Source organism: Lethenteron reissneri, unplaced genomic scaffold (assembly GCF_015708825.2).
Source record: "Lethenteron reissneri isolate LAM-NWPU_2019-01 unplaced genomic scaffold, ASM1570882v1 scaffold_120, whole genome shotgun sequence".
NCBI classification, from domain to species: domain Eukaryota; kingdom Metazoa; phylum Chordata; class Hyperoartia; order Petromyzontiformes; family Petromyzontidae; genus Lethenteron; species Lethenteron reissneri.
Genome location: NW_026890893.1, coordinates 734,330 through 838,591, shown reverse-complemented (window position 1 = coordinate 838,591; position 104,262 = coordinate 734,330). Strand labels below are relative to the sequence as shown.

General features: G+C 45.9%; 1 protein-coding gene across 2 annotated transcripts; it reads right to left on the bottom strand.

The window, feature by feature from the left end:
• Window positions 1-18,994: 18,994 nt before the first annotated feature.
• On the bottom strand, window positions 18,995-90,339 carry LOC133361692 (guanylate-binding protein 1-like). 2 transcript variants are annotated; one of them, XM_061580681.1, is made up of 14 exons: window positions 89,942-90,339; window positions 81,814-81,868; window positions 76,386-76,426; window positions 74,137-74,191; window positions 73,239-73,306; window positions 70,840-70,967; window positions 63,443-63,552; window positions 56,393-56,657; window positions 48,058-48,235; window positions 42,635-42,915; window positions 39,917-40,123; window positions 31,775-31,877; window positions 29,892-29,995; window positions 18,995-21,411 (listed from the first exon to the last, which is right to left on the bottom strand). In XM_061580681.1, exons 1-14 carry the CDS (start codon window positions 90,123-90,125, stop codon window positions 21,286-21,288), a joined length of 1,905 nt encoding a protein of 634 aa, XP_061436665.1. In that variant the 5' UTR covers window positions 90,126-90,339; the 3' UTR covers window positions 18,995-21,285. The 2 variants fall into 2 exon arrangements, with proteins under 2 accessions (XP_061436665.1, XP_061436666.1); XM_061580682.1 differs by having other exon boundaries at window positions 81,814-81,865.
• Window positions 90,340-104,262: the final 13,923 nt, after the last annotated feature.

Below are 104,262 nucleotides of genomic sequence, written 5' to 3'. Positions count from 1 at the left end.
CCGATCATGAGCACACCGCCCCCTGGTATGGGAAACTTCTCCACTCTCTCCACAGCTTCTCCGTCACCAATTGGGAGTTGAGGGTGGCGGAGGGTTCGACGGCACACAGAATGCCCAGGCCGGTGCACCGTTTCTTCGTAGCGTCGTCACTTCGGCAAGGGGGGCCGTCCATAAATGACGTCACGCGATTTTGGACGATTTTTGACCCCCCCCCCCCTAGTCACACGGCGTCACAAAAATCAGACCCCCTCAAATATGACGTCACAATGCTCTGCCCCCCTCCCCCCTCAAAAATAAAACATGCTTCAAATCGCTTTAAACTATTGTCATTGTAGTGCGTATTTAATGTGGCGCTGCACTCTGATGTTGTAGGAGAAAACATTTATTAAAACGTCTATTTAATTAAGTAGAACGTGCTGTCTATATTCATTTAAAGTTGCGCATTTTGATGTGACGTCACATTTCTCAAACACTCCCCCCCCCAGGTGCGTGACGTCATTTATGGACGGCCCCAAAGGAAAACTTGTCCGGCGCGAAGGTCTGTGAACTGAGGTTTTCCAAAAAAAAAAACCTGATGCCGATGAGACTCAGCGAGACTCACGAAAAATTCTGCGCCTAGCGAGGTTGATAATAGAGGTTCGGTTTTTTGTGTGTGTTCATGTTGAGTTAGATCGCGTAAACATCATAATCGGTATATTTATTTATACCTTGCGTGGGGAATCCGATTAGCTTCGAAGCTCTTTTGTCGCGTTGATCCGTGGGCTCGTGACCCTCCCCACCCTCATGGTCCGTGGCGCGTCGTGAAGTGGTCCTGCTGCACAACAACCATCCAGAATCTGAATCTTCTTCTTCTTGGTTCTTTCGGTAAAGTCACGTAAAATGGAAATAATAAAATAATAAAAATAAAACATAATAGAATAATAATAAAATAATAAATAAAATTTTTTATAAATTAAAATAATACTTTTATTATGGGATTTGCCTGCTAGGATGCGGTATTTTACTTTAATTTGCATGGGTTTGGGTGATTTGTTCACCATCCTTGTACTTTGTTCTACTATCGTGCGTTTGTATTGTTTGTTGTTGTAACGTTCTTACCCCGACAAAGGAGCTTTATAGCTAATCGGGTTCCTCCTACTACAGTTTAAATACAAGATTCAGATTTCGATTTAAAGCTTTCGTGACTGCAGGGATTCATCTTCTTATATAAATAATAAAATAATAAAAATAAAACATAATAAAAGAATAATATTTGAACTGTAGCAGGAGGAACCCGATGAGTTATACAGCTCCTTTGTCGGGGTAAGAACGTTACAACAACAAACAATGCAAACGCACGATAGTAGAACAAAGTACAAGAATGGTGAACAAATCACCCAAACCCATACAAATTAAAGTAAAATACCGCATCCTAGCAGGCAAATCCCACTGAGGCAGTTGTGGAAAGAATGGATAGAATCTAGATCTGAAGTTTTCGTGACTGCAGGGATCCATACTTCTTGGTTCTTTCGGTAAAGTCACGTAGGTAGAAAATAAAATAAATTAAATCACGACGTTTCGATTGCAACACAAGCAATATAGTGCATTGGGCACCCTTCAGTCTTGACGTAAGCATCAACTGCAAATTGTTGAAAAAGCCTAAACTATGGATAGGGCTCAATTCTCCCCTGATTGCCAAGCAACAGTTGTTGAAATGTTGCACTGTGAGCCTCGTGCGCCTTATTGTTTGGCATTCTGCAACGTGCTGCATGCCACAGTGCCAGCCAGGATCACCATTGGGAAACAACAATGGGTAACACATGGGGTCGATGTGACACGACATGTAAGAGATGCGCTGTGGTGGTTTGCCCCTGGGATATATCACAATGTATATATGCAGGGGGAGCACCATCCTCTCCTACAAAGACTGTTGCTACTTCGTTGTCGGCAGGCTGATGGTATCATCTGCAATCAGGACCACGCTTGAAATGCATCCTGACGTACTGTGGCTGTCTTCCTGTAGTTACACGAATAACTCCCTCCTGTTGTACAGCATGCATGTTCCTGTAGGCGGCAGCATAAGGAGTGTTGTATCTTATTGCTCTGTGGACGGTTTCCATCACATCAGGTCTGCACGCACTGTTCTCAGGTACATCGATGCGCCCGGTAAGAGCTTGGTACCCCTCGATAATGTACAACTTACTGGCCATGGCGTCTGTTCTCCCCCCTCAGGAGGTTACAGAGTTCTAGTGCTATGGTATGTTTGACCATGTATGCAGAAACAATAGGTGCCACGGCCAGGGTATGTGTATGTCTTAGTTACAAAGGAAGCAGATGAACAAGCACTGTTGTAGTTGTGAATGTTGGTTGTAAAGTGTTTTTGCCTCGGTGGAATCGTCATTGAAATGTGCTTGAAGACAAAGAGGATACTGGGATAGGGCAGGTAAGGAAACTCTCCGTTATGACTACAGTTCAAGCCTTCACCAGGAAATCGCAGTTGCACAACATTATTGACAAGTTTAAGTCATTTGGCCAAGGTGGTATGCAGGCTCATGGCTATTGCCCTGACTTTGAACTCTATGTATGGCATTAGCTTTTCAGATGGAATGGGCTGATTTTGTTCAGCACTCATTGGTCGGCGTTTCTGTAGCTTCTCTCTGCTTTTTGCTCTCGTGTCCTCTTGCTGTTCTTGGCTTATTTGCGCGACGGTGCTGATGCCCCTTTCTGTTCTCTGCTCTCGTCGCATCAAGCTGTTCCTCCATCCTGTCTTCTCGGTGCACCTGCTACTTTTGTCTGTCTTTATTTCTTCTCACTTCTCGTTCCTGCTTAAGGCGTCCGCGTTTGCCGCCACCACACGCTCTCGAGTCGCTGCTACGATAGCCTCACGTTCGTTTGTCCTGCTACGCTGCTCACACTAACGTCCTGTCCTGGCCTGGCTGACTACGCTTTGTCGGAGCTGGGTGGTTGCTCGCCATGCTCATGACCTCTATAATGGGAAATCGAGGTCGTCTAATAAAACATAATTAAAAACATCTTAACTCTCACCAAAGTAGAGGTGAATACCTGAACGATGGAGACAATTGTCACAGTCTATGCATGGTGATACGTGGCGTCACCTTAACCAACCGGCCAACCAGCGTGTGTGATGGTAGATATCCTAAAAACACATTACAATATTTTTCCAATATTATTTAAGCACTGTCCCGGCAGTCCCCCAACTTATGAATGGCCGACTTACGAGCACCCGTGTTAACAAACCAGCTTCCGTGAAGTTTTTATTTTTTACCATTCGACTTTGGAACGGGAACTCGCACTTGCGAACTAAAGCATATAACTATAGTATTTTGTGACTGAACCTAGAGATGTAATGAGACGGCATCCCTGCTAAGAGAATTTGTTAGCGTGCGTGTGGGGCCTGCAATGGGAAGTCAAAGGAGGGTGTGATTCTGGCCACCCACCCCCTCATGTGCCCTGCCGGCCTTCATAGGTGCTCACAATAGGCTAAAGGTAAGTGAAAAAAAATATTTGCATGTTCATGTACTTTATTTGCACACCATCCTAACCCCAACAAACGCCAGTTGGAGTATGGGTTCAGTCATTCGACTGTATGTGTGTATGTCTTCGATATCTTGGTCACGAATTCAGCTAGAGTCGCCAAATTTAGAAACTGATCCAGGGGTGGGAAATGTATATTCTTTGGGTTTTTCGGTAAAGTCACGTAGATAGGTTCAAAGAAAAAAACTAAAAACACAAAAAAAACACGAAACACTAATAACAAAAAACACTAGTAGTATTTTTGTTTATTTTCTTTGAACCTATCTACGTGACTTTATCGAAAGACCCAAAGAATATGAATTCCTGCAGTCACGAAAGCTTTAAGTCAAGGGTGGGAAATGGTTAATTAATTTTTTTCTGAAATCTCAATTATATATCCACAGTGGCACAACAGAACATGCGTACATTTGGAAATTGGACTAGGGTATTTAATGTCTAGAGATGCCCCCTAGTGGCATGACTGCAAATGGAACAAATGTCAGATGCTCCTTCAGTGACTAATTCGAATCCTAATTGACATCATGAATATGATGACGTGGTGGTGTGTGGTATAAATTTTAGTTTTTAAGCAGATATCGTGTATGCCATAAACCAAATTTATCTTAACTTACCATGTCATGATAATTGGTTTTTTACCCTTCTATCTGGCAACAAAACTGACACCTTTTTTACAAGGAGTTATGTTTGCATAGACCACAATACCTGCAGTCATAATGCAAACAAAAAACATAACTCTGACAGTGCACATTTTCAGACTTATGTTTTTTTGTTTGCATTATGACTGCAGGTATTGTGGTCTATGCAAACATGACTCCTTGTAAAAAAAGTGTCAGTTTTGTTGCCAGATAGAAGGGTAAAAAACCAATTATCATATTTTTTACTGGCAAATGAGGTTCCAATAGTGTAAATGCTTACCATGTCATGCTTCCTTGCGCACAGATTTTGTAGATGCCGGTCGTTAACTTTGGCAAAGTTGAATTAGTTGTGCAAAGTCTTGCAAGCATCTCACCTGCAAATGTTGCACACCATTCTAGATTTGAAGCTTTCGTGACTGCAATGATTCATATTCTTAGGTTTTTTCGGTAAAGTCACGTAGGTAAAAACAAGTAAAATAAAATAAGTAAAATAAAATAAACGTTGTGTTGCCTCCGAAACATCGTGATTTTTATTTTATTTTACTTTTTAATGTTTTTACCTACGTGACTTTACCGAAAAAACCTAAGAATATGTTGCACACCATCCCAACCTACCAAAAAAACGCCGGTTGGAATATGGGCTCAGTGGTGATACTGTAAGTGTGTGTATGTGTTGGGGAGCGGTAGTGTAGCGGTTAGCGCACTGCACTACGAACCTGGTGACCCGAGTTCGATTCCTGCTCGCGGCCAACACCGGTGATGATTATCTGAACCGGCCTTGGGCCTCCCCTAGGTCGACTCAGCCTAAAATGAGTACCTGGTCCAGTGCGTAAAAACATTGTCACTAGGGAGGCAAAGGCGGCCGGGCGTGGAAATTGTGTCCCGTTCTGGCATTCATAGGTGCTCCGCTAACAGCTCTTGCCCCAACAGTCTGTTCAGGCTATATGGGGTGGTCTTTGTCTTTGTATGCATGTGTGTTCAATGTCTCGGTCACTAATTAAGTCAGGATTACCAAATTTTGATACAATGTTCCAGGGAACAGGGGTGGAATTTTTTTTGCGACATGTTAAAAAAGGCAAAAAATACACATTTGTTCTCTGGCCATTCGGATGTTGTGCATGGAACGTAGCTCGTGACTTTACTACACAGTAGGTAATGCACGATTATCTCGATATGAATGTGAAATACTCTTCATTATGAGTTTAAAATATTTACATTTTTGTAGAACCTTACATAAGACATTGTGTAACATTGACTGTATGTGCGTTTAAACACCAGTATGGGCAGTCCACGATTTACGAAGGGGGTCTGTTCCGAAGACATACACACATACAACAACCGCCATTCGCCACTAAGTGGCGGTGACGTCACCACGACGCTTGTGACAGGCTATTGTGCACCTTGAGGCCACGTGAAGTGTCGAACGCCCGCTGGCAGAAGGTCACGGGGCAGACCCAGATGCCACTGGTTGAGACAACTGGCTGATGCACCACCTGTGCCCCCTACTCTGCCAACTTGATGTGCTTTAGCCACCAGGTGCTCCGCTCGTTGTTGTGAGCGTCGCTCCTCCACTCTCCATTGTTGTTGGAGAGCGACTGCCTCCAACTGCCCAGTAGTGTCCTTCACGAGCCTCCTCTACAGAGGCCAATCTTTACACCGCTGGTACCAGTCATCGGCAAGTCCACTCAGCTCCACATCCTCCTGTACCACATCACTCCATCTCTTCTCTATCCCGTGCCGCGCCCGTTTAGCCCCCTCGATCCGGCCGAACAAAAGCTGTTTAGGCATTCGGTGACTGGGCATGTGGGCTACATGGCCCAGTCAACGCAGCCTTGCCCACCGGAGGAGCTCACCGATGGGACTTTGTCCAGATCTGTCAAGGATTTCTGAGCTCCCCACACAATCCAGCCTGGTTAAACCCAGGATGGATCGTAGGCAGGCAAGCCTAAATGTTTCTAACTGGCAAAGATGTTCCATTAGGAGGGTCCACGTTTCGCAACCATTGATAAGGGAGGGAATGACTGTGGCCGAGAAGACCTGAAGCTTCGTGCGGAGCGACAGACCAAGTAGCTTCCACACAGTGTTATGCAACCGATAAAAAGATAATGCCGCTTTAATGATTCGGAGTGAGACCTTTGCTATTAAACCGGAGCCCGTCATGAGCACACTGCCCAGATATAGGAAACGCTCCACTCTCTCCACAACTGCCCCATCACCAATTGGGAGTTGTGGGGTGGAGTGTCCGATGGTACAAAATACCCAGGTAGGTGCTTATTTTTGGTGGGGCTGATGGTAAGGCGCCACCTCTTAGTGGCAACCTCCAGGTTCAGCGGCAGCGCCTCCTAGTCCTCCTCTGATTGAGCAGCAATTACCAGATCACTGGCATACATAACATGGTTGAACAATAGGGAGCCATTCCTTGACCGCACCCGGGCATCGATCAGCCTCCCATTGTATCTGTACCAGATGGAAATGCCTCCAGGTACAGCTATTGAAGGCTTCACGAACTACGTGGTCGAAATAGATGTTAAATAATTTGGGAGCCAGAGCACATCCCTGCCGCACCCCAAGGTGTACAGGGAATGGCTCTGACTCCCGGCCATGTAGTTTTACCATCATGAAGGTCCTTAATGATCGTGAGCAGAGCGTCAGGGACTCCAAAAGCATGAAGAACAACCCAAATCCTAGGCCTACTGATGGTATCATAGGCCTTGACCAGGTCAATAAAGCAGAGATGTTGGTCTTGTTGGAATTGACTACACTTATGCTGTAGCAAACGGACAGAAAATATGGCATCCGTGCAGGACCGACCTTTCCTGAAACCGCATTGGGGCTCTGCAAGCCTCTCCTCAGCCTGCCTAGCAAGGCGATGTTGAATAATCCTTGCCAGGACCTTTCCCGGCACACTGAGGAGTGAGATGCCCCTGTAGTTGTTCAAGTCTGTACGGTCCCCATCCATGCAGTGCCTCACAGCTCTCTGAACCTCCGAGCAAAGGCTGCGGTAAGCCTCCTCGTTCTCCAACGTGGGATGCTGTAGCCGATGAGAGTGGGCCTGTCGCTTTTTCTCAGCCAGCTTGAACACCTCCTCTGTCAGCCAGTGTCTCTGGGGAGGTCTGGACAGTGTACCCAAAGCAGCCATTACAGCTGCATGAGCCACAGTCCTCAACCTCGCCCATTTCCGCTCGACACCAGGAGGAGTGGGGGATGATGCCAAACCCAGTCGCAAGCAATGATGAAATTCTCGCTTGCAACTTTCATCAGCTAGCTGAGACCATGTCACGAAGGGTTTTAATGGGGTCCTACGTGTACATCTGTAATAACAGCCATAGAGGGTTCACGTGGGGATTGGCTTGCCGGTCCTGCTCGTAGCCAATAAGGGTTGAGATTGGGACCATGGCCCATGCGTCATCACGACAGGTCATCAGAAGTGATTGGCCTAGCCATTCGGGGCCCCAGCTAATGGGGAGCCGGATGAGGGGCGTGGTCCCGGGATTGACAGGGAACCATCGAGAAGGGTCGAAGCTGTCCATACACGATTGGCTGGGGGAACCACGTGACGAAGGTCTTAAGAGCGAGCGAGAGGGAACGATCGCGAGCAGACTGAAATTAACAAGAGCAGGGTCACGCGCGGACGGGGCCTCGGGTTGCCACGTGCGCGGAGGGGACTTCGTGCGTAGTCTGTCCTCTCTCCGTTGTCTGCCAGCAACGGAGAGTGAGTGAGGAAAGTGTATGGTGAAGTGGAAATAAAAAGGACTGATTCCGAAGCCGTCTCCTGGAAGATTAATACATTGGTGTCAGAAGTAATTCTGCGACTGTTTGGACGATCGTCAAGATGTCTAAGCACCTCAGAAAAAAGAACCTGCCCGTGCCTCTGTCGGAGGAAGAGGTCGAGACGGATGAAGATGAGCTGTTGGGAGCTACAGGCCTGGTGCCGCCGGCTGACGACGTTCGCCTCGACGCCTCTCAGCGTCGACCGGGGGAGGACGCGACCACCGCAGGACCGAGAGACGAATGGCGACTGATGGCGGAGCAGATTGAGTCGTTTCGCGCAATTCTGCTGAGCTTGGTGACCGCGGTGGCGTCCTCACCAGCCGTGGGTCGCCAGATCGCGGATCAGCTGGACGCTGCGGGAAGGGGTCCTGCTATGGAAGCAGGACCCGCCATTGCTCCTGCCACGCGGGAGGACGTCGTCGTCTCGGGAGGGGCGGCTGCGCCGGAGTCGTCGGCCGCCATTTTGGGCACGCCTACCACCACGCGGCCGCCGGACGCCATTTTGTCTGCACCGAGCGGAGAGCGGGAACGGCGGCCGGAGACGCCCGCGGCACGCGCCTGCCACCGCGGGCATCGCCTTCCACAAATAAAAGAATTTATCGCCGGGGGCGATTGGAGTGCTTTCACGTGGCGTTTCGAGTCAGCTTTCAGATCTGTCAACTGGACGGAGGAAGAAGCGCTGGGTGCGCTGCCTACGCTGCTCGATGATGTATCTCTAGGAGTCTTCCGCTCCATCCCGGCGTCCAAGAAGAAGACACTGCGGGATGCGTTCACTGAGATGGCGGAATTTTACGACCCGCCGACATCGGCCACCAGAAAATGTATGTCGCGTCGCCGGGCACCGGAGGAATCGCCGTTGGCCTATCGGGGGGCGTTGATGGCGATGGCCATGGCCGCCTACTCCGACGCGACGGCCGAGCATTTGGATCCTCTCATCCTTTCCCGCATGCTGGAGTTGTCTCAGGAGCTCAACATCTCTCTACCGGTGTGCGGCCACGAACCGCTTTCGTCGCGGTGGGTGGCGCGCTGCCTGGACGCTAAGTTTAATATCAAGCGGTGGGACCAGATGGCGGCGTGGATGGGGAAACCCGAGATCGACGGGCCGCCTCTGGGGTGGTCTCCGCGACTGGTTGTCCACTGCTCCAAAGACTCGGGCGACGACGACATGCTGGCTGCTGCTGTCCCGCATAGGGTTCCGGGCCGGCGGCTGCGCGACCAGCGGGGCGACTACACGGGCCGACCGCGTGTTTCAGGTGCGGCAGACGGGGCCCACTTCGCCCGTGACTGCCGCTGCCAACCTCTGCTGTCGCCTGCTCCGCCGAGGGGACCTCTATCTCCTCTACCTGTCACGGAGCTGCAACAACCTCGGGCGAGTCGGCACAAATCGGACACCCGGCAGGTCGTGTCACATCACTCATCCACTCGCACTCATTCTTACACTCCTCAGGGTAATTTTACTTCTCCTGCTCCATTGACACGCTCTGCTACTCAGTGGAAGAAATTGGCTCGCAGGGTCGTGGCTGCGGCGTCGGGCTCGTCGACGGTACGTGGTACCATCGACGGCGTTGACGTCCGTATTTTGGTGGACACTGGCGCATCGGCTACCATCGTTTCGGATGTCATTTTTCATTTGTTGTCCATTCCTGCGTCGAGAATGCGCAAAGTTAATGATGCTTGTGTGGCCGCCAATGGGGGGAGCATGGGTATCTGCGGACAGGTGGATGTGAGCATCACTATCGGAAATATTACCGCCGCAGGACCAGTGTTAATATCTCGCTCGCTAGCTGTTCCATGCTTGCTGGGTACTGATTTTCTGCGTCGGATGCCGTTGCGAATACGGGTCGACCAGGACTGTTTGGAAATGCCGGGGGGTCGTAGGATGGCATTCCTGCCTTCCCTGCTGGCCAAGGCGCCTACAGGTAACGCGGTTACTGCTGTAGTTGCGGCTACGGTGGAGGTTCCATCGGGAGCACAAATGCTTATTCCGCTACGTTACCGAAAACCACTTCATATGGGAAGGGATGCGAAAGGTGTGCTATTATCCCCGTCGAATTCCGTGTCGAAATCTTTTTCTTTGGCGGCGGCACAAACGATCGTGCGCCCGGGTCAGGCACCTTTCATACAGGTCTTGAATGGGGGACCTGATTGAGTTGTTGTTCCGGAGGGATCGGTGCTGGCTCACGCCACTACCGATTTCGCCTCTTGTGAAAAACCGCCGCGCGCTCGGATGGCCGCGGTTGGGCCTCCGCATGATCGTTCACAGGAACGCTGGATCGCCGATTTATGCGGAGAGAATTCTTCCTTGTCAAATGAACATAGGAACGCATTGCGTTCGCTGTTGCTGCAGTACACTGATGTGTTCAGCAAAAATGATTTGGACCTCGGACGCACATCGCTTTTGTCGCACCATATTGAAACCGGTGCGTCGCCGCCTGTCTGTATGCACCCTCACCGCTTGAGCCCAGCAGAAAGGGAACACATGCGTGGGGCTGTAGATGAATTGCTGGCGGCGGATATTATCTCACCATCTAATAGTCCTTAGGGCGCGCCCGTCGTTCTGGTTAAGAAAAAGGATGGTGGTACGAGGTTTTGCGTTGATTTCCGCCGGCTGAACAAAATCTCGGTAGTGGACGCGTACCCCTTACCGAGGATGGATGACTCATTGGATGCTTTATCGGGTGCTAAATTCTTTTCCACCCTCGATCTGTCCTAGGGCTTTTGGCAGCTTCCCCTCGATGATGAGTCAAAACCCAAAACGGCATTCCGCACCCTGCAAGGCCTCTTTGAATTTAATCGGTTGCCGATGGGCCTAAACGCGGCTCCGGCCACGTTTCAGTGGCTCATGGAATTGGTGTTGACGGGACTGCAGTGGGAAACGTGCCTCATATATCTGGACGATATAATTGTCTTTAGCCGCACGTTCGAGGAACATCTCCTACGCCTTGAGATAGTTTTTCAAAGAATGCGTGCGGCTGACCTTAAGATTAAACCGAGGAAATGCCACCTCCTGCAACACTCCGTCCGTTACCTGGGTCATATTGTCAGTTCGGACGGTGTATCCACTGACCCTCTGAAAACGAAGTGTGTACGTGAGTGGCCCACACCCACTTCGGTGGGTGATGTTCGGCGGTTTATTGGATTCGCTTCCTATTATCGCCGCTTCGTTAAGAACTTTGCGACGTTGGCTAAACCACTGCACGTTTGGACTGGCAAAAATCAGAGGTTTAAATGGGGGGCGGAGGAAGAAAGTTCCTTCATGGCACTTCGGGACCACCTCGCCACGGCGCCTATGTTAGATTACCCAGATTTTTCACAGCCGTTCATCCTTGATACGGACGCTAGTGATATCGGCATTGGGGCCGTTTTGTCGCAACGTAAGGATGGTGTTGAGAGGGTGGTGGCGTATGGCAGCAGGGTTCTGTCCCCTGCAGAAACGCGATATTGCGTGACCAGGCGGGAACTTTTGGCCATTGTCCATTTTGTTCGATTATACCGACCGTACCTGTATGGACGGAAATTCTTGGTCCGCACTGATCATGCGGCTTTGCAATATTCCCTCAAATTGGATCAGCCATCGGGCCAATTGGCCCGGTGGTTGGAATCGTTACAGGAATTTTCCTTCGATATAACATACCGAAAGGGGGCCCGTCATGCGAACGCTGATGCGCTCTCAAGGCTGCCGCCCGTTCCTCCGTGCACTTGCCTGAAGGGCACGCACCGCTGCGCTGCACCGCCTATGTCGCCCTGCCCAGTTATGGGGGCGATAGCGAATGAGGACGACGCAGGGGCGAAAGTGAAAGAGGACGACCAGCAGGTGTCGGTGGACACCGATGATACCTTACGGCTGCCGCACGCAGTCTGGTTGCGCGAGCAGGAGGCCGATGCCTCGCTGTCTCCACTACGTAAATTGGTTGGGAAACAGAAATCGCAATTGGCGGGCTGGAAGTGGCAGATGTTCCGGGGTAAGTCGGGATTGTTAATGTGTACCGACGGGGTGACTGACCGACCACGCTTGGTGGTGCCTACTTCGCTTCGCTACGACCTGCTCCGTGCTCTGCACGCTGATAAGTTGATGCACCTCGGCGTCCAAAAGACTGTTGCCGCAATGCAGAAAGATTATTTCTGGGCCGGTATGACGGCGGACATCAATGATTTCGTCTGCTCCTGCCATGACTGTTCGAAAAGGAAGCCGCCTCGGAACCACTATGTTCCACTGTTGCATTCCATTGAAGTGTCCCGTATCAACGAATTGGTGGCTCTCGACATTCTGGGGCCGTTTCCCCCGTCGGCTAGGGGCAATAAATACCTTCTGGTAGGGGTGGAATATTTTTCTCGATGGCCGATGGCCTGGCCTCTGCCCGACCAAACGGCAGCGTCTATCACCGACGCTTTCTTGAACGGGTACGTCATGGACAAGGGCGCACCTGAAAGGCTGTTCACAGATCAGGGCCGGAATTTCTCCTCGAAATTGCTTAAGGAAGTTTGTGATGCGCTAGGTACAAAGAAAGTTCGCACCTCCCCATACCATCCACAAACAGATGGTATGGTGGAACGATTCAACCGTACCCTTTCTGCTATGCTTTGTCACACGGTCAGTGAAAAGCAAACCGATTGGGACTTGCACATACCAGGCGTCTTGGCGGCATACCGCATGGTTCCGCACACGTCCACGGGATACTCGCCGTTTTTTTTGATGTATGGCCGTGAAAATGACCCACCCATCGATGTGCAACTGGGTATGCCGGGTAAACAACCGTCCCGCTCCCTGCCTGACCATGTGCGTGACTCGCTTGAACGAGTAACGGAAGCGCGAGAGGCTGCCCGGTGTGCGACGGCCCGTGCTCAGGCAAGGAACGAACGGTACGCGCGCCGATCGCATTCTCGCATGCCTTGGTCAGTGGGAGACCTGGCATGGCTACACTGCCCCCAGGTACCGGCGGGCACATCCCCTAAACTGCACAGGCCATGGCGGGGGCCTGTGACGCTCGTGGATGTTCGGAACTCGCAAAGTATCCGCGTTCAATACGGCAAACGTCGTTGGTATGTTCATTCCTCGCGACTAAAGCCCTATGTTGACGCGCGTATCGGTCCTTCATCCCCAATAACTGACCTGCCGGGTTCTGCCGGGCCGACCGCGCCGCTTGACACGCCCGTTGATCCCAAGGGGGACTGTGGTGTGCCTCCTGCAGATGAACAGGTTCTGAGGGCTGAGGAAGCCCCCGCTGCCCCCCCTTGAACGGGGCCCGCCCTGGACGTGACCAAGCACCGACAACCGACTTCTCCTTCAAGCCTGCCACCTCCTATTCGTCCGGAAGCGAAGCGACCTTGCGCTGGGAGCGGAGAGGGTCCCGCGTCGCATACGCGGTCGAAGTCTCTTCCGTTTCGCTAACGCTTGATAGTTTGATTAAGTCCTGTCGTTACCGCGCTGCAGGGGCGCCCTAATGTATGTTGTGATTTTCTTATAATTATTATGGGTGACTGTTTTATATGTTGTTAGGCGCGGGAACGCCTGTTCACCCTCTGATTGTTAAACGCACCTTGGTGCCCTATTAAGATGTCACGGAATTGGTTCTTCACCCCTTTCCCAGCCGAGACGGCTCAATTTTTTTCACCGGGGGGGGGGGGGGGTGATGTAATAACAGCCATAGAGGGTTCACGTGGGGATTGGCTTGCCGGTCCTGCTCGTAGCCAATAAGGGTTGAGATTGGGACCATGGCCCATGCGTTATCACGACAGGTCATCAAAAGTGATTGGCCTAGCCATTCGGGGCCCCAGCTAATGAGGAGCCGGATGAGGAGCGTGGTCCCGGGATTGACAGGGAACCATCGAGAAGGGTCGAAGCTGTCCATACACGATTGGCTGGGGGAACCACGTGACGAAGGTCTTAAGAGCGGGCGAGAGGGAACGATCGCGAGCAGACTGAAATTAACAAGAGCAGGGTCACGCGCGGACGGGGCCTCGGGTTGCCACGTGCGCGGAGGGGACTTCGTGCGTAGTCTGTCCTCTCTCCGTTGTCTGCCAGCAACGGAGAGTGAGTGAGGAAAGTGTATGGTGGAGTGGAAATAAAAAGGACTGATTCCGAAGCCGTCTCCTGGAAGATTATTACACATCCACCACTGGAGTGGAAGAATGGCAGGCGCATCTTACAGATGACCAGTCGATGGTCAGTGGGCAGATCAGCTCCACGGTAGGTCCTGGTGTCAAGGACATGGGCCCGCATCCGCTGTTCCATCACTACGTAGTCCAGCAGATGTTGTTGTTTGGACCCAGCATGCATCCATGATGTTGTTTGGATGTGCTGATGCCAGAACAGCGTGTTGGTAATTACAAGCCCATGGGCTGCACAACAATCTAGCAGCCTCCTGCTGTTGTCATTGAGCTGATCTGGCCCATGCCTTCCAATCACTCCAGACCAGGTGCCAGCATCATGACCAACTCGGGCATTGAAGTCACCCAACAAGATGACTCTATCCCGAGGGGCCACTTGAGCTAGCTAGCACCTGTGACTGGAGGTCATAGAAGGCATCTGACTCATCGGCTTTGCCTGCATCCCTCCAGTGGGGACATAAGTAACCACGACCACCACTCCTCGCCTTTGGTTGATAGGAAGTCGAGCCCAAAGTAGCCTGGGGATTACAGCTTCCCACAGCTCACCGCCATGCTCCCACGCCCCCTTCATTCTTTTGTTCAGAAGAAGAGCCACACCCTGTTGTTTGGCAGTCTCCTGCCCCAAGAAGAGGACTGTCCACTCCTCATGGTGGCAGGAGCCAGAGCCGGTCCTCCGGACCTCCTGAATACTACAGAGATCCAGGCGGTACCGGTCCAGCTCCCAACAGAGAAGTGGCAGCCTCTCCTCAGCAGTGAGCGTTCGAACATTCCACTTGGTCACACGTAAGTGTTTTTTGTTGTTTCTGGAGGAGCTCCGAGGGTAAGTATTCAGTCTCTTGGCTCCACCAAATGGGGTTTGGCCAGCAAACGTCATAGATGCCTGTCCCTCCGGGGCCTCCGGCACAAGCTTATTAATAAAAAAATTCCGTCGTGATTTAGTGGTAATTAAATGAAGGTGGAGGGGTTACCAGCCCCTCGCACCCGTCCAGAGCCCCCATCTGGCCGCTGTGGTGGTCAGAAGCGCCATGAGGGGAAAGGCCAATTGGAATTGGCCCTCCCCCCACAGCACTGTCCACGACAGCGTTGCCAGTCCGGCACCACGAGGAGGTAGGGGGTTGTTTTGACTGACTTTCACACATGCAAACAAAGACAAACATAGCCCGTATAGCCTTAGCAAACTGTACTGTTAGCGAGCAGCACATCTGAAGGCCCGAATGGCACACGAGGAGGTGAGTGGCCAGCACCACGCCCGGCCGCCTTTGTCTCCCCAGTGGCGTTGTTTATACACTGCAGCAGGTAGGCATTTGAGGCTAAATCGACCTAGGTATTAGGGGATAATCGTCACAGCTGTTGAGGCACACACACTCACTTTCACCCGCACACAAATACAAAGATCCACCATATAGCCTTAACAGACTGTTGGGGAAAGTGCAGTTAGCGAGCACCTATGAAGGCTGACACGGCACACGAGGATGGGTGGCCAGCACCACGACCGACTGCCTTTGGGGCCGTCCATAAATGACGTCACGCGATTTTTTACGAATTTTGACCCCCACCCTTCGTCACACGATGTCACAGAAAGTCAGAGCCCCCCCTCAAATATGACGTCACAAAGCTCGCCCCCCCTCCCCCCCCAAAAAAACGCTTCAAATCGCTTTAAACTATTGTCATTGTAGTGCGTGTTTAATGTGGCGCTGCACTCTGATGTTATAGGAGAAATCATTTATTAAAAAGTCTATTTAATTAAGTAGAACGTGTTGTCTATGTTTATTTAAAGTTGCGCATTTTGATGTGACGTCACATTTCTCACCCCCCCCCCCTCGTCACACATCGTCACAAATGTCTGACCACCCCTCCCCCCTAGGTGCGTGACGTCATTTATGGACGGCCCCTTTAGTGCTCAGACAGGGACCTACTGAACACTATCACGTCATCCAGGTAAATTAGGCACTGTTCCCATTGCAAGCCCCGCATCACCAACTCCATCAACCGCTGGAATGTCGCCGGCGCGTTAGTGAGTCCGAACGGGAGTGCTTGGAACTCGAACAGTCCCATTCTTATCCTCTGTTTACGTTGGTGTGTTCAACCTAGAGCAAGAAGACGGGAGACGAGAACTCAGCAAACCTCAGAAATATAATGTGATGCAACCCAGTCGGCCAACAACACAGTTAGATACTAAACCTGGTTGACCACGTATTTCAAAAGACTGCTAAATGTTGCGTACATCTTCTCGGTTGAACACAAAAACGTAAACAGAGGATAAGGACTCGTGAACAGACACGAGGTACAAGGTAGCAGAGATACATACACAGAGAAGACACACAGGGAAAGGTGTTTTGGGCAGCACAGAGGGACACAACGAGCAACACCACACCAAGAGACATACACACATGGAGAGGCACACGCAGAAAGACGCCCGGAGGGGTAACGTACAGGGACTTATATAGGCTGTAGAGGTGGGGTTAGGGAAGGGTAACCGTGCATGGACATGCAAATACCAATGTATTTGCCTCCGTGCAATTTGCCGTTCTCGATGTGCTCTGTGTGTGATGCCCCTCTGTGTGTTCCCTCGCTTGTCTCCCATCTTCTTGCTGTATTTGCCTCCGTGCACTTTGCCGTTCTCTGTGTGCTCTGTGTGTGATGTCCCTCTGTGCGTTCCCTCGCTGTGTGGTTTACGACATTTTCACCTGAGGACGAGCGCTTGTGTTGCGTTTGAAACGTCGTGATTTATTTTTATTTTATTTTATTTCTACATATGTGACTTTACCGAAAGAACCAATGAGTATAGGTATTAAGGTGTTCAAACAACAAATGTAAACCTTTTGTAAGGAATAAAGTCTGCATTAACCACACGTACTTGTGGTGAACATGCAAACATGTTCTAATAATATATGCATTGTCTTTGAAACTGATTGACCTACACCAGAGACAGCCTTCCTTAGGGCCTAGTATCACCAATGTAAGACCAGAGAATGCCAAAAGGTGAAGAGTGCGAGCTATAAATGCTCTGAGTGCATTGTCTTTGTACTGTTTACCTTCTGGCGTTCTCTGGTCTGACGCTTGTGAGACTAGGCCCAAAAGAAGGCTGCCGATGGTGTAGGCCAATCAGTTTTAAAGACTGCATATATTATCAGGGCAGGTTTGTTTGCATGTTCACCACAAGTAAGTATGGTTAATACAGACTTTGTTAATTAGAAAAGGTTTATATTTAGTTTGTGAACATTTAATACCTGTTTTATTGCCAGAAAGCGTAAAACCTATTGTTTTTTTTCATACCTGAAGGTGCCTGCTGTATATTTGAGGTTTGCATGTTCTCTCTCCTCGTGATTGTGTGGTTTTTCTCCGTGCCCTCTGGGTTTTCCCTCCACATTCAGATTCAACATGCATGCAGAGTATTTGGCTGCTATTACACATTCCCACATGATGAAAAGCTAGTTAGTTGAGCTACCATTATTGGCCAGGTCGCTTCTGAAAAAAAAATCGATATATCTCAGTGGGCTTTACCTGTTACAACAAATATTCTATAGTTTAGTAGTCCTTGAGCTGCTTGCAGGTAGGATCATTGTTTTCATAGCCCCCACTCACTGTGCTTAGATTAGTCGTCCCTAGAGTACAGCAAATCGGGGTTACCTCCCTGTTCCCCTCGCCCTTTGGGAGGCCCCCGCACTTCGACGTCAGGGTGTCAGATGTAATTCTTCCGGTTTAGTTTAAAGGCGTCGGGGGGCGGGGCACATAGTGAATTTATCCCGAGGTCTGCACCCCCTATGGATGGCCCTGGCAGTGGCTATGTCATACTGAACATCTGTGGAAAAGAGCTTCATATGTTATCGGATTGCTCCTCCAGTACAAATTAAAAACAATAATTGATAGGCGTCGGGGTGTGGGAAAAATGGTAGAGCAGGAGTAGTAGGCCAATGCGTACTCGGGCCTGTATGTATTTGTGATAATGCAGATGCTAATGTTGCTGACGATGATGATGCAGCTGATGATATTGCTGATGTTGCAGATGATGATTTTACTGATGGTAATTGTAGCTTGGCATAAAATTTGCAAACATGTTAGCATGTTTTACCACAAGTGTAGTGGCATAAATTAGTAGTATAGCTGGCAGGAAAGGGGATCAGCGGCTTACGGTAGCCCTGACGTCAGCATGCCAGGATATATACCAGAGGGGGATCTAGGGGAAAGGTCACAGAAGGGGCGGAGCGAGGCCACGCTGGCAGTATAAGAGGGGCCCCTGTAGGGGCCCTAGGGGCTGTTGTTGAAGTGGGATCGCTGTTGTGCTGCTGAAATCTTTGTCACCATTCTCGTCGTCTTCACCATTTTTCTTCTCATCGTCTCCGTCTTCACCATCTTGGGGCCCCACCAGTCAGGCGGCCTACCAACTGTCCTGACTGAGTAGCGTCGTCGCCAATAGACATACTAATAGTTAGGAGTGGTAAACCCGATGTTGCTGGTTAATAACGAAGTGCCACCAAGTCTTATTGTCTCCGAGTTAGTCACCACACAAGTTTCTGTATCAGAATCTTCATTTAGACTGGAGGAGGTGGAATTGATAAGTTATGAACCTCTTTTTTCACAGATGTTCAGTGGAGTTGAGTCAGCAAGTTACAAATATGTGTGGTTAATGTCTTGTAATAGGTTTAGATTTTTGTACGAAGATCTTAACGCCTCCTGAAACATTATTTCCAGAAAGGGTAAAGCTTATACTTTATGTAACCTTGAATGTGGCAAAAATATTACTTAGAATTCTAGACAATGAAGAAATACAGAAACACACCGGTTGATCTCTAAAATAACTTTATTACACAATAAAGGTGACAAATCACATGTTAGTCATTGACCAATACACCTTATATCGCGAAATGTTAAACACATTCACCAAATTCTTCATCAAAGAATGCAATAGATTAGGTGACAACCAAACAAGAGAATTAGAAAGTTTTTCAAAAATCAATCAACAAACGACCACCTTCAAGCAATCAAATACAGAGATACACATTGTGTAAAATACTAGTTTCACATTGCTTTCATAGCTTACCCGAATTAATTTGATTTTAATAGAACGAGCATATCAGATCTAAGTCAACGAAGAGTTTAAACAAAACATAACTTTGAGGAACATCTGCAATTGAAGTATTGCCTGCATTAAACGAGAATGCCCACCTTGACACATATGTCTGCGTCAAATTATACATTCATGATTGATTTGGGTTAGGCCACAATGATCTGACCAAATCTGCGTCGTTCGATAAAACCTACACAGCAAACAAACTAATTAGAAGAGCAATCCAGAAAGCCAGTCACTTTGCCTTTCTGGGTCATTCCTCTGACTTACTATATCTTGTGCTAAAGATGCCTGCCTAAGTCAGACCTAACTGAGCAGAGTAAAAATTAACCCGTAAAAACAAAGTTTTTCACTATAAATCCTTTATATGCGTGGCGGCTAGAGTCCTCTCGTCCTCTGGCTTGAGATGGCTGCCACCTATGGGTCAGATGATTGCCTGCCACCATTAAGCAATTGGTAATTAAATATAAAAAAAAATTTCTAAAATGTTGAAAATTTTTTGGAAATTGTTTTCACGAAAATAAATTGTCACACACAACGAGTCTGTGTGCAAAATGTCAGCTCGATTGGATCACGGGAAGTGGGTTAAAAAACGACCGAAAGATTTGCACGGTCGTAAGCGCACAAGCAAGCAAGCAAGTGAACTTAATATAAAGGATTTAAAAATGGCTGGATTTATATAGTATATAATGTGTATGAAATGCAATCGAATTTTTTCTTAATATAGTATGCATATTTAGTGCTATAGATTATGTTTCATAGTATATAAGGTATAAGAAATTTAACAAAAATGTTACGGAGAATATAATGCAAATTAAATTTAAAGAATGTTATATAGTCATATTCCGCCAAGATCCATCTACTTCTGGATCTAGGCATCTCCAGCCATCACCATCTCTCTTAATCCTGCAATGTGATTATGCAACTAGCCACCTCTTGAAGGCCCAATCCCTTTCTTGAAGGCCCACCTCTTTTTAAACGTCCACATATTTGGTAACGGCACCACCACTTACTTTAAGATACACATCTTTCTTAAAGGCCCTATGCCTCTTTTCCGTTGGCTTTCGAGTGACACTGAGCTTTAGAGTAACCAATTTATGTCAACGATATGGATAAAGTTGTACATACTTGGTACTTATTGAATTTATTAAAAAAATATTTGAGAGGCAAACTATACCGTGCAATCTTAATTTTAGAACTTTCGTGACTGCAGGAATTATTATTTGGTTCTTTCGGTTAAGTCACGTGACTTAACCGAAAGAACCAAATAATAAAACTATACCGTGCAGTTAGGTGGGAATAAGCGTATTTATCATGTAAATTTTCTCAATATATAAATTGAGTGGGAACCAGTTAAGTGTTCGAGAGATACGGAAGGGATAGTTGTGGCAGGATGAGGAGCCGTACACATTGAGGTCCTCTGGGCAGAGTCGTCCATCGGAGGGTGTGGGGCCTGGAGAAAATCCCACTGTGGGCACCCAGACACCATAAAACACAGGGCCTGGAGCCGTCACCCCGATTTGCCGTACTCTAGAGACGGCTCTGCTGTGAGTCTATGGGCAGTGTTGAGTGCATGGGTAGTGTCGAGTCTATGGGCAGTGTTGCGTATATGGGCAGTGTTGAGTCTTTAGGCAGTGGTGAGGCTATGGGCAGTATTTTTCAGGGCCATCCAAAGGGGAGTGCGAGGCCCGAGGAAAATCCGACTGTGTGGGCCTCTCGAAGCCGAATAGTAAATCGGAAGTTGTACATCTAACACTGTGACGTCGAAGTGCGACCCCGCCCCCCTCCAAGTGTGAAGGGAAGATCAGGGTTAATCTAATCATTTTATTATAATGAATTATGTTCATCTGAAAATGTGCAGTACATATTACTGGTTAGAAGACTGTGGGAGATGCCGAATGTTCATAAACAATTCTATTCAACAGTGGATTTATCATGGCTGATGATGAATGAAAAAAATGTTCAGCCTCTTGTAATTTCACTGCTGGATGAAGTGCTCCTCATGTTTTATTCACGTGGGTTGTTTTGCCATTCTTCACCACACTGGTCAGTAATATCAACCAACATGGATTGATCGTGGTTGATAATGATTATTGGCGAATGATGGGTGATGGTGTTCATATGTTTCACATTTGACCTGCAGCATAATTGCATCTTCACCAACCACGCTTAGCTGATGATGCATTTTTTATTTTTGTCCATCTTCTCCTCGTGGTTCTGCTCTATGTCTTCGATGTTTTCATCCGTGTGTGTCTTGATCACATCCATATGCTTGCTGAATAACTTCAAAAAGCTCTGAAAGAAAGTCATAAAATGCTCATCACCGAATTTATTTCATGGAATTAATTTCTAGAGGTGACCTCAGTAGGAGGTGCAATGGCCGAGCGGTAGCAGGTTTGCTGCTTGTTGCAGGCGTTAATGGATCAAGAACATCAGCCACCCTTGTAAATACTGGTGTATGTATTCATCATACAGAAAAGGCACTGTTAAATACCTTGTGACATTCTGAAAATAGTAGGCTATGTGTTCTGCCATGAAAGTCCACGTTTTCAAAATGATATAAATTAATCGACTGACAGACTAATGTCCACTTCCAGATTGTGACAGCTGTCACTGAGGGTTCTCTTGAACAGACTCGCGCAGATGCATTGCATGGGAGGCCGCAGTAAACATAATTCATATGAAAAAATGATGATAATGATGATGGACGGTGATTATATTGTTGACAGGAGGGGATAGGGCTCGCCACCAATAGCTGTTGTACTGGTACAGCCCTTTTATCTATACACTGCTTGATGAGGGCATTACCAAGCTGTGCAAGCCGTGGGGGATATTTGACCCCACTGGTCACTACGGGTTGGTGATAGGAGGGAGCTTAGATGTGCCCACCACTTAACCCCGCTGCCACCTATGACAAATTGCTGTGCATAGTGGTGCTTGCCCATCTAATCACTATTCTTAGGTGTTTTCGGTAAAGTCACGTAGGTAAAACATTAAAAATTAATAAAAGTAAAATAAAATAAAAATCACGACGTTTCGGAGGCAACACAAGCTTCCATCTTCAGGTGGAACCGTCACAGCCACGACAGTTGTATCAAGTAAATGCGAGATTGCAGGAGCTACCACTCCGTTTATATAATGGTTGGAGAGGGGGGAAGGGCCAAGTACAGCACACTTTTTTTCATATGGTAAGGTGAGGCTTAAGAGGGTGAGCCTTTGTTATGGAGAGGTACGGTTTGTGACTCAACATGTGACAAGGAGAAAACAACTGAACATGGTAAACCTGTAATAGTTGTCTGTCAAATAAGATTGGCCAAATAAGTGTAGTTAAATCTTTTTTGCATGGTTAATCACATCTTTCCAATGATTACTCAGTTTGTAACCATCATCACGGTTGAAATTATGTCCGTGTTTGTGTTTGTTACAAACTGAATAATCATTGGAAAGATGTGATTAACCATGCAAAAAAAATTTAACTACACTTATTTGGCCAATCTTATTTGACAGACAACTATTACAGGTTTACCATGTTCAGTTGTTTTCTCCTTGTCACAGGTTGAGTCACAAACCGTACCTCTCCATAACAAAGGCTCACCCTCTTAAGCCTCACCTTACCATATGAAAAAAAAGTGTGCTGTACTTGGCCCTTCCCTCCTCTCCAACCATTATATAAACGGAGTGGTAGCTCCTGCAATCTCGCATTTACTTGATACAACTGTCGTGGCTGTGACGGTTCCACCTGAAGACGGAAGCTTGTGTTGCCTCCGAAACGTCGTGATTTTAATTTTATTTTACTTTTATTAATTTTAATGTTTTACCTACGTGACTTTACCGAAAAAAACCTAAGAATATGAATCTTTGCAGTCACGAAAGCTTCAAATCTACATCTAATCACTATCCAGGACCATTCCTACTTAGTATCCAAGATCTGACCATATTTGGCAGTTTCTGAGTAATTTAGCAATTTTGACATTTTTATTCTTGTTAGTTTTGACTTTGGTGGTGTGGTGGTGCGGTGGTTTGCACAGCGCACCTTGAACCCAAGTTCCCCTTTCCAACCCACACTGATGAGCATGGTGAAGTATGGTTCAATAATGCCCACAGTCTACATGGCAAGGGGAGGCCCTCATTCAGTAGTGGACTGAAACACGAATATACTACTCCAGCCATTGTGGCCCTTAACTTTCACTCAAACGTCATAAATTATTGTTCCTAAAGTGATAATTTCTTAGAACTGCTTTTTGTGTTTATTTTTTTCCTTCCCCTTCACCTCCACTTAGCACTGTTGGCTACGTACGGTGTGAAGAAAAGTTGAACATACATACAAACAATTACAGATATGTGCTAGATGCACACAGCTAAAAAGCACAACTGAATATGAGTACCGAGGACAGTTATTCAAGGTAGAACGGGATCAATATCCTTAAATAAAGAGGCAGGCAAGAGCAAGTTCGAGAGCTGTTGGAAAGCTGAACTTGATCATGTAAAGCAACATATCAATGTGCATAAGAAGGATTTTAATCCATATCTACTCCCTGCTATGGCTTTTGGATCCTAAACAAAGGCAGTAATAAACTAAGTTGAACACAAACTGAAAAGTGTACAAAACATAAAAAATGCATGCTTGGAATTACACGTGAATAAGGGAACAAGTGTTAATTAGAGACATCACTTGGCTGTTGAGGTGAGTTGGTAGCTCAAAGATCTGAGCACTGAGGCAGCTGGCACCTGTGATTAAACTGGGGTTTCAAATGTAATGAGTTGATAGTTTCAGCCTTGTCACCAATGTTATCATGAAAAAACGTAAAAAAATAATTAAAAAAAATACAACAAGGAAGGAATGTCATGAATATATGCATGGATTCTATAATGATTTCAACATGTAGGTATCTCCAAATATCTCTTTCCGCTGTACGTCAGGATTGAAAACATAACCTGCTATGGTTTGTTGTTTAATATGGTGACAAAATGGTGAAAGTAGCATGGTCTTTTTCTTGAAAATTAAGTGTCATTTATACCTCCAGGTTAAAGATAGTAATAGCTTTGGGAGGAGCTCCGCGAATAGTGTCCAGTCCGCTGGAGAACTGGTATGTAGTGATGTTGTTCGCGATATATTTTATGTTTGGGTGGCGGCAGTCAGTGCACTGTGGGTCATCTTTAAGTTCCCACTCGTGGAAGAGTTGTGCACAGCAACCAGTCATTGGTCTGAAGCGGTTGATGGATCCACCACAGTTTTATTGGCAATCCAAAGCCTCAGTGAGGCTTTATGAGGAACCTTCAGCAGACCTCCACAACGTTCACAGTGGTCTTCAGCTGACCCTGCCTCTCAGACGAGTTTGTGTAGGGTCGAGCAGGTCTTGGTGTAATGGGAGATTTACACTTTCTAAGATTTTTTTCCCAGTTAGTTTTGTGGCGTGGCATCCCACCAGAAGTTTGTTAGCATAAGGTTGGCAAAAAAAGGGTTAGTTACTCAATAGGAGAGCATTTAAGTTTGCCCATTATTGTAAAGGATGCTGTTGATCTGGATGTCTAATTCCTTCGTGTGGGTACTCTGCCAAGACTGGGCGCAATACTCATAACTGGAGAATAGAGTAGTATTGGTAGTGGCTCCCCATGCTGTAGCGGCCATTTTTTGAATCAGAGACCATCTGGTCTTTGTTGTATTGTACATTTTTTTAATCCTTTATATTAAGTTCGCTTGCTTGCTTGCGTGCTTGCGTGCTTGCTTGCTTGCTTACGACCGTGCAAATCTTTCGGTCGTTTTTTAACACACTTACCGTGATCCAATCGAGCTGACATTTTCCACACAGACTCGTTGTGCGTGACAATTAATTTTCGTGAAAATTGTTTTCCAAAATTTTACACTGTTTAGAAATTTTTTAAAAATATTTAATTACCAATTGCTTAATGGTGGCAGACAATCATCTGACCCATAGGTGGCAGCCATCTCAAGCCAGAGGACGAGAGGACTCTAGACGCCCGTTTCATGATGACGCAAATGTTGACTAACCACATGGCATGAAATCCCTGCCCCCACGCTGTACAATGAAGACTATTTATAGAGCAGTTAAATTGAAGCCGCAAGGTTCTTGAAAGTGGTAAAACGGGTCAACGCTAGTGCCCTCGGGAATATACGGGGCATGTCAAGAGGTGATCTTACATATAAAGGATTTATAGTGAAAAACCTTGTTTTTACGGGTTAATTTTTTTTGAGATGCAGCCGTCTAATGTTAACTCCAAGTATTTAGGGTATGGCTTGTTTTTGACATGGTTTCCACAGAAAGTCACTTCCAACTGCACACTTATGTAGTGGTTATTTGTATAGTAGATTGAGACAGTTTTGGATAGAGAGAAAACGACATTGCCACAGTAACTTCTGGCAGGTCAAAAGCTGGCTTTTTAGATGGGAAGGTGTGGCTTGACTGTAGGCACAATGCGTGTGAGTGGCGTGTGCTCCATAATTTGTATGCTGTCGATTGATTGTACCTTGAGGTCTGAGATTCTGGTTTTACCAGTTTCAGCAGAGCAACGACTCTTGCTCCCTGCCATGGTCTGGAGATTGTATCACTTAAAATAACAGTGGTAAAACATAACTGATAGCCAGTTTTAGCCAAGATGTCCCAAGTTCTTGACGCATTTGGGATACATGTTTTTGTTTGCAGCAATTTAGGCTATGGTGGCACATAGTGCATCAATAATCTCTTTTCTCGAGTATGGACGGGAGAATGTGGAGCTTGTTGGTAGGCTCTTTTGGGTTGTGGTGAGATCTTTGTGTTCATCTTGTTTATGCTGTGTGTTTATTGTGGCTTTTGTTCAGGCGAGGTGGTGAGTCAATGTTGTTAGCGGTGACTTGGGACTCCTTTTTATAGGTAGTATGCTGGTGCCAAGATGGTGAAGGAGATTTCACGCTTTGTGGCTGGAATGTGCAAAGTTAATCTCCTCAATGTTTCTCACCCTCACTGTTATCAGGCTAGATTTAGTGTCTCTAATAGCGCTGATGCCTTTGCTGTATCACCAGTTCTTTTAAACTGCTTTCAGGAGTGCATTGTTTTCCAGATCCCAGCTTAGAGTGTCTGGGGATGTTGTTGGTGGCTGCTGAGATGATGGCAGCCGACAAAATGTTGTGGTTATTTGGAACTGAAACGATGGTTTGTGGCGTGATTTATGTTTTGGCCTGGAAGGCTGACTAGTTAGTTTTTCGGAAGTTAAAGCAGGCAACTGGTTTGGATGTGATCATCTACATTTGAATCCTCGTGTGGATAACTGCTGGTCATTGTTGGCATCTAAGGAATAGTCTTACGATGTTCTTCATTCTGAAGAGTGAAAGGCTATGGTGACCTTCGAAACAAAGTAGAGGTCTCAGTTGTATGCCCGTTTCCATCGAGCAGAGTGTAAACTGCCTCTCTATGTATGGTCCAAAAGCAAATCGTTTATGGATGACCAGTCCATGAGTTGATCTCTTGCTTCATTGTTTCTGACTAGTCCAATTGCAGAGGATGACTGATAAAGTCATGTATACCATTGAATGGGCTGCATAAGGAATACTTTGGGTTGGCCAAAAACTCTTCAGCGATTTGACATGTTGGTGACTAACACCTGGCCGCTTCTGATGGTGTTTGGCAATGTTTTTTTAGTGATGACTCTTTCTGTCACCTCATAGACTGCAAGCGGTGGCTTGATGTAAGTGGAAATGGTTGATGTCATATCCGTGGATTTTATAGCTTGTGAGTCGGTTGTCCTCGGCATGGGTTTCCTGGATCACAACAACTTCAATGTCTTCATGATGTAACACTTGGCCAGCACATGACACTTTGTATGCGAAAGACTTCCATGTTTAGACGATACACTCATAATGCAAGTCCCACTTCTCTGGCTGGTCTTTTGACCCTGAACAGGACCGTTTTTCGGATGGGATTTACACATTTTAACATGAATATATAATTGATTTCTAAAAAGACTGAGGTGATGGAATTAGTCGTGCAATATTATACGTAACAAGTGGGAAGTGTAAAGGCTACCATCTCCAACCCAGTAGCATGATGCACATTAGAGAAATTATATTGACTATTAAAGAAAAGTGCATGGGTTTGTACAGGACATGGCATAGCTAGATGAGATGAAGTCCAGGCCGCAAATCAAAACATATCCTGGAGTGACAGCCAAAGAAGGGAGTGCTTTCGAGAGTACATCCGCTGAGAAAATTTAGTGATAACATTAGTTTGTGTGTGGGTGTGAGGTGGATTGCTACATCACAACACTGTGGTGGTTGTGAGGAATGCCATTGGGGGAAGACTGATTCCATTTGCCTGTTTCCCTCAAGGCACTCAAAGCTGCCACATCAGCCAATGGGGGCTTTGGATGGGTGCAACGGGCTGATAACCCGTACATCTTCAATAAACTTACTAGAAAATCACCTTTGAAATACTAAAATAAGCTTGTGATGGAGGCCTCAGGGGTCATGCGTCTATGACATATTTTGGCCAAAGGGGACTGAAGCCACACATTCGTGGTTTCTCCATAAATGTTTAAACACTCACTGTGGAGGTGAGGCTGCCACTCCTCTCTTGGGACCTGGACTGGTACCACCTGGATCTCTGTTGTATCCAGGAGGTCCGGTGGACTGGTTCTGACTCAGTCACTATGACGGGTGGAAAGTCCTCTACTCAGAGCAGGAATCTTCCAAACAACAGGGAGTGGCTCGTCTTTTGAACAAAATCATAAAGGGGGTTTGGGAGGATGGCAATGAGGTGTGGGAAGCTATGTCCCAGGCTACTATAGGTTAGTCCCCCCAATCAATCTGAAGTGAGGAATGATGGTGGTGGCGACTTACACACCAACTTAAGATGAATATCAGTAGAGGGTTCAAAGAAAATTGCAAAAAACTACAACATTTCGATCGCAAGATAAGCGGCCATTATCAGGAAAAGGGGGTTAGCTTCTAAAGGCAAACTGTTTATAAAGGTTTGATATGGACGTAGCCCAAATGTCAGCAGCATGGGCGGGGCAGCCAATCTTAATGTAGGTGGTGGGCGGCGACCGCGACAGTGGTGGGTTTTCCACCAATTAAAGGGGAGTATTTGCATGCAACTATTATAAAACTAATAGATCTTTTAACAAACTTCGAAACAAGAAGGCTCATCTGCATATTAACATAGCCACCTCAGCGTGATTGCCATGGAGGCTGCTCACTGATCTTACATTAACATGCAAATTTTTACCTGGCAGCCCTTTAATTGGTGGAAAACCCACCACCATCACGGGCGCCTCCCACCACTTAGATTAACAATAACTGCCCCGCCCATGCTGCTGACATTTGGGCTACGCCCATTTCAAGCCTTCATAAACAGTTTGCCTTCTTTAGAAGCTAACCCCTTTTTCCTGATGACGACCGCTTGTGTTGCGATCGAAAGAGTCGTAGTTTTTTGTTATTTTCTTTGAACCTATCTATATGACTTTACCGAAAGACCCAAAGAATATGAATTCCTGCAGTCATGAAAGCTTTTAGTCAAGATTTATCAGTGGAGAGATGCAGGCAAGGCCGATAAGTCAGATGCCTTGTATGACCTGTCACAGGTGTGAGCTAAAGTGGCCCCTTGAGATAAAGTAATCTTATTGAGTGACTTTAATGTCCGAGCGGGTCATGATACTGGAACCCGGGCTGGAGTGGTTTAAAGGTATGGGCCAGATCAGCTCAATAATACTGGTAGAAGGCTGCTAAGACTTCTGTGCAGTCCATTTACTTGTAATTACCACCACACTGTTGCAGTATTGGTGGATCCACACAGTATAGATGCACGCCTGGTCCAAGCAACAAAATCTGTGTGGACTATATCGTGACAGAACACCGGATGCAGGCCCTACCATGGAGCTAGTCTGCCCACTGATTATCGGCTTATCATCTGTAAAATGTGCCTTTGAAAACTGTAAGCAAGAATCTCATCATCGCTTGCAGCTGGGGTTGGCACCGTCTGCCATCATGATGCTGAGGAGAAATGAGTGAGTTTCATTACAACAGTCGGGACCACTGGACAGGTTCCACAGGATTGGATGGATGCCCTTTAATAACGGGGACCACACAAATTGTAACAGCTACAGGGGCATGTGTCTCTTCAGTGTGCATGGAAAAGTCCTGGAGGATCATCGAACATCGCCTTACCAGGCATGCTGAGGAGAGGCTTGCGGAGCCCCAGTGTATTTTCAGGCCAGGGGGGGCCTGCACAGACACTATGTTTTAACAGGACCGTCATCAGTTCTCTTGTGTTATTATTTTGAATATATCTATGTGACTTTACCAAAAGACCCAAATAATATTAATTCCTGCAGTTACGGAAGCTTTAAGTCAGAACCTATAACGCTGCTTATTTATCTGGTCAAGGCCTATAATACCATAAATAGGCCATGGCTCTAGGTTCTTCATGCTTTCGGAGTCGCAGACTCCTCACAGTAATTATCGCCCTTCATGATGGTGGGTATGCCTGGGTGAAGCTATGTTGCTGGGAGCTACAGCCATTCCCTGTTCACATTGGGGTGCTACGGGGATGTCTTCTGGTTGCTACATAATTTAAGAACAATTTGACCACTTACTTCTATATAGATACAGTGGGAGGCTGATCGACGAACGGGTGCAGTCGAGGGATGGCTCAATATTGGTCAACCATGTTATGTATGCAGATGATCTGGTGATTGCTGCTGACTACAAAAAAGGAATTGAACCTCGAGCATGCTACTAAGAGGTGGGGCCCCACCAAATCACGTGGAAAACCTGGGATCATCACCTGGTGCTGATTTTGAAGGTACGAAATCTCCTTCTCATGGTTTTCTTGTGCCTCCTTCATGGTCTTTAGCTCCAGTGCCATTCTCGCTTCCTTCTGCTTGAACTCTGTAAAATGATGAAACGACATTTATTTACACACCTCCACCCAACGTTAATGCATTCTAATATTGACAGCGTTTTTGAATTAGCTACGTTTGCCTGTTCATTGGTAGTGCTCCACATAATGTTGAGCACAGTAAAGTGTAGAGTCTGGCTGTTGATAGAGGCAGAGGAAGGTAGGCATGAGGTGCCACTTTAGAGAGGATTTTCCTTCAGGATTTCGAGAATCTGTTTTGGAACAGCCAGCACTCGATTGAAGATCCTCCCAACATACTTTTTGTCAAGTCACACTGCTAGGCTCCCATTGTTTGAGAGGCCAATCTGAAAGTTTTTAATTAAGTCTGGCTCTAGCCAGACTCACTATGACAAACAAGCAAGCCCATGAGAGTATATGAGGGCATGTGCAGGGCCATTGGGGGAGGGATGACGCAAGCTTACAATACCCCTGGAGAGCAGACTGTGTTGCTGCATGTGAAGTACCGGTGAGGACGCTTGACGCCGAGGTTGAGGCACACATATATTTATTCACAATACGACAGTGGGCATATACACACTCGAGGGGGTATCGGCCCCCTCACCCGTATAACTCGGGATACACCCTTAGCTAACTCTGTCCTAGCCCCGAGTCCTCCACTAATGGGCTAGGGGAGGCTATCTGGCCCGACACTGGTAAGTCGGGCCCAGTACCCGGAGTTCCAGACCAGCTCTTACAAGAGCTCCGGCTCTGGCTTTCGGGACCACGCCGCCGGCTCAGTCCTGTCCGGCCCTGAAAAGGACATCGAACTAGGGGAGTCCAGGGCTCTATCTAAGACGTCTTCAGTCTTCTTCCCTTAGCTTAAAACATAACTGAACTCGAGCCCTTTGAACATCCCCTTTTATACCCAACCCCTCCCTGAGGGGTGGGGCCCCGGGGGATCATAACGTTCGAACCAGCCCCCCCCAGGGTGTCTGGCTCGGACGTCGTAGAGGGCACCTCCTCGTGCACTTACGTAGCCCCGCCCACTGTGTTTGTTTTCCATAGGCTGCAATGCATAACGGGCCCTCTCTTTAACACCCCTACACATTCAACCACGTGGGAGAAGAAACTGGGCTACACGCCCAGAGCCAAAACCGTGTAATTAATAATGTCAAAGGAAATCACTGGGTGTGTTTAAGTCAATGTGGGCACTGAGTGTGCCTGTGTCAGAGGCAGTATAGGGTGTGCGCATATAGAGGGAATCCATACAAAACTCTCCAATACCATGTGTTATAAGGTCTGTGGAACTCTTAATACATATTTAAAACTGCAAGAGCGACTCTGGCAGCATGTGAGAAAGATGTGTGGGGTTGTCACGAGATCGACTTATCACTAGGATGACGCTACGCTTCTATAATGAGGGTAGCGGGGGTGGGTCATGATAACTTTAATACAAATTTCAAGATTAATAAAAGTATGTTTAAAGTTATGTTACTATTAGGGGCTCATGCAATTAAAATATATATATCAGAGGTACCCAAAACTTAAGATAAAACCAATGCTGAAAGGCCAGCGTGCCTACAGAGCACAGCTGCTAACGTAAGCTCCTTATCGTCTCATCGCAGCCTTCTTGCGAGCCCAATGAAAGTGCTACCACTTTCATCGCTAATTATATATTTCCGAGGATAACACACATTGAAATGCACAACAGAATCCATGTATATCCATGAATATGTATCGTTACTGAGTGAAGAGTCATTGCTGGCATCTTGGCTTAACCTGATACCCACGTCTATTTGTGAGTCTGGATTAAAGGGGCCACTTCTTACCCATGTTCTGCTGTTGAACGCTGGTCAACGTCTTGTCCACCATTAGGATCGCCTTACCACTTTCCATATTCTGCTCCAGAAATTCCTTGTACATATTCGTCATCTGCGAAGGTGGAAAAGGTGAAGTATCCAGCATTTTAATTACATCAACACGAGGTTCCACAAGGTCTAAAGAAGCCTGAAGCACATCGTGCGAATCTGATGCCTGGCAGGCTTCATGAAACAAGCTTATGCTGCTGCACAATCTGCTGATATTTATTGGCTGCTCCTACTGCTGCTGCACAACTGGCATGTAGAGAGTCGCAATCTGCAAATTTTAAATCAGGACTCACTGGTAACACTATTCTGTTCCATTACCACTCCTAATTCGCTGATTGCCTTTGTGGGCAAAATAGACCGGGTAGAAGGAGGTAACTTAGACAAAACAACTGGTGAAAATCACACACGCAGTCACACCCAAATACAAATTAGATTATGAACTGTAATTGAGGTCGTAAAACCTACAATCTAAGCTTCAATTTCTTGCTCACGTCACTGATAACAGAAGGGTCTGCACAATAGGGAGCTCCTAGAGAGGGTATTTTTGACTTACACTTCGATACTGGTCAGAAATCTTGGAATTTATGGGAGTACTCATCCTGAACTGCACCACACACAACCTGCTGTTTGACTAACTGTGGCGTACCTGTTAATACTGCTGGGTGGACAGAGGCATTAGGTGGGAACTTAAGAATATTGAATCAAACCAGTGACCTTAATTTTCTGGAAAACTTCAATGTTATGCATTATGTAAAATTAGTGGAGTTTAGATTTTCCACAGGCATTGAGTCATGTGAAAGAGCATTGTATAATGTGGAGAGAGAGACAGACAGACAGAAAAAACTAAACGTTTTATTTTACCAGGTAAGGCCCACTGAGCTATATATCTCTTTTTTCGAAACGACTTGGCCAACAATGATAGCTCAATGAAGTGGCTTATCATGAGGAAATGTATATCAGCCAAATACTCTAAATGCATGTTACCAGGTAGCTAACATCTCACCACCACGGCGCACAAAATACTATGGACAGAGTTTGTCTCATTACAATGCTTTATTGTTACGCTCGTGATTGCACTTCAGGTCGATATCAAACGATTCTGTATTTTCAAAACCATCCTGAATGAGTTTTCTTTACTCAATGGATTCGTAAGGGGTCATATAGAAGAACATAGACGACACTTCAGAAGTGGGATGAACTCACAGCCTATGGAGACGCTGACTAAATATGTGTCTAGTAAAAAACACGTATAGGACAGGTGTCCATGCTGTAGACTATGTGCTCTCTCTTGGCGGCAGATTAATCGTTTCTGTGCTTCACAAATACTACACCATTCCTGCACTATCACCATAGGCTACATGCAGTCCACTTCCTGCACCACTACAAATGCATGGCCACCATCTTGAGAAATGTATTGCATGCCGACTGGAGATAATTGTGGTATGAGTGACTTCTAAATGCTCCGACTACATTGAGCTCTTACAGCATCGTCATAATGAACCTGAGGAGGGTAAAGTACTGAAACGATTTGGACCATGACTCAATGTCATAAGGGGTTGAATTCGGAGAATCACAACAAAGCCAGACTAGGACGTCTCTGGATACATTGGCAGTGTCTTAAGGCCACCGACAAACGCGACAGGATGATGATGGGCCGATGATGATCACATTTGTACTCTGGCGCCAAGATAGTGAAGGAAATTCCAAGCTTTGTGGCTGGAGTGTCCAAAGTTAATCTCCTCAACTGTTTCTTGTCATTGCTGTGGTCTGTCCGAATTTAGAGCCTCTAATAGTTCCGATGCCTTTGTATCATCGCCAATTCCTTTGAACATTTTCAGGAGTGTATCGCTCTCCAGATTCCAGCATGGAGTGTATTGCTTTCGGTAGCCTCTGGGGATGTTGTTGTTGGCTGTTTTGTTGGCGGTGACAAAAACGTTGTAGTTATGCAGTAAAAGATTGATGGTTTGGAGCGCAATTTCTGTTTCGGCCTGGAAGGCCGAGCAGTTTGTCTTCCGGAAGTTCCAGCGAGCAACTGGATTGTATGTGACTATTAGAGTTTGAAGCCCGATGTGGATTACTAATGGCCAGTATTGGCTTCTGGGAAACCGTCCTAGGATTTTCCTCATTGCAGAAAGCGGGAGGCCATGGTGATCTTTGGACACAAACAGAGGTCTAGATTCTACCCCCGTTTCCATCAAGCACAGTGGAAACTTCCTCTGTTCATCTCCAGAAACTCAAGCACACAGGCGAGAAGCCGTGCATGTGTGACGAGTGCGGCAAGACGTTTCTTGTGCTCGGCCTACAAGTATTTTTTTCCACTTGTGTGTTAAACTGGGTGTACCCTTGATATTTTAAAAATGGCAAATCTCCTGCTGTGTATCCTACTGCTATCCCTCCCGGCCATATCTAGTGCCACACTCAGCTTTACCACCGGCAACCCTCGTTACTTGTCGTCCATACTTGTTGCTCAATATGCCACTACACCTGCTAATGAAACAGCTTATAGACATTTTTCGATTTAAAGCTTTCGTGACTGCAGGGATTCATCTTCTTGATTCTTTCGGTAAAGTCATGTAGAAGGGAAATAATAAAAATAAAACATAATAAAATAAAATTCTCACGACGTTTCGGCCACAACGCAAGCAGCCGTCCTCAGGTGAAAAACAAGGCTGTTCGGACGCTGCTTTTCCGACAGCCCTGTTCTTCACGTGAGGACGGCTGCTTGCGTTGTGGCCGAAACATCGTGAGTATTTTATGTTTTATTTATAATTATTTTATTATTTTCCTTCTACGTGACTTGACCGAAAGAACCAAGAAGCTTATAGACACTTCTACACTCCATCATTGTATCCTTTTAAACCCTATCTCTGTTCTATTACTTCACCAGCACTCCTTCCAAACTTCATTCTGCTCTTAAAAATATCGCCATCTGTGAGCTGCTGATATTCGTCCCAGGTTCGCCGCTCTTCATCCTTTCACAGAAAATACCTGTGCAACTATTAATTCTACTTTTCTTATTTCTGGGAGGTATTGATCTTCATCCTCGCCCAAATGTAAAGAACTCGTATAATTCTGTAGATTTTTCTGGCAGAAAAGGTGTTGGTGTTCTACACGCCATAATCAGAGGGCTTGTGATTAAATTAAGTCAACAAAAACTAGAAGTGGCAAATCTGGACCCGGACATTTTTTGCCTAACAGAAACATTTCTCACTCCTGCCGTAAATGACTTGCAGATTACGATTGACAACAACAACCTTTTTCGGCTTGACCGGGGGTCTAAAGGAGGTGGAATTGCCATCTATGTTCGTAATACCATTACATGTTCACCAGCTCACTCCTTGTTTAAAAAAAATTGCTTTGAAGGTCTGGCTCTCAGAATAACTCTCCCCAATAATCAACAGATATTGGTAGTGTGCTGCTATAGACCACCTAGTGGTAGGGATGTTGAAGCTGCGTCTGCACTGAGAGAGCTTCTTGGGGGCCTCCCTAAAGGTGAAATAGTTTTAGTAGGTGATCTAAATTGGAATTGGCTAAGCCTGCCGGCCGTGGCCACTAATTTTGCAGATTAATTTAACCTATTTCAATTAATAAATGTCCCCACAAGATCCAACCTAAAAAACCCGGAACAGCCATCTCTGCTTGACGTCCTATTGACAAATGCCCCTCACAATTTCACACTGACTGGTGTTCTGGGTAATAACCTTAGTGATCACTCCTTCATATTTGGGCGAGATCATCAGCCAGATCCAAAGCCCCCCATAAATTGGTTGAGAATCACTCCATGAGACACTTCAGCATACAGGCATTTACTTTGATGTGCTTCACTCGGATATTGACAAGATTTATGATATCCCCAACCTGACTACGGCTTGGGAGACCTTCAGGTACACGTCTCTTCAAATTCTTAACAAACATGCTCCGTTGGTTAGATTTAAAATTAAAGGCAACCGCCCACCATGGTTTGATCCTTTGATTACTAAGCTCATGAAAACTAGGGACAAGGCTTGGGCATGTGCTCAGAAAAGTAATTTGGTAAATGACTGGCTAGAATACAGGATTTAAGGAATAGATGCGTAAAAAAAATACGGCATGCAAAACATGCTTACTTTTCCTCCATTCTCCTGGAATCACATGGCAATGCCAGGATTTTCTGGAAAACAATCAAATGTATCGAAAAGGCATCCAACACAGATAATCTGCCCGTTGCGCTTATCCGAAATGGGGACTATTTTTCAAAGCCCCAAAAAGTAGTCGACAATTTTAACCTTAATTTTTTCTGAAGCTGGTGACCTTTTTAATAATGTATTAGGAGTCACCCCTGCTCATGCAATTTCCTACACCCCTGTCCAAACATTGAACGAATTTAGTTTCCAGCCTATCCACGAAAGTAATGTTCTGAAACAACTGTCCTACCTCAAAGGGTCCTCCTCTACCGGAGCGGATAGCATTCCCGTCGTTGCTATGCTAACTGTTGGTCACCTAATATACAAACATATAGCCCATATTTTCAACCTGTCCATCAAAGAAGCATCAGTACATCTAGAATGGAAACATTCTTATGTTCGTCCACTTCACAAAAGAGGCCCTAAAGATGATCAAAATGACTACCGAACTATCTTAATTTTGTCCCCGTTGACGAAAATTTTAGAAAAATGATTTAACTACCAAATTAGCAGTTTCCTGTCAGACAACAATTTATTACAGTGGTACCTCGGTATACGTCGTCAATTCGTTCCAGAAGGTAGGAATTATACCGAAAATGACGTATACCAAACGAATTTTTCCTATAAGAAATAAAGGGAAAGGAAATAATCCTTTCCAGAGTATAAAAAATTATGCTTTATATGGACTATTATACATTAATGGGGTTGTATCAAATAATTTAGACACTACTTATTACTAAAATGCATACATAAATTAAAATAAATGCATAAATAAATAAAATGAATTGAAATAAAAATTTAATTTAACGTCACTTTACCTTCCTGACAGGAGTTGATAGCCTACGAGGATGGTGGTGAGGAAGGGGAGGAGGAGATGCTATTTTTTGGAACGAGAGGAAGCTGAAATTCTGTTTTTCTCTTTCTCTTTATTGTTTTTTTTTTACTTGGACCTAGTTGAGGCTCACCAGGTTTGAGTTTTACTGAAAACCTGTCTTTTGAAGTTTGATTTTGCCTTCTTCTCAGAATGTTCCTGAAGTGTGACATTGTTTGGTCATTCCACACAGTACTGTTACGGCTTGTTGGTTGAGGAGCGGCGCTTTGTTTCAGTTGTGAGCACCACATCTGCTGCATTAGACTCTCTGAATCACAATTACAGTAGCCTTGATAATAAGCAGTACTATGGCAGTCTTATTCTTGACTTGTCCAAAGCCTTTGATACAGTGGACCACAACACCCTGCTTAGTAAACTAAGTTGCCTCCGTTTCTCCAAACACGTAGTAAAAAGGTAAAAAAAATCCTCTCTTCTCGCACCCAAACTGTATTAACAGATGGTTGGAGGTCAAACAGTGTTAAGATAACAAAAGGGGTTCCACAGGGTTCCATCCGTGGCCCCCTCTTGTTCGTTCTTTATGTCAATGACTTGGGCACTAACCTGGATCATTCCAGGGTACATCCAAGAAAAGACAGCAAAATATTGTACACCCTTAGCTGCAACTGCTATTCAGAATGGCCTGAAATCAAATGTATCATTCCGAATGACCGCTGCAAAGTATGGTCTTGAGTTTTGATTATAGTGTGCTGATCATTCAAGGTGTATAACATTTTTTAGATTCTGCTATTGGTACTACAGCTGTTATGGAGTGACTCATGCAGCCAACTATGGCTGCAAAGTTTGGTCGTACATGTTATGTATATCGTTTATTGTTAAATTTGAATCACAGTTCCTATGATCACTGTTACATTGTTTCTATAGCTTTATTTTGGTAATTTTGAAAACGTTTTGGTTTAGCCATGTTTGTTTTTTGTAGTACAGACTTAGCCTGATAACTTTAATCTACATTGTCTTATGGTTGTTATTGTTTGACTTGCATCCCACTGGGATTTTTGCACACAGCGTTGAAATGCGGTGTTTGTCTGGAAGACTTTGCTGTTTTTTCCAGGATTTGTCTGTTACGTGTAGTCACTTTAAAATGTCTTTTGGTCATGTTTTGTTTTGTTGCGGGTTCACCCGAGTCAAGAGCCACATGGCTCACAGGGTTATACCTAATAAATGAAACTGAAACTGAAAAGGTCATTCGCATATACAAACTTGGGCGATCCGTTTGGCGGCATGTTGCTCAGGCAGGCATTAAAGAGCATTTAGTGCGAGTACTGATTTTGTGGCAATTCATTGAGGAACAAGGGTGAACTGGCTTTGTCTACCATAAAGACGGACAATCGCCTATTTCTTAGCATCTTCCATATCAGGCACATTGATTAGAGGCAAGGAATGGTCATTGTGAGCTTCAACATCAAGCTCTTAATCTACACTGTGTCGTAGGCCGATGACAAGTCCACAAAGGCTGTACCAGTCTTGGATTTATTATAGAATCAGAAATCAATGTACTTTGCAAGGACCAAAACTTGGTCACAGAAGCTGCATCAAGGCTGGAATCCTGCTTTTTTCCCAGTGATCACTGACTCCACGAGCGGGCAAATTTTCTGGAGGATGTTGCATTCCAGAAGTGTTTCACTCGTGTACAAGTGTACACACCTATAGCTTCCCGGATTGTAGGTTGGCTTGTCCCGTTTGGGTATTGTAATGACTATAGCCTGCTGCCATGCATTTGAGATGCATCCGGTTTTCATTATTTTGATGTACATGTTTGCCGGCCATTGGAGTCCCCTGGGGATTAAGTGATGGAGGGATTTTGGGGGGATACCATCTCTGCCAGCAGTCGTGCCTTCATTTCTGGCCAGACCCTCCCTCACTTCATCTGTGCTAATGGTGATGGAATTTTGTAAATAAATTTAAACCAATATCTGGTGTAATTGGTGATGAATTACTTGCTTTATGTTTGTGTTGAACGTTTTTCTTATGTTCTCCACTAGTTTGGAGGCTATTGAGTTTGTAAATCTGACACTCAAAGTGCCCTACCAGAGCAAGCTCTGTAGCATTTCTATACTTGTGTAATGTAGCTCTCAGAGATACCGTCTTGTTCAATTATATGTATATTTATTATGAATAAAGTCCGCTGACTCACTGATAACTTAACGAGTAACTGCGAGTTACTATATACGCTTGAGTAACTTAAATAACTCTATTTTGAGACAACAGAACTCTAGCCTACCAAAACTACAAGATGCCCACTCCAGGATGATGAAGACGACCCGCTCCAAGGTGACGGCGGCGACGGCGATTCCCCACAACAACAGCTCAGCGCCCCGGTTCTTGCTGGCTCTCATCCCCCTCACGACCCGGCCACGCCCCTATTCCAGAACTCTCGCTCACCACACCAGGCCCTGTCTGTCTCTGCCCTTATTACAATTTACGACCTTTAGGTCCAGTGATTCCCCCCACGCGACCTTGTCAACCTTGTCCCATCAATCATTATTAGCAACCACTTAGGTCCCACATTACCCTAATGTGACCCTGTCTGTTCCTGTTACGTTAATTAGTAACCATGGTCACGGGGAGTGTACTGTCCCTTCATTATCCCGTACTATCCTTACACTAGGAAATCATAAATATTTCCAAACATTTTTATTGCAAAGATGTGGCCACATTTCAACAAAGTTACAAAGCCAAAGTGACTTTCTACCTAAATGAGCATTAAGGCAGTGCTCATTTTCTGCTTACAATGCCGAGTCAGTGGTTTAAATTACACATTACTCTGAATCAAGTATATTATTTTGGTTTAAATTACACATTCCTCTGAATCAAGTATATTATTTTGGACTGAGATGGACTGAGACAGCCATCAAACATGATTTTGAGAGACGCTTTCTATTTTGCTGAGCTACCTGGCCAGTTATGATTTATTGAGTGCAATTACAAGCATTGCTTCATTTATCTGCTTTCCTTGCTGGGTCCCTCTCATTCCCTCATTTGTAATTCTGCACTCTGGGACATTGATTTCATTATTGGTGCTTTATATATGTTGTTGTTGTGGCAAGTCACCTCGTCTCCGAGCCCTGTGGTCTCAAAGTAATCCTCTTCAATCTTCTTCATCACAGCCTGGTATTTCATGAAGCCCCCAGGCTGCATGAAGTCCTGGTACTGCTCATCTACCAGCCAGTACAGTTCTTTGAGTCGTATTCTGCACTTTTCCTGCGATTGCTGCTTGTTGTGTGTCACCAAACTCACACACATTTTCTCCATGTGCTCCTGTAATAATAACAACAACATGCATTGCCGGTGATGATCCTGGGCTGTTGCAATGGTGTAGCATAGTTAATATGGCCCCTGGTGCAAGGAATACAATGGGAGTTCCCTGACCAATTTCACTCAGCCTTTCAACCACCCACTCAATCTCTCACCCAGTCACATACTCATCCACCAATTTACTTGCTCACCCACCCACTTAGAATCCTAATAAAAATGTTTATTTCAAATGGAAGAATCCGATGAGATATGAAGCTTTTTTTTTACATATGTCCAATAGGGGCAGGTCAGAAAGTTACAACAAACAATATAAAACCGATAGTGCAAAATATACGAAAGCTTTGCAAGTCACTCAATATACATAAAGAGTAAATAAAGTATATAAGTATGATACTCTTAGGTTTTTTCGGTAAAGTCACGTAGGTTTAAAAATAATAATAGACATAAAATAATAAATCACGACGTTTCGGAGGCAAGACAAGTCTCCGTCATCAGGTGGGACGGTCACAGCTAGATTTACTGTCTCAAGTGATTATTATTTATTTGTACTATTTATTTTTCCTACGTGACTTTTTCCGAAAAAACCTAAGAGTATGAATCCTTGCAGTCACGAAAGCTTCAAATCTAGAATATATAAGTATGAATTGCATAAGTACATAAATGCCTGCCGATCGTTCAACACCAAATGCCATCTTGGGCAAGGTACTTAAATAAAAACAGCCCCAGAACACACCAAAGCAACACAGTCCATCAAATTTACTCAGCGACCTGCTCACTGTTCAATTATCTACTCACTGACTCAACCACTCACACACATACACATAATTACCCACTCACTCATACACTCACCCACCCATTAAATGTTTCACTTGCTCAATGATTTACTACAGCACTTAAACACGTAATCTTCAATTCTTAGGTTTAAATGATCATACGTTTTCACTTAGCTATTTAAACAAATGCATCTCAATACTGTGCAATTCACAAACACACAGGTGCATAATTTGAGACATTTCTAGAAAATTAATGAGTATTTCTACATGTGGGACAAAACCAGTGCTCCCAGAGAAAACCCACAGGTGTCAGGGGGCAAACCTCCATTCCATGAAGATAGGATAGATGAAACATAATCTTATATAGATGTGTAGTGTGGTTAAATACGTGGCACATACTGTTAGCCGAGGGCAACGAAGGATAGACACGTGCGCGTGTGCAACACGAGATTGCACGGGCAAACCACCATCTAATTTGGAAGAGTAGCTGCTGCAGACCAGGTCAGCCTGGGGTTGCACGCTGACACTGGAGGTGTTGCCAGGGAGACGTGTGATAAGGGGTGATTGATGGCGTGACAGGCGCTAGCCTGTCTGACCATAAAGAGACACAACGGAGGAGCTGGATAATTGGGAGGGGGATATAAAGACGTGCGTGAGAGCGGAGCAGGAGTTCGTGTTGCTGGGAACCAGAGAAAGAAGACCTTTCATCGCTGCCGCTCAAGCCGGGAATGGACCTCAACCCTCACGAGTCGCCGGGCGGGTGATGGTTGATCCCACCGCCCAGGACAGATGAGTGAGTGGGTCTTAGGGAGCATAGGTGAGGGCAGCGGTGGAACGGGGGTGTTGTGTGAGAAGCTGCGTGCAAGCCTATGTGTGAGAGCTGTGTGCAAGCCTCTGTGTGAGAGCTGCTGAGCACAAGCCTCTGTGTGAGAGCTGCTGGGTGCAAGCCTCTGTGTGGGAGCTGTGGTGTACGAAGCCTTGAGTGCGGAGCTGCTGAGAGCAAGAGCTGTTGTGTGCAACTTAGTGAGGTGTAACATAGATAGGGGGAATTGGTTAACAGAAATGACTGTATAGACAGTGATAGGAGTGCCTACGACTGGTGCAAGAATAGGCTAATAAAGTGTAAGTAGGTGACCTGTTACAACGTGTCAGTCTGAGTGATTTTACAAGACACTACAGATGTATCAAGTGCTTTAGTCCCATTCACTTCAATATTAATAAAATTGTACATACAATGATCGTGGTTATTACTAAAAAGTGGTGTAGTTATGGTGACAGGACAGATGAGAGTGGTTAAGGATGGGTAGTGCTAGGAGTAGTGATAGGCCAAGTGGTAGGCCTAGTGGCAGGCCTGGTTATAGCTGGGATAGCGGGAGTTAGGGAATGGAAGTAGGATGGGCTCGGGAGAAGACATGGGGGTTGTTTTACGGGAGAAACAGAAGGTGATTATGGTGAAGATGATTGCTCTGTGTGCTGCAGTGGTAGTTGGTTCCATTGAAGGGGAGCAAGAAGGGAACAGGAATGAGAGCGTGACTGGGCACAAGGCGAGGGAGGCACAGAGAGGGACAGTAGAGATTGGAAGTGTAGAGGACAGGATGGGGCAGAGTGAGATAATATAAGAGTATTGCACCTGCGACGGCGAAGGTAAGGGAGTTGCAAAACATGTGTGCGATCCACCAAACCTTGCCTCTGTAGTGCTGGATTATAGGCATGCATAGTCACCCAGTTCACCCATACTCACCAGCAACTCCTTCTCGTGCGTGTGCTCCCAATCGAGCACAGCGTGACCGTAGAAGAGATCCAGAGCTTTCTCCATACACTTCTCGTGGTGCTTGTAGAGCTGACAGGTTTTTAGTGGAAAGTCGACTAAGATGCTTTCCAACTCCTTCTGGTAGAGTCCCTTGGCATCCTCCACTACCTGCAGGTTGGCGAGCTGCACCACCTGTACCCGTGTGTTCTCGATGCAGACCATGTCACCAGAACGCTGCGCCTCAATGTACATCCCTGCAACCTGCAAGAACACTGATACATCATCATCATCAGCTGTGACTGATCCACTGCAGATGCCACCTCTCATGATCCTGTGATGTAAGCCATACCTGCATATGAGATGATCTCATTGCGCCATATCCTCGATGGACGTCCTCTCAGACACGTTCTATTTCTTGGCCGCTACCCCACTATTCTCGATCATCGGCCTTCCTATCTTCTTGGGATTGTCCTAACCAAGCCCATTTACTTATGTTATCAACGTGATGTCACCTAACTTGTGTATGTTCTTCTGCATGTAATCCCAAGCACGTATCTCTCTATCCTTCTTTGTGCCCTTTTATGTTTTTGTCCAGGTCTTTGAACCGTATGTCACAGCCAGAAGTACACGTATTGACAATTTATTTCGTTAGGCACCTCCAATTAGCACATGTGTATGGTACAAAAGAAGTACAAAAATCAATGTTACTTTTGATTATCAAGGTCAATTTTCGAAAGGCACTGCAACCTGATCTCACCCGATTCTGTATTAGATTTTTTTTTATCCTGGCCCGCTTTTAATAATTGGTATATAATATTCTGCTGTATTTTTAAGTCTTGTCCCTCTGATAGAAATCTTCGATTGTTTAGCGAATGCCCTTTATGACATTCTATATACTGAAAAACTCCTGTTTAATTATTAATTCAGATGTATTGCACTATGCTTATAATGCCTGACTTACAATCATACGGCCGTTTTGGGTCAAGCTTTTGCCCCGAATGATATATAATTTCGTTATTTTCATCATAATAAGACGCTAAAGATAATAACACACACCCCAAACCATGGGGTATTTTGGAGAAAAAAAATGTGCTTTAATAATCGTTTTCAACTACTATGTAGAGAAGCCTACTAAAAGATAATTATGAACATGCTTACTGTTTTAAAACAGGGAACAATATTATTTGAAATATTATTCTGAACAACTCATTAAAACAGAACTCACAAAAGACAAAATGTATTTTCCAAAATTATAAGGCACACCCTCAACTTTTGCTGCACGTGAAAATCGTGCTATGTTGTGGGAGAGGAGTTGCTACTTGAGAGACTGCTCTTTGTAGTGAATATGCAGCATTTGCACTGCTGTCTCAAGGTCACGAACAGAGATGAAAATTACTCATTCGACCAGGAAAACAGTGGACCTGATTGAGCATTTGTTTTCACGATGTTGTGGAAACCCAGCGCTATAGAGGCTTGGGTTGGTGGGTCATACTAATTCGTGAAAAGACATCCCTTGACTCGTACAAGAAGAATCGAGAAGCCATTAATTGTGGCAGCAAAACGCGAACTCTGTAGTAGGTTACAACTCAGTTCATGATTGCATTATCTCAGTACGTTTCCAATCCTAACCAATTAAACATCACCATTGCGCCGGTCTACGCACCCACCTGAACGTCTGAGGCAGCTGACATTGATGATTTTTTTTGGGAAACTTCAAGAAACAATCGACAGCACAGCAAAATGTGACATTCGTTGTCATGGGAGATTGGAATGCAAAAGCAGGTGACATGCGGACAACTTGGATAACTGGACAGCATGGCAGATGGAGAGAATAAACAGAGAAACTGTATAAGCAACATGAAAGCATGAACTAAATGTTTGATGCAGGAGAGTACAAACAAGAACCTACTGTGATTAAGTGGGAAGTACGAAAGCCCTGAAGGAACTTACAAACAAAGCCCCAGGAGGAGATGCCACACCCATTGAGCTCATCAAGGGAGCAGAAAATGTGGCTATTAAGATACAGTTTTGTGCCAACAGATTTGGTCTAGCAGTGAAGTGGCCTAGCGACTTGAAGAGTGCAATCTATACCTAAACATAAGAAAAGCGAGCCCAGAGAATGCTTTAACAATCGTACTATAGCTTTCATATTCAATACCAGCAAGGTTTGGCTGAATATTATTCAACATCAAATTAAGAGCTATGTAGAAAGAGAACTACCGGATGTCCAAATAGGCTTCAGGAATAGAAGAGGAACAAGGGACCAAATTGTAAACATCAAGTGGATAATGGATAGATAAAACGAATACCGACAACAGCTGTACCTCTGCTTCATTGACTACAGCAAAGCTTTTTAGTGTGGAAACCATGAACTGATGTTAATTACAATGAAGGAAATGGGAATCCGAACTCACCTTGTATGCCTGTTACATAACCTATATGCCAACCAAAAAGCAATGAAATACATGTTTTTTTGAGTTAGATCGCGTAAACATATAAATCCATTACCACCCGACAGAGCCAGTTCGTAAGGTTTGTCACGTAAACAAAACATATCAATGTGTTACGAGTACAGCACACCGGTGGGTTGGAGAGCAAAGCCACAACATTTACAAATCTGAGTACGACGTTTAAAAAAGCAACAGTTTGGGGAGACATGAGAAATTGATCTTGAGTAACACAGGGCTGTATATGGTCTCCATACCAATTTAATTGATAAATTGAGCATATTATGAGACAGGCAGGCTTGGATTCAATTGAGGCAGGCATGAAGCCATATTATTAACATTCCTTCCCTTTATTAATTCTAATCTTACTCCCTCCCTTTGATACTGCTAATCCTGCATAATGCATGGCATAATGACTTTAAACCCTTGGCTAAACCTCCTACGCATTTCACAAGTAGTACTAATCGCATATCTGTATTTCCCATAAATATGCTAAATTCCTCTTGATATGAAAATTATTTTGTCAAGACGCTCTTCGTCCCTCCATCCCAGCATAAATAGTCGCTCCAAGCCTGGGGCGTGCCATAAAGACTCTGCCTTCTCGACAGACCTGTTTTCCACCTGAAGACGACTGTTTGCGTTGTGGCCGAAACGTCGTGAGAATTATTTTATTATGTTTTATTTTTATTATTTTATTATTTTCCTTCTACGTGACTTCACCGAAAGAACCAAGAAGATGAAGATGACTGCTTAATATGGAGGGGAAGTTTGTTCCAGTAAAGGTGGGAGAGATGAGACTCAGTGAAAACGTGTTTGAACACTAGGAGGAGGAACAGAAAGAGACAAAGATTGAGAACATAGAGGGTGAGACAGGAGTTTTGCAGCAGAGGTTGAAATAAGCAGTCGGATTTTGCGAATGTTTAATATATGAAACCGGCAAGTGCAGGTAGTGGCAGAAATGTGATCAGAAAGGGAGAGGAAAGAGTAAACAATATTACCAAGGTTGCGGGCTGAGGAAATATAAAAGGAGGGAACGAGATGGTGGGACAGGGAGGAGGGGAATAAGCGGCATGGAAATATAATTTGGGGTTTGGAAGGGTTCCATACTCTATGGTTATTTCGGTAAAGTCACGTAGGTATAATAAAAGAAAAAATAATATATCACGACGTTTCGATCGCAACACAAGTGGTCGTACTCAGGCATACAAAATAATCCGGCAGTGGAACTGCTGAACCAGCGAGAGAGCTGTTCCAACAAGAGGTTATATATGTGGCCCACTGCATCTCCAACCAGCGCCACCAAGCCAGTAAACAAGAGCACGTACACCATGCCCTCAAGACGAATGGATACTCAGACCGCACAATCCGCAAAGCTGTATCCCCAATCATGGGAAGACAACCATCTGAGGACCCAATCAAAACCATCACCTTGCCATACATAGCAGGTGTTACCAAAAGGATTTCCAAAATCTTAAACAAACACATCCATGTCAGATTCAATACTGTACACAAAATCCTGATTTGATCCCATCTGTGAAGGATGTCATTCCTGACATGCAATATCCTGGAGTCTACAAACTGAGTTGTACCTGCGGTAGCAGTTACATTGGGGAAAGGAAACGACATGTCTCAGACCGTGTTCGCGAACACAAGGCAGATTTGAAATACAGCAGAACCAATACCTCTGCCGTGGCTGATCATTGTTATAACGCAGTGGGCTCGCACAATATTGTTTTTTCCCGAGACCAAGGTACTCTGCAAACCTTCGGGCTACCATCAAAGATTTGTCCATGATATATAAACACAGAAACAATTTCAACCGAGAAGATGGGTATAAGCTGAGCAATCATTGGAAGGACGTTATTAATCAAGCAAAGTCATAACTTTATGTGGTGCTTCCAATCCTCCCTGCCGTTTGGCTGTTATCTCCGACTCTCTGTGTTGCATTGCCCTGTTAGGTGCCTCTGCATTAACGGGCTGGGGTCTCACTAACATGGCCACCTTTGCTCCCTTAGCCTCGATGTATCGATAGTTCTGGCTGTGTGATGGGCTGTGCATCTCACTGGCGTGACCACCGTTGCGGTGGTTCCCTTGCGTGGACGCGCTTGCCTCTCACAGCGCAGTTGGCAGCGCCGCAGCTTGTGTTACACAGAGACATGACATAAACTTACTAATCCCCCTAATCTCTCTGCCTAATCTCTCCCATCAACATAGTGCTAATCTGCCATTAACGCTGTTGTTGTGCTCATATGCAGGGACGTTACTCTTATGCGGCGACGGAAGCTCATTTCATGTTAATTTCTCTCCCTAATCTCTCTCCCTAATCTTCCCCATTAACAACTGACATGCCTTTCCAGCTCAGACCCCACCTGCTTGCCCTTTGCCACATATATAACCTCTTGATGTAACAGCTCTCTCGCTGGTTCAGCAGTTCCACTGCTGGATTATTTTTTCAGCCTGAGGATGACCGCTTGTGTTGCGATCGAAACGTCGTGATATATTATTTTTTATTTTATCTTTCTACCTACGTGACTTTACCGAAAAAACCAAAGAGTAATTTCTGCAATCACAAAAGCTTCAAATCAAGATTGTTTGGAAGGGCTGTTGGACAGAAAGTGACGTGACATCCAAAATTGGATGGATACCAGACAGGATGAGATGCGATAAGTGGGGTCATGGGAAAAGGAAGGAAAGGATAAGAAAATCTTAATTTAATCCACGAAGGAATAATGGGGAAAGTTGAGCGAAGAAAGGAGAAATTAGAGTGGTGAAATAGAGAAACTAAGTTTAAACCACCAACTCAAAAGAGCTGAAAGCATGGTCATATAGACCACGTCGATCTGTCCGTCCAAAGCAGGTCTTAGTGAAACAAAGAGACTGGTTTCATCCTCATTGGGAGTCATCAGTGCAGTAATCTATTTTCACTTTCATGAAGGAAAAATGTAGTGTGTATTTAGCTGAGCTTACGCTGTCCCGTGAGGATGACTCCATCAATGTTCTTGTACTTGACCTCCTGGTGGATGTGGGATGTGAATTCATTCGCAACCTCAAGGAAGCCAGGTTTGAGATCTTTATCTGGAATGGTCTCCAGCTTGCTCAAGTCTTCTGGGTTGACTGGCATGGGGAACGTGAAGCACTTGCGCTTCTGTAAAACAAACAAAAAGAACAAAAATAATAGATTTAACCCCTATGGCAGAGCATGTTTTGTTTGCATGTTGTCCACAAATACGTGTGATTAATGCAAACTTAATTCCTTGAAAAACGTATCTAGTTTCTGTTGAAACATCTTAACACCGAATTTATTGCCAGAAGGGATAAAACCTATTCTTATTTTTCAAAAATAACATCTCATTATAATATTTGTCTTTTCACAAAACACATAACAGTATTTTCTTTCACACACACAACCCATTGGCCAAACAACCTCAGAGTGCATCTTATCAGCAGCAAGATGGATGCCGGTGTGGATGCCGTGCCAGGCATCTCACGGCTTTCCCCCTCCTTGTCAGGCGCCCTTCTCTTTCCCTCATCGTCACATGGGGCCCCCTGAAATGTTTCTTGGCGAATCGGCCTTATAACCGAGTCCTTTAACATCGACCTCTACTGGCCGCCGGCAGGGTCGTGTCCATGTGCTGTCCACTGATGGTCTACAGATGAGGTCGCGGCCTCCCCTAGGGCTCTCTGAACCTGGAGAAGCATTCTGGAAGAGACCCCTTAACAGCTACTCACCTACAGACAGAACCGTTAAGTCCTGCCCGGGAGCCAGCAAGAGGAACCCTTCCTGTGAGCGCCGACGCATTTGTCAGTGGCTGCCGCAGGTTTTCTGAATGCCCAAGGGCCTACCCGAGGGAGAAGTCTGCAAGTGCTACCTAGCAGAAATCGCCTTCATCGGCAGGGCGCTGGGAAGAGCTGCTACCAGGGTCTCAGGGCTAAATTCCGAATTATTTACTGGAGTCCCATCTAATTTACCAATTTGGGAACTGTCGCAACGACATCGACTTATGCAATTGTGGCATGAACTTATATTTCTGTAATTACTGCAACATCTCGACCTCCACAGCTACTTTAGCAACAGTTATGGTGACCATTACAACTATTTCAATGGTCTTTGTGGCAGCTACTGCAACCAACTGCTGTTGCTGTGGCTGCTTCAACAGCAATGATTAAAATCAACTACTACTACACATACTTCTGTGTGCTACTGCTTCAGCATAGTTTGCTACAGTTGCTCTAGGAGACGGCTTTATGCCTAATGTGTATTGGTTAATTTGCTTCTCTCCCTGTTTCTCTTCTTAAAGTCTCCCTTCTTAAAATATCCTTTCCTGACTCACTCTATCTCGCTATTCTATATACCACTTCCCTAACATAGTGCTCTCATAACCTGACCTTCCTGTTCCTCTTCTAATTCCCTGCGATGTAGGGTCACCTTTTTATATAATCGACTAGCTGTACTATCCGGCTTCGCCCGGGACTTGTATCCACCACGGCCGGCCGCCTTTGTCTCCCCAGTGGCGATGTTAATACGCCACACCAGTTACTCGTTTGAGGCTGAGTCGACCTAGGGGAGGTTCAAATAATCGTCACCGGTGGTGGCCGTGAGCGGGAATGGAACTCGGTTCGCCGGGTTTGTAGCGCAGCGTAGCGTTAACCACTACACCCACCGCTCCTCACACACCACACACGCACAGACACACACACAGACACACACACAGACACACGCAGACACACACAGACACACACACACAGACACACAGACAGCACGCTAACCACTACACTACCGCTCCCCACACACCACACACGCACACACACAGACACACACACACACAGACACACACACACAGACACAGAGAGCACGCTAAGCACTACACTACCGTTCCCCCTACACAACACACGCGCGCGCGTCCATAGGTACACATACACGCGCTTGCTGCAGACACACACGACTGTCAGGGTGCGTACGGCAGTAAACGACTGAAAAAAGAAAGCGGCAATGCTGCGCGAGGAACGCCTTAGACCTGCAACACATTTGTGTAATGCGAGCGTAAACACACAAACACATACACACACATACATACACACACATACATACACACAGACATACACACAAACACACACATACATACACACAAAAACATAGACAATACACACACACATACATGCAGACACACAGACAGACACATAACACACATACATACACGCAGATACATACACAGAAACACATACACACAATACATAGACACACACATACATACACACAAACACATCCACAGACGTACATACACACATACATACAGACACGCAGACATACACATAAACACATAGAAAAAAACCCACATACATACACACACACATACATACACACAAACACATACACACACACATGCATACAGACACACAGACATACACATAAACACATACACACATACACATGACCCGGCTTCGCCCGGGACTTGGATCCAGCACGCCCGGCCGCCTTTGTCTCCCCAGTGGCGATGTTAATACGCCACACCAGTTACTCGTTTTGAGGCTGAGTCCCTCCCTCGCCACTCTGCCTCCCTCACTACTCTGTAGAGGACGTGAAATTTGTATGAATTTACCTCAGAGTGGCGTGGTGGGTGTCGAGGCCTAGCACCGTGCAGAGCCTCCCACCTCGCCTGATTTTCCCACCCGGCGAACGCTGGGTACGGGTGGCGTTCCTTCCCCCCGCCCCTAGCGCTCGAACAATACTGTGAAATGGCTATTATTTAATTATTTACGGAGCCTATGAAAGTGGCGAAGGCGTGGCTAGCCGTTGGCAGGGGCAACCGCCGTCCAATGAAACTGCAGCCCTTGGCGAAGGCGTCGCTAGCCGTTGCCAGGTCCAATGAAAGTGGCGAAGGCGTGGCTAGCCGTTGCCAGGGGCAACCGCCGTCCAATGAATGTGCGTATGGTCCGAAATACACACACACACACACAGACGGACAGACAGACATTCACGATTTTATATATATAGATAATCAGTTAGCAAGCTGCTAGCCTTGCTCCTACTCATAGGTGGGATTGAATGTAACCTTGGGTGTACACCATGTCTTCCTCTGTATTCTCATTTAGTGCTTCTGACTTTGCTAACCATTCTGGCTTGGGCATTCTGAACTTTTATTGTCTCTCTAAAAACTGGACATTCTCAATTGAAATAGATAACCTCTGACTAGACATAGTATGCATCACTGAAACTTGGCTTTCGTCTGGGAAGAACACAAACTCACATGGTATTGATAACTTTACCTTTTTTGACTTGACAACCCTTGAAGAAAGGTCATGATATCCTCATCTATGTACGTAGCGACATTGCACTTTCTTAATAGAGTTTTTTTGGGTTAGATCGCGTAAATATAAGTGTGTCGTTAAACCACCACCACCGACACATCCGATTACTAAGGGTTTGTCACGTAAACAAAACATGCCAATTCATTACTAGTTCACCATTGTGTTGGAGAGTAAACCCAAAATATTTGAGTACGACATTTCGCCGGTAATTACAACCAGCCTTATCAAGGCAACAGCCGTAGTTGTGGAGAAATCCTCCTGTTTTGGTCTTAAATAGAGGGATACATGTAATGGCATCACTTGTGAGTCAATTAGGTGCAAAGACCAGGGGGGGTGGGGTTAATGTGTTCATATAAATTACAATGGATATATTATTGGTTTGGTTATTCACAGTTAATTAATGTACATTATGCATGTACATTATGTATGCACATTGTTGTATATATATGCCGTTTTTCAAAAATTAATATTAATAATAATTCTGCCAATATTTTTTAAAAATAATAATCAATCGGGGTGTCGCTTGGGGCACAAAGGGGGTGATGCGAACCCCCTCCCCTCAAACAGCAGCTGCCTCCCACAAGCCACACCAGCAAGGAAGTAACCATTAAACGTAATAAAAAAAACCCGGTGCAAAAGGGGGAGGGGGGATTGCTAATGAGATACTGGGGAAATCTCTACTGGGCTTCAAAGGCCGCCACAAAGCACATACAAACAACAGGCGCCACGATCCTTCCCGGGCGGTGAGAACCGAACACACATCTTTGTTTTGGTTTCTTTGAGTACAACAATAAAAGTTTGAAGCTTGGCTATAAGAATACGTCGACATTATAGACTGCACTCAGATTAAGAGCCAGGCTACAATCTACATTATTGGGTTATCATTTCTCGTATATTATTTAATATTATTCATTATTTTTTTATTATTATTCTTCTATCTACGTGACTTTACCGAAAGAACCAAATAATGAATTCTGGCAGTCACGAAATTTTAAGTAAAAACTTAGTTACATCTCCAATCTCAGGATATCAAAATATACCTCGAGAATAAAAAGCACGGAATCCCTGGATACAGACAGGGAACAAAGGTTCATAAACCCTCGGAATACATGTGGTAACAACTATGGTAGATCACAAATCTTGGTTAAACATAAACCAAATAATAATGATACAGTATTACACCGAGGGTCATCCAGAAGAAATACAATACGAAACAGGTCAATCGCACACGACCAAGATAATATGTATTCCATGGAATAAGAGCCTCCCGACCGCCTTTGTCTTCCAGAAGCACGTGGTAGCAATAAATCACAAATGCAGGGAGGGCGCCTTCCCTTAAGATATCAAACACCACGAAGAAATTCCAAACCACGCGTACTGTAAACACTGCTCAAAACATACCTTGAGTCACTTAAAGAGTTAACACCGCAAAAAGGGATAAATACTAAGATAAAAGGTGGAAAATAATGTTTCTTTTTCTCTCACCTTACAACCCATAAGAATGAACGGAAAACATGGTAACAGGAGGTCACACTTCAAGAGACGGTGCCCCTCTTTGTGAGAGACAAGAAAATGTAACACCTCCAACCGGGAGGGAAGAGGGGAGGGGGGCACGCAACTGGACAGGGGGAACCCCCCTCCTTCCAGATTAATTATTGCAGAGGGTTGGAGGACTGGAAGGACGCACTTGGGGGCAATTTGGAGCATCTATTTCCACTGATGGTGGGTGGCTTGAGGAACGGGACGGGAACCGGGCCTTGATGAGACTCAATAAAATTAGTACAAACACACACACACCGGACAAACAGCTGTTCCCACAGGCTGAGAGCGAAATTAAAGGAATTTCTGTCCGTTGTGAGAAGGCGAGCCGAGGTGGGAGAATTTCACATATAAGCAAGGACACAGATCATGCAACTTAGTCTTGCTGTGGAAAGCTCCGGTGGTGGGCCCCGCAAACAACTATGGATGTAGAGTCTTGCAGAGGAGAGGGGCGATGTGTTACTAGGTGCTGAGTTCGGCGCTGATCGACAGAGTATCGCTGAAAGTTTTATTCTACATTCATCATGATGTTTTGAGTTGCTTGCAGAGTCAAGGATTTCGATAAGTTGTATTGTACAAAGCGATAAGAGTTGTGAGAAGCTAAGAGGTGTGCGAATAAAATTTATGAGTTCTGAGAGTGAGGAGCTGTGAGCGCAATCGTGCACCGCAGGGGAGAGCATGAAGCAGTAGAAAGAGCCTGAACCAGCGCAGCGTGAAGAAAGGGCGGGAGAGGCACCACAGGGGGCTTGCGCGAAGCTAGCAGCTGCCGCCAAGGGAGAGAGCACGGAGCAGCGAAAAATTAACCCGTAAAAACTAAGTTTTTCACTATAAATCCTTTATATGCGTGGCATCGGTTTTATTTTATTATTCATTTCTGTTTTTCTTGAGTAAGAGTTCCATTTTTATCACATTGGTATTTTAAATTAAATATAAGGAAAGTCGTATATAAGGATTATAAGGTTTTCAGTTTTTGTATGATTGTTTATATTGTACATTTTTGTTGTTTTCTTGAATAATTTTCTGTGTTTAGGAAAAATATATGATTGTGTTAGTGAAAACAATTTTTTTCTTAAAAAGTGGAAAATTTTGGAAAAATGTTTTCACGAAAATAAATTGTCACGCACAACGAGTCTGTGTGCAAAATGTCAGCTCAATTGGATCACGGGAAGTGGGTTAAAAAACGACCGAAAGATTTGCACAGTCGTAAACGCGCAAGCAAGTGAACTTAATATAAAGGATTTAAAAAGAGCCCGAATAGAGTAGCAAATAGGTAAAGTGTCAGCGCTTGCGAGAGCACCGAGGGTTCGACCCACACACACATCGACGAGCACCAGCTGGGAACCAAGACAAGAGTGAGGAACGGCGACCAGCGTACGAGCTGCGAGCGCAATCGTGCACTGCCGAAGGAGAGCACGGAGAAGAAGAGAGAGCGCGTGACCGGCGCAACCGAGGAAAAGTGTCGGCGCTGGCGAGCAGTGGACGAGCTGCGAGCGCAATCGGGCAACTTCAAAGACGAGCAACGTGCCTGCAACAGAGAGGCCGGCAGCTGCAGCCAAGAGAGAGAAAGCCGTGTGTGTGACACACACAAACACACACACGACACACTGCCTGGCAGGGAACCCCTTATCTCAAAAAGTGGAGCACGGAAACAATACACCCACACACTCACACGTAACGCACATAGCGAAACTAATAAGATTGCTCCAAAAGTTATCCTTGTGTTTCAAAAAGGGTGGTCATCCAAAGTGGGTGCGTAAACTATTAACTGATGGTGGAAAGCATATTGCTGCCCATTGAGTTACGTAGATATGGTCGTTTATAAGTATTTTAGTCATTCTTCTTCTTGGTTCTTTCGGTAAAGTGTCATCTACATATCGAAACCAAACAGAGGGTTTTAGTGCGCTTGAAGCTCGAGATTTTGCTTCAAAGGCTTCCATGTACAGATTCGCAATTACAGGAGACAAAGGAGAGGCCATTGGCGCTCCTTTATTTTTTTTTACAGAAATCACCTTTCCACAAAAAAATAGGTGTTCTTTAGACAGTGCTCAGCTAGTCATGGGATATCTTTGCGTAAACCTATGTTAGTTACCAGAGTATCGAGTAATTTAATTTACTCGTTCACCGGAACCTTTGTGAACAGAGAAGTTGCATATAACTTACTATAATATCATTAGGGTTAAGGTTAATATCTTTAATTATATTTACAATTTAATTATATTTACAATATGTTCTGAGTATTTAATGGATAAAGAGGTCCTGCCAATGTAGGGCTGTATTTGTTTTGTTACATATTGTGCTATTTTGTATATGGCAGTCTTAATGGGACATCAGGTTTGTGACTCTTTGGCCACCCATCAAGTCTTGGTGGTTTTGACGCCCTTGGTTTGGTCAGGTATAGCTCTTCCTTGGGAGTTAATGACTTGATAATCATTGCAGTCGTCTTTGGCATTGGTTGAGTCTCGTAAATCTCAGATTTTATTATAATTCTCACGAGGATTCACAACAGTTGATAGGCCCTTATCATCAGCAAGAATTTGGATATATTTATTTGCTCTCAATTCTCTTAAGGCGTTTGCCTCAACGAGACGAATATTTGCTTTTGGCAATGTACTGTTCTCAATTATTTTGGCAACCTCATGCCTAGTCATCTCAGCTTGATTGTGGGAGATGTCTAAATACTGATTCCACTACAGAAATTATCTCTCAACAGGGATTGTACGTGGGGTAACAGAAAAATAAATAACTTTAGATAGGATTATCATAGTGTATAATTCATAATGACCAACATAAACATGGAAGATTCCTCCTTAAAGAGAGTCATGAGACGCGGTGAAGATTTTCTGTGTAACCAAGCAAAATAAGGACAAGTAAAGAGTTGAGACTAGGTTAGAGTTTCGATTTAAAGCTTTCGTGACTGCAGGGATTCATCTTCTTGGTTCTTTCGGCAAAGTCACGTAGAAGGGAAAAAATAAAATAATAAAAAGAAAACATAATAAAATAATTCTCACGACGTTTCGGCCACAACGCAAGCAGCCGTTCTCAGGTGAAGAACAGGTCTGTCGGAAAGACAGCGTCTGAATCAGCACTAATTTCCTCTTGATATGCAAATTCCTTTGTCAAGGCGCCCTTCCAACCCAGCTTAAATATACGCTGCCAAGCATGGTGGTGCTCATTCAGACACTGTCTTTCCAACAGACCTGTTCTTCACCTGAGGACGGCTGCTTGCGTTGTGGCCGAAACGTCGTGAGAATTATTTAATAATGTTTTATTTTTATTATTTTATTATTTCCCTTTTACGTGACTTTACCGAAAGAACCAAGAAGACTAGGTTAGAGGTTACGGTTCGGGACAGGAGCGCTTTGACCAATTTCATCACCCCTATCAGTAGGGACAGTCGTCTCGGCCCAATCAAAACAGGTTAAGAACTTATGGATGAATGGGTATTTAATGTCTTTACCTTAAAATATTGGCACATTATGTCGCGCTGCTTGTTGAATGTCTTGTTTGCTTCTTCTTGACCACGTTGTGTCTCTGCCTTGCGTATTTTAAAGCAATGCTCCATGTAGTCGTCAGCAGTGCAAGGATTTCCATTCAACTCCAACGTCAGCATGAAGTCGCGTACACAGACGATGAGGGATGGGAAGTACTTGTCCAGATCCTTTGGGTTGTCTTTATGAGATTCTACCGTTGTTTTGACATACTGCGCAACATCCTTTGCATACCTGGATTAGGGTCGGAGTCAAGAACATTTAATGCAGCAGTGCATCGTACCTTTTACAGAAACGGAGTCATTTGAGATCAAGATAAAAGTTCTGAAAATACAAGACATTTGAAAATACGCCAGTTAAACTCCTCAAAGCCTTTCCACATATGGGGAATGCAGCATTCTGCACATAATTTAATCATTCTTAAATAAAAAGAAGGGATTTCACTGGACGTAGCTCTGGAGGATGTTTGCTTTATTCTTCAAGGCTGATGAGATATGTTGGAAGGGGTGGGAATAGTCACACTTAATTCACTACACGCGACCTGCAGCTCAGCTTCCTGTGGTGTTACCCATTCGTACTGCTGGGTGCACAAAGGCAGTGGAGCTGATTTAATAAACTCGACCCATTGTTTCAAATGCCACACAGGTAGATGAAATCAAAACAAGAACCTCTATATAGTCCAGTGTGCTAACCAATACACAGAGGCAGCTCTATAATTGAGAACAGGTTTTCCTCTTTTTTTCTGGCAACAAAACATGTGTTAAGATCTAGATTTGAAGTTTTCGTGACTGCAGGGATCCATACTGTTTGGTCCTTTCGGTGAAGTCACGTGGGTATAAAATAAAATGAATTAAATCACGACGTTTCGGGCGCTTGTGTTGCGCCCGAAACGTCGTGATTTAATTTAGTTTATTTTATACCTAAGTGACTTTACCGAAATAACCAAAGAGTAAGGTGTTAAGATGTTAAAACACCAAACTGAAACCTTTTACGAGGAAACATGTCTGTATTAACTACAGAATGCAAACACAAAAACATACTCTGATAATATATGGATTGTCTTTGAAACTGATTAGTCCACACCAGAGACAGCTTTCTTTTGAGCCTCGTCTCAAACGGTGTTAGACCAGAGGACGCCAAAAGGCGTACAGCACAAAGACAAGCTGTATCAGTTTCAAGGACAATGCATATATTTTCAGAGTATGTTTTTGTTTGCAGACATGATTCCTTGCAAAAGGTTTCAGTTTGGTGTTTTAACATCTTACCACCTGTTTTGTTGCCAGAAAAAAGAGGAAAACCTATTATCATGTTTTGGTAATGGCAAAGGAGGTCCCATGATGTAGCTCTATAAGTGTTAATTAATTACATTTAAATATTTACACATACATAACATCTGAAACCATGTTCTCCAATAAACTAAATATTTACAACTTACTTATACTTTCAAACATCACTATTGTATAATTGAATCTGAGTCAATGGAGCAGATGCGTTTCTGCGAAATACGGATGAGCTTTATGACGAGCTTGAATAATTTATTTGGTTTATTTGTCAAATAAAGGTAGTGTAAATGTAAAAACTGAGGGAAAGAGTAACTAACAGAGCACGTTGATGACGAACGCGTCCAACGGTACGGGCTCAATGGCTGCATCAGTTACCACGTGGTCTGCGATTTCCTTGCACTCTTTCGTTTAAAAACACATGTTTAAAAATTAAAAACATGTATTTGCTTCAATGCATACATTTTAAAGAAATTAAATGTATTCACATTATTTAAAAGAACGTCCAACAAAGAGTGTAACGACATTAACAGCAGAACACGTGGTAAGCTGATGCATGTAGATTCACTCCAGAACGCCTTAAACATTATGGAAAATATCTACATTAGATCACACAGGGGTTCTGTCACAAATATCACCGGCGTTATATATAAATATTTACTACCACCCCTTAGTTGTTTGGTTCCATCTGACCCTTCTTTGTGCTACTATGCCGCCTCCTGCTGTAGCTCTTTTCCCAGACATTGTTTTACAAATAACTCTCCCTTGCGTGTTGTTACTGTTGTTGATATCAATCTCAGCCAGGCACCGCCTTCCTTTCTGTTTTCATTTTTACTCGTTTGCTGCTATCTCTTTCCGCTAGCCCTCCAATAACTTGTTAAATATTCCCCTTGATCCTAGATGACGGCCGGGGATTCCAGTGAAGCATGTTCGTGACTATCAAATTCCTATTATGTGTGTACTTCGAGTGTGTATTGTTGTTGAAAAGCATAAAAAACTACAGATATCTTTTCCTTTCGTACGGAGAGTAAATTAGTGAACAAACAGGTCTACATTTTCTTGGTTCTTTCGGTAAAGTCACGTAGAAGGGAAATAATAAAATAATATAAATATAAAACAATAAAAATTCTCACGACGTTTCGACTGCAACACAAGCAATCATCATCAGGTGTGAACTCCAAAGCAAGAAAATAAAAAAGTGGCGGTTTTTCTTAACGTCAGCACCACAGACAGCGATTTGGCAGTTGGCCAGATGGACGAGTCCATCTATGTTCGGAAAAGAGGAGGGGGGAGCAGAAAATGGAATGCGGTCTGAAAGTCACCGTAAGCGTGAACACAATAAATTAAGACCCGAAATGGTTTATCAAATCCTTCCAATGATTGCTAAGCCAGAATCAATCTTCTCGGTTGAAATTGTCTCTGTGTTTGTATATGTGAATAGCCTCATGAACGAACCTCTCATGGTAGCCAGATAGCTTGCAAAGAACCTCTGTCTTGGAGAAGTCAACGTCATGTGAGCCTACTGAATTATAACAGTGATCTGCCACGGCCGAGGTGTTGGTCCTACCGTGTTTTAGGTCTGCTTTGTGCTCACGGATGCGGTCAGAGACATGTCGTTTGGTTTCTCCAATGTAACTACTACCACAGAGGCAACTCAGTTTGTAAACGCCAGGGTATTGTATGTCTGGAATCACATATTTTACAGACGGAACCAGATCACGGATTTTATGTAATGTGTTGAATAGGACCTGGATCTTGTGTTTATTCAAGATTTTGGAGATATTTTTTGTGATGCCTGCAATGTAGGGTAAGGTGATAGATTTGAATGGCTCCTCAAGAGGGTCCTTCTTCATGGTTGGAGTGATGGCTTTGCGGATTGTGTAGTCGGAGTAACCATTAGCCTTTAGAACTTGGTGTACGTGCTTGAGTTCACTGGCAATGTGTTCCTGGTCAGAGATGCATTGGGCTCTATGGTGCAAAGTCTTGGTTATGGAATTCTTCTGGGATGGATGGTGGTGGGAATCCGATTTCAGGTAAGCATCCGTATGGGTAGCTTTCCTGTAGACAGTGGCTCATTGAACCATCAGGTCTCTTTTGTATTAGGACATCCAAAAAAGGTAGCTTGCCATCTTTTTCGACTTCCATGGTAAATCTGATGGCTGGGTGTATGGAATTGATGTGGTCGAGGAATTGGTCTAGAGTAGGCCGGCCATGTGGCCAGATGACAAAAGTGTCATCCACGTACCTCTTCCATAAGGTTGGGCGCAAAGTGGCAGTCTGGATGGCGTCAGTCTCAAATTTCTCCATGGAAACGTTGGCTACAACCGGAGATAGGGGGGAGCCCATTGGGGTGTCCTCAGTTTGTTTGTAGAAAGTTCCATTCCAAGTGAAGTATGTATTGGTTAAGCAGTGTCTAACCAAGGGGGGTACCTCAGTGTTCAGTCCTTGATGAATCAAGTCTTCAATGATTGCGATGGTGTCAGGTACAAGAACTTTGGTGAATAAGGAAACTACATCAAAACTGACAAGCAGGTCGTCTGGGGACAGGGAAATACCCTTGATTGTCGATACTAGGTAAATAGAGTTAAGTACGTTAGGAAAAACCGCCACTTTTTTCAAAATGTCTTGCTGTGGATTTCACACCTGATGATGATTGCTTGTGTTGCAGTCGAAACGTCGTGAGAATTTTTATTATTTTATATTATTATTATTTTATTATTTCCCTTCTACGTAACTTTACCGAAAGAACCGAAGTTCAGAGAAACGTCATTGATTTGAGATGATTTTACAACCCTAACTTGGTTACAATTCTAGAATAGATTGACAAAAAGCTGATTTTGTTAACTATAAAATTCGGCGATGATATTATGTAAGACTAGCAATTATACAGTTCCTCTCATAATGTTGAACAAATATATTCTCATTCATAATAAAATCATGAATGTGTTAGGTAAATCAATGTCATCTGACCTGTTATGGAATGGCTGTATTACTAATCAGGCTAAGGCGACAGCAGAGAATATTTGTTTTCTTTTCCAGGTCAAACACTTTTTTTTAAATTTAACTTTGAATACATATAATTGCCCTACAACGTATCTCAAATTCGTCCACAGCTGGGAAGCTCATCTTCTTGGTTATTTCTGTGACTTTACCGAAATAACCAAGAAGATGAATCCCTGCAGTCACGAAAGCTTTAAATAAAAAAGAAGACTCATCTGCACATTAACATAGCCACCTTAGCGTGATCGCCATGGAGGCTGCTCACTGATCTTAAATTAACATGCTAATTTTTACCTGGCAGCTCTTTATTGGTGGAAAACCCACCACCATCGCGTTGCCCACATTTCAGCTTCAATAAGTGCTATTGTGCCTACAGTACATATGAGATGACAAGGTGAAATATTAGAGGTCATCAAAACCAATACCATTGATGCCGCGGCACTCTGCTTCCTTTTGAATAAATGAAGAATTTATTGTAAAGTAGACTCGTCCTTTACGGACCAAAGTTAAAGTATTCTAACAACTGGCTTTAGGTCTCCCCTTGGTCGCCAACCACTTGCTGCCACACCAATGCCTGTCTTGGTAACCTGCTTCATCTTGCACCTCCTACTCGCAACTCTAATCAAAGGCCAAATTATTTGATTATTTGGTTCTTTCGGTTAAGTAACGTCTAAAGATAAAATAATAAATTAAATTAAATAATAGCATACGACGTTTCGATTGCAACACAAGCAATCATCATCAGGTATAATGAAATAGCGACATAAAATCTAACCAGAAAACTATAGACAGACATATTAGCAGACAGATATCACCAAGATACATAGAGGGAGCAACACAGGAACCAGAGAGGGGTGATCATCTCTGTGGGGTGGCCTTAAATAGACAGAGGGGGGAGGAGGCAGAGAGAGGGAGGGGGTTAGAGAAAACATTTGCATATCAATGAGTGGTCCAAAAACAAGGTTCTGCAAGTGCGATGACACGGCAAGCAAGTCTGAAATCAGAAGGACAAACTAAAATTCAATAACCTAGCAAAATATCGAAATGTAATGTAATACAACACAGAGAGTCGGTCAACACACAATTAACGCATAGCCTGGTTGATTACGTATTTCAAAGATTGCTAAGTTAGAATTTAAGTGTGAACATTCCAAAGAGAAGACACAGGCAGAGAGAAGAGAGAGAGAAAAAAGGATAAGCTCAAAACTTCCCCGTAGAAGTGGTTCAATCTTAATTTTAGAACTTTCGTGACTGCAGTAAATGATTATTTGGTTCTTTCGGTTAAGTCACGTCTAAAGATAAAATAATAAATTAAATTAAATAATAGCATATTTTGCTAGGTTATTGAATTTTAGTTTGTCCTTCTGATTTTCAGACTTGCTTGCCGTGTCATCGCACTTGCAGAACCTTGTTTTTGGACCACTCATTGATATGCAAATGTTTTCTCTAACCCCCTCCCTCTCTCTGCCTCCTCCCCCCTCTGTCTATTTAAGGCCACCCCACAGAGATGATCACCCCTCTCTGGTTCCTGTGTTGCTCCCTCTATGTATCTTGGTGATATCTGTCTGCTAATATGTCTGTCTATAGTTTTCTGGTTAGATTTTATGTCGCTATTTCATTATACCTGATGATGATTGCTTGTGTTGCAATCGAAACGTCGTATGCTATTATTTAATTTAATTTATTATTTTATCTTTAGACGTAACTTAACCGAAAGAACCAAATAATCATTTACTGCAGTCACGAAAGTTCTAAAATTAAGATTGAACCACTTCTACGGGGAAGTTTTGAGCTTATCCTTTTTTCTCTCTCTCTTCTCTCTGCCTGTGTCTTCTCTTTGGAATGTTCACACTTAAATTCTAACTTAGCAATCTTTGAAATACGTAATCAACCAGGCTATGCGTTAATTGTGTGTTGACCGACTCTCTGTGTTGTATTACATTACATTTCGATATTTTGCTAGGTTATTGAATTTTAGTTTGTCCTTCTGATTTTCAGACTTGCTTGCCGTGTCATCGTACTTGCAGAACCTTGTTTTTGGACCACTCATTGATATGCAAATGTTTTCTCTAACCCCCTCCCTCTCTCTGCCTCCTCCCCCCTCTGTCTATTTAAGGCCACCCCACAGAGATGATCACCCCTCTCTGGTTCCTGTGTTGCTCCCTCTATGTATCTTGGTGATATCTGTCTGCTAATATGTCTGTCTATAGTTTTCTGGTTAGATTTTATGTCGCTATTTCATTATACCTGATGATGATTGCTTGTGTTGCAATCGAAACGTCGTATGCTATTATTTAATTTAATTTATTATTTTATCTTTAGACGTGACTTAACCGAAAGAACCAAATAATCATTTACTGCAGTCACGAAAGTTCTAAAATTAAGCCAAATTATTTCTTAAGTTATGAATTCAACTCGTGTGTAGGAGCTAGGTGGATTATTGAATTACAAGCATGTAAAAGTTGGTGATGATTTGGGGAGGCTGTAACAGTGGATAGAGCATGGCCAATGATGACATGGGAGGTATGATAATTCTATGACCCAAATATTCTCATCTGGAGATGTGCATCACAGAGATTGATGCCATTTATTCAACCTCTTCCCAGAGCCCATTGCTAACTCTGATTATAGCCTAGTTTAGGCCTCGTAGTGGCTACCTTGATCTGGGCCCATGGAAGTATATTGCCTCTCTGCTTAATGTGTTGCTACGTGAGTAACCTATCGCTCTGTGAAGGATACTGTAGCTGCTCCAGGCCGGAGTGGTCCAGAGTCCCCACGGTGTTGTAGACCAGGATGTTTGAGAGCAGCACGGCCATGACGAACAACCAGATGTCATGCTCCCCATTGGCCTGTGGAAAAACGAACGTCTTTTAAATTATACACCAATATATCTTACCCCTGCACTTATTCTCCAATGTCTTGGTGTCTGTGCTTTTGTTATTGCTGATTTAGTGCATTAGTGTTGCCTCCAAGGTCTGTTCAGTGCTGTTTTTATTCTTCTCTCATGTCTTCCATTCCTTCTTGATCTATTATTTCATGACGAGCTGATGCAAAGGTTCTTCTGCATCCTCTTGGGTCTTCTACGCATCGTTTCAGCATTATATGCATCAATGTATATAATATGGTGTGTTAATTATATCCTTATGTTTATGGTTGTATATTGTACAAAGATCACGCTATATATGTAACTTAACACTTGCACCTGTTTTTTTACTTAGCTAATGTTATAAATCTAGCTTATGGGCTCTTGGTCTCAATGTTTGAGGACGTTTTAAGCAAAATGTGATATCTAATTGCTAAATTTGTTTTTGAGAATTGTTCTTCAAATGACAGGTGTGCTAAAACAATATGTCGTGCTTTAAAACACTTGCAGACATGTTGACTGTATTGCGTGATGAAGGGATACACAACAACCATTTGGCCAGATAAATACTGTAACTAGCCTAGCCAAAAATAAATTATGACTCGTATTTTTGCTCATTCCCAAGCTAAAGAACTGAGCCAGCACTGCATTTGGATTGAATCCTGAGTCCCTGTCAGACAATCAGTATCATCTCGCTCGTTATTATATGAAGAAAAATATCGTGATATTTCATTTCTTGGCTGATAAGTATGTACACAAATGAGAAAGTAACCAGTGAAAGGATACGAATGAGAATAGATTTTCCACTTTTTTTTTGCAACAAAAACACGTGTTAAGATACTTATTCTTGGTTATTTCGGTAAAGTCACGTAACTTTACCGAAAGAACCAAGAATATGAATCCCTGCAGTCACGAAAGCTTAAGATCAAAATGTGTTAAGATGTTAAAACACCAAACTGAAATCTTTTACAAGGAATCATATCTGCATTAACCACAATACTTGTGGTCAGAATGCAAACAAAATAATACTCTGATAAAATATGCATTGTCTTTGGAACTGATTGGTCCACCCCAGAGACAGCTTTCTTTCGAGCCTAGTCTCAAACGGTATTAGACCAGAGGACGCCAAAAGGCATCCTCTATCTCTGGTGTGGACCAATCAGTTTCAAAGACAATCCATATATATTATCAGAGTATGTTTTTTGTTTGCATTCTGACCACACGTATTGTGGTTAATGCAGACATGATTCCTTGTAAAAGGGTTCAGTTTGGTGTTTTAACATCTTAACACCATTTTAGTTGCCAAACAAAAGGGGAAAACCTATTCTCATATTTTGGAACTGGCAAAGGAGGTCCCAAAGGATAAGAATGTTAGGAATGAATATGAAATCAATATACACAAATCCACCATCACTAAATTGAGGTGATATCACCATGGCACTTATGCTAATACAGGTACAGTTTGAGGCCACATGAAGTGTTTAACTTCACAAGCAGGAGGTAACTGAGAAGGCTGACAGATGCACCACCTGTACTCCGCACTGCCACCATGTGTTTAGTCACCCATCATGATGCTCACTGTTGTGAATATGCCTTCGCCCTCCGTGGTTGCTGGAGGGCCAACCTCCTCCAACTGCCTGGTAGAGTCCTTCACGAGTCCCCACCACAGAGGTAAATATTTACTCAGCTGGTACTTTTCAGCGGCAAGTTAAATCAGCTCAAAATCGTTCCATAATACAACGCCCCATCTTTTCTATAGTCTACGCTCTGCTCATTTAGCCCCCTTTATCAAGCCACACAGAAGCTGCTTTGGCATGCAGTGGCTGGCCATGAGGGCTACATGGCCCTACCAATGCAACCTTCTCTGCCAAAGGGGCTCACTAATGGGATTGTCCAGACGGTTCAAGGATTTCTGCACTCCTCGCACAAGTCCATTCAGCTCCGAGTCCTTCTCACATACACCAATCAATTCAGCTCCAGATCCTTGTGTAACTCTGATCCCATCAGCCCACATCTTCTCTCGTGCATGTTACAACTGCTTAGTGCACTCTAGCCAGATAAACAAGAGCAAACTGGGAATGTTATTAGTTGATGCACCTATATTCTGGAGTCACTTGTCCTCTCAACCGAATTCCAATCAGACCTAAGTTTAAAAAAAAACATGCATGAATGGACTTGACAATTTTTTAAATAAAACATTTAGATTAAGATTTTATACTAGCTGCATTAAGCCATTCATTTTGTTCAATTTTTTTTCATCGACTCTATGATCCTAATCTCCAGACGCATGCTGCGTCATCAACGGCAAAGCTAGCAGTGGAGGAATTTGTCTTTCTATGGATCTATACAGACTATTGATGAATGACGTAGGACACATGTCATGCGCTGAATTGGCCTGACTTCAAGAATAATTAACGGTTTGAACTGCATTTGGTCCCAAGGACATTGATCAACCAGGTATAGTGTTAACTGTTGGCCGAATCTCTGAGGTGCGTTACATTTCTAAGTTTGCCAAGTTTGATATCTGTTTTCTTTTTCCTTTCTGTCATCTTTTTTTTCCTCTGTAAAATTTCACCCCCACCCTCTCGCCCGTTACGGCAGCACCCCCTCCCCCCTCCTCGGATTTGGCAAGAGCATAGCTGAACAAGTTCTACGAGTTGTTTGAGAGACTGCAGTTAGCCCATCCCAAGCTCAAAGCCTTGTCTGTGTCACCTCGCATGAGGGAGGTGGTGTGCCTGTGGCACCAGGTAAATGAGAAGAGGGTTCGGACATTCATGGAACATAACTGAGGGACGGTCATTTCCGTAGCTCACACCATAATGATGAAGTGGCATAGGTGGAGGCTACTGAATGGGGCATAAGCCGTCCTGTGCGAGGCAGGATGCACACCGCTCACACCAGCCACATGCAGTGCCAGCTTCTGCGGTTAGGGGGCGAGGGTGCCAGGGATGGCGCCGGGCTTCACCGGGGGCCATGGCACACCAGGTGAACCCAGAGGCCTGGTGACCGGAGGTACCGGCCAAGGGGCCCCAAGGAGGGGGCTGGGGTGACCACGGGACCAGGACCAGGTCCCTTTCGAAGGCTCTAGAAGGGAGGCGTGGCCAGGGGTGGAGGAAGCCCCGCAACTGGCAATATAAGCCGGACCCCTGAACAGGTCCAGCAGCTGTTGCAAGATTGAAGACAGGAGCTGTCACCCGGCGAAGATCTGCCCGAGTAGAGGACCCAGACCCGAGCCAGAGTCCGGTCCGAGACGGCCACCCCGTGTGTGCTAGGGTTAGCTAGCCTGGAGGTGATACCTCCTTAGGGGTAGCTGGTGAAGGGGCAGTTATACCCCTTCGTGTTATAGGGCTTATTGTAATAACTGTGTTGCCTCCAAGAAGTCTCTTCCTCCCTCGTGTGAACCACTACAACTGGTGTCATATGTGGCCACACTGTTAGTAATTAACTAGCTAAATGGAGACAGGGAGCAGAGCAGGTTCCTTGTCTCTGGAGGATGAAGACGACGTAGCAACACCCCCGGGGTTGGCGGCCCCAGAGGAGGGTGGAGATGTATTATGCCATCCGGCTGCTCGGCAGCTTGCCGCCGTCGGGGAGAGCACTTCAGGCGGCTCACTTCTGCCTCGCCAAACTCCTCCATGCAGCAGCGTCTATTTTGGATGAAATCCATCATGGGGAGCCGACAGCAGCATGGGGCTGTGGCTCCTGCCGCCGCTTCTACAGTTCCCGCCGAAAATGCGGAATATCCCGCTGGAACTCTCCACCAACCGGAGGTCTCCGCGGCTCCCGCAAAATTTTCCCGGCAACCAGAGACCGCCGCATCACGCTTGGCATTACCGGCGCAGGGGGCCGCCATCTTGACCACGGTGAGCGGCTGACTTTCCGCCAAAAGTGACGGAGAACAGCTGTTCTGACGGAGTTCTCAGCCGCTGGAGGCTAATAGGCCACCTTCCAGCGGCGCTTCCTCATGAACTGTGAGATGGTAGGGTGGACGAAGGCTGAGGCGCTATGGGCGCTTCCTGCTGCCCTGGACGACCCAACGTCCTGGCAGCTCTGGTCACCATCCCGCCAGCGGATTGCGCCACGCTGCACCAGGCAATGCAACAGATGGTAGCGATCTATGGGCCATTGTCCAATACTCGCCACCGTTTCGCCGCACAGAGGCACGGGGACACAGACCCCTCACCTTCTGTAGTGCACTGCTGGCGTTGTCGAGGGCTGCATACCTCTGGATGGACGAGGAGGGCATGGACGCCCTGGTGATGGAGAAGCTCCTGTCATTGGCGTTGAGCTGCGGGTGATCATCCACGCCATCGATGACACCGACTTGTGCCCCCTGTAAGTGGCGCGGAGCATTCAAACTCACGTGCTTCTCCAGCGGGAGACGGGGTTGGTGGCATGCGCTCCGCCCAAGGAGGCGTGCAGCTCACTGCAGGAGCCAGCTCCTGCCCAGACCTTCGCATCGACCCTGGACAGGGGAGGACGTCGCCGCGACCAGAGCGGGGCCTCATCTCCTGCTTCAACTGTGACCTGCAAGGCCACGTTGCGTCGGGTTTCCGGGTGCCTCGACGACGCTTCTCCGGGCCCCAGCCGCCATCCGCCCAACCATCCTTCTCTCCACGGCAACCCGTCGTGAGTTGCGACACCGCACACACCCAGCCCCTAGTTCCCCTTCACGCATCTCATTTCGCCGGGTTACGGTCTCATCGTGCATCGGTACTGGGGAGTGCAGACTGCATTCAGGCTGACTGGTCACTCCGACCGGGTCAGTGGTCGTAGTTGGCCAATAGGGTGGTTGCCGCGACCGCGGGTTCGTCGGTTGTCGTGGGCTGCTTTGAGGGGGTCGATTTTCATATGCACGTCGGAACGGGGGCGTTGGCAACCATTATTTCTGAGCTCATTTATAACATCTTGCCGGATAAGTGACATTCCTTGCGCCCTGTCGAAGTGCCGTGCTTTGCCGCCAATGGGGGTTCATTCGGGATCATCGGCCAAATGACTGCTCAAATTTGTATTGGGGATGTCAAATTGTCTTGACTGATTCTCGTTTCATCATCCCTTGCTGTCCCATGCTTGCTCGGGACTGATTTTTTGGGAAAATTGCCAGTACAAACTTTAAATAGATCAGGGTTGTATCGAGTTGCCCTCCGGTCGTCGCTTGGCATTACAATCTTCCTCCACCCGCTTGTGGATGGCGAATGCCACGGTACAAGTGCTTGCGGCCCAAACAGTTTGGATTCCCCCGGGTGTGCAAATGCTTGTTCCTCTGCGCTTATGTAAGCCGCTTGACTCGGCGGCAACAGCGGCAGGGATCCTCCTGGGTCCCTCCAACACAGCTGTGCGGGGGATGAATCTAGTAGGGGCACAGACCCTGGTGTAGCTGACAGGGACCCGTTTATTCAGGTCCTGCATGCTGGGTTTCAGACGTCCATCATTCCACAAGGCACAGTGCTTGCCCATGCATCGCCCTCGCTTCAGGGGTGGTAGGTAGCGTTGGGGCGGGGTCACGTCCGACGCCGCGTTCGGGTTCAGATGCCTGCAGGGTAGACTCCCTCTGCTCAGAGGCTGTGGACTTGTCCACAGCCCAGCGGAGCAAATTGAGGTCACTCTTAATGGAGTTCGTTGACATTTTCTGCACCGGTAAATTCTCTCCCTGCTGCACAACTGGCCCATGAAAGATTTGGCGACATGGTGATGCAGCCATGAATCCTCAACCATCAACCACATTGTAAACACCTGCTGTCTTCACTCCTTTAAAAGAGGAATGGACGACATCCTCTATGCTTCTGACCAGATAATTTGAGTGGAAAACAAATCTAATATTGCATCTGTACGGGGCGTCCATAAATGACGTCACGCGATTTTGGACCATTTTTGACCCCCTCCCCTCTCGTTACACGGCATCACAAAAAGTCAGACCGCCCCTCAAATATGACGTCACAAAGCTCTGCCCCTCCCCCCCAAAACCATATTTCCATTTTGAAAATAAAAATGCTTCAAATCACTTTAAACTATTGTCATTGTAGTGCGTATTTAATGTGGCGCTGCACTCTGATGTTGTAGGAGTGTTGTTATAACAATTCTATATTTATTTAAAGTTGCGCATTTTGATGTGACGTCACATTTCTCACCCTCCACCCCCTCGTCACACATCGTCACAAATGTCTGACCCCCCCCCCCAGGTGCATGACGTCATTTATGGACGGCCCCTAGTGGTGTTATTTCACACATTCTTTTTCTCCTGTGTCACTTTATTCGAACAGAACTCCACGCGTTCAACACCACGTATCTCCGTAGCAACTCTTCTGCTGGCACTGCTCTCCTGCTACACTCCGCTCGCACCGATCGCTCCGCTCGCTCCACTAGCCTGCTCTCTCTCTCACTCTCTAGCCTCTCCGCTGCTAGCCTATCGCTACACACTCTGGTAGCTTCCCTACTGCTAGCCGTATCACACTCAAACTTAAGATTCCGCTAGCCTCTCTACTGCTAGCCTGTCTACGCTCACTCCTCCATCCTCTCACTTGCCTCCAGCGGGGATCAGCCAACACTGCGGAGAGGACGAGGTGTGGAGAGCGAGGTCCCAGACTTCTCTTGAATTATCCCTTGTCTTCACTCCAACCAACTCAACTCCTCTGCCTCACACGTTCCTCTTTTATCCTCCTCCTCATTAAGTGTCCCCAGATGGCCCTCATTAAGCCGGTATCTTCTCCACGCCTCACGGACGTGTTCTCCGCCTTATCGCCACTATCTCTCGCCTCTGTGGTGCCTACTCTGCGTATGCATTTGCAGCCAGGCAATCACTGCCTCTTTCCCAAATTGCTGACGTCTCTCTGTCTGCTGTCACCCAGGCCATCCGCCTGCAACTGCTAATTCTTAGCTGACCTCACTGTCTGCAATCCCGCACATAATGCAACCGCTGTTTGCAAACCCTGCGAGTTACGCCACTACACATCTTTAACTGCTGCTATTAATCCATAGCCTACCCTTCAAGGGGCTCATACCACCAGGTTCTGAAACTGGTTTTCCACTGTCACTGAGTTTTCTACAGTCAGCTGCCAGACACAAAAAAGCATGCACCTTTTCCACAGCTGTATCAGCATGCCTCACAGACAATGCCACACACATATCCACTCATACACTATTAATTAATCAATTATAATTTTCCTCATTATCATTGTGATTAGTATGGAAAAAACATATTATTCAGACGAGTAACATGTAATTATTTTTAACACCAAATGTTTGTTATCAGGGTATATCCGCAACAGGCCCTCACCTTCTCCACATCGCCCAGCCCCTCTGTGTCCAGCAGCAGCAGACATTTCCTCTCGTCGCGGGGGTGACGGACTGGCCAGATCCAGATACCCTTGGTGTGGGACTGCACTGTATTACCCAGTGAGAAGCCTGAGGAAGCCAATTAAATAAACGTGTCATCTTGTGTATAACGTACAATATGGCCCACTCACTTTTTCTGTGAGCTGTCCTACCTCGGGTGCATTCACAGGACGTGTCCACTGATAGACAGGAGGTTCCTGGTGCAAACCCTAAATGGAAGTTTGATCCCACAACCTCTTGTCTCCTGGATGTTTTGTCTTCTTCACCTGTGAACCGGTTTAAGAATCATATTTATGCCCCATCTGGCCCTTCCCTCTAAGTTTCTCGAATCTGCCTTCCTCCAGTGGCAGACCAATGGTGGCTTCGCCTCTCCTGAGCCCACGTGATTTTTAACTGTAACAGGAAGCCATTAACCTTCTTCTTCCTATGTGCACAGATATAATGTCAATGCTGCATACACATTTGTTGCTATAATTGGGTCCTTGGTTAAACATGTGGTGACAAATTTCCATCTTCTCAACCCTCATCATTACTGTAGTGCACATTGTTTGAAATCCCCCAATGACCAATTACACTGTTTACGTAAATATAGCTAAACTAAAAATATATATATATTTGTACATATATCATTACATTATACACTCTCAAAAGGACGTGGGGACAATGGATTGTCTTATTATTATTTTATTTTTTTTATGTGCCAGAACAGATAAGGGGATGGAGACATCTGTTTGGGTATTTTGTTACTCAATCTCTACGTTCGAAATTATTTCGTGTTATTAAATAAATAACACGGGCAAAAGTAGTACACAAATGGGGGGAACATGCCGGTTTAAAAGAACAGATACGTGGCACCCGCCCAGCCCTATCCCTAACCCCCACCGATGATGACGTTGGCTCTTTCATTGACCACCTTTGGAGTGTCTCTGAAGGCAGGTGCCAGGCCCACACGCCCCACATCTTTGGCCCTTCAGGGTGCATGCTCAGCCTACCAGCATGGGGTCCACTCGAACAGGAGCAATGCTCCCCAACCCCCCCGCTTTTCCACATCATGATTGTTAATTTCATACTATTGTAAAGAGCAGACCAGTCCTGGGTAGGGTGAATACAATGTTACTTTATTTGCGGCGCTCTCACTCAGAACCACGTCCCTCATTCCTCCATTTCCTACCAAGAAAGCACCCCGAGCCCTCCGCCTCTCCCGCCGACGTCACAACTCTCTCCCGGGGCCGTTTCCCTCGCCGATCGCCCCGCCTTCCCTCCCTTTTTATCTGATTCCGTCAGCCTCTCGGGGGCATCTCATCTCACGTAATAAGTATTTATAAATCACCACCCACCCCCCACTCCTTCGAAGGAAAATTAGTCCTCGATTTCTCACGAGGATTATTTCCTGACATCAACACTGATGCGCATCCATATTTATAAAGTGGCTGGGACCTTGCACAGATACTCCCGAATTTGCAGGATGCCGTTTCGGAGCCTATGCAACCCCCTGCCTAGTAAGGGTTATGCACTGTTTCTGGACTCAAAAAAGCGATCATAAGATAGGTTTTTGGGATAGATCGCTTAAATATATAAATGTGTCGTTAAAACCCGCCACCACCCGATGCAGCCAACTAGTAAGGGTTGTCACGTAAACAGAACATGCCAATTCGTCACTAGTACTGCACACCGATCCAAGCCAAACTATAAACTTTCATAGATTGCCCTGGCGATCCATGACTATAAGATATTATTAATCGCTATGTACGATACTAACTGCTGCTTTAGCACCTGGTCATGCAGCAACGTCAACAAATGCATCAAGTCCATGTTTAGGGTGTCCAATAACCTCACAATCACTCCTCTAAACATCTAAGGATGCTTTTATTTTTCGATTTAAAGCTTTCGTGACTGCAGGGATTCATCTTCTTGTTTCTTTCGGTAAAGTCACGTAGAAGGGAAGTAATAAAATAATAAAAATAAAACATAATAAAACAATTCTCACGACGTTTCGGCTACAACGCAAGCAGTCGTCTTCAGGTGAAGAATGAGACACTACCAAACTAGGAGCTTATATATAAGCTGCATTGGGGGTTGAAGAGCGCCTTAACAAAAAGAATGTGCATGTGAAGAGGAATTTAGCATATTCATGGAAAATGCGTAGGCGTTGGGCGGGGGGGTGTCAAAGTCATATTATGCCCATGCATTATGCAGGATCAGCAGCAAGGATCAGCAGCAATCTAAGGATGCCCCCATATGGCTGCATAACAGTGTCTACATTGGGTAATTTCCAAGTTAGCAACACTTACGAGCACTGCAGTGTAGGACCTATCAGGAATATGTTTGATATGAACCAACCTCTGGACCGCCGGGGTGTGGGAAGTGCAGGTCTGGCATTTGGTTCCGTCTGCTCAAATTTCCCAGGTCTGAATTACAAATTAAAAAGTACACAACACAAATTATATTAAAATATTATCAAATGGCCGTCTCTCATGGCATAGCAACACAGCAACAGCCAGGCTGAGTGTAATGAAACTGAATCATTGCCCTTTATATGAAGATTTTTAAGAGCAATAAAAAAACATTCTCAAAGGCACAGCAGAACTCAGCTTTTTGGTATAAAGCGCCGATGACCAAATCACTTGAAATGCGCCCTCAGTTGTCAATTGTCGGACATTAAAAGCTAAGCAGGTTTGAGCCTGGACAGAGCTTGGATGGGGCTGTGCTCCATCGTGGGCAGCATGTGGCAGCACCAGACATTAATGATTAAACCGTACTCATGAGTCCTACTGAGGATGAAACCTGTTAACAGGTTTGTTTCTCTGCTTTATGTTGGGATGCACAACGCTTTAAGTTGGTGGTACAAACTACAAAAGGACCACATATTCAGTTATTGTAAGCTTTCTTGATAAGGCTGAGAACTCATTCACATGCAATACACATGTGTGCGTGTTGTTACATCTAATGCATTGCCCTGTAAAGTATTTCAATGATAGTGCATCTGTGTGCTCACTGCCTTCACAGTCCGCAATGCCTGGATTGGTGACGTATGGTCAAATAACACCCATGATCTGCACGGCAGGGGAGGCCCTCATCCAGTGTTGGATTAACAAAAGGGCTGTACAAGACCATGTGCCTGGTAACGGTTGTAAATCGGTTGTCAGAGTGAAACATCACTCCTGAGGGTGCACTCGCTGTGATGTTTTTGTTATTTCCCATAGAACATCCAGCCAACATCTGTTTCTGCGTGACACACCCAATCATTGCCCAGCGCTTGACCATGTTCCTCACATTGGTTAATTCCTCTCCATCTGTGGGAACAAAAACACAGAGAAGTCAGTGCTTCGCTGTAGTGGCATAGATATTGAGTGCACAGGCGGTGCAACTGCACTGTGGTTCACAGGCCATAGTGGCCCATGCACTCGGTGAGAGGGGCAGCTGCAGATTGGTGAGATTTAGAAAGACGGTGCCAATGTCAAGTTCTGCAGTCGGGTAGCTATACTAAAACTAGCTGGGAACCGAGTAACGAACAGCTTATGTAGTGCTATAAATTGCGTAGGGACAATTTGTCCCACGTTCGATTCGATGGGATGTATGTAAGAGAAACGCATAAATATATGAGATCATATCGGTGGTGTTAGGAATCTTAAGTCCGCCATTGCTCATGTACACACACTCGAATGCTCTCAAAACAACAAACACACAGACACAATCAGGCGTGTACACAGTCACAAAAAATATCTCATCCCGACAAATACACGCACTGTATCGAATAAGCCAAGAAGAATATTCCGAAATTGCCTTTGAAAACTGTATGTGAGAGCCTACGAAAGCCAACATGGCAAATAATAGATAGACCCAAACACACAAACACACTGTCACCCACACGTATAACAATGCTAATTTACACTTTTGCACCTTTCATGCAGAGGTCACAAGGCGATGTACAAAACGCAAACACACACACACGCTGGCTCACACCAACAAAAGTTTCTAGGAAGAAGTTGCGTACTAAGGTGCTATTTGAATAAAACAAAGTGAATTCCACAGTCTGGGGGCCACACGAGAAAAGGCGCGGTCACCCATCATACAGAGATATCAAGACATACCCATGCAAAGTAACACACTTGCACAATTACATACATGCACCCTCATACACTCGCATTAAGAAATGCATGCAAAATCACACACATTACTTAAATAAAAACATTAATAACATGAATATGTAACTTACCTAATCCACATCATGGGTGAAGCTCAAGGGGCGATAAAGTCACAAGGCCACATTCCACAGGGACTTAATGCAATTGTAGTAATATTGCATCAGGATTATTTTCCTGACATCAACACTGATGCGCACCCATATTTATAAATTGGCAGGTACCTTGCCCAGATACTCCCGAATTTGCAGGATGCTGTTTTGGAGCCTATGCAAACCCCTGCCTAGTAAGAGTTATGCACTGTTTCTGTACTCAGTTAAAAAATAAGTGTTACATAGTTAAGAAATAGCTAAAGCGCCCAAACGTGTATGACCAGGACAGTTTCAGAGTCTTGAGAAGCAATGATTACTCCTTTGGTTCTTTCGGTAAAGTCACGTAGAAAGAATATTAATTAAATAATATAATACGACGTTTCGATAGCAACACAAGCAATCGTCGTCAGGTTAAAACACAAACCTAGTAAACTTAGAAATACAATGCAATACAACACAGAGAGCCGGCTAACACAACAGTCACACCCTACCTGGTTGATTACGTTCTTCCAAAGATTGCTAAACTTGAGAGAGAGACAAAACACAGACACGAAGACACACAGACACACAAGCAGAGAGAGACAAAACAGAGACACACAGAGAGAGACACACACATAGCCACACAGAGACACAACGCATCTATGTCGAGACCTTAAATAGAGACAGAGTGGGGTGGGGCAGAGAGAGAGGTGGGGGTGCTGGAGCAGAGAAATAAGCATGTCAATGAGAGAGCTGTGTGTAAATCCACCCCGCGGCAGCCGGGAGAGAGAAAGACCCGTACAAGCCTGGTAAATTTTAGAGAGAGAAATAGGAAGTTTGAGAAAACGAACTTAGCAACATTTTTGGAAATGTAATGGAATGCACACAGAGAGTCGGTTAACACGCAGTTAACGAATAGCCTGGTTGATTACGTTCTTCCAAAGATTGCTAAATTAGAAGTTAAGTGTGAAATTTGACAGAGACACAAAGAGAAAGAGAAAACAAACTTAAATAATCTCCGTAGAGGTCGTTCAAACTTGATTTGAAGCTTTCGTGACTGCAGGAATTGTTATACAATGTATTCCGTCTAATAAATGGACAAATGCCTCCTTATTTTATATGCGGACTGTTTGACCGTGCTTTTCCGTGCTGATCAGTGCGGGTTAAAATAATTTCTATGTTCATCCCATCACCGAAAATTTGACAAATCACACCCGGCTATGTTCTAAGCTTGGTACAACACCGCTTGTATATGTGTAGTGCATGGTATTTACCTGGTTCTTTACTATGATGTAGGCTTGATTCTCCTTCTGACCTGTGCAACAAATTCAAATCAATCATTCGTGTCGTTGTGGAGATTATAAGGAACAACATATATCAGCAGACAATATTCCTCATTCACATATCTGCCTCTACATATACAAAATAAAAGTGTATTTTACACATACCATCTTAAATTATCTACAATAATACTCATGGTTATTTAGTTTAATGTAATACATATAGTTTTTCTGCAAGCTCGGATTCATGACGATAAGATATTACCTAACACTAGATGGCCGTTGACCAGCATAGGTTCAGACAAGCCTGACTTTACAAATAAGACGCTGTCAAAAACTAGTCCAGTTGTTTAGTTGTGTTGAACCAATTCTGCTGAAAGTATGCACTCCCAGAGGTTACGTGGCTCATGAAACATGTAATGTTGATATTTGGGGTGATATTAAAACGGCTCTATGTTCTGCTTAATTCCTTTGCTTGATTTGAAGCTTTTTTGACTGCGGGAAAAAAACTCTTTGGTTCTTTCGGTGAAGTCACGTAGAAAGAAAATAAATTACATAATAGAATACGACGTTTCGATTGCAACACAAGCAGTCGTCATCAGGTAGAACTCAATTTGAGAGAGAGACAAAACACAGAAACGGAGACACACAGACAGACACACAAGCGGAGAGATGCAACACACAGAGAGAGACACACAACATAGACACACAACATAGACACACAGAGACCCAATGCCTCTGTGCCGTGGCCTCAAATAGAAAGAGAGGGGGGTGGGGTTGGGGCAGAGAGAGAGAGAGGTGGGTCTGCTGGAGCAGAGACATTAGCATGTCAATGAGAGAGCTGTGTAGAAATTCACCCAGCGGCGGCAGGGGGAGAGAAAGACCCAGCAAGTCTGGTAAATTTTAGAGAGAGTTGTGTGGAAATCCACCCCATAGCAGCCTGGGGAGAGAAAGAGCGAATGGACCTATGAGAGCCTCGTAGATTTTATAGAGAGAAATAGGCAGTTTGAGAAAACAAACTTAGCATTTTTTTTGGAAATGTAATGCAATGCAACGCAAAAAGTCTGACATGTTATTTTTGTTTTATTTTATTTATTTTTCTACCTACGTGACTTTACCAAAAGAACCAAGGAGTGTTATTTTACTGTCTCCAACCGCAAAGGTGCCCAACACACGGACGTGGATGCCCTGTCGCGATTGCCAAAGAGCGACGGGTGCGCGTGTTTCTCAGGCTCGGGGCGCTGTACGACGCCTGAAGAGGCCTCGCCCCCTCCCTTTGCGGCGTCAATCGAGGTTGACACCCCTGATTAAGCCGACGGTTCTGAGGTGTGTGACGCCGTTATTGGCTTGGACAATGCGGAGTGGGGACGCCTCCAGGTTGAGGACGCTTCCCTGTTTAATATATGATGCTGTGTGAAGGGGGCAGACGGGGGTGGGGATCGACGGGGTGTAGCCTCTGTCATTCTCAGAGGCGGGTTGCTGATGCGTTGGGACGGAGGGTTGCGCCATTACAACATCGTCGTGCCCACTGCCCTGTGGGGTAAAATAATCTGAGCAGTGCATGAGCGACTGCTGCACCTCGGTGTGCATAAGACACAAGCCACACTTAAGTTCGACTTCTTCTGGCCCGGTATGGTGGATGTTGTCGCTAATGTATTGAAGGGGTGTGTGCAGTGCGCTCGGCGGAAACCCCCGTCTAAACCCTGGTGTCCACCATTGCAATCTATTCGAGTTTCCCGCATAAATGAGTTGGTCGCTCTTGATATCCTTGGTCCATTTCCTACCACCCCTCGTGGGAATAAGTATTTACTGGTGGGCATCGAATATTTTTCACGGTGGCCGATGGCCTGGCCGCTTCCCAACCAGTTGGCGGTGGCCATCACAGAGGCATTCCTCGACGACTATGTGATGGACAAGGGGGTGCCTGAGCGCCTTCTGACCGATCAAGGTAGACCATTTTCTTCTAAATTGCTGCGGGAGGTGTGTGATTTGTTGGGAACAAAGAAAGTACGTACGTCGCCCTACCACCACCAGACAGATGGGATGGTGGAGCAAGTCCCAGCTTGACTGGGACTTGGCTGCCTATAGAATGGCCCCTCATGTGTCCACTGTCTACTTGCCATTTGTTTTAATGTACGGGAGAGAACACGACCCCCTGATTGATGTCTAATAACAAGCTGCGCCAAACATAGCTAAATCTTAAATTTCGGAGTCCATGTGCTTTACCCTTCAGAGGCTTTCAGAAGCACGCGAGGCTTCCAGGGGAAATTCTAACTCACGCCAATTGGCAAATGAGCGGCTGAGGGGTCTCCGTCTTTCTGGACATAAGTGGTCTCCAGGTAACAGAGCCTGGCTGCACTGTTCCCAGGTACCGGTGGGTACATCAGCCAAATTGTTTAAACATTGGAGGGGGCCGGTTGATGTGATTCGGGCTGTTCGGCCTCTGTATTCAAATTCGCTGGGGTCAACGGAGTTGGTTTGTACATCCCTCTCGCCTAAAACCTTTCATCGTGCCATGTGAATTCATCACATCTCCACTATGCAGGGGCCGAGTGTCGGGTGTGTCAGGCAAGCTGAGGTGTGTACCCGCTGAGGTTGGTCCTCAGGGGAGTTATGTGATCCCGTCCTCAGGTTCTGCGCGTTGAACTTCCCCAAAGCCGCCGCCTGCTTCAGGAGTGGAGGGCCCGTCTGCCCGGCCGACTGCTCTTCATGAGGAACCGGGCACATTTTCCAATTCGCCCTGGGACCCCCAGGGAGCTTACGCCCACCTCGCCTGAGGGACCGGCCACAGGGACTCATTCCAAGACTGTTCAGTTTTCGTGACCCCCATACACACACACTCCCACGCCGTCAGTTGGTTGTCACACTCGTCATGTCGTATTGGTCATTGGCTGAACCTGGCCTTTATTGTGCTTGCGGGTGTTGTTACACGGTGAGGGTGGGTGATGCTGGAGGGGGTCCCGAGGTTTCGTGTGTTACCACGTGTTTTTTATTCTCTTCTTCCGCTCTTCTCTCTCTCTTCCTTTCTCTCTTCCGTTTTGTTTTTGCGTATTGTTGGTTCTTTACTTCTGTTCCCTTCCCCTGTTCGTCACTGTATATAATGTAGATATTGTACATATGGGATGGGGTATTTATTTGTTGAGGCACACTGAGGGGCTTTTGTTTTTTGTTGAGGGTGAGTTGACAGCCGGGATGGCTGAGTTTTACGAAGGGGGGGGGGGTGATGTAGTGACACCGCTGGTTGTCACCATGCTGTGGGTGCAGTACCTGCCCTAAAGGGGCACGGTGTGCGCTGAATAATAGCGCTGGATGACACCACGCTTTATGTGCAGTGCCGACCCTACACGACAGGGTGTGTGGGTGCCAACCGAAGGATGAGGTTGTGCGTGGCCATGGCACTCTGGTTGACTCAGGAGGACACGTGACCGGTTAAATTGACAGAGGGGCCCCAAGAGGGGGCTAAGGGGTGTCACGTGATTGGGACCCAGATCCTTCCCGAGGATTCTAGAAGGTGGACATGGCCAAGAGTGGAGCAGGCCGTGCCACAGAGAATATAAACCGTGTCCCGAGAGGGACCAGGGTGGTTATTCATCCTGGAAGAAACCCTTCATCTATGTTCTCCGTTCAACGAGTCTCCAACACGTGGACCCGGGCCGAAGTCGTTGGTCCTGGTCCATAGTAGCAGTTACGTGGTAACTAGTGTGGTTAGCCGGGGGGTCATTACCTTAGGTTGTTATTCTGGTGAGGGGAAGTTACCCCGTGTGTTGGAACTGAATAAACAACTTGCCTCCAAGTCTACGAGTGCCACTCAGTTGAACCCATTACACAGGTAAGGATATGTGTTGTCAATGCGCTGAAGACGCAGGACCGGTGAGCCCAATCCACCACCCAGGGACCATCAGGCTCAAGCAGCACTCCTTCATTGGTTCCCCTCACTTGCCCTGAGTCTCTGTAGGACTTACTGGAACTCCCGGCACCTCATCACCTCACTCGGGGTTAGGAAATCTCACCTTCTCCCTGCAATGTGGATTCAAAGTTTGGCTGGATAGAGCAATCGTAAGCGCACCCTATTCCTGTTTTCCATATCTCTATGCAGAGGGAGGAAGTTCATCTTCTTCTAGTCAGCCGAAGTAAGGTCAAGTAATGTAAAGTTTCCCTCAATTTTAGTGGCTTTACACTTTAATATTCTTGCCATTTTTAGCGCTTCTTCAGTTTCATGCCAATTGGGGAAGGGGGTGGGGTCTCAGATTATTTGCTTCCATTAAATCTTGCTCCTCTTTCCTTCCAAACAAGTGTGTTGGTTGTTGATGCGGAGTTCCAGGTTCTTTTGTACAGAGGGTCAGAGTTTTTGAATGTAGCAGATAGCTCCTTGGGAGGCAGTGTCCTCTACCCCCTCCACGTCACCAGAGGCCTTCAATTGACTTTCCCAGCCCTTACTATATAGATTATTAAACGTCTTCATTAGCTCCTTGAGTTTGTTATTATCTACTTTTCTCAGGTTCCCGTGTTCCTGGAAGAGATGCCATTGCTAACTCTTGTTTCTCTACCCTCTCATTAATCCTGTTTAGTTTTTCGTTGAGACCCGGAGTAGAGTGGGTTTCTCCTCCGTTTATTGACCAACTTCCCGGGTGTTTTGGAAAATGTGATTGGCATTTTCAAGTAAAGCTTGTAGCATCCCATGATTCCCTCCAGGAGGGGTCTCAGGTCTTTCCTTGATTGAAGAGGTTAATGGAGAGGAGGTCTTTGACTTCTTGCCTGTGACTCTTTCCGCTCTTCAGCACGTGGAGTGTAAGGCAAGCCAACAGCGGCCTAAGCTTCAGTTACATAAGACAGGACCGAGTTAAAATACAATTCTAACTTTTTCGTGCAGGGAGAAAGGCATGCAAGAATCTGAGTCTTCCAATAAAAAAAACTGTAGAAACCTCGTGCATTGGGCTGATATTAATGAAAGGGTCGAAGTGGTCTTATTGAGCACTGCTGACTCGGTCATACAGTCACCGGAAGACGCTATTCGTCTATTAAAATGATCTTTGTCATTATTTATGAGAGTCCGTGTAAGTATAGTGAGAGTATTTTCAAGTGAATGTGCACGTGTGTGTTTGGATGTGTATGTGCTTGTCAAAGTGCACGTGTGTGAACATGAATAATGTCTATCTCCAGGGTGGTATTGATCGACCCTTATTTATAATGGAATGGTTGCGTTTTCATACGATTAATACCATATTTATTTAGAGTTAGGACAAGTGTTACACAAATTCTAGACTTTTTGTAAGTTGTTCCATACTCAGGTGCCAGGTTGAGACCATCAACTGCTATTCAGAAACCAATTTGTTGAAACAGTTTGAAATCATGGACTGCATTATTGCCATTTCTAAGCCAACCCAGACACCTCATATCTCCACTGATGACAAATAAGACTCACCTCTTAATCGCAAACTTGGGATGCATGTCCAGCTTTAAGACAGGTTTCACTGCTTCTGATGTGAGGAGACAAAGCAGTGATACAAGAATCAATATTTTCTTTAATATGCAAATAATTCATTAATATTTAATCTCAAACGTTACAGAATTTGTAATGCAGACATATAATTTATTGTCAGGGACAGAGGGTGATCCAGAGGCATTTTCAACCACAGACAAGTGGGCATAGCAAAAGTTGGTGTTAACAAGTGGCCAAGCTCTGTGGCCCTTAATATTTGGCCAAAACTGCGGTTGGCAATAGCAAGGCCTTATGGGAAATAGGAGGTTAGGGCAATAGTAGAGTGACGGTCGCACTCGTCAAAGCTTAACTTATTTGCTTATTCCTTCACTAAATACAAGTAAAGGCATAGCATAAACATCAATAAATGTTCAAATAACAGAATTAAAATAATGTTATTTTACCGTTAATGTTGAGAGTTGAAGTTCATGGTGATGACGATGATGTTGATGAGGATTCGAAGGAGGAGGAGGGGCTTTGCCCACCCTCTTCCTCTATCAAGTGGTGGAAAGAGAGTGGTGGCGGCAGTTGGGAAATGAGATGATGCATGGAGGGAATATAGATGTGAGTGATATGAAATTACAAGTGCCGGTCGCCGTGCTAAACCGTTGATACACAAACACCATACCACGGTAAGCCAATTAGTATACCGAAGGAAAACCGTGCATACGTAAATACCGTGAATGTGAAACACGCAGATGGTGAGGGATTGCTGTATTCTAATTACCGTACTATCGTACCCTCACAAACCAGAATTTGGCAACTTTGACACCCCTGGGTAGGAAGGAATTTTCACGAATGTGTGTTATCCACCAACACTCTCCCAGTGCTAAGTTATGAACGTCCGCTCGTACTTGTGAACCGAACCACGGAACTCCTTTGTTCAGTGGAACAATCATCCAGCATCAGGACTCAAGGAAAGTGATATCATAACCTTTTCTTTTCACGTTACATTATTTTGTATTATTTACTATACAATATTTCTCTGGATTAGATATAAATGGACAATATTCCTTATTTATGAGCATAACAATGCTTCCCTTTTTTGTATAACTGTAATATATTTTACTAACAGTATGTACAGTATGTGCCGAAGTATGAACAGCTCGACTTATGAAAGGAACAAGAAACACAGTCCGTTCGTAATTCGGGGACTATACATATGTATATGTGGGAAACGGTGGTGGAGCGGCTTGTGCACTGCTCTATGAACCGACAACGTGAGTTCGATTCCCGCTCATGGCCATCATTAGTGATAGCGATTATATGAAGTGGTCCTGGGCTTCCCCCCTAGGTCGACTAATCCTCAAATTAGTATCTGGTGTCATGTGTAAACTTCGCCACTGGGGAGACAAAGGCGCCCAGACGTGGTGTTGGCCACCCACCCCATTGTATGCTCTTTCGGCCTTCATAGGTACTTGCTAATAGCACTTGCCCCAACAGCCTTTGAAAGGCTTTACGGGGGATTTGTTTCTCAGTATACATTTGTTTTTATTTTACCAGGTAAAGCCCACTGAGTTATATAGCTCTTTTAAACAATCGACATGGCCACAAATAATAGCTGAACAAAGTGCCTTATAATGTGGGAATTTATAACAGCCAAATTATGCCAAATTATCATTGCAAGTTTATGAATGTGGAGGGAAAACCTGGCAGTACCCTGGGGTAACAAATAATACAGAATGGCCAAGGCAATAAAACATTTTATTTCTGGGAAACAATTTTTTCCAGGGATGTACTTAACTTCGCGACTGGGATACCAATCAATCCGAAATCAGTGCTACTCCGAAATGTCGAAACGCAGCGAGGACGATTGCGCTGAAACCTTGAACGCTCGTACGCACCACAGTGCATCGTGGACAGCTCGTCGAGATGAGTCGATTGCCGCATCGCCGACCATCAACAGACTAAAAATGACTGCATCATGGACATTATGCGAGAGCCGGGGTACTATGGTACCCCCGGGTACTGCACGAGGTGCAAATGGCAAGTGAAAAGCCGCTGCGAGGATCATCCGAGTTCATGCGATGTGTTATGCTCCTTGACGAGATCAGCACGGTATTGTGCTTCATTTCTGGTAAGCACCTTTTGTGTACTGAGTGCGACCTTATAATGCATTCAATCGGCAACCAGAAGCCAATACAGCGTGGCGAGCACTGGACGGACATGATCTTGCAGTGCCCGTCACGACATGTGCCAGATAATTGTGTACATGCTGCAGTGAGGTAATGTTTTTGGCAGACGTCATGTAGTTAGTTGCAATATCAAGATTGTTGAGTTACTGACGTGTTAGAACGTGACTTGATAATTTCGTTCAGATCATTGTTGATTTTACCACATGAATCAGTAAGTTCGGAACAGTTTAAGTCAACACAGATGATGTATCGAGAGCCAAGGTGACCCAAAGTCTAGCAAACTGGAAAGCTCGACAAATATTTCCAACACCGGTGAAGACGGTGGTCGATAGATTACGGTGATTAAAAGCCTCCGCACGCTGTTCGTTATTTTCACAAGCAGCACCTCGAATGACGGGAATGTAAATCAGTTCCTTAGGACCTTCATGAAGAGGTCTCCAGGGTGAATCTGTGTGATCTTACCACCATGTCTGCTGCGGCTTTTTACGATGTTGCTGATGTACAATAAAATATCCGTCAGATGCAGCCTCATGCTTAATTACGTCCGGTGAGGCATCATATACCCAGGTTTCAGTAACAGCCAATATATCGAGTCCACAGCATAACCATTTGCAAGGCATTGCAACAAGCGGCATTTCCACAGTAGATCGTAGCACAGTTGGTGTGGAACCGATCAGCACTCCCTTCTGCACGATGGATGCTGGGCAGTGTCTGCTGGTGAGTCCCACCAAAGTATCGGTGACCTTTTGATGAGATATCATTGATTTGTCGATCCAGGCCAAGAGAAGTTCGGGTATGGCCCCTCATTCTCCAGGGAAGAGGGGAGGCATTGCTTCACCAGACCATTCAGCTTCCTGAGCTAGAGTTCTGCGAGTGAAGCAGAAGTTGCAACATCGCCATTGCAAGGTGTGGTTGCTGCTGTTGTTGCTGATGTTGTTGCAGTTGCTGTTATGTTGCTGCTTTTCAGTTGGTACTGTTGCTGCTGTTCTTGTTGCTGTTATTGCTTCTGGTGCTGTTATACATGCAACATGTTGGTGTTAATTAAAACCCTCTGATCAAATCCCTCGATCAAAGGTGCTATGTTTCACAAATCGTCTGCAGTAGTTTTTCTTTTCTTTCTTTCCTTATGTTGCCATATGCAATCCCAGTTGAGTAATTTATAACTCACATTTGGACTATGACACGAGGACTCTATGGTCCTACTCTTTTTGAATAACAAAAGAGATTAAGTTCGATAGGGTGTTTGTTAGGATGCCTGGCACCACAAAGTGCAACCACCAGGACTGGTTTGACTAGAATAATATCACCATTGGCAGATTGCTAAAGGAGAAGAGGGCTGCACGTAATATACTCTTGCAGGAAAGAGGCTAACGAGAAAAGACATTTGCCTTCCACAAACCCGGAGTTGTACCACACAAAGCGGTAATGAGAAGGAAACTCAGCTTGTTTGGTCACAAATGCAAGATGGAGAACAATAGGAAAAAATGGGCAATGGAGCCATACTACCTGACAATGGATATGGAAGTATTTAGATGACCAACATTAGCACACCATTTGAAACACTTCAGCAACTTAAAGAAGCTGTCATTGGTGATTTTGCACGCCAATTCCTATACCACAAGTGGCGATGCGACAGAGACATCCTCGCACGAAAAAATTACATTGTTAATATCACTAACAACGACCTCCGTTCCGAGTTGCCAGGCAGGCACTCCTTACACATTCAAGTCAACTGACACTGTACTGGACACGAATGAGGCAGTCAACGACGCTAAATAATGTCTCAACTCTCTGCAACCACCTGGTCTGCCTCCACAAAAATACACGTCAATATTAGCGTACCCATCATGCTTCGCAGGAATTTAGACCCACGAACACTTTGCAATTGCACATGATTAGCCGTGAAGAAAATTATGCCCCATGTAATTGAAAGCCAGAAACATGACTGGTCATGCAGCAGGACACCATGTATTCATTCCACGCATTCCAGTCAATCACTCTGACCTGTTCTGTCAACTTAAACACCATCAATTCCCTGTCCACCTCGGTTTTGCAATGAACACCGATAAGGCACTGAGTTAATCACTCAAAGTTGTTGGCCTCAACCTGCTAAGTGCATGCTTCTCTCATGGTCAACTCAACGTTGGTTGCTGCAGAGTTGGCTGTGCGACAAATCTTTTCATATTGGCACCAGGTGAAAATACATGCAACGTTGTCTAACCTGAAACTTTCCAAGGGTAACAGATTTAAAAGCTGTCCTCTTATCAAAAAACAAAAAAGCCTTGCGACTGTATCACACCACCCAAAAACCATAACAAAATACACACATTTACCGACTTCGTATGCAGCATTCAATTATTCTAAGACAGCAATGCAATATATTACTCAACATTTGATGACCGAGACCCGTGTGAAGCCGGAAAACTTAGGATAATGGGTAAAATATATTATAAGTGTACTTATGACTTGTTTGAGAAAAATAATGTTTAAACTTCATAAATCACCGTCTATTGTTTCGCATTGTCAAACACTGTTAGGCCGGAAGTGGTGACACGCATGGAATCCATCACTGTGGAAGCAAGGGTGGGTGTATCACACAAATGATACGTCATGAGACTCCCTTCCTTTGGCATCGATATGCAATACCCTGGCTTGCCAGCAGAATGCAGTACAACCAAGTGAACGCTCATAAAACATCTCCCTTCTTTACGGCATTGAATATTGCATCCTCCGGTGGCTCTGGTTTTTCCCACATGCATAAACATTTACTCTATTCGTTCTTTCGGTAAAGTCACGTAGAAAGAAAATAAATTAAATAATAGAATACGACGTTTCGATTGCAACACAAGCAATCGTCATCAGGTAGAACTAAATTTGAGAGAGAGACAAAACACAGACACGGAGACACAGACAGACACACAAGCAGAGAGAGACAACACAGAGAGAGACACACAACATACACACAGAGACCCCACGCCTCTGTGTCGAGGCCTTAAATAGGGAGAGAGGGGGTGGGGCACAGAGAGAGAGAGGTGGGGGTGCTGGAGCAGAGAAATTCGCATGTCATTGAGAGAGCTGTGTGGAAATCCACACCGCAGCGGCCAGGGGAGAGAAAGAGCAAATTAACCTAATTGATGATTGTCATTACACATAATGACAATCATCAATTACATTATGATCAATTACACTGATGTCAATTCCATTAGCATAATTGGCATTGAAGTCATTATCATAACATTCATATCACTTCATTATCATTTCAAAATATACCTTCCATATGCTTTTAAACTCTGCTGCTTTTTATTCAAAATGGTGGTTGGTAATAATCCAGTAGAGGGGGTTCCCGAATACAACAAATGGAACACCTACGCATCCAAAGTTACATCAAGTCTCACTGTTTGGAGTAATTGCAATGTTCTCATGACAAACTCGCTCGAACCGAAGTTCAGAGAAACGTCATTCATTTGAGATGATTTTACAACACTAACTTAGTTACAATTTTAGAATAGATTGACAAAAAGCTGATTTTGTCAACTATAAAAATTCGGCGATGATATTATGTAAGACTAGCAATTATACAGTTCCTCTCATAATGTTGAACAATTATATTCTCATTCATAATAAAATCACGAATGTGTTAGGTACATCAATGTCATCTGACCTGTTATGGAATGGCTGTATTACTAATCAGGCTAAGGCGACAGCAGAGAATATTTGTTTTCTTTTCCAGGTCAAACACTTTATTTTTTATTTAACTTTGAATACATATAATTGCCCTACAACGTATCTCAAATTCGTCCACAGCTGGGAAGCTCATCTTCTTGGTTCTTTCGGTGACTTTACCGAAATAACCAAGAAGATGAATCCCTGCAGTCACGAAAGCTTTAAATCGAAAATCTGGGAAGCTGTTGTTTTAACAACCATACCGCAGGTCACAACAACACTGACGGTACGCACTCACCCACCCACCCACTCACCCACCAAACCACCCTCTCACGCACCCACTCACCCATCTACCCACCGAGCCACTCAACCACACAGCCACTCATCCACCAAACCACCCACACATTCAACCACCCAATCACCCACACACCCAACAATCTACCCACTCGTCCACCCACCCTTTCACCTAGTGACGCACCCACACACTCAATCACCTCACCTACTCTCCCACACACACTCTTTCCCACCCACCCACATATCAAGCCACCAACCCAATAACCCACTCACCCACCCAACCATATACCCACTCACTCACTCATCCACTCAGCCACCCACTCAAAAACCCAACCACGTATCCACCCAGCCTTTGATCTACTCACTCTTCCACTCGCCCATCCACATTTCACCTACTCACCCACCTCACCTACCCACCCTCTCACGCACCAACTCACCTACCCTTTCACCCACCAACTCACTCACCAACCCATCAAGCAACTTACCCAATCACCCTCTCACCCAACCTCATCCACTCACCAACCCACCCATTCACCAATCTAACCACTCGTCCACCCACTCGTTCACCCACCCAGCTTCTCACCCCCTCACCTAACATTTCTACTCACGAACAAACTTACTTACCCTCTCACCCATCCACGCACTCAGCCACCCAATTATCCATTCATCCACTCACCCATTAATCCACTCAACCACATACCCACTCACCAATTAACCGACCCTTTAACCCACCCTCTCAAATAGCCATCAAGCCACTCACCCAATCATCCACTCAGATCCACACACCCATCCAACCCAACCACTCATCCACCCACCCTTTCACCTACCCATCCACCCTTTCACCTACTCACCCACCCTCTCAACCACTCACCCACCCACCTTGCATCTACTCACCCACCTCACGCACACACTCACTCACTTACTCACCCACCCAATCACTAACCCAACCACTCGTCCACCAACCCACTCAACAACTCACCACCCACCCTCTCAACCACCCTCTCACGCACCCACCAACTCACCACCACCCTCTCAAACACCCATCCACTGACCTATCCATCAAGGAACACACCCACTCACCCACCCAGCCAACAATATACTCACTCTCACCCACCCTCATCCACTCACCAACCCACCCATTCACCTATTCAACTACTAGTCCACCCACTCTCCCACCCAGCCTCTCACTGGCTTATTTACTCACTAACCAACTGATCCACACGCCCTCTCACTCATCCACCCATTAAGCCACTCACTCACTCACCTACTTACCCACCTACTTACCCACTTACCCACTCACGCACCCAGGTGTTGGTTCTTACCTCAACATTTGATGTTGTGTGCCTTTGGGGATGTGATCAGAGGCTGATGAAGGATTTAACTACTGGATGAATGGTCACAGGAGTTGTTTGATCATACCCCCAAGTGGAGTGACCAGACCTAGTCCAGATTTTACTCGGCACTGACGTTAGCCATGTCGGGAATCAGACTCAGGTCACTGGGTTCAACGTTTTGCGTGGTAACCAGTCACCAACGCTTCACTCCCGCACCAGAATCAGAACAGCACTGTCTCAATAATGATCTGAGGCTTCTACTAACCTGACATGCCCCCAACCATTAACCCGACCTTACACTCACCCGAACAGATAGAGTACAAATTAATTCAATGAGTATCGACATGGTGTTCAACACCTGTTTAGAGCCCTGAGCCAGTGGTGGAAATTCCACATTCATATGGTGGGGTGCATCTATCCAAAATGCGAAGAATGTTTACTTCCCTATAACATGATACTAGTTTAAACAATCTCGCATTGATGATAGGCTGAGTCAACCCCACCCTAAAAGGATTTGAACTCGCAACCTTCAGACGACTTCAGACCACTTAGCGGATTAGAAACCCATTCAAGGAGATACACAACCTGGAGCTAATTTACTGACCCATCCATTCACACACTCAACCACCTTAGTAATCCACTCACTTGCGAGTCGGTTCATGAGAAAGGATTTTCCGGTTCGATATTTCCCGGCTATCGCCACCACCACCACGGGCTTCTTGATTTTCCCCAGAACCTGCGCCGTGTCCTCGTTGATGTAGAATCTCCCGGTGTCGTCTGTCATGATGAACGGAAGCGGCATGCTTGGGTACGGAGACGACGTGGTCATGACTTCTTTGCTTTGATCTCTGTGAATGTTTGAGTGTCTCTGTCTCTCTTAACGGGTGCCAGGCTAAGCCTCTGTGTTTCTCTCAACGAGTGTGTGTGCCTGTATCGTTCTCAACAGGTTTGTGTATGTCTGTTTCTTAGGTGTCTGTATTTATCACTCTCAACAGGTAATTGTATATTTCAGCAGGTGTGCGTGTGTGTGCGCATCGGTTGGGTCTTCACTCTCACGTTTAGTTAAGGGTTGTCAGAGTTTTTACATTGTGAACTTTGCCCAAGGCAATTACATACAGACCAAAATGCTGTGTTCGTCGTTAATTGTGATAACAGGGTTGTTTTTGACTTCGTTTTCAGACCCATTTTAATTGGGGCTTTAAGATCAGGCCTGATTGCCCACTGGCCAACCAGAGAAGGGCACTTTAAGGTTGGTGATTGCTACGTGATTGTTCAGGGGGAATGCACCTGTGGTCCAAATGGTTATAACTATATCAATATAGGACAGCCTACAAAAAATTGCCACCCTCTCGCAGTAGTTCGCTTTGGAGATCATCTCTGCAAGGGGCTTTACCTGGTCTGTGGCTCTGGATTGTTCTCCATACTTCCTCAACAGTCTCCTGGCTTCTCGAAATGTTATTTGGCAAGCAGACGTCAAAGATGGCTGCACCCCCCCATGCAGCCTCGGACACAAGCAGAGTTTGATTTTTATTCTTTACTTTTGTGGTGACTGCGAGCACGACATGATGGTAACAGTTGAATGATTTTAGACCTCCAGTTAGCTTTGTAATACTGGAAGGAATACATGTATAGCGAACACAGATGGAAATTATGAAACCAATGTGCGGGTTTAGTAGTTTTGTTTGCCCGTCTAATGAAAGTGGTGGGTAAGGTGGGGGTGTTGAAGCGGGTTTTGGGCTCTGGTTGGAATTACAGCTGTGTAGGACTCTACAACAGTTGTTAATCAATCTGAAATCTCTTGAGCCAACAACTCATGGAATGTGACTTTAAATCATGACCAGCATCGTCCATAACCAATCTAAACAGTCCCTACCATCATATTAAACGATTATATGTTTATCCATAATAAAACTATTCATCTGTTTGGCAATCTCACCTGATATGCCATGGAATGGCTTTATGACTCATCTGGGTAAAAATGCATTGAAGAAGCTTGAATTTATTTTCTTTGCCAACAGGGGTGCCACAGTGGTGAGATGTTAACTAAATCACCTGATATGCAGAAGGTCGTGGGTTCATCCCTAACCCTGACGCCTGTTGTATATTTGGAGTTTGCATGTTGTTCCCGTGGTCCCGTGGAATTTCTCAAGATAATCCAGGTTTTCCTTCCACATTTAGATTGAATGTGAGTATGTGGCTGCTATACATTTCCACATAAGCCACTTTGGTGAGCTATAATGTGTGGCCAGGTCGCTTCTAAAAAAAGCTTTATGGATCAGTGAGCCTTACCTTCTAAATATAACAATAATTACTAGATGATTGAGCAATAATTGATTCACTCCAGCCACTCTAAAATGGTCACTAATATTGTGGTCATTATTCGTGAATTTCATGACAATGATTTGGTGAGATCATTACGTGGCCAAACCAAAACATCTAACATGAGTTAGTTTGCTTCTGGAACAACGGATTCAGATAGAGCGTTCAAGCCTCAAGACCGTCTCTTGTTTTGGATTCCACACTTTAGTTGCATTTTTATTTATTGTGGAATTAAGATAGGTGACAGCTAAATTGGGGAGCCCGTCATCCAGCAATACATTTAACATCACGGATGGACTTCTGTACACCAATAAAACATACTGAAGTTAGGTCATAATGGATAATCTAAACGAGTGTTATGCATCCATGTAATAATCAGAGCTAAATGCATAAACACTTTCTGCCTCATGTTGAACCTCTACTAGTTATGAAATAGTTATACAGATAATATATAAATAAAACAGACAAATATTAATTATTCACTTATCTATGCCTTCTGGGAGTGCATGATTTCATGAGCATTGATTCAACACAAGCACATTTTTAACCGACGTTCAGTGTCTCATCACTGGAGTGAGGCTTGCTTGAACCAATGCTGAACTGTCAGATGTTTAGATAAGGGTTCAACGCAAAGCTAATAAATACATAACACTAAATAATTTGTATCGTTGTGGAAAATGTAAGTAACAAAAAAATTACTAGACAACATTCCCTTTTCACATATCTGTCCTTCCTACTAAAATATAAAAGTATCTTTAACCTTGTTAAAAATGTTGACCGGTAAGACCATTTCAGAAAAACAGCTTTGAAACTTTATCAACACTGTACGTAGATACGCGTACCATTCAAAGGTCATTCCAGTACACTGCAAACAAACCAGGCAACGGGTCTAAGCATGTGTAGTGACGCACTCAGATACACTATGAGTAGGAGGCACTCTATTTATTAACAGCCTTTACAGGTTACAAGAGGTAACTACAACTCTCAGTCAGGGCAGCTGGAAGACTGCCTGACTGACGACGCCGAGAAGGTGAAGGCGTAGATGGTGACGAAGACTCCAGCAGCACGACGAGGAGATGCCACTCCAAGCAACAGCCCGAGCCTTCGCCAGGGTCCCCTTTAATCCTCCCGGCGTGGCCTCGCTCTGCCTCAACCACGCCCCCCTTCTAGAACCTACTCGTGGGTTCCCGGGCTTACCTCACATGCCCCCTCTATCACATTTCCCCTACATCCCTTTCTCTGGCTTATCACAAAACCTGCTGACAGACAGAGCTGCTGCAACTGCAGATCCCCTTTTCTGCCAGCAACCCACGCTATGCTACGTAGTGACCCATTCCATGTCACTATACATGTAAAGGTGGGGTGATATATTTCCTTACCAAATTCTCTTTTAATTGTGAACAAATATTACTACATTGCATCTGAGCACAAATCCGAGCTAAGTAGGAATACAATTGTCACATTTATAGTGGAGTTGAAGCCTCACTGATAGCCTCTCACTGCTAATACATCAACAAACACCGTATCATAGTCCTGTTTTCACCAACTCTGTCCATGTGTCCGACAGCACATCCATGCCAGTAGCAGAAGCTGGCCCCTAAGGCGAGAAAAATGCTGATCCTGCCAATGTCTAGATGTATCATAACGCTCAGCAACATCATCTTTTGCTCCAAGGTCAAAGGTCATAGGAATATGAAAAAGGTCAGGAATATGTTTATCGATAACACACCCACAGCTAAAGCCGTCATGTGGAACATGGACTAGTTATTCCCCGGCAAAAGATATCCACTGCAACCAACTCTGATCGATATGTTGAGGAATCACCATGATGCAAGATATAAGAAATTACGTGTGATAGAATGTTCTGGGTCACTGTGCGGTGTGGCCTAAACAATTCAAGCACACGCCAGCCAAAGTTGTCTGAGATGTTGGGAAATATGTTTAACATGCATAATACGTACTTTTAGGATACCCCTTTTGCACGTTAGCGTTGTAATCGTAACATGTGCTTATATCCCGACTCGACGAACGGATTCAGATAGAGAGCTTTCAAACCTGCTCAACAACGTCTTTTATTTCGGATTCCACATTTTAGGTGGATTTTTTAATCGTGGAATCAATATATGTGACAGCTAATTGGAGAGCTCTTCATCCAGCAGTGAATTTAACATAACTGATGATTCTATGGGGACCTCATTTGCCAGTAAAAATATGATAATTGGTTCTTTACCCTTCTATCTGGCAACAAAAAAAAAGGTGTCAGTTTTGTTGCCAGATAGAAGGGTAAAGAACCAATTATCATAACTGATGATTACTGACTTTTTTTATACCAAGAAAACATTAAATTGAAGTTTGTTCATAAAGGATCATTATTATGACTCCATGTTATAAACCTCTCTTGGTAACAAAAAAAGTGGGACAAGTAATACATAAGCAAACAAATAAAAATTCTTTACTTATCTGTACCTCCACGTAAACAATAACAAATATATGCTTACATAAGCCATCAGCTACGAGAACTGCTGTGAGTGCATAATTTCATGAGAATTGATTAAACTCAAGCACATTTCTAAACCAGTTTCTGTGTCTCATCAGCAGTGTGAGGCTAGCTTTAACCAATTCTGGTGAACTGTAAGATGTATATAAGCTTTGACCCGTTCAGTTAGATAAGGGTTCAAGGCAAAGATAGCAAATACATTACACGAAGTAATTAGCGTCGTTGTGGAGATAATAAGTAACAAATACTATTTCCAGATAACATGCCTTATTTACATCTGTTCCTGGCAAATATTAAAACTTGTTTTTACCCTTTTTAAAAACGTGGAGCAGTAAGAATGGTTCAGAAAACACTTTTTGGCGCAAGTCACGTTGGGAAGATATCGTATCAGTAAATAGTGATTCGCTTGCGTGACTTTGGCTGAGTCAACATGCAATTGTGATCAGACGTTACCTACCCCTATCCACAGCATATAACTACAGGGAGACAAAGCCAGGCCTGGAGGGGCAATAGTTGGCACACTTATAACAACTAATCTCGAGCTAATAAAACTACCATATACTCACCCACATAGATATCCATGCATACATACCCTCAGATGCCATATGTATATTTATGCATGCACCCACGGGCACACATCTATTCAAACACGCACACAGACACTGATATAGACATGTGTTAAGGATGTTAGACATCCTTGAATAGCGTCTTTGGAAGCCATGCAGGATATAAATTCTGGAAACTAATATAAAACATTACATTTCACCAGGTAAGGCCCACTGAGCTATACAGGTGTCTCGCTTAACGAGCGTTCTTTTTACGAGAATTCGCTATAACAAGCAACAATCAATCAAAGGCGTACCGTGAAAGCAGCGGGTGCATCACGACCAGCAGCTATTTGCTTGGCAGCTGTACCATGCTGCTTGAACCGCGTGTGGATGCAAGGGGATTGGGAGACGTGGGTGACAGAGGGGTAAAGTGTGTTGAGTGGTGGCGCAACAGTTAGCGCACGATGCTAGGAACCCAGTCACCCAATTTCCATTCCCACTCATGGCCAACACCAGTGACGATTATCTAAACCAGTGTTTGGCCTCCCCTAGGACGACTCAGACTCAAATTATTACCTTATCCGGTCTGTAAACATCACCACTAGTGAGACAAAGGTGATTGGGCGTGGTGCTGGCCACCTGCCCGTCATTTGCATACCGGTCTTCATAGGTGTTCAATAACCGCACTTGACCTAACTGTCTATTTCACCTATACGGGGATCTTTGTCTTGGGGGGTTACAAGAGGTAACTACAACTCTCAGCCAGGACGGCTGGCAGACTGCCTGACTGACGATGCCGAGAAGGTGAAGACGTAGATGGCGACGAAGACTCCAGCAGCACGACGGGATCCCACTCCAGGCAACAGCCCTGAGCCTTGGCTAAGGGTCCCCTTTTATCTTTCCAGCATGGCCTCACTCTGCCCCGGCCATGCTCCCCTTCTAGAACTGACATCCCTCTCTTTGGCCTATCACGTGACCTGCTGACAGACAGAGCTTCTGCAATTGCAAATCCCCTTATCTGTAAGCAAACCACACTAAGCTACGTAGTGACCCATTCCATGTCACTACACATGTGTAGAGGATTTGTGCGGGTATTCCATGAGGAGGGCGAGCGGAAGGAGATGCGAACGGGTTGAGAGTCATGTGGGGCCAAGGATGACGTAACATTATGTGTTGCAGCAACTTAGGGGATGTGCCTACGGGCACCTGCAGATAATGCAACCAGGCCCTGTTGCCTGGCAACCAATCACATAGGGAAACACGAGCCCCCTTCAGCTACTCGTTAGCCAACTGTCTGGCTTTAGAGTTTACCCTGGAAGCTTCCTGTGCTTCGGAGAGCTTTGCAAGAGTGAAATGAATGGAATCCGTAATTTTTGACACTTTCACGGCCAGCGCGGCCAGCAACTGTACGTCGATGGGAGGATCATATTTCCGTCCACACATAAAAAAGAAGGGAGTTTAGCCGGTGGACGTGTGAGGGGCCATCCTGTAGGTGGCGAGAACCACCGGGACATGCAAGTTCCAATCCAGCTGTGACTCGCTGACCAGGTGACTCAACATGGAGGTCAGTGTTCTATTCAGGGGTTCGACCATGCAATCCGTCTGCATATGGTATGGTGACGTGAGCACCTTCTTTGTCCCCAGCAAATCGCAAACCTCACGCAGCAATTTTGAAGAATCTTTTTTACCTTGATCGGTCAAAAGGCGCTCGGAGGCACCCTTATCCAGGATATAGATATTAAGGAACGCCTCGGTCACAGCTATAGCTGATTGATTCAGGAGTGGCCAGGCCATAGGCCAACATGAGAAATACCCAACGCCAATGAGTAAGTATTTGTTGCCTCACGCGGAAGTTGGAAATGGACTGAGAATATCGAGGGCAAGCAGCTATTCGTGAAATCTGAATGGATTGCAGCGGAGGGCAACAAGATTTCGCCGGTTGCTTCTGCCGCACGCATTGTATGCAACCTTTAAGCAAATTTTCAATGTCCAGGGCCATGGCCGGCCAATAAAAATCCAACTTGAGCGCGGCCAGCGATTTTTGCACACCCAGATGTAACAAACGTTCATGGACGGACCAAACAACCTCACCACGCAGAGTGGTAGGACAACAATAGCGTACTGGCGTAATCCACCATTCCAGTGCATGAGCAGCCCGCCCCCAGGACAAACGAGGTGACACCATGTGTAGCCGCTTCATTGGCGGTCTCTCTGACTCGCTGTCATAATTTAAGCAAGGACGCATCTTTCGCATGCAAGCGCCCCTACACCTCGTAGTACAACCCGATTACCGCATCCCGCGCGGCCGGGACGTCGCCCAGCTAGCCCATCATGTCCATGGCGGACACAACGAGAAGGGGGGGGGAGGTTGACTCGGCCGGTCTACATTGACCGGAACCCGACAAGCATGCACACCCGCCGCCCGCGGGCCATCGCGACAGGGCATCAGCGTTTGTGTGACGAGAATCTTTGTGATACGTAACATGGAACGAAAAATCCTGCAGGATTTCAAGCCAGTGTGATAATTGACCCGAGGGCTAATCCACACAGCATGTATTGGAGCACTACGTGGTCAGAGCGCACCTCGAAATGTCTGCCGTACAGATAAGGCCGGTATTGCAACATGAAAACAACAATGGCCAACAATTCCCGGTGCGTAACGCAGTGCCGCTGCTTGGCCAGGGACAGCACCCTGCTCCCATGAGCAATCACGTGCTCCACGCCATTGACAACTTGAGATAATACCGCTCTAATACCGGTATTACTGGCATCCGTATCCAAAAAGAACGGTAATGAAAAATTGGGATAACGCAGGGGAGAGGCGTTGACCAGCCCATCGCGAATGGAGTGGAACGTGGCTTCCTCCTCCTCCCCCCAATGCAATTTTTGCCCCTTAGCAGTCAAGGCGTGGAGAGGCTTAGCAATGGATGCAAAGTTGGCGACAAATCGACGATAATACGAAGCAAAGACGATAAAACTGCGCACCTGACTTGCCGAGGTGGGTGTCGGCCACGCGCGAACACACGACGTTTTCTCCAGGTCCATAGTGATACCCGATTCACTTACAATGTGACCCAAATATCGAACTGATTTTTGGAGGAGGTGACACTTTTGTGGTTTAAATTTGAGGTCGGCCACACGCACCTTAAGAAAAACAGCCCGCAGGCGATCCAAATTTTCATCAAACGTACAACCGAAGAACAATGCCATCAAAATATATTAGGCACAAATCCCACTGGAGGCCCGCTAAAAACAACTCCATCAGCCTCTAAAACATGGCCGGCATGGAGTGGAGGCCCATAGGGAGCCGGTTAAATTCGAACCACCCTTGCGGTGTACGAAAGGCCGGCGTGGGCTTGGAAGCCTCATTGAGCGGCAATTGTCAAAATCCCGATAGAAGGTCAAGGGTGGAAAAGAACCTTAATCCTGCCAGGGTATCCAGGGAATCGTCCATATGCGGCAAGGGATATGCATCCGCGATGGAAATCTTATTGACCTTGCGGAAATCAACACAAAATCGCAAGCTGCCATCATGCTTCGTGACAAGCACGATCGGGGCACCCTATGGACTGGTGGATGGTGAGATGATGTCCACGGCCACCGTCTCATCAACCACCACATGAACTTGTTCCTTTTCAGCCGGGCTCAAGCGGTAAGCATTTTGCCGAATCAGGGCAGCATCGCCCGTATCAATATGTTGGCTGAAAAGGGACGTGTGGCCAATATCAAATTTACTTTTACTAAAAATGTCAGAAAATTCAAGCAAGAGAGCACGCAACTTCACCTTTGTCCCATAGATAAATCGCCGCACTCAGAGCAAAGTTGATCAATCCATCCCTCGTCCACATCCCGGAACCTGCGAGTTTGAGCACCAACCCTGACACTTCCCACGACGTCCCTCTCTGGACACGCCAACGAAGCATGTGCCAGCACGGTACCCTCCTGGATGACCGTTGTGTCCGGCCCAGCATTAAGAACCTGAATGAAAGGTCTGGCACTAGTGACATATCGCGATTAAGCTTATTGGAGTGCCCCAAAACAACACCGTCAACTGGAGTGCGCACATCAAGCGGTGGTTGCAACCAAAGGGGCACTAACATTTGTGCGCTAGGTGGAATCCGCACTGTTCGTCACGCAATAGCCTGCACCGTTGCGTTAGCGGAAGACATACGAGTCCGCGACGGAAGAAATGCCATACGCCGTCCCGACGGCAATTCCAGACAGCCCTGATCAACACAAATCTTCAGGGGCATTTTGGCCAGAAAATCGGTCTCGAGCAAACACGAGATGGCTAGGGCCATAGAAACCAAAATGTGGCCCGACAATTTGACATCAGAGATATGCAACTCAGCCGTTATCCGCCCGATTATTCCCAATGATCTGCCATTGGCGGCAAAATACGGAGCATCCACCGGTTCCAAAACGAGACACGGGGGGGTAAAATGTTATAGATAAATTCAGAAATAATGGTCGAAGACGCGTATCAACGAGCATAGGGATTTCCACTCCCTCAATAAACCCGAGCACGGCCGACGAACCCGTGGCCGCCACGACCACTCGATGCGCCAACTCCGACCACTGATCTGGTCAGAGCGGGCGCAATTCATAAACACATCCTGACTCCCCCCGAACCTGCGCGCGGCCTAGACCCAAACTGGACCCTCCTGAGGGGTGAAGTGAACCGTGGGGCCGAGTGTGGGGTGCACCGCTACTCGCCTTATGAAGCAGGGAGTCGTAGAAAGGTGGACTTCCCGGGGGCCACCGTCGAGGAACCCGACAGCCTGATTGGACATACTCCGGCAAGCCACAGGTGTAGCAGATGACCCGGCCACTCCTGGACTGGGACGATGAAGACTTCGCCCATTGCTGTTCGTCCATCCGCCAATCGACAGCACCCTGATGGATGCCACCCCACTGGCGAAGCGAACCAGGCTCGGACTCCACGCAGGCCTCCGGCTCTGTGGAAGATGTTGCGCACGCCACCAACACCCTGTCGCGAGGCAGGGTCTGCTGCACCTGGATGCACCTGGCATCTCGGAGTGAAGATACCGCATCGTCCTCGGTGGGAAGCACAGTATGGAGGTCTTTCACAACTCCCAGCATCTTCTCAAGGACCAAGGCGTCAAGACTGTCGTGGTCCATTTTAGGGAACGCAGCCTTTGCTAGCACCAGAAGCATGCTATGGTAGGCGAGATACGACTCACCCTCCCCTTTACGTCTTATGGTAAACTTTTGTCGGGTGTTCAATGGAGGCTCAAAAACAGCCGCCATCTGGTCGAATGCCTGCGTGAGGGTGGCTCTGTCAGACGACGGGATGGTGAGGCACGCCGCCAAGGCATCGTCGTCGAGGGTGGCTGGCAGCGCTTTCAACGCTTCTGCCTCCATCCATCCTGCCAAGTTGGCATTGGTGAAAAATCGCCGCTTAAATGCTACCCAATCGTTCTGGCAGCAACAAATTCTTGAATGAAGGGCAGTCTGCAGCGGAGCGATGGGATGCCCATCGTCGAGGACAGCTTCGCTTCGAGCTTGGCCGGCTCAACCCTCCGCGCCGGCAGTAAAATGACGGTCGCGAGCGTGGGCAGCGCTGTCGACTTTCCCGCCCTTTGTGAATTGGCGGCCGAGTCGCTCCGTCCAGATGACTCCGCCGCTCCCTCCTTCGCCACAGCAGTTAGAGGATGCAGCTCGGTAATGATTGAGAATGCCGTCTGAAGAAGCTCCGCAAGGTGACCATGCGCGTCTCTGACAAGCGCCTCCAACAATGGTGAGGAACCGCACACTCCGACGGCGCTCTGCTCCGTTGGTAGCGCCTTCGCTCCGTCGGAATCAGCTCTTCATCATCTTCATCGTCTGATGCCCATGTACGAACTCTGCGATTTCCACTTCTGACTGCAAGCTATTTTCTAGCAAGTTAGCCACTTCCGACACCAGTTGTAGTGAGTCCAACTGAGTCGCAGATGTTGTCTTAGGAGCAAAACGTTTGTTAACTATTTGCACAACATACTCCAGGCTATTAACACAACAAACTCTCGGGTGGTGACTACCCAACTAACGACGCTACGGCAGAACTAGACATGGTTTCACTATTCCATTCCGGACCACAAATTAGGTCCCGGACCGCGTGGCTGGAGGCTTCTTCAAGCTTGACATGGATCTCCTGTCTCTCCAACAGTAAGAACCACGAGCCCCTCACAGGCCCCCCTCCCCCCCCCCCCGGGATGGGGCTGGCTCCGCCTCTCACCCCGCCCACCTTCTTGATCTCTCTCGCCCATGCCCGAAGGCTCTCGAGAGTTCTTCCCGGACCATGTGACCACCCATTGGCCCCCTCCACCATTGCCCCCCCCTCCAGTATCATCTGGTCACGTGTCCCCAGGTCAGCCAAAGTATCATGCCCCCAACGTAACCCTAGCTGGCTGACACTCAACGGAAGCCCGCACCGCACCCTGTGCCACCGCGCTTAACCAGCGCTCAACCAAGCCCCCACTAGGGCTGGTACTACACCCCGTGTCCGGGGTGTACACACAACAGTATACATCCCGCCGTGGCCTCGCAGGCGCGGCACCACACAGTGACGTTCCCAGTCACGACACATGTAAAGGTGGGGTGATATATTTCTTTACAAAATCCTCCTTTAATTGTGAACAAGTATTACTACATTGCAGCTTAGTACAAATCTGAGCTAAGTACGAATACATTTGTCACATTTCCAGTCGACCCTTCCATATCAAGCAGGTTAGGGGCACAAACCCCCCGTGATCTGGAAAAACCCCATACTCTTTATTTAGTACAGTTGTAATAAAAGGACTCGAACACTTCTTTCTGTCTTCGTGTCTTTATTCAGGTTCACGTCTTTACCCACACGGCACTCTGTTATAACTCCTGTGTTTGTAGCCCCCGGCTATTCACTGCTATTATAGCTTCCTCTCCCCTCTGACTCTCTGCTTCATCTATTGTAACCTCCTCCCTGCAGACTCGCTGCTACCCCTATGCAGACTCCGGCTGCTACCCCTATGTGCAGACCCTCTGGCTGTCACCGTATGCAGACCCGCTGCCCACCCTCTCTGTGCAGCCCCGCTGCTGACTGCAGCCTCCTCGCTGCTTCGGGTCGGTCACCGCTGGCCAACGGTGCCGATCCTCGCTCCCCCCGTGTTCGTGGCGATCTCGCCACACCCCGCTTCGCCCTACGTGGCCTTCCTCTGTTCCTGGCTCCCCGTCACTCCCCTTGCTCTTCCGGTTCCCCTCCTTCTATACTCAACCCCTCTGCCCCCCACGTGACCTAACTCCTCCCCCCCTGACGGCACCTCAGAAGGGCCGTTTACAACCGCATTACATCACCCTCCCCCTTAAAGAAAATCCAGCCGACCTCGGCTGAATTGCAACCTGAAAAGCAATGCGGGTGTAAAGGGCCAACACGCAAAAAGACACGAAGCATTGAAGAACATCATAACAATAACACAACACAACACAATCTAACAAAACGTGAGGGATTTCGAGCGAGTACGGGTAGCCGGGCCGTCCCGGACGGTCGGCGGCCCACCCGCCGAGCGGGAACGTGGAAGGGTTTTAGGGGCGACGGGCGCAAGTTCTTCCGTCGCCATTGGAGGCCCGCCACTGTCCCGCTCGCGTCCAGAAACATCCCGTACTCGCGTCCGCGGAGGGATAGGAAGAGCTGCAGGTCCCGTGGGTTCTGCGGCTCCGGTCGGCGTCCCACAAGCGGAAGGTCCTCCTCCCTGCGCTGTCACGGCCGGCTTGTCTGTGCCGGAGGGTCTTTCTTTGGGACGTCCGCGATCGAGGCCTCCTGCTGGGGCGGCCCCGGAACCCGGGCCCAGCAGTCCCTGGCATAGTGGCCCCGACGGCCGCAGCGGAAATAGTCGACGTCGGGTCGGCGCGCAGCAGGCACCCCGTCCCGACGTGGCCGCGCCGGCGGCGGAGCCCGCGGCCCCGGCTCGCTTCGAGCCGGCCACGGAGTGGAGGCGGCCGACAGCTCCTTTGGGCCGGTCGCATCCGGCACGAACACGGCCTTTGTAGGGTCCCACCCTACGGCCCCCCCATCGACGACAGGACCGCCCGTCCACGCCGTGACTTGTTTCCAGCGGCGGAGATTGAACTGGGCGTCCAAACACTTAGCCGCGGTCCGGGACGTGAGTTTCTCGTGACCGCAAGCCGGCATAGGAATGCCCAGATCCCGGGATAACTCCAACATCTTCCCCAAGATGAGAGGTTCCAGCAGGTCAGGCTCCGTCTCCGGGTAAGCGGCCATCGCGAGTTCCAGCACGGCGCCCCTGTACGCTACAGGCGACTCCTCCGGTGCGCGTTGCCGCTGCACGAAGCGGCGATGGGCGTCATCCGGTGGCTCGTACGCGTCCGCCATTTCGTCGAACACTCCCCGCAATGTTTTCTTCTTTGCAGCTTTTATAGAGCGAAAAAAACGAACAGACTCATCGTCAAGGAGAGTCGGAAGCACCTCCAGCGCCTCGGCGTCCGTCCACCTTGCCGTTCGTACCGCCGCCAAAAATCGACAAGCGAACGCACTCCAATCGCCCCCGATGGAGAACTCCTTAACAGTCGTAAGGTGACGACTGCGGCTCCTTGGCTTGCTTCCGTCCGTCACCGACTCTTCCGGCGGCAAGTTCAGCAAGGCGTCGCAACGCGGTGTCGCCAAGATGGCGGACGATCTTCGTGGCGGCCCCAAGATGGCGGCTTCCCGCCTTCCGTGGTGCGCCACGCCCAAGATGGCGTCTTCACGCCGCGTGGTCGATGGCGGCGCCATCGAAGACGACCCGGGCTCCTGCCGATCACCACCATCACCTTCCAACGTCGCCCTTGGCGTGACAAGGTCACACAACTCCGTGATGACGGTTTTTAAGGTCGCCAGTTGCTCCGCCATCCGGGTCCATCTTAAATCTTCGTCCTTCAACGCAGATAAGTCGGGCGCAGTGGCAACCTCCTCCACACCCGGGCCTTCACGGATCTCTCCCTCCGCCGAAGTGAAGCCGACCTCAGGAGGAAGATCGTCGTCGTCCGATGATGAAGCCGACGCCGGAGATGGGATGTTCTTCTTCCTCAGTTGTTTCGCCATGCCGTTTCACTTCTGACTCCAGTGTAATAAAAGGACTCGAACACTTCTTTCTGTCTTCGTGTCTTTATTCAGGTTCACGTCTTTACCCACACGGCACTCTGTTATAACTCCTGTGTTTGTAGCCCCCGGCTATTCACTGCTATTATAGCTTCCTCTCCCCTCTGACTCTCTGCTTCATCTATTGTAACCTCCTCCCTGCAGACTCGCTGCTACCCCTATGCAGACTCCGGCTGCTACCCCTATGTGCAGACCCTCTGGCTGTCACCGTATGCAGACCCGCTGCCCACCCTCTCTGTGCAGCCCCGCTGCTGACTGCAGCCTCCTCGCTGCTTCGGGTCGGTCACCGCTGGCCAACGGTGCCGATCCTCGCTCCCCCGTGTTCGTGGCGATCTCGCCACACCCCGCTTCGCCCTACGTGGCCTTCCTCTGTTCCTGGCTCCCCGTCACTCCCCTTGCTCTTCCGGTTCCCCTCCTTCTATACTCAACCCCTCTGCCCCCCACGTGACCTAACTCCTCCCCCCCTGAC

Excerpts from the sequence above, each read along its gene's own strand:
- LOC133361692 (XM_061580681.1), bottom strand. The coding sequence starts at position 90,125 with ATGACCACGTCGTCTCCGTACCCAAGCATGCCGCTTCCGTTCATCATG. Across the intron at positions 56,658-63,442 it reads TCCGGCCTGGAGCAGCTACA|GTATGCAAAGGATGTTGCGC; the intron begins GTATCCTTCACA and ends ACCCTAATCCAG. Across the intron at positions 29,996-31,774 it reads CGTTCAACAGCAGAACATGG|AGTTCAAGCAGAAGGAAGCG; the intron begins GTAAGAAGTGGC and ends ATCATTTTACAG.